General features: G+C 42.8%; 4 long non-coding RNA genes across 4 annotated transcripts; 3 read left to right on the top strand and 1 right to left on the bottom strand.

Moving 5' to 3' along the window:
• Nucleotides 1-76,780: 76,780 nt before the first annotated feature.
• LOC107520854 lies at nt 76,781-106,313 on the top strand. Its single transcript, XR_004955425.1, has 11 exons — nt 76,781-77,328; nt 81,959-82,106; nt 84,468-84,737; nt 84,964-85,058; nt 86,024-86,200; nt 86,688-86,769; nt 87,001-89,329; nt 101,170-101,315; nt 102,121-102,343; nt 103,923-104,132; nt 106,210-106,313. It is a non-coding gene; the product is annotated as an uncharacterized LOC107520854 (long non-coding RNA).
• Nucleotides 106,314-107,050: 737 nt separating this feature from the next.
• Nucleotides 107,051-138,372, bottom strand: LOC118613361. Its single transcript, XR_004955420.1, has 10 exons — nt 137,672-138,372; nt 136,543-136,671; nt 127,543-131,650; nt 121,772-127,417; nt 120,386-120,609; nt 115,983-117,425; nt 115,646-115,775; nt 114,770-115,143; nt 113,908-113,989; nt 107,051-107,675 (listed from the first exon to the last, which is right to left on the bottom strand). It is a non-coding gene; the product is annotated as an uncharacterized LOC118613361 (long non-coding RNA).
• LOC118613364 lies at nt 110,568-117,420 on the top strand. The gene is made up of 3 exons (XR_004955428.1): nt 110,568-110,751; nt 112,860-112,973; nt 117,323-117,420. It is a non-coding gene; the product is annotated as an uncharacterized LOC118613364 (long non-coding RNA).
• Nucleotides 138,373-140,436: 2,064 nt separating the features above from the next.
• On the top strand, nt 140,437-142,830 carry LOC118613363. Its single transcript, XR_004955427.1, has 4 exons — nt 140,437-140,609; nt 141,194-141,295; nt 141,692-141,929; nt 142,342-142,830. It is a non-coding gene; the product is annotated as an uncharacterized LOC118613363 (long non-coding RNA).
• Nucleotides 142,831-144,179: the final 1,349 nt, after the last annotated feature.

The raw sequence follows: 144,179 nt of genomic DNA, 5'->3' as shown, positions 1-144,179 counted from the left end.
TGGTTGACGTTTTCCAACAGTATAAGTAGGTTCTTGTATTTATAGAAAGACTATTCTTTGCTCATTGCCATGGGGATTTTTTTCTGAGGTCAATTATATGCTATTCTTGACTTTGGGGATGCTTGAAGATCTTGGGTATTTGTGTAGATTCTCAAGCTCTTAACTGCATTTTTTTGGTCATTACCAGTCCAGGCTACTGTTTGTCATATGTTACAAAGGAGATATCTCCTCTGCCTATCTTGACCAGACTTATTTGTCTCTGCAGCCTCTCCCTGAGTCTGTAATTAGCTTCTTCTGGAGAACAGGGAAAACAGAACCTGAGGAGAGGAAACCAGCTGTCTTTGGAGTCTTGGCTCCCAAACTTCCCTGTTCTGTGAGGTTGTGAAGGGCACTTTTCTTCTCAGAATCTAAATTTCCCTGAACAGTACAATAAGGATAATAATACTTTCTTCCTAGAGTTGCTCAAAAGCCTAAATGAGATAAGATATAAGAAAGTGCTTTCTGAACTATGAAATTACAAATACAATGTGACATTATTATCTAGTAATCAATTTATAAGACTGAGCATATAGGATTTGCCTATCTATATCCTCTTTGAAGCAAGGTAGAGTAGATAGAAATTGGTTAGTTTAGCCCAAAGCTTTCTTGTAACTTTCCTATCATCCTAAATGGTAATTCAACTCTCTTTATATTGGGGACTTTTGTCAGTCTTTCAAAATATCATCTCGACTATTAGAAGCTATTAATCTTCATTATAATAACCAAAACACAAATTATATCTTAGGACATTACTACGACATTACGTTCATTTATTTATTTATTCACACAACGTGCTACTGGAATCACAGCAGGTGTTGTAGAGGATACAAGAAGAAATGAGGTCGTTTTATTCAGACCTTACTCTTTCTGTGTGAGGCCAGGACACATGAATTAGTTAGGAGCAAGAGATGGTGACCAAGTATTCAAAGATCGACATAGCCGATAAAGAGAACTTGAGAGAACTTCTCGACTCAGAAGTCTAAGCAACCATTAGGGAGCATTCACAATTTATTCCACGTCCGCTGGAGTTTCTAATTCTGCTTCCCCACAGAGCATGGCAGTGTGAATAAACAGCGAATGTTTATGTCCATTACTTAAATTCAGTTTTTAAATCTCTCCTCTCTATTTCTTAATTTTCAGATTGAAGCTCAAAGCCTAAATTTTGTGTGCAAAAGTCACACTGTAGTCAAAGAGGAAAGAGCAGAGCTCTAAATTTCAAGTCTTCTTGGGCTGAAAATTCTCTCTTATTCACAGCCACTCTGAGTGGGAAGGGTTAACAAATTACTCAGTTCCTTGTTCTTTGCTCAGTGTCCAGTGGTAACCTAAACCCAGCAAAACCACACAGATGTGTTCTCAGCTTTTCCATCGGTTATATTTCTGGTGCCTGAAACAATGACCTAAAAATGAAAAGAACTTTCTTGGCAAAAACAGGTACCTGCTGTTTGGGTGGACTTGAGAACCCTTTGGTTTGCTTTCACAAAATACATATTTTAAAGAAGAGCAAATTCCAGATTTGAAGATGGTCGGGTCGAGGCAGGGCTGGCTCCATGGAGTATTAGTCAAAGCATTTGGGCTAATGGAAATAGATGGCTCTGTAGGAGGGAAGAAGTAGGACAGAAGAGAGAGGGAAGTTCTGAGTGAGATCATTCCTTAAAGAAAGCATGGTTTGGCCCGAGGAACAAGAGCTCTGCTCCCCAGTTAGATGTAAGAATTGAATACGTGGGTAGCTGTGGTTCAGTTCTCAGATGGTTATCCTGACTTAGTCACTGTTTAAGTTTTACTTTCAGCAAATACCAATTACACATGTTTAGAAAGTTAAGATTCTTTCTTTCTTTCTATCTATCTATCTATTATCTATCTATCTATCTATCTATCTATCTATCATCTATCTATCTATTATCTATCTATCTATCATCTATCTATCTGTCATCTATCATCTATCTATTATCTATCTATCTATCTATCTATCTATCTATCTATCATCTATCTATCATCTATTATCTATCTATCTATCTATCTATCTATCATCTATCATCTATCTATCTATCTATTATCTATCTATCTATCTATCAATCTATCTATCAATCATCTATCTATCTATCTATCTATCTATCTATCTATCATCTATCTATCAATCAATCTATATCATCCATCCATCTGGAAAAAAGGCAAAAAGTATTATAATAAATATCATTGCCAAAAATGAGAAGAAGGGAGAACTAAAATTTACATTCCTGCAGTATGCCATGTAGAGAGAGGCTGTGAACATGAGCAGCCATCTGGCCATTCCTTGTCCAGCTGATGGCCCAGATGATGAAGCCACATGAGTGACCTCAGATATACCGGGCAGGGAAGAACTGCCCAGTTCAGCCCCTGAGTTTCAGGGTGGTTTACGTGCAGGAATAGATAAGTGATACAGAGTCCCTTCAGAAATAAGATGTGTCTTATGAAGCCAGTCTTTGGAGAATAGGTCAAGAGATTGTCCTGTCTCAACCAGTAAATAAATGACTCCTTTGGATTCTCTTTTCTCTGAAGAAAAGAGTCCTAAAATTTTCTCAGGATGGTGTCCATATTTCTGTCCATACTTCTATTGTAACCAGTTCTAATTAATCTGTATATGCAAGCTTCTCGTTCATGTATCTGGATCTTGTTATTTCCATGCTTGTGTCACGGGGTGGTTCTTGGTCAACTGACTCCTGTTCAGAAGTGCCAGAATGATGTTTCTAGTATTACCCTGGGGACTCCATCAGTTCTCATTTAAAGGAAATACAAAAAAATAACCAAATGCCAATCCAATACTACATGACCCACCTACTACGACCTACCCTTCTGCCTACCTTTAACTCCCTTTGCTTTTTCAAGAAGGACGAGAACAAGCAGGTCAGCCAATGTGTGGACTTTATAACCTTTGTTGTTTTAACTTTTTAAAGCCTCCTTGTCACATTGGCAAGCAAGTTAGTGCTAGAAACTATCCCTTTGATTGCAAAACACACAGGAACTTGCTCCTGACTAGGTTGTTGTTTTTCCATACACAAATGGCTTTTCTTTGCAAAATGTGTTTAGGGCAAATGTCCAACACCAACCAAATCCCCATGTGTTTGTACCCACTGTTCTTCACTCTGAAGGAGAACCATTTAATGTACAAAGTCAGGCAACATTAGATTTCTCATGCTGTCATTGACAACCTGGTTGCAACGTGTTTATTAGCAAAGTGATATTTAAGGATAAGCTGAGACTGTCATACCATGTCACAGAAACACTACATTTCCTATGTTACAAATGCATTTATCTTTTCTTGTCCCTCAGGCTCAAACTTTTCACCCCTGTAGATCTAAACTACAATCTTAAATACAAGCCAATAATTGCTGAGTTCACCAATATTGGAAAGTTAAGAGGCTATCTATCATCTATCTGTCTGTCTGTCTGTCTGTCTATCTATCTATCTATCTATCATCATCATCATCATCTATCTATCATCTATCTATTATCTATCTGTCATCCATCCACCTAGAATATAGATAGAGCAGCGACGCTTCCATCCTTGCAATCTTTGATGAATAAGCTTGGCCCAAGTTAGCAAAGACTAAAATTTAGACTGAAAATATTCTAAGTGGAGAATTGTTATGATTGTCCACTTATCTATGATGGAAAGTCCTTTCCAATTAGTTGATGGGTCCAGGAAGATAGTTACAAAGGAATAATGAACTGTAGAAGATGTTTAGTTCAAATTCACTGACTCGGAGTTTATACTGGGCTTCGGTGGGTATTACAAGTCTGCCCTGACTTTAGAATAGACCAGCTTTTCCTGGTTGGCATCTCTATTCATACAGAGGTGCCCAGAACTTGATGGTTCCTCAAAATGTCCTCAGTTCCTGCTTCCCTCACCCATAACACAGTGCAACAAAGATGGTTATGAATGTTTTGAGAATGTCTACGCAGTACCCAGCGAAAAAGTAATGACAAGTGATCGATTATGAGATGGCGTATATTTTCATAGCTTCCCACAGACAAGTAGGCTATCAGTGTGTGGTTGCGATGGGACTTAAAAGTCGTGTCTGGGTTCGTGTGGGATGGATCCTCTGTGTCGCTTGATGGCCGCTGAAGAAATGATTTCACTCCCTGTTAAACTCTACTACAGATTAGAACTTCATAATAAGGCCTTCTAATAGTGTTATAATGAATGGCATGACATTTTTAAGAGTGTAGTTAGATTGTTAAGATGAACTTACATGCTCTGTTAATAATTTAAGAGATAAATTAATATCGCTCTAGCCCAGTGATTCTCAACTGGGCAATTCTGTCCCCCGGGGATATTTGGTGATATCTGGAGGCAGTTTTTGGTTGTCACGACTGGGAAGGGTGTGCTACTGGCATCTAGTGAGTAAAGGCCGGGGTGCTGCCACACACCCCACAGTGCACAGGATGACGCCCCTTCCTCAACAAAGAATTATCTTGTCCAAAATGTCAATAATGTCGCAAGTGAGAAACGCCGCTCTGGGCGTCTTTGGTGGCACAGCCACAGGAAACTCCAGAGTCTAACGGGATGAGCACTGGACGGGAATGTGGGGTTCTGAGTTCGGGTGCTCATTAATAGTTCAGGAAATGCGCGGAAGGGCAGCTCACCTTACTCGGTGCACTTATATATGAAAAACGGTCATTTGCTGTCTTCGCCTTATGAAGTTGAGAAACGAAGAGGGAATGACGTTACAGCTCTCTAGGACCCTGTCGTTGGTTCTGATTCTCCGTGGGCAGTAGGGGGTTGGAGGGACCGCATCGTTCGTCCCCAGCGTGCTCATAGGCATAGTCACCTGCATCCTCTTTCGGTGATGTCCGATTTGGGTAATCGGTCGCTGTCCCAGCGTTCTCTTCCCTGACAGCTCACTTGATTTCAAGCTTGTAATCATGCAGGGATTAGATCCTACTTTTTCTATCCCTCTTTGGGGACCGTAAAGAGAAAACAGTTCCCTGTGTGCTCATGTGTTGGCCTGTCCTACTGTCGTTTTTTGATATTTACAAAAGAGTGTCCGTGTCTTGAGGTGACTCTGATGGGAGCTGCCAGACAGTGTGGGGCTGGTCATCGGTGCTTAGCGTATGGAATACAATGAAGAAACTCTTCCAATGATGTATATTCAAAATTGATTTTCCTTTATAGCCAAATGTTAACATTTAAGAACAGAATATCTCAGTTTTTCCATAAATGCGAATGCTGAATTACGATTCATTTCCAAATATATTTCTTTCTCACATATAAATTCTCTTTTCCCATGAATTTCCCCTTTTCTGGGTTTAGACCAAAAACAGGCTTTTAGCGCGTGGCCTGGCATTGGGAAGGCTGTATGTGACATTCTCAGTCACACCCAGTTTTCTATCCCCTGTACAATGGATTAGCTCGAATATTTGTTCAGAGACAAGTGCATTACTTGTTTTTAGGATGAAAATAACAAAACGGCTCAAACTCGAATCCTTCTGTCTAAACAATATTTATTGAAATTTGAGATACGAGGACATCATTTTGTAAAGAAAAGCCCCTTTCTTGCTCTATACCTTCAAATGCCCCGGCCACATACCTTCTCAGACCCCCAAACATTCCACCAGGCTGAGCACTTGTTTGCTTGAAATATTTGCCTTCCGATAATAAAAGGTATGAATACATTTGGATTCCTTGTCAATCTCCGTTACATTTTTGTCAATGAAAGCAGTGTTTTCCTCTCAGATCTCTGGTCTGAGATACCCTATTCCGGTCTGCTAAATGGTTTGGTTTAACTTCCACTGTTGGCTTGATTCATTTATGGGAAATATTTTAAGCAGCAAAAGAACACAGATCCCCACTTTGCTGTGTTCCGAGCAGACGATGACTGTATCCAGCATCTCTTCTTTCCGTGGCTGCAGGGGTTCCGGGTCTGGGCTTCCGGAGTCTGCATTTTTTCCTTGGAGTTTCTTTTTTCATTCATCTTCTCTAAGACCTTTCTTATTAAATACTATTAACCGAGCACACATCGGAAGGGAAAACCCAGTGTCTGGAAAAATTCTTATTTTATATCCTATGCATTTGGACATGAAAAAAATGACGATTTCTCCACCCCCTTTCTTTTCTTTCCTCTTTGGTAAGAATTCCACACAGAACTTTCCGGAAATGGATCTCTATTCTAGGGAAGCTTCCTCATTATACAGGTAACCTTTATATAACTTAGAAGGCTTGTGTCCCATTTCAGCATGGCGTTTTAATCGAATCATGCCTGTCCTACATTTTAAAAAAGTGAAAAAGAATTTAAATCTTAATGCATTTTTATGATTACATTGTTTAGAACACAGGAGCACGCGTTAAAATGTTTTCCTCTACCTCATCCTTAAAATCTCCTGCCCGTCACTGCACCCAGATCTCTCTCTCCAACCACATCAGACTTCCCCAAACTTTTACAAATGTATTTATGTTTCTTGCCTCTTCTCTTTCTGGTACTTACAAGGTAAATCAACTTGGTCTCTCAGTTTTTCTGCTGGAGCTTTTTTCCTGCGTTCTTTGGAGCAAAGGAGGTTATGAAACCTGAAGACAAAAGAAAGGCAGGTGAAGGTGACAAAGATAGAAAAGATGGCAAACGTGTAAGTTCATATACATACACATGCACACACTCAAAACATATTGATAAAATCATATGTGTATTTATCCCTGCAACATGCAGTAGTTTTAAATTGGAACAATATGGTTCTTGACCACTGAACACAACTGAAGCTCAGAGATCAGAACAAGAAATCTGTGACTTATTTCTCAATCCCTCCCATTCCCCGTTTCCCCAGAGATCCCAAACCTATCTGCCGAGGCCCCTTAGTGGCTAAGTGTTAAGCTTTAAAAATAGAAGTCACCATCATCTCTTGGCTAGGTGACTTCATTCTCTCCACATAACAAGAGTGACTTCATTTGCTTCAAATTTTTATTTTTTCAAATGCAAAATGATTATTTCACACTTCCTTGCTTGAAACCCTTTAATTGTTTTCTTTTGTCTTCGGATGATTTTCCAACGCATCAGCGTACATTTGGCGTCTCGCGCTGTGAGGTCCCTTCTTTTCTCCACGTTTCCCCGTCATATTTTGGCCTTCGGCCATATCAGTTTTCTTTCAACCTGTGGGTGGCTTGGCCCCTCTTACCTTTGAGACTTCCCACTTCTTGTTTCCTTTATAGAAACACTCTTCCTGCCCACTGCTGCTTTGCAGAACTGATTTCTTTTTCTGCTTGAGTCTCCGCTTAGATATCACTTCCTCCGGGAAGTCCTCTTTAATCCTCCCAGACTAGATTAGGGGGCTCCTGCAATCTGTTCCTTTGGGGCGCCTTCCACTTAACCATACTCTCTGTTGTTTGTCTTGTAAAATCCAAATTCTAGATGGTCTCATATCACGTGGCATGAATTAAATCTTCAACACATTTGTTGCGTGCTTATTGAATGAAGGAACTGATACTTGTTGAACAGCTACTCATCGAGCTAGGAAAGGCATCTATCTGCTGGTAAAATTCCTCTGTTGGGATGACTCTGCACACCTTCCCCAGTGATGTGGGGTAAAGTGTTGCTGTGTTCTTCACGCCCATCCAAAATCCCCATTGTAAGCTATTAATGAAGATGGTGATAAAGCTAATTCTTATCTCTTACTATGTGTCAAACCTTGTTCCTAGTGCTTTTCACGAATTACCTAATTCAATTTCCACCCTAAATATTTATTGTTTAGTAGGTCGTAAAGTAGATGCTATTTTATCTCTATTTTTTGGAAGAGGAAATTAAAGCTTAGGTAAGTCACTAAGTAATAGAGCTAGGATTCAAATCCAGGCATTCTGAATCTATTCCACTACACTAGTTTCAATGGACTGAATTTGGTAGGATAACTTGGGCCGTTATGATGAATACAATGATAATTGTACAACTTTATCATTATGCACATTTCACAAACATATTTCATCTCTTCTGAACCATATCGTGAGTCATATGAATTTAAGTTTCACCTCCTTCCTTCAGCTGCTGGTAAGACTTACACACAAAGGGGTCAAATGACCAAAATCAACCAGCTAATGATAAATGAATGGGGCTCCAGAGCCCAGGTGCCCTGCCTAATTAAATATTTTCACTGGCTCTTGGTGGCTGTGAGAATAAGCACCAAGTGCCTTGACAAAGTGATCAAGGCTCAGCCTACCTTTTCCAGCTCCAGCCTCCACCGACTTTCTCCCGTGATCCTAACATTCAAGCAGACTAGCCAGCCTGTTGTTTTTCATACAGCCGATACACATTCAGAGCTTTGCTCTTGATTTACACTGTGTTTTGACACCCACATGGCAAAATTTCAGATGGATGGCAGATGGATGCAGGCTTCTAAAACCAAGGAGCTTAGCTTGGCTCTGTTTAGACAGGTGAGAGTTTATAAGTTGTGATGAGTAAAATGGGACAACGGTGGCATTTCTGCTTCCTAGTCCCCAGCAGGTAGGTGAATCTTTGTAGCCTGGTCGCTCCATATATTTAACGAAATTTCCATTTGAGATTTATTTTTCCTGATGGTCACACTCTCGCAAGTGACAAATAGACAGTAACTATGTGGAGTTACACAGAGTGAAAATAGCTCATTTCCTTGGTCAATAATTGAAACATCCTAAGCTGTCAAACACATTAATAGACAACATCTGCTAAAATCAAGAGAAAGAGTGAAAAACAGGATATGAGGCTTTGGGAATTAGAGTGAAGAGTATCCAGCACGGATGAAGCTCCCATGACTGGGTTAACCGAGGCCACGTGGCTCGGTTAGGCAAAATGACAACAACTGAAAAGCAACTGTGAAAAAGAATTAATTTTATCCATTTTTTCATCAGTCTCTTTTAGATGGATGCAGAAAGAGATATATAAAATGTTTTTGGGTCAAAAGAGTGTCAACGAGATCACTTAGTCTTCAGGGAGTTACATTGAGAGGGTAAGAGTATAAACCTTTTTCACTTTCCCATTTGAAAGTAAAAAAGGAACTAAAAAGAGACTGTTTGAAATTAAAAACAAAACAAAACACATCGAAAACCATGATGGCCTTTCCACAATCTTCAGATGACTTCTAAATAAACAAAAATCACTAAATGAGATTTTTACTTAGTTCTGAAGAACACATACCCATGACAGCAAACCATAGTATTTTAAATAGTCTTCAAATAAAAGTCATTGTAGAGCCAAATTTTATTTACAATCTGCACTCGGCGATTACTGAGTGTCTTCATAACTTTGATTTGGTTCCACTATGGCAAAATGGCAAGCTTCAGCCAGAGAGGAAGTACAAACTGAGAACTGATTCTGTTATGCAGAATATTACACATACTTCTGGAAATACATTTCACTCATGATCATACAGAGATTGTTTTGGTAAGTGGTATCTTTCTCAGTTCCAGAATCAAGGTAATCTTGTTTAGAAGAACAAGTTATGGGTTACCCAAGGGCTAGCAGTTTGTCTTCTGTAAAGGACCAGATGGTAAATACTTTTGGCTTTATGGACTGTATGGTTTCTGTGGTAACTACTCAGTTTTGCCATTGAATTGTGAACATAGCCAATGAATGAATGGGCATGCTCTTTTTTCAATAAAACTTTATTTATAAAAATAGGCCATGGGCCAGACCCTGGGTCACAGATTGCTGATCCCTGAAATATGCTAACCATTCCCTAATATTTGAAATGAGAAGCAAGTTTTATCTCTGGATTCTGAGCTAGGTTCAGTTACTACTTCAGCTTTCCTAGTTGAATACATTGGTTTAGGTGGCCACATACGTTGTTTTCTGATTATAAATGATGGAAGTTATAAAATGCTTCTAGAGGTGGATGGCTGCTTTCCCTTTGACTTTTAAACAAATGCGAAAACCTTACTCTCGTTTCTCAATCTCGAAGAGAACCCAGTCTGAGGCAGGCTGATTTAGACATGCGAGTTAAGAACCAAAGAGTCAACAATGTGTCATTATAAAGTGGCATTACTTATCAGGCGTGGACCTCAAGGGCGTTTTTTGCTTGTTTTTTTTTTTTTTTGTTTGTTTGTTTTTTACAATAATGTTCCTAATGTAGAAGGCTATTTTCTCAGAGGGCTAAAATTTGAGGAGCACATGATTTCTTTTTTTTTTCTTTTTCCAATTTCTTTGAGTAGAAAAAGAAACGGACTCTACCGTGTGTCTGGATCTGGATCCCACCTGTACTGTTCGGGTTCCGGCCACACAGGCAATAGAGTACTTTACTCTCTGGAGCTGAGCGATCACCTCTTATTTTTATTTCGCCCTCTGGGATGGGATTAACCTGCCCATTGCCCTCCTCAATTTCCGCAAAGCGGCAGGGCCTGCAGGTGGTTTTAGGTCAGTAACGCATCCAGCATCCCCACTGAGGCCTCCGAAGCAGGTGCGCTTACCTCTGCCGCCGCTGAAGCCTCATTTACAGTTAGAGGCAACTTTCCCGAGGTAGGAGCCCAGTTCTGTTGAAAGCCATGGAAAGAGGGAGGTTTCTTCTTTCATCCCCTTTTTCCTCTGCTGACTCTCTGGGGCCCGATAACATAGGATCTCTCCATGCCGTGAATCCCTTTTTCATTCCAACGAAGAAACCGTTGTGCGGCTCACGCGGCATCCTAAGAACTGTAAAAGTCTTTATTAGTATTTCGGTTTGGAATTTGAACCACAGAGGCTTTCTCAGTTCCTTGGAAGGGAAGGTCGTGAGATGTTCAATCAATATTTTGAATGCAAAACAATATCACTGGCTGTGGCTCACTCAAGGGTTTGCAAGTGTTGTGTTGTACCTTTGCTTCCCACGGCTGCCTGACTCCAGGTAAGCACTGCCACGTCTGCTTGGTATCTGTCGCCATATAGCAGCCTGTCCAGGCTGCTGCTCACTTCAGGCTCTGTAGCCGACGGTCAAGATACATTTGTAGATAATAATGGCCGTGAGAGGAGTGGTTCCCCCCTGCTAACCGCCCCGACTGGTACACACTCATCCTTCTCATTTTATTTCAATGGCTAAATGCTGAAATAATGAAAAAATTGGATGAGACGATAAACTCTAGCACTAAAATTCTATTTTTATCTGATTCCATTTGGTTCAATTAAACCAATATTGCAGAATGTGCGATGTGAAAATCTGTTAGATCTTGAGGCATAAAGAAGAGCAGTAATTCCTACAGTCGCCGTATTTCCTCTGGAAACCCTTAAGATTGTATTTTCTTAGACAACCTTTTCCTCTCTTTCTGCTCCCACTACTTTGGCTCCATCGGTCCTTGATGGAAGGAGAGACTCACAGATAAGAGGAAAAGGTGACCGAAGGGACCACAGACATTTATTGCCCCATCTGCAAAACATCCGTAGAAACTTCATCTCTGACTATCTCTTTGCTCCTCAGTGGCAAATACATATCCTATAATTTGCCCACGTGTGTGTTACTTGGTCACTGTCCTCCTGGGCTGATGGCAAGTATTTCCTGCCCCAACTTGGCTCCGATGACTTACAGAAATGTCCTTTGGGCCTGAGAGTGATCCCAAACTCCATTAAAACCATGGCAAAAAGTTCCAGTTCCAGGGCTCTGGTCCTCGTCAGTACGAGAATGGGCTGAATGTCTCCCCATCCCACCCCGGGGCTTCAGGGTAGTGATTTCAAAACACAAGGATAATAGACACGTGGCTACAAAAGGTGCTTTTCAGAGAAATTCAATATCAGAGCAAATGCGTGGGGGTGACCCAGTGAGATCTCCATGGTTTGCTGGAAAAATGGTTTCCCTCGTTGTGAGTTTGGATAAGAGTGACGCCATGGGTTACCCTTAATTCCTAAATCTTTTTTTATGCAAGTAAAGTATAAATCGCAGGATTTTTCTCTATACTGGCACTGTCTGATGTCGCAGTAAGCGAATGGGGGAGGAGCTGCCTTCATTACAACGCAGAAAAAAAAGGGCGGAGACTAACGAGCCCACAACAGAAATAGGTCCAAACTAAGACTGAGCTGTGGGTCTTCCTTATGTATTTATTCATCACTCCCGTCCAATTTCTCCACTTCACATCTCCTTCTTGTATCTTTACCTCTTTGTCTCTCTCTTTTGCTATAAAACCCTCTCTTTCTCTGTATATCTCTATTATCTTTTGTGCTTCTTTCTTCTTTTTTTTGTATATACTTTTTATTTTGGAATAATTATAGATTTACAGAAAAATTGCAAAGATAATGTAAATAATTCTCGTACGCTGTATACTCCCCCTAACTTTTACATCTCACATAACCAGGGTATATTTGTCAAAACTAAGAAATTAACCTTGGAACATTATTATTAATTAGATTACAGCATTTATTCAGAGTTTGCCAGTTTTTCCACTAATGTCCTATTTATTTCCAGAATAAATCCAGAATTCCATATCGCATTTAGTATCCTCCTCATTTTATTTGCATTTATGGGCCCTTTTTCTTTTTTCTCCAGATGAGGATATAAAAGTGCTTCTTTGTCAGGATGATGCATCCTGTCTGTACATAAAGAGAATTTACTGTATTTCTCATATCTCATATCATCCAGAATTTGTTTTTGCCCAACACAGTGCCCCGTAATAATTCTCATATTTTCCCAATTGTAAGAAGTGTATTTTTTCTCACATACCTTGCTCTCCCTCTGTTTCAAACCCAGTGAAGATAGAAGTTCAGATACCACGTTTCCTACTGAGAAAATGTAGTCACGTGGAGAAATAAGATCAGCTCTAGGGGTGCCGAAGCCCCAAAACATTTAAAGATGCGCGAGGTCGGGACTGTAGAACATGCAAATGTTGGCTAATTAACAGGTATCTGTTATGGGCTTGCAATGCACAGAGAGCTCATGGGAGCTGCTATCACCGAGTTATAGGATGCCAAGAGGCCACCGAGAGACCTGCTTTGCTTCAGTTCTTTTATGGAATTGAAAACTGGGGCTGGAGAGGGAATGGTCTTGACCAAGTTCCAGTGGAGAGTGAAAGCTAGAATCCATTCTTTCTCCTCAGATCCAGTGTTTCTTATGTCACTTTTGGCAGGAAAAGCACTATGATCCAATGCTGTGGGGTAAGCAGTTGACAGATTAATTAAGCCATTTAAAGCCGAAATATTAAAAATGATAGTATATAGACTTAAACATTTACATTTTATTTTACCTCAAAAGCGTATAAATGAACGCATAATGAATGACTGAAAAAACAATTTATGGCCAAGGCTAATTAATTTTTTCTGAATATGAGTCCAGGGATTAGAGCTCATGCTGTCTTTTATACAAACCATGCTTTCCAGTGGATTTCTAGTAAAGACACTAAAAATAAAACACTGAAAACGCCATGTAAAAACAGATTCGGCTGCTATAAAATGCTCCCATTTAGAAACAAGACAAGCCACCTACAGACTAAAAGTGATCAGCTTCTCGCGGGCATTGGTCAGGGAACTTTGTAGAGAGAGAAGAGGGCGCGAGTCAATCTGGGAAGTCACTTAGATGGAAACTGAGCTCAGAGATGCTTTCATTATTCCAAACGTTGCCCCATCGCCCGCCTGAAGCCTGTCCCAGTTCACAGGGGTCCTTGTCACCTCTGATTTCTTCGACACTTATTTACTCCGTCACATTGACGTTTAACAAAAACTGCCTCATTCTACTTCTTTGACATGCAGATGCCCCATTTTTACCTAAACTATTTTAACGACTTGAGGTAGACAACGTGATGTGCTTATTGCGCACGTAGCTTAGAGTCGGGCAAAGAGGGGTCCCCCAAAGATACCTACTGTGTTCCGTTGAATCTGTTGCATGTACCTTTGAGACTCCCAGGTGCACCCGAGCCTTTTTCATTCATGGTCAGAAGAATCCTTCCTTTGAAGAGCTCTGTAGTCATGGTGCAGGATGGGCACACGAGAGAAAGCTCCGATAGAGCGCCACCACACCAGGGAAAGAGGACCGCTCACGGGTGGCATGTGTCCTCACCGCCATGGAGAAAGAGCTGACCTTGAGTCATGGACTCGGAGCCCACAAAGAGGGGGCTCCATGACAGGGCGGGGCGCTGAGTACTAGAACCGGTTACCCAGGCAAGTTCTGGGCATATTTTCCCAGAAATCTGGCTGGCGTTACTAGGCCACCAGACCCCCGTTCTGCATTTTAGCCACAGGTGTCCTTTGTTTGGTTCATCCAAGGCAAAGGCAGCTTCTCTCTTACAGAAGCTCTGCAGGGGGTCGCGCTCTGTAACCTACCAGAGGAGACCCGTCCCACGCCTTATCTCTCAGACCTCCAGACGACCTTCATTTGTCCAAGGACAAACACCCTGGATGTCACCGAAGCTTATTTCCTTCCGTAGGCTCCCCGCGGACATGGGGGGCAATTATTTATTTACTTGTGCGTTGCCTTCACACAAGCAATCTCAGCGCACTAAGGGACTATGTTCCACTCACTCTCTTCTGTAGGCAAAATCCCCCCAGTCCCTTGAGCCTTTCCTTCAGGGAACTCTTTTTCATCCCTTCGGTCACATGGGCTGCTCTTCTCTTGCCCAAAGAAGACGTGGGAGGCAATGGATTAATTCCTGCTGGGGCCCGAGGCGTTTTTGTCGACATGTGGTTTGTGCGTGTGACACCCGGCAGCCTGATTTCGGGGACAGCACGCACTCTTGGAACCCGCAGGGTATGGTGGGAGGTAAGACAAAGGAGAGATACCGCAGAATACAACCCTCAGAACATATCTCACAAAAGACTTTAAAAAAACACGAATAGACGCTGTTCTGTAGGCTTCGATATGGTGTTTTTAAAAACGCATCAGATGGTTGAACTATGATACTCTTCCTCCACTTCGCAAAAGCCCAGGCTTTCCTCTCGAGTATAAATGTTTCCAGCACCGACCACGGTATCGTAAAAGTGCAGTTTGTAAAAAAGCGTGCTGACACTGTAAAAATTAATAGTTTTCTTGGAAGTGGACTCTTTTCAATTCTCACAGTGGTAAACTGAAGAGAAAATTGAATTCTTTTTTCCTTTCTCTTGTAAAGTTAATTGACTTGCTTGTCTTAGTTTTCCCAAGTGAAATATTTTGGATGGAGCACACAGTGAATGCTCTCCACAAGGTACTCTCTTAGCTTGTCATTCAAATGTCCAGTCTTGCGTTCTGGAACTCTTCAAGTCACAACTGTTAATGGTTATGTGGAAAAAAAAAGTGGCCAAGTACTCAACCTTTAGAATAGTTACATAGAAAGAGTTTAACCCATTTTTGTAAATGTCATAAGAATTAATCACTGTTATTTTCTTCCATCGTCAAATACATTTGCCTCTTAATTCAATAACTAAAAATTCCGAAAGGAAAGGAGGGCTTGGTTCATGGAGACTTTTAAAAAAAGACTTGGGGGATGTGCTTATGTAAAAGGGAGACGATTACAAATTGATGAGATAACTCGAGTACGGGCATGGATTTCATTATGTCTTTCGATCTTAGAGAAGGTCACTTCTCAATGGCCAGGCGTCTCTTTTTAGAAGAGCCTGAGAGAACAGAAAACAAGTCAAAAAGCTGACGCGACAGCCAGTAGTTGGACATTTTACACTGGAGCTTTCCAAAGTAGTTGTTAGTGTTTATCCGTTTCTGCACTAGCTGGGGTCCACTGACGGAGAAGCGGGGGGAGGCCTTGATGGGGAAAAACGCGGAATTTCAGATCTAGAAAGGTTTGGAGGATTACGATGAGATCCGTTGGTTTCTGTACAAATCTGACTACAAAACGTATTGGTGGTTGTTCATCTGTCTTCTACTTTATTCGGAGAGTGGTCTTCCTCTCCCCAAATTTTCTCATCTTTAGGCTAAACGGTCCCAATTTCTATGCCATCAAGTGATTGGATTCTTTCCCATCTAGATTTCTCTCCCCTGGAAACCAATTTAGTTTGCTGAGCTTTATTTTACACTGTGACTGTGACTTCTTTACAAATTGCACCCTTGCCGTACATTCATATATCTCTGCATAAATATTTTATACCTAAGGACAGTACTTGCATTTCTTCTTATAACTCATTATATTACTAGAGCCAAAGTCACTATCATCTAGTCAGCTCGCCTGTTCTCTGATTTTGATGTTATCACATACCTTATAGCAGCTGAGCTGTCCTCATCCAAGTCATCGATAACGATGTTAAGTAAGCTAGGTGTCCATTGATAGATGAATGGAAAAAAAAAAAAAACCTGCGGTGTAAACACACACACACACACACACACACACACACACACAGCGGAATATTACTCAGCTGTAAAAAAGAATGAAATCTTGCCATTCGCAGGAACACAGATGAACCTAGAGGGTATTATGCTAAGTGAAATAATTCAGACACTGAAAGACACATACGTATGATATCACTTATATGTGGAATCTAAAAAACAAAACAAATGAACAGATAAAACAGAAACAGACTCATAGATACAGAGAACAAACCGATGGTCGCTGGGCGAGGGGGTGGTGAAGAGGCGAAGGGGAGTAAGGGGTACAAACCTTCGGTTGTAGAAATAGATGTCACGAGATGTAATGTAGAGTATCAGGAAAATGGTCAATAGCATAATAACTTCGATGGGGACGGATGGTCGCTAGACATTCTGGTAACCACACTGTAAGGAATGTAATTGTCGAACCACTATACCTGAAACTAATATAATATATGTGAACTGTGCTTTAATATTAAAAAACATTGCTTAGAATAGAGCCTGCCATAAAGCAAGCATTATACTTCGTCGTGGAAAGGAATTAAGGCAGGGGAGGTAGAGGGAGCGAGATTATCGTGGGGGAAGTAAAGCACACCGGGACAGGAACTGGGTGAGGCCAGCTGCTGGTGACACCTGGGGGAGATCGACCCACCCACTGGGCAAGCACTGTCCTTTTTTTGGGACGTTAGGAAATCTAGCATCACTACTAAAATTCATGGCCTTGACAATTTGAAGGGATTCTGACCTTTTTCTTCATGATTGAGTCAGTCGACAGTTGGCAATTACAGCTTCCTGTTTTTATGGGGAAAATGGATTTCGAATCTTTCTGGAAAGCTGCAAAAAAAAAAAAAAAAATCTTCGTGGACACTAAATTGCTCCTGGAAAACAGTATTTTGATGAGCAAAGTGTAAATGAATCAGGATCGTATGGGTTACGTTTCTGCTCCAGGACACACGGTTTAAACATGAATGGAAAAGTGGTTACATCCTGTAAGTTTCAGAGTTTTCTCGCTCTCGGATTCTTGGAGGCTCTCCCTTTACATCTGGGAAGGACGAAGGCGAGCTTGAGAGCTTCACGAAACCTCAAATACACCTGGTTCGCTTCTCGCCACCCCTGAAGGCTTTATGGCTGGATTTTTTTATTATATAAATAAATGCCACTGTGGAAAACTAATGAACATTTCTAGCTTCACCAGGCGGGCCCAACATCAAAGGGGCATGTTCTGAGCTTTCCTCGATTTCTTCCTTGTTTCTGCAGGTTTATAACTTTTCAGTTATTTTTAAATAATCAGAAGTCTATTTAACCCCGAGATACACAGTTAGGATTTGCTGTCCAGTTTAACAGTTAGCGTGGCAATACCAAAACCTAGTATGGCTTCAGTTTGTAAACCCGCAGGAGAGGAGGCTCATGGGAGCTTTCTCCTTCCTTAAGATTAAGTTGTCTTCTTTAAGGGGACAAATAGCAGGCTCTCTGTGTGGTCGTCTTAGGGCCCCGTTTTGTAAGATTGAGATGCGGGAGAAATAACCTTACTTCATCCCATTCCCCGTAAAAATGCTTTCTAGAGAAAAATCCATTTTTCCTCCCTTTCCTACTTTCCAGACCCTTGTTGTGGGTGGCGGGCCAAGGCCGACCTGTCCAGTTTCGAGACCACGTAAGCCGTCTGACCTCTCGCTCTGTGATGTGGTGTTACTTGGCAGCGAATCATTATTTCATTCCTGGTTTTTCTGCCTTGGCAAAAACGGAATGAGAAAGAGTCACATCGAAGATTCCATGAGCAGGTTAATTTCGGCCGGTGCTATACCCTTTGCAAAGCGTTTTCACATATGTTAATTTCATTTGTTTTGTAGTAATTCCATGGAATAAGAGTGACAAAAAATGTGAGTCCCAAAGAGGTGAACGGGTACATATAAAGCCAGGAAGATCTCGATGGTGGAATCAGGATCGAAACCCAACTCTGTGGCACCGGGCTGGTTTAGGACTTAGCCTAGTAGAGGGGAAATAGTATACATTTCCAAGCAGGCCCTTATCCAGCTTTATTCACTACTGTATTGTGATTTTTTTGCAAACATCTTCACCTTCCCGGTCTTTAATCCCCTAATAGAAAATGGATATAATATCACATGTCTATGATTTTGGTGGAAATGGAATGATATTAAAGCAGCGTTGAGGATCTTGTTAAAATGCAAGTCCGGATGGTGCCTGAAATTCTGAATTGCTAACAGGTTTCTAGGTGATGCCACAGCTGCTGGTTTGAGGGCCAGTCGTGAAGGGTGACAACATGATGAATGTCAGGGGCTTGGTACATAGACCCTTGATAAATGTCAGTGCCTTCTTCCTGAGTGGTGTGAGTCTGCTCTCCATTTGATTTTAGGATCCATTATAAATTTACTCAATTGTTATTTGGTGCAGAGATTACGTAGTGCATTAAAAGAACACACACTCACGAACCCCTCCTATGGTCTTTGAATGCATTTGAGGACAGAATGTTCTAGAGTCTATATTCTGGCTCTCAGTAATATGGCACCAGTAACATTAACGTGGGAAGAATTCCCCAGATGCAAGGGCGTACCTGGTTCCAGGTTCCCAAATGACTACTTAATCATCACTGAGCTTAGACGTAAGTGTAAGGCTTGCCAAAAAAGTGTAAAAGATGTCTTTTGAGACTTATTTTAAGGAAATGAGATTATTAACAGATATGGAGATGGCTCGCAACCACTCCTAAAGCTTTCTGAACTTAATAACCAGCTATACTTTTGACGTTAGTCTTTCCATTAAGCCCTGTTGAGGAGGGAAGGACAAAAATATTTTCAAACCCAAAACGTCATTTCTACTCCTGAGTACATCTGTTTGACTTCTGGAGGTGCAGTGTATTGGCATTTGCTTATGCTCATTCATCTTTAAGTATGTGTAGAGATTGTGAAAAACCTTTCTCAGCAGCAAAGGGCTGCCAATTACGCCTTAGGTGTTCAGTGCCTTTGCATGATCATTAAGTACCCTCTTAAATTGTCACCAATTTCAAAGGTAATCCTAATCTGGGAAGAGGAGACATTGCGTTCACTGCAAATAATCTTTAAATCGTATTTTCTAAGCTTGTTTGGGAGGCTTGATATTTATTTCCTTCTGCGTAAAAACAGCTCACCCCCTAACATCCTGAGTATATTAGCTACTGAACTTGGGGTGAAGTAGAATGTGTTTCTTCCCTACGTGGACAAAATCACGGGACACTCCTACGGCCTCGCCTGCCCCAGGTGGCCGTGCGTGGTCTGTGGCTTGCGGTGTGTGGGAGAGAACGTTGACGTATTGGACACATGCAATGGAAAAAGGAACCAACAGGGATAAAATTGTGGTATAGGAAGGCACATTGTGTTTATTAATAGAAAAGACTAGAATATGCAGCAATTTTCTTGCGAAAGTAACAGAAATTTATAGAAGCTAGAAGAGTACAACAGGACAATTTGTTGTCCCTGAATTTTATTTTTTCATTACCAATAGATGCAGCAGACCATAATGATATGTTTACTCTTTTTTTTCCATTGCAAAAGTAATACTTAAAAAACAATATTTGGAAATATAGAAAGTAAGTGAAAATATATCCATATTTTTGGCATTTAAAGCCAACTGGGTTTAACATTTTGTAATGTTTCTTTCCCGCTTTTTCTCTGCAAAAAAATTTTTTTTTTGTTTCCGAACATGTTTTTGACCAGAATGTGTGGGTTGATGGCTTCAGACCCACCAAAAACTGAGGTCATTGGTCCTTCCATAATGAGATAGTGCTTCACGCCTGGAGTTACCAAGAAAGATAAAATATCAACAAAGAAAGAGATTCTCAGTGTCTTCCACCCTGTGCCAAATAGTTTTGCCTCTTTTATAGATTCTTTGTGGTTTATGGACAAATTCTCCGAGCTCTTCCTAACATGTATTATTGGCCCTACTTTTTCAATAGCCTTTCTGAAGTTTCTCTTTTGGGATTACCAAGTCTATTCCCACCCTGAGTATCAAGAGATCTCCCCTCTATACCTGACTCGGGGAAGAACCTCCGCCCCTCCTGACCACACACGCGAGAATTCTTGGAAGGGTCTTAATTTGAACTCTTGAATGAGAGCAGACCTATAATTTTCATGAATTAAAGAACTGGTGATCCCCAGCCTTTTCCTTCCCACAGTGTGAACTTTATAAACAACAAGGTCACATTTTAAAAATCCTGAGTTTATGGTTTTATTTTTGACAGAAAAAGTAAGATGACATCCTGAAGAGTCAGCTACATCTTACTCTTAAAATCTTTAGTTGCTCTGATATATAAATATTACAACATTGCATTGGCCTTGTGACAAAAACATGTTAGTAAGTATATACACATATATATATTTGTCAAATGCTTTGGGTTTTAGCTTTCATCAACTTTATTGAGTTAAAATTTACACACAGAACGTGTTTCGGTTGGCTAACGTTTTGACGATCATCTGCTCCTGTGTAACCGACATCACCACAATCCAGTAACTGAACGTTTTCATCACCCCAAATTTCCCTCGGATCTCTTTGCAATCGGTCCCCACCGACAACCCACCTTAACTCTCGGCGGTCCTTCTTTCTGTCACTACTGATTAGTTTCGCCTAATATAGAATTTTATATCAATAGGATATCCATTAGGGGGTCTCTTTTACGTATGACTTTTTTAACCTCGAATAATATTCTTGAGATTTCTCCATGTCATGTGTCTTCTAACGTGTTGTTACTTTTTATTGCTGAGTAATGTTCCAAGGTAAGGCCATACTGCAATTTATTCATTCATCCTTCTGCTTATAGACACTTGGATTGCTTCCGGTTTGGCTATTCTGATTAGAGCTGCTGCGGATATTTGCGTATGAGTCTTTGTATGATTTGATATCATGATAACGTTAACTTAATAAAATGATATAGAAAGCTTTTCCTTTTCTATTTTCTGAAAGAGATTATGGAAAATTGGTGCTAATTCTTCTTTAGGCATTTGGTAGAATTGCCCAGAGAAACCCCTTGGGTGATTTTTTGGGGGGAGTTTGTAAATGACAAATTTAATTTTCTTATGAATTATATGACTATTCAAATTATCTGTTTCATATTAAGTGAGTCGTAGTAGCTTTTGTTTTCTGAGGAACTGGTCCATTTCTTCTAAGTTGTCAAGTTTATGGATGTAGAGTTTTTCCAGAGTATTCCCTTACTACCTTTTTGATATCTTCAGTGTCCGTGCTGATATCTTTTTTTTCCCTTTCTGTCATTGGTAATTTATATTTTGTCTCTTTATTTTTTCAGTTTTGCTAGAGATTTGTTAAATTTATTGATTTTTTCAACGAGCCAGGTTCTTCTCCTCTTCTTCCCCTTCCTCCTCCTCCTCTTCTTTTCTCTCTCTCTCTCTCTCTCTCTCTCTCTCTCTCTCTCTCTCTTCCTCTCTCTCTCTCTCTCTCTCTCTCTCTCTCTCTCTCTCTCTCTCTCTCTCTCTCTCTCTCTCTCTCTGTTTATTGGAGATGGCAGTAATTGAATCAAGAGGCTTTTAGATCATGTCTTGCCTGACAAGTTAAAAATGACTTTCTCACCAGATGCGCCATAATAAAAATCTCCCAAAAGTTTCATTTAGGATATATGAAGATTCACTTAGGACATCTCAGTGGACATTTTCTATACAGTATCAATAAACTTTTTAATCACATAGTAAGATCTTGGTGTTTATCAGAAAGGGACTTGAGCCAAGTTATTTCAAGTTAATCAGTATCTGGAGTGATAAAGATCTTTGTTTTCAAGAGCCCTTTCGGAAAAATTTCTCCCTGTTATCAAGAATGCTGAATTCCAGGTTGAAGTGGACATTCCAAGTACAGTTCACGTTGCAGGGGTGACTGCAAAGGGGGGTGTGCTTCCTGCTCTATCTCCCCAACTCTACACTTTAGAGTTTTCTCTGAAGGGTACTTAGAAAAACTGAGTACGGTAGAGCGATACAGTTTGAATTATGTTTTGCCTTTGAAAGAGGAAAACTGATAACTGATTTTTTTTTTTGATAAGTTAGTTCAAGATAACCTTCAGGAAGGCCTAAGTTTAATATTTCAGAGTCGGAGGATCACATGAAATGTGAAGAAAAATTCCTTTTGCTTTCCTAAGGAAGATGTTGAAGACTAGAGACTCAAACACTAGTCGAATAATGTAAAATGAATGGTGGGGTTAATCAGAGCTGATGTATCAGGTCTAAATATTCCCTAGAAGGATGACGGGAAAGTACATGGAATCATGTGACTCCTAACTTACCAGGAGAACAAATGCTGAGATTGAGAATTGCATTGATACTGGACATCGCAGGGTTAGTTTTTTTTTTTTTTTCTAATTTACAAAAAACTGATACTGAGTTAAAAGTATGCTAGCCAGTAATCAAATACAGAATTTTCTAAGATAGCTCATGAGATATTCTTCTGTTTGATTTTCTCAAATAAATAAAGGCTGTTGTTGATTCCATCAAGACGAGTTTGCGTGTAGGACAATAACTAGCATGTGGCTCTGTCCTCGCGAACATGTGTTTGTGATTGCACCCATACACTTTCTCAGGAAGAGAAAGTTCCCAAGCTTGTAAAATGAGGTTAGTACTTCCACAGCAGAACCCAGAGCCAACAAGCTTGGAAGCACAAAGCCCGTCGAAAGAACCAGATTGGCGGATCAGGATGGTGGGCAACGTGGGAGCCAACGGGCTTCTCATTACTTTATCCAGACGTCCTCACCATCAGAAAAGCACTAATGTGCCTTTGACTGTGGTGGTCAGAGATCAGAGTTGACCAGATCGCCGTCACCGAGCAGTTTATAGTTTAAAAGGCAAACTTTAAAGCAAGTAAACGAATTTTTAGAATGGATCAATTTACCAGTCCAAAAGTACCAGAGCACTAGAAAGATCTGAATTTGAATCTTGGCTCTGTTATTTAAAATATGATTATAGGAATGTATTTGAATTTTTAAAAAAATCCTTATTGCCTATTTCTTATTGCATATTTTGAATAATGACAAGTTAACATGATGACAATTTATAAACAGCAATAGTACATCCTAGGTTTTCTAATGGCTTAATATCTAATCTCAGAAAAATGCCAAGAATATTTTCTGTCGCTTTTCTCGGCGGTGGCACAGTAGTGGAAAGCTTGGTCTCTGGGGTTGAATCTCTGTATTTCCATTTTACTGGGCCTCCGTTTCCATCTCAGTTAATAGCACCCAACCTTTCAGGCAAAAATCCCAGGGCTTCTCTTTCAGGCCTTGTTTCGCCTCACCCCTCACCTCCACTCTCAGAGAGATGCGAACACTTCTCCTTTTCGGTTGCCGCTCGGATCCAGAGCACCAACATCTCTTGTCTAGAAAGTTAATGAGCCTCTAAGCTACCATTTTTGTCTTCCCCTCAACTCTTGCCCAGTCTCTTCTTGGCCGAATAGCCGCATCGATTCTCTGCGTGTGCACTGAATCACGCCATTTCTCTGCTCTGACTCCGCCAGTTAGAATCGATAACGTAGGAATTCCTCTCTCTAGGATGCGAGGCTCTGTGTGACCTTGCCCCACCTGCCTCCTCTCCAATCGCATCTGACCCCCCATCCCTTCCACACCCGACTCCCCCCACTGTCGTCATTTAGCACTGAAAACGTGTCAGACTCATTCCTGCCTCAGAGGATGCTCTCACTCCACCCCATGTGCCTGGCGCTTTCTTATTACACGAGCTCTGTGTCCAGCTCAAATGCCGCCGTCTCAAAAAGACTTTCACCGCCTCATCTAAAATAGCAGCTTTCATCTCTCTGAATTTTCTTGCCACCTGTTTTATTTTCTTCATGGAAATACTGCCATCTGAACTTTTATTTTTTAAATATTACTTCTTTCTTAGTAGAAGGCATGTTCCATAAGGACAAGCGTCGTCTGTCTTGCTCGCCATTCTCTGTTCGTAATGCATACCCAGTCAATCAATATCTGTCAAATGAACAAATGCTTTTAAGCGGGAGTGATGATAAGATGTTATCTTTTAGATTTTGTGAGGAAGGGGGTATCTATGGGTATCTATGAATGCTTCAAAAGTATAAAGAACTAAAACATTAGAAACATTATAAAACTAAAATGGTTACAAGGAACACAAAGTATTTGGACACGGTCTCGCTAAGTATCTCCATGAGCTGACTGAGGTCTTATATTGAATTCTATTTTCTATCTTCAGAGAAAATGACTAAGTTTTACTTGGTCGAAGCAATGCTCACGACTTACTTTCACAATTAGACTGCCGTACGCTTTTTCGCCTGGTTGTCACTCTTCCAGCAATTACAGTATGCTTTATCCCTGCGAGACTGGGGACACAGTGGGACGTGTTTGCAATTATGGTGCCTTTTCCATAGCGTAGCAATGCCTCTATCCTTTCCATCAGTTAAATGGGAATAGCTTTCCCTAGTCACCGATTTTGTGCTAATTAAATATGCACAAATTCTGCATAGCCCTCAGTTCCGTTTCTGCGGACCCTGATACCACGACTGAGCATGACGGAAGTGATGACACCTTTCGGGACCTCTGTGGGAGCACCAGTGTGACCCGCCAATGCAACGTTTATTGCCCGTTCCTTTGCTTAGCTGTGTAGTAGGGCTCCCCAAATTCATGTCTAGCGATATACCCCAAAGCAGAGATCGGTGTGGGCAGCATTGCCAGATTCAGCAAATAAAAATACAGAATGCCCAGAGAAATCGAATTTCAGGTGAACAGGTGTTTTCCTGTTATAAGTATGTTGGGACATATTTAGGGTAGAAAATTATTTCTCGTTTATTTGAAATTCGAATTTCAGTGCGTTTTATCCGGCAACTCTGCGCGTCAGATAAAAGCCAGTGGCATTATTTTTGATGCCATCGCTGGTCCTCCGGCTCGGACTACAGTGTTCCTGGCGTCAGTGAAATGCAGCCAGATAACGCCTGGGGAATTCATCCATGTGGTCGGCCACAGCCGTAGTTCTTCCGCTGTTACTGTTTCAGGGTATTCTGCCGCATGAACTTGCCACTATATGAATCCCACTGTGTGAATTTAGCACGATTTATTGTTCTAGTGTCTCTATAAACCACAATGCTCTGGACATCCTCATTCATTGACTCTGAGAGGCTTTAGCTTTCTGCAGGCGAACCAGAAACATTTACGTTTATTGTCCTGATGCTTGGCTTTATGTATCTTGTTTCCAAAACATCATTGCACTGTATTTCTCTGTGAAAGTGAAGTCCCTAACAGCAGTTTAAACTCCTATATAATCACGGAACTTTCTCTGAATGACTGATACAGATGACCGGCCGGATGGTGAAGAATGGTGCCACTCTGCTGAGGGAGGTGACTCCTAGGACACCCAAAGCGGTCTCGTCCCTAGGGAAGAGGCCGCTTGCTTTTCTGGTTGAGCATTCACTGCCTGTTTTGAGCTCCATGTGGTCATTCACTGAGAGAGACTTCCTGCTAGGCAGTTTTCCTCCTCTTCTCCTCCCAAACATCGACTTTTTCAAAGAAAATTCTTTACTTGCCAGCTTATTTTCCCCATCTTCCTCTCTCTTTCTCCTCCTCTACCCTCTGAGGGGAGTCTGTGTCGCACAAGTGATTTTCAACAGGTCTGTGATGCTTAATAAGAACCTAGAAAAAGAGACGGGAAGAAGTGACGGAAAGATTAGGGTTTATTTCTGGGCTCTCTAATCTGTTCCATTGAGCTGCGTGTCTCTCTTTATGCCAGACCCATACCATTTTGATTACGATAGCTTTTTAGCATAGTTTGAAATCAGGAAGTGTGATACCTCTACTTTTGTTCCTTCTCAATCTTGCTTTGGCCCAGGGTCATTTGTGGTTCTATACAAATTTTAGAATTATTTGTTGTAGTTCTGTGAAAAATGCCATGAACATTTTGATAAGGATTGCATTGAATCTGTATATTGCTTTGGGTAGTATGGACATTTTAACAATATTAGTTCTTCCAATTTAGGAGCATGCTTTGTGGATCTTTTAAAGGGCATTTTTTGAAGACAACTGTCTCTACTAGCTCGATACTATTTTAACCAGTCCTCGTCTGAAAGGGAGATAAGTACATGGATTGGAGGATGTAGGAGGGTAGGCAATAATGAGAAGCATCAGGTAGAAGCATCCCAAGGTGGATAGATCCTGAACAGAAGGCAAAACACCTGCATTTTACTTGCAATGGAGAGCAAGCAACGGCGAGTCGGCCTGCAAAAGCGAGCATTTCGGCAGAGAAGAAAAATCCCACCAAGCTATGCTTTCCATACTCACATTTCTGGCTTCTGAAGGGTTGCGAGTCCTTTGCCCCCATGGAGAGCACCTCTGCCAGCCACGGCACGAGTCTCATTTCACTGTGTGCTGTAGCTCCTGTCTGGACGCGTTGGGTTCCTTGTGTTCAGGGACCAATAGGCAAGAAGTGGCGTCTCCGGCTGTTGTCGTCGTCAGCAGATAGCCGCTTGCTCTCAGGTCCTTCCTTCAGGGATTTACTCAACTGCAGAGAGCCGCCTAACCTACAGTCGCCCGCACCCCTGGGTGGCCCACAGCCATGGTTGATGGAGGTGGGAATGTAGAGGCTCAGCCCTTTTAGCTGTGAGTGGGATAACTCTGACAGACCCTGGAGCTAGCTGTGGGATTGGCTAAGGCTGTCACGCCCTGCGTCTCGTTCTGCCCAATCCTGCATTTCCCCCTCCCTTCCACAGGTGTCGATCCCAAGGGACCCCCTGTGTAGTGAACACTACGCCTTGTCTCAGGTCTGCTGCGGGACAGCCGAGCCTACAATGGCATTCTGCGCCTGGGGGTCAAGAGTGTGAAAGCCTGGGAACTTTTCATTTTCTTTTTAGCAGATGCAGGATTCTGAGAAAGGGATTAACGTGATTAAAGATGGTGGCCAAGAAATCTGATTCTTGTTGGGTTGGAAGACTTAGAAGTGTAAGAGGCTAAATATAAAACAGGCTGCGAATCTGTTTCAGGAATCTAGGAATAAAATCCACAGGCTAACAGAGAGTTGTCATCGGAGGGAAAAAATACATGGATATCACCCCTGGACAGCTGTCCTAGGCGTCCTAGGACACCAAGGGAAGTCACACAGCTTCAGAGCCAGTGAACGTAGCGCCGCCATCATAAACATTTCTACCTTCGATTCCATTTCCCCCTCCTCGTACCCCCGCCTCCCCTTCCCTCCCTGTCTCTCCCCTTCTTTCTTCATGAGATTCGTCATCCAGGACTTAGGTTGTATTTGGTGGGGAGAGAAACATAAAAAAACAAGTATTTAAAATAAACCACTGAGCACATATATGTCAAACACTACATTTGATCTTTGTTGTTTCTACCTGAACTATTACTTAATGTCCCTTCGGGCAATTATGTTATCTCCATATTGAATTGAGGGACATGAGGCTGAAGATAGAAAATAACTTGCTCAAAGCCTCCCAACTCGTGAGTGGTGGTGTTCAGATTTGAACCCAGGCCTGTGTGGCTCCAAGGCGCTTGTTTAAGGTCACGCAGATTTGATGGTGAGGAGGGGGCTGATATTCCTTAGGGGTTGACTGGGTGTGGTGGGCAGCCAGGGGCTGTGGAGAGGAGCAGTAATCTAGAACAATCTCCGGGTTTCTGATTTGGGTGGTCTTTGGGATGGCTAGTGGTGCCTTACCCAGGGCAGGGACACCCTGACTCTTAGAAATAGTTGCCGCCTCTAATTAGTGTCAAGATTATTTTTTAGGTTAAATGAAAGTTTGGCCAGAGTTACAGGAATTCTTGTTTTAATCCTCCACTTGATTTTGCCTACAATAGACTAAATCGTGCAGAAGAGACCTCCTATTCATTCGAAACTGTCTTGAACTCAAAATAGTCAAACTATTCAGCTAATAAACGAGCAGTTTTCCTGTCACCTTATATTCATTCCCTCCGAGTCTTTTCCCTGATGGTCACCAGGTATCAGGTTATGGCAGTGCAAAGCTATTAGGCAGTGAGTACAGAAAGCCTGAAAAGCAGGCAATCAAGCGCGCTGGAGGAGCCCGGCCTATTAACGAGAGAGGAGTCTGGTTCTGATTACTGATAATTATAGATAAGCTGGAGCCGACAGTCATTTTCTGACCGCAAACTCAAATCCATCAATTAAAAACTGCATGTAGCTGTTCCACGGCTAATCACTTCCAGGCACTTCAGGATGACCCACGACGTCCTACCTTTCCCGTGACACGGTTGCTGTGTTCCGTCTGCTACTCCGACAGTAGATCAGATCCACACCTCATTTCATACCCTCCGCTAATCACGAGTGCTGCTCCATCTGCTTACTGAAATCCCCCTCCTTGGGCAAGAAGCTGGGTGATCGAGTCATCATTTGCTTTTCTGAAGCTAGTCATGTACCCCCCTACACTCCCCCCCAAAAAAACCCACCAAAGAACAACCCTCCCCACCCCCAACTAACGAAACAGTTGCTAGCATGAAGAAGCGATCGTCCCTGAAGGGTTTTGCTCCTTGTCCACTCGTGAAGACAGATGGGGGAGGAGCTTCTGGAGGTGGGTGGCCAGTACAGTGTGGGATACAGACGCTGTGTTGTAGAAGTAGCACCTGGAGGTGTTTGGGTAGGTGACTCAGAAAGAGGGGACATTTGGGCAAATGAGGTCTAAATTCAAAATAAGGCATTTGGAAGACAGGGAGTAATTCTTGGTCATTCCAGATGCCTGGGTTCCCGAGGAAGTAGATTTCTATACAACCTGGTGAAGAAGGCCTTTATTCCAAGGTGGCAAACTGTTCGCCCGTTAGTTAAAAACCACCAGCAGACCTGGCCTGTTGGCCCCACAGAGTGTTTAAAACAAAATTCAAATTAGTTGCCCACATTTAAGGATCAAGGAATCAAAGAAGAGTTTAGACGGGTGGCTTTTTTTTGTGTTGTTGTTTGAAAATTCGAGAGATTCAGCGACACCAAGCCCAACTGCCATCAGCCCCCTGTCCTCACCCCCCAGGGGCTGTGTCCTTCGGAAAATGCTGTGCTTTCCAGCTCACCACGGTCCACCAAAGGCCAAGTCTGGACCGCTTCCAGCGGCCTCCTTTCCTTTATGTACCTTCCCGGCTCTTGCCGCTTCCCTGGGTTCGTGACCCTCACTAAATACTGAAGCGGCTTATGAAGTGATGATCGCTCCGCCCTGGGAGGTGCTCGGGCAGGTGGAAGAACACTTGCGGGCCACAGTAGACACGGTACCCTCGGACTAATGCAGCGGGCCCGGCTTTGGGCTCCAGTTTTCAGAAAACCCCGCGTTGGCCTCCTCCCGCTGTGCTCCGCCCATGGGAAGGGAGGGGCACGGTGTCGAAGGGACGAATCCTCCTAGACGTCCAGATTTTCACGGCTCACTCCGGGCCCCCAAGGCCACCAGACGCTTCCCCACGCTTGTCCTGCAGACGGGCTGTGCTGCTGGCGCACACTTACCCAGGTGGGAGAGGTGAGCACGGGGCGGGAGGCCGGTAGGTAGGGAAGGTGTATCTGGTTCTCGGATAGGTGGCTTGTGTCCACAGACACGCATGTGGGACCCCTTTGCAATGCAGGACAAGATTCGGGGCTGGAAAAGAAGGTGAGCAGGGAGCCACTGTACCGCTTGCCAGGACCTACCCTGAGCTTATATTTTAAAATGCTATGTCCCTAAAGGTCCCTTATGTTTCAGTGGTGGCATGGCACTTTGGAAAACATTGGATGGAGGGCCGTGTCAAGAAGGTGGAGTATATACTGCTTTAAAATACGGCAGGCAAGGAGAACTGAAAGAAGAAACACTACGTCCTCGCGCATCTCCAGACGACTTATATTTCTTTTCGAGTTTATGAAGTATTCAGTCGTCGGGTACGATGCTGCCCTGTTCTGGAGCAGACAGCCTTTAAACCTGGCAAGAACGATGTAGCGTCTTTTGGGCATTATTGCTCAGTTCTTGGGGTGTTTCTCTACTTTATGCGAACCCAGGCACCCAGGCTGAGCCTGTTTTCACGGCTGGTCTCACTCCCTTTGCTGGGACCCACATCATCATGATCAAGAGCTTTTTTGTTCCAGTAGAGCCATTGTCTCAAGCAGCCTGGGGTCACACGGTTCTCCTGGCTTCTAGTCTTTACGGAAATAACCAGTCAGATGACTTTCGGTTGTCTGCCAGACATATGTGAATCTGTCACCTAGAGGCCATCACGATGCTGTAGTGTCACCACAGTGCATGCCTTCTTCGTGAGAGAACTTAATTTTGGTGACTTTCGCATCATCCCTCAGGTTACGATAAGAAACGCGTTATCCTTCAAGTGAAAAAACCAACCAAACAAACAAAAGAACTGGTCAGTTGGGTGAACAGATTTGATTTATTTTCATCAAATTTAACTTCAAGGAAATTGGTGGGATGAATGAATTGGCCAGTTACTAATTCAGTCGAATCTTGTCAAACTGGTTGGGCTTATACATAGCCTTGGGCGGTCAAGGTTACAGCATCTCTCACTACTGCCAAGGTTGAGAGCTGTTCTCCCAGTGCTTCGAAATGCCCGTTTCAACACTTTTCCTTTATCTCTGATCATTTTGGCTGTGCTTAAAATCACCACGCCATCAGGCAAACTTCAATATTTGGCTACAAATCACAGAGTCGTAGAAACATTAATAGCAAACGGACTATCATCGCTTTCCGTAATTAGAGTAATAGGAAACAGATATCTCAAAGTCATTTCTCCGATTGCCAACTTATCCTCGCCATCTGATTTGACCTTGGGAAGAAAATACAATCCTGCCTATGGCAGTATTGGCTTATTCATTTGTTGAACGGACTGAAACTTGTTATGAACACACAATTTGTTTTTGGGCGTTTACCACAAGCCACTCCTGAAAGAGATTTTTTTTTTCACTCAAAATTAAAATTAAAAAAAAAAAAAAAGAGATATTTTGCTCTTATTTTCCTTGTTCATTAAAGTTCCAAAAGATGATGTATTTAGAAAATACATCAGACATCACTCCAAGGACCTTTGCATTATTTTGCAGAGGCAGGAAATTGCCCTAAAAACTGCAGAATGTCACGCTTCCTTCCATCTCCCTCGGTTTATTGGTTCTCAAGCTGGCCTGCACGTTGGGATCATCTGGGAAGTTTTTTTTAAAAAATGCCTATCTCTGGGTTTCCAACCCAAAAAGTCTGACTTTATGGGTCTGGGTGGGGCGTGGGTGTAAACAGTTTTAAGAGCTCCCCAGGTGATTCTGGAACATTCTACAACATTCGCGAACCACTCATCGAGCACAGCCTGGTGATTCTCAAACTTTAATGTGCATACGCACTTCCTGGAGATCCTGTTAAAACGCAGAATGCTGGGCTTCGCTCCTAGATTCTGATTCTCCAAGTCCCTTGAGGGGTGGGGAGCGGAGTCGGGAATTCGCTTTTCACACCAGTCTTTATTAGTTGTTACTAACTGTGGTCACTTTTGAGTAGCACTGCTGTGGCCCCTCATTTATCTCTTTCTCCTGCATACAGTGCAGGCAGAGACCATTGAGGACAAGTGAATTGTCAAATGTGGTCACCAGAGGCTTTTAAAGGACAATCCAAATCCTAGTAGGGAATCCATCAGAAATGTTAGATTGTATTAGAGGAGGTGCCAAGCCAGTAAACAAACTTTTGAAGCCCTGTGGGATTGTTTTAATAACTGGAATGTCAACACAAAGCTTAATTTATGTAGGAAGAAAATTGGGAATGAACAAAAAGAGAAAATCTGATCATATAGACTGTAAATTTTCAAAACGCTTTCTAATCCAATGACAACCAGAAGCAGAGAAGGAAATAGAACAAGATTATGGCAGACACGAGAGGGGAGTTTTTATTATTCAACCACATGTGATTTTTTTCATGGCGTGTATCACACCCTTGGATTTGGGATCTAGAAAGGCTTCGGCTTGATTTTTATTCTGAGAAGACATTTCGTGAGCTGATAGGGCGACCAACCATCTCGGTTTGTCCAGAACTTCCCAGTTTCAACACTGAAAATCCCTCTGCCCTTTGCATACTGAGATGGTTTATCCGCTCTAAAATGAGCAAGTCATTTAATCCCTCTGGAGGTCATTCTCTTCACTGTAATATGTAGATGGACAATACAGCGGGTCCTCGGATATTGTCATTTTGTTCAGGTTGTTTTATGATAATATTGATGAGATGTCCTAGGAACTTAACTCTTGTTTACACCAATTAGCCTGTGGTAAAATTGGTTTCATTATACGTTCTTTGATTTAAAGCTGAAGACCCTATGGATGACGTTAAGAGAGGACTTTCTGTACTTATGTCGATGAGTTGTTGAGAGGATTAAAAGCAATGAAAGCCTAAAGCTCCCAGCACATACCAGACTCACGGGAAACTGAAAAATGTTGACTTTAAATCATAACTTTTTCCTGGCTGTGAAATTTTGGGACAGGAATCTCCTAAAACCAAAAACTGCGCCAGTCACTTTAGGAAGGACCTATTTTGGTCTGATGGACTATTTGATGGTGGCAAGGAAAAACGGTTTTTCTAGCCTAAAGGAGAGTTCTGAGTATTTGCTGGTTAATTCTCAAAGTCTTTTAGTGACACAGTTTGAGTCTTTATTGAATAAAATATGCTGTGAACCTGAAATTTCGGTTTACAGGAGTTCTCTGATAAACCTATGTATGCAATTGCCTGCTCTAAGTAAACTCAGTAGGAGAATTTTGGCTTTAAAGGATGGAATGTGGGCAAGGTGGGGGGTGACATCTGGCCATTTAGGCCTGAAAGATGAGTCTGGTGCCTTCAACAGAGTAAGGAATGAGAGACTCGACGCAACCATTTGGTTTAAGGGCCCAGAGCAGTTTTTACTTTTTATCTTGCTGAAACAATTCAAGTCTTATCATTCTAGACAACAAATAGCACCATAACCTCTCTTCTTTTTACACAGCTCATTTCTTTTACTCTTGACAGTTCTAGCATGTTTTCGGGGATTAAAACTTACCTGCCACTCCCTTCCCAAATGCTTCTCTTTGGAAGGGCATCCTAGGTGAGGGGAGATCGTAAGAAAAAACAGGGAGATGTGAGTGACGGTTTCTAACGTGAACTCGTGATGCAATTTCACTCAACACAGCAATTTGAGGACCTGTGGTGTTGGCTATAATGGGATTCTACCTTTATCTGATCTTGCAACCCTAAGTCAGTGCTAATTAGATGGTATGTTTACCTCTTTCTTCTTCTAAGTGCCTATTAACACTCAGATGCCCACACACACGAAACCTATACAAACAACTTCTACCGAGGCTCCCGAGGCTCCCGTACCTTCTGGTGACTTTCCAGACCTCCCTCAATTTTCTTAATTATATCTTCCACCTCCCCAGCTGTGCCACTGAAGCAGCTGCCACTAATCCTAAATAAATATTTCCTGTTCTCCTTAGAAACAATTAAAGCCGGCCTTGACCGAGCCTTTGGGGTCTGAGGCTCACCCTGGCGCTGGTGCCAGCTGCTTTTTGTCCTTGTAAATTGAGCAGAGACTAAATCTAGTCATTCTTACTAAACTCCTTCGTCTTGAAACAGAACAGCCTCAGCCGATGCACCTACAACCTGTGGTCACGCGTGGTGAAATTGGTACTCTTAGGAAGTCTCTCCCGAGAGCATTTTCCCCTCCGGGCAATGTAGAAACAGGTGGGATGGGTGCCAGAAGATGTACGTCAGCTTTGGGGTGAGGGGTGCCATAGACTCGGCCGGCTTCTGGGGCCTGGAGCTGACGAGACCCACGCTTCCTGCAACCCTGCTTCTTGGCGGGTTCTGATGGCCTGGGGTGTTCGTTTGCAAACTCGGCTTCTCTCAGGAATCACCTGGAGAGTTTTAAGAGATGCCGATGCTTGAACCCAGCCCAAGAGACCACGCATTGCTGATCTATGAAAAGTTCCAGCGTAAGTCAGTCGCACGCATTAAGGTGCAGCACGATTCAGCGTGAGTGGGTGTGTGGGTACATGTCCCCCCTTAAACACACATGAGGTGATGCTACAGGCTTCACACATCCGTTAACGCAGCCAACAGCTTGTGAATCTCTACCAGCACGAGCTGCAGCTAGAGTTTGAAAGAGATGCAGAAACGAACAAGAAAGTCTTTATACTCACAGACCTGGCTCTACAGCAAAATGGCGGAGGCCAGTCAAACTTAGCGAGGGCCTAGTATTGACCCTGCAATGTTCTGGGCACTTCGCATTCTTTAGTTTATTTAAATCTCATAGTAACCCTTTGAAGTAGGTGTTGTCCACGTACCCCCTTCTTCTAGTGGAGTGATTGAGAGGTTTGAAGCTGAGAGATTGAGTGACTTAACCCAGGTCACACAGCTCAAAAGTGGCGGAAGGGTCTGACCTCCTCTCTTCTGTTAGTCCTTCTCTCTGAGCATCTAAGAGAGGCGGAGAAAGGGGGAGCACTTTACTCTATTTGCAGGAATTCTAGAAGGCTTTGTTGTCAATCAAGGACCCCACACTCTTTTAAACTCTCACTCATTGTCGATTAGGTGGCCCTAGAAACATGCCCGATGCAAGCAAGAGGGGTTTTAAAAGGGAAGAGGAAAAGTATAAAGGTGAGAGGGAGGGACAATAAGGAACCCGAGAAAGAAAGAACATGTTGAAAGCCCGCTGGCGGTAACGGCCACCTGGGTGCTTAGCTGCCTCCTGTCTGCAGAGTAACTTAGCACTCCTGAGTGGGTTTCTCCCCTTGCCCACTAAAACTGCTCTTAACCTTCAGATCAGTTTACCAAACACTCTAATGATAAGGCTGATAATGGAACCTCCTTCCCGAGTACACGGGAGGGGCTGGGGGATGTTTTGGATGCCTGCTCCTTCTCAGATCTCTGCAGACAGCACCTAGGAATTCCTCGCCGCAGGCTCCCCTCCCTGCCTCCGGGAGCTCACAGAAATGTTTCAGGACGGAGAAGGCCCTGCGGTTTCTCAAGATGGAGTCACTACTTTCCATACTGCCGTGTTGGAAAATGTAGCGCCCCTTCTGGCCTGTTGTTCTTCGGTTTGCTTTGGGGTCAAAATGCATTTTCCTGACCCTTGGTACAAATTAAAAATGCAAATATATTTTTTCATTCATTTCGAATGGCAGTTTCCATTTATAATTAGCCAAGATCTAAACTCTCCAGGGCCCTTCCCCTCCCATTCCCTAGAGCAAAGTCCACACCTTCACAATGGCCTGCCTGTTCGCATGACCTGCACACCCTCCCCACCCGCTTGCGACACCACGAGTCCCCTTCCTGACCTCATGCATCTTTCACTGCTTTTCTCTTTGCTCTCTGCAGTCCAGACACCCCGACCTCATCTCTGTTCCATGCTCCTGCCTCAGGGCCTTTGCACCAGCTGCGCCCTCTCCTGGAATATTCCCACTTCAAATGTCCAGGTGGCTTTTGGCCCCCTTACCTTCCTCAGGGAGGGCCTTCTCTGATCACTCTGTTTAAATCTGCAACTTCCCTTACTCCAGTTCCCCTTCCAGGCTTTAAGTTTCAGGAGTACTTAATCACTTTTTAATTAAAAAAAAATTTTCTTTTCTTTTCTGTCTTTTTAACTTTAATAAAATGTAAGCTCCGTTAAAACCATAGTCGTCTTGATGATGGCCAGGTGTCCAATATAATTCTAGACACATACCGAATATTCAATAAATATTTTTAAAAATTCTTTAACCGATATTGAAAATAGAGCCAAATCACCCCCGTAGCAACGAGCACACCAGCCTTCAGAGCTTGGTGTCTAACATCCTCCTCCAATAGTAAGAACAGGGCTCTCGGGAGAAATGGCCGATTCTAGGGCTGGGTAGGCAATATATAGGATGAGCCTGGAGTATCCGGTAGTGCCAGGAAGTAAGGAAGCACTAAAAAAATAAATAAATAAACAGCCTCCAAACCAATCAACTAACCAGAAAACCAAAAACCCCTACAGGGATGGAGGGGGGATGTCAAAGGGGCACAGACGCCGAATGACAGAGCACCCGATGGCCAGTGCTGGAACAGTTCGAGCAACAAAACTAATAAAGTAGCGCACAATTCGAACACAGAGTATGAAATAAATATCCCTGAGACTATACAGATATCAGGAAATGACTGAGTAAATAAACAAATCTTCATTGCAGAAGAATCTCAAATAATTTATGTAGATGTTTTGTCTTAAGGGCAATATAGAAAGACAGAAAAAAAAAAGAGTAACTTTACAGTGGGAAAACCTGACAACACCTCAGCTTGCGTTCAAGGTCAACATCAATGCTGTTAAATGCGATCGTATGTGTCCTTGACATGATGTGGTAAGGATGGCATTTTGCCTCTCTAGTCTTCCTCCCCCAAACCCGTCAGCATGAGAAAAAAAATAAAACACTCAAATTCCAACTAAGGGACATTCTATGAAACACTCGGCCAATCTTCAAAAATATCAAGGTCATCAAAAATAAGGAAAGGTAGAGAAACTGTCACAGCCAGGAGGAGCCTAAGGAGACATGACAAGTAAATGTCATGTGGTATCCTGGAACAGAAAAAGGTATTAGGGAAAAACTAAGGAAATCTGAATAAACTGTGGACTTTAGTTCATAATACTGTATCAATATTGGTTCACTAATTACAACAAATGTTCCATACTAATGTAAGGTATTACTAATAAAGGATACTGGGTGTGGGATGGATGGAAACCATCCTATCTTGGCAATTTTTCTGAAAAATCTAAAGCTGTTCTAAAAATATAATTACTATTAAAAAAAAAACAGAGCCAGAAAACTATTATTATATCTCAAATATGTCAGTTCCAGTTGGCAATGGGCCAGCTTTGTGAGGATGATAACAATTCTGTTAATCTCCTGATACCAGCAATAACCAAACTCCTTTTAAACTTTGAAATGAAGTAAATGGTCATTTTTCCGACCGCCACCTTCTCTCTCTCTCTCTCTCTCTCTCTCTCTCTCTTACAGCCTTTAATAGCACACTTCTTTCCCAAAGAATGCAATGATGAACGGTTCTGCATCTTACTTTTGAAACTTGCTATTAATTAACTTCTTCTGATAACCTATTTTATCAATCATTTATTGTAAACTTTTTTTCTTTTTTCCCTACTGAGCATACAATTAGAGATTGGTTTTAGTCTTTTTGGAAGGGTGCACTGTCTCTAATGTGGCCCAAATCTATATGTACATATAATTTTAATCCAATATGTTTGAAGTAAATTGTCTATAATTTCTCCCTAGTTGAAATTTGTTCTTTTAGAGAATAATAACACAATGACATGGTGTTTCAAATTTCTGCTAGAGTGCACTTTTTATTTTCTGGAACAAAATGCAATTGATCAAATAGAATTAAATACAAATTAGTAATTAGTTTGTTATGTTTTAGATGCCGAACAAAGTCCCATCCAAAAAAAAATGTCTTTGGCTTTGGTTCCTTGGCATGTGGCTGTGACTCAGTTGCTCTCCTTTGATCTTTTACCCTCGGTGCTTTGTTTTTGTGGAAAAACAGACAAACAAACATATTGGCTTCAGTTCAGTTGAGTCTCTTTTTTAACCATGTATTTTAACTACCCCCGAGAAAGGCAAACTTGAGCTTATTTGGCTTTTCTAGGGTGTGTAAATGTTGTAAGTTTAAAAGTCTGGAGTTAAGAGCAGAACCCGTGCCCGGTACTCTTGAACTGTGCCATCCTGCTCAGATATTTACTCCAAACCTTCGTTCTTAACTTGCAACATGGCGGCTGTATTGTCTTCCTTGCCCTCTTCCATGTTTGGTTGGGAGGACCCAATAAGGTGAAAGATGTAAAAATTCCGTGGAAACCAGCTTGCACAAAATAAAGGTGGATGATTGTAATTAGCGATATTTTCCATTATCCACAGGTTATCTTTTCTTATGCTTTTTCAAATAACCTTTGAAGAATTTTTGGAATTATTTTAAGAGGTTCAGAATACTTGTATCTGCTGTGTCCGTGGTTTTATTTCTGCTCTTGCCTTGATTGCTGGTCCTACTCGGTACTCTATTTTGCTGAAGTTTTACTTGCCCGTCAATTTCTTTCATTCTGCAGACACACTAAACAAAATTTCTTTTTGGGTTTAGATATTGATTTTATTTTTCTGCGCTATAACCTCCTCTTCTGTCAAATGAGGATAATAATAATATCCATCATATTGGGTTGTTTGAGGGATTAATTGAGATGGCGCATTTGAGGTGATAGTCTCATAGGAACGTTAAAAGGGAGTCTACAAATTATTTACGAATGAATGCCTGGAAAACCTTCAGTGGCTTTCCAGGTACATTGTACCATCTGGGCTGCTCCTAGGCCTGGTTCTGACTGTGAACCCAGTCCTTCTCCTCCTCAAAGGGGCCGTGACCTGGGCCTGCACCTGTGTGAACCAAGGAGGCCATTTTGATGACAGTGAGAAAACGAAATTTATCATCTAGATCAATTCTTGGTCACTCTTTTTCTTTTTTGTCAGGCTTGGATTCGGATTGGCTCAGTTAGCAAGAGCACATTGTAAAAATACAATGGAATTGAAAGAGAAGGACCTGTCCATTTGGCCACCTTCCCCAGTGATGTAACTGGGTAGTGCCTGTGACATCGAGCAGGCGGGGGTGACTCAGGCTGCTGGGCTCTGCCTGCCCCTGGGGATACAGTGCGGCTTATCAGTGCCTCTCGGCATCGTTAAGAGGGGGGCTGACCTCTGGGCAACTTTGTCGTTAATCTCCATCAGTGAGAATAATGCTCGGAGGAAGACCTCTCAATAAATGTCTGTCAGAGTGAGACCTGTGGCACCAAACCTCCATGTCATTTGTGTTCTGTGGGTGTTCAATGTATTTCTCTGGAAAACTCCATGCTGATGCAACCGGGTACCATAAATCTCTTCCAAAATGGCATAGTTTGGCTTAAGTTCAGGACTGTTAGATTCTGAGAACTGTATTAGATAATCAGACTCTGCATTCATTCTTCTATGCCATCCAAGCCAGGAATGCACTGTGATTTTAAAATGAATCCTGCCTTTCAATATTCTCCTGTTTTCCTGCACATGGCCGTGGTACCCTGGGAAGCGACAAGGAGCAGCGCTAGTCAACCTTCGGGGCGGTGACTCAGTGGGAGGAACATGAGGAAGCCTGAGAAGGCCCATTCCAAGCAGAATGAGACCCCGAGACACCGGGAAGTGAATCTTTAGAACAACTTCTGAGTCGAATTGCAAAGTTCGGTCTTCACTAAGCCAAAAGTCCTTTCTGCCTAGAGAACGTCAGAGCATCCGACGGCCAAAAGGTGGCACTCCTCATCCACCAGTCGTTCCCCTCCAGACAGGGCCATCTCCACGTTCTGTTCCTTCTATTAGTTGTTTCATAATAAAATATTATACCCTCATCCTCTCCTGGTAAAACACAGCAATAAAACAGACCTGATTCTTTGGGCCGATCTGTGTTTTGATATATGCCAGTCCTTACTCTGGGTAGACAGTGCATAAACTGTTTGTATGTTCAGTAGAGCTTGGCTCATATAGTTCTTTGTGTATCTCTAGACTATGTCATATAACGGCACCTTTTCTATAAAATCATCTCTGACCAGATCCAAGGTTTTTAATTTGTCTCTGGAGTTTGCCTCTCTCAATTTCATAAAGCATGAAAACCCAGCTGGAGCAATTTACGGACTGTGGAAAAACTCTTGAGTATTTTTGCCGAAGTACTAATTCTAGGATCGTGCTTTGTTATTTCCTGTCTCGTTGTTGTTTGTAAAACTAGTTAACGGGCAATGGGCTGTTTCGAATTTGCCTGGCCCCTCTGTGCTGTTGCGTGCGCCTCCCGTCCGAGCACGGCATGAACTGGCTGTAAGCGTGACAGCAGAACGACATTCATTCGAGCAGACGCACATCACCGGGAAGGAAATCGGAACAACGATTTGGAAAGAGCGAGGCTTGTGTTCTTTGAGTTAGATGACCGTAAGGCCTGAGGCTTTTAAAAACTCACATCCCACTCTGTTATAACTTTCCACCAACCCAAGACGCTTTTGTGATATAAGCACTGTGCTCGTTGCTACAGCATTAAGGGAGACTTTTCGCAGCCTCCTAACTGGTGGCTCATTAGAAGCAAGACGCAAAACGTGATGGAGAGCGACATGCCTGCCCTGAGCGACGGCATTAAGCAGATGAACTCCTCCAGTCATGCCCCGCTATCCTAGAGTCTGGACATCTAGAAACCTCATTTAGAACACAGACCCCAAACCATGCATAGTGAAAGAGACTTTCTGAGCAGCATGGGAAATCATCACAAAGTAAAGCACCTTTCTCTATGGGATAAAAACCGATAGGAGTTTTAGGACTCTTATGCCTGGTATAATATAAGGTGGGTGCTCAGTGAACGTTTATGGGATGCGTGGAGCATGCGCGGAAGAGGCGGAACTCCAGGAGAAGCAGGCTCACCGAGCTGGACGTTGGGAAAGGCTGTTTGCTCCAAAGGCACCACCACTACTGCACGATGCATAGCCAAGACTTCGTGGGTAAACACGACCTGTTGACGACACATAGAATTGCACCGAGAGTGCCCTAGGGGCTCAGTAAGATGGGAGCACACGTGAGAAAAACAGTTAGGATTAAAAACAACGCATGCCAGAAGGACAAGCTCGAAGTATTTGTTTTGAACATCTGCTCCTGGCCAAGAATGGACTCGATTCTAGAATATAGTAGCAAACGTGTTATCCGAAGTGTTCACTTAAGTTGCGTATTTCACACCTTTGTGGTGCAAAAAATGATACATTAATACATTTATTATATGGATATGAAGAAAGTATACATTTGAGCAGAACCAATCTAGAATACTCACGGTTCTATCTCAAGTCCTCTGTAAAGCAGTGAGCAGAGGCAGATATTTAATGCTACATCAAGCTTGATCTATTATATGGATTTGTTTACACGGACAAACTTTGGTAGAACATTCTTAGTGGATATATGACCTGCCGAGAGAAGACCATGAAATTAGCAGTGCCGAGGGGCCATCCCCCTCATTTTTCTTGCTAGAAGAACTACGTGATGAAAATCATCTTGTTTTCTAGTTAGCTCATTGGCCCACCAACTGTTGTGACTTGTATTTCTGTCTAGGTTGAGGTGGAAAGTCTCACAGAACTTGGTGAGGAGAGGATGAAGTGTCATCGTTTGGAGTAAGGAAGCGAGATGACTTTAGCTTCCCTCACCCCAGATGTTTTCTCAACAAGCTCTAAGAAGTGTCTCTGGAAAGGTTGATCTGGTGTAGATTTGAAATGAAGTTTAGTAGTTTATTCTACCTCTTTAAATATGTAGGAACAAGAGTTCAAATAGTGTCCCTGTTTTCTTCTTCAACATGCTGAACTACTGATTTCCCCAGTTCTCTCAGCAAGACTGTCACCACATTTGTAGCGTTTGTTACTATTTCCATCAACTTTCAGAGGTAAAGTTAGCCTAAAGGGTTTGCACGTTTAGCTTCAGGCCACAGAGAGTCACCGAGCAGGCCTGGGACAATGTTTATCTTTAGATCTTCTACTGCTGGTGCCCCCCATTTACTCACAGAAGATGCTCTTTAGTGCACTGGGCTGATTTTTTTTAATGTAGATTTCCTTTATTCTTTATAGGCAAATGTTGAGTTTTCAGAACATTCTTTAAGTGAAAAAGTCTGGATTTCTCCAACATCAACTCAGTCTAGAGTTACAGAAACCATAGAACCAGTTACTTATCTAAATTTTTAATTTTCCAGTCAGTTTTCATAGTGGTTTTAAGATCTAGCCTAACCTCACAACGACTTCACAGATAAGGAATCAGTGTCATTCCTGCATGGTGCCTCTCTGGGTCATGCTTCGTTTCTAGTCGTTCCAACTCAGTGAGAATCAAAGGGGAAAAAAAGCCGCCATGCGTGCCACCAAGCTAAACTCGTGAGTACGACTCATTTTCTTCCTACAAAGTCTTTTTTTTTTCCCCCATTGACACTAGGTTCAACAAACACAAAGGTCACTCTGACTTCTATTTTGAGTTTACATACTGCCCCAAATAGTAATGACGGGCCAAAACCAAGAGGATCCCAAGCCAAATACAGTTAAACAAAATAAGTCTACTTCCAGAAAATTTACATATCAATTTGAAAACCCAAGCAGAACATTATTTCTGGATTACTTATTCTATTCCTTGGATTTTATTGGCTGGCATGATTAACAGTCAACTGTATGTATTTTTCTCAACCACGGGTCTGCCACACTATCCAGATTGTTTTTAAAACGATGGAAATTTCCACCCAGGTTGCATTTTCCTTGTTTGCTTCCATCAACATTTCTCTGCCCAAATAGTTTCTTTTGTGGTTCAATTTTTCCGTCTTTTTAATATGAAGGGTTGATCCCAGCTGTAATTGTGCATGGTTATATACTGACAACCCACAGGAACAAACATCAACAAACACAGTCCTTTGATAGGGTGATATCATCACAAATGGAGTTTCAAAAGCAAATACAAGTGGGCAACTCGGACACCTGCGTCGGCTCTTGCTAGGCTCCCCTCCCCCCACCTTAGATGATGAAAGAATTATCTTTGCTGAAGGTGGGACTCTCTGTTGACACCAGCTCCCCTGGTCCCAAGCCTGGAAGATCAATTTCACGTCAACTTGTTTAGATTGATGCCGAGGCCACCTGGGCCTCAGCTGTCAAGAAACTGAGTGCTTTGCTTAAACAGCAGGCAGCTATCAAAATAGCAGGGAGAGAAAGCGTCGGGGAGAGAGGGAGAGACGCTATCAGACCTAACGCTGGCACACATCAGAGAGCTGGAGAACTCTCTCAGGTCTGCTAGTGTTGCCATTACTGATGCCAGGTGTGCCATCGGCCTGGAGAAGAGGGACAATGGGGCCTTTGTAGGCTCCTGAATCAACATTTCGAACAATTCAACCCCTGTTTGCAGCTTAGAGCTGTACCCCCTCTGACCGTCTCCTCTCTCTTCTCGAAGGGCCCACGGCCCCTCCCGCCTCCCAGGAGCATTACGGCGATCGATCGAGTCATTCACTTTCCCTCGAAGTGACAGCTGGTTGGTTAAATGACACCGTGAGGTTTCCTCCTTAGTGGCTGCGGCACAGAAACAGCTGTTGGAATGATTTCGCACATTGTCCGACCCTGTTTCCAGCAGCAGAAGATTTCGGGTTTGGATTTTGGGCGTACTTTAGAGAGAGACTTTTCTCTTTGTTTTCAATTTATTTAATAGAAATCGTAAATGCTATTTCTGATAAAAGAAAAAAGGGGGGTGAGGAGGAGGATGTTAATTAGCTCTGGGGTTTATTAAACAACCTTTCGAAGAATCATTTTCATTTTGGTGTTAAACATGGCTCCCTCTGCGCGGGCCTCCGTGATTGAATGCACAGAAGACGACTGAGCTCAGCTGTGACGCGTCCCCTGGGCTGGGCGACACTGTGGGCTTCGCCTGGCGCACCGGCTGCAGCTCTTCGTTGCATTCCGTCTTCTGCCCCGGCTCCGTCGTCCCTTCTCCTTTGCTTCTCGCAAGTCCCTTCCATCCTTTTTAAACCATCCAGCCAGATCTAGAACTCTTCCCAAAAGGATTTATTGTCCTCACCGTTAGCGCTGGGGGAAAAAAAAACAAAAAACAAAACAACAACAACAACAACAACAAAACGGAAGAACTAAAACAGCAGCGTCAGACAAAGAAGTAAAAATCTACCTCCTCCTTCACTCTGGTCCAGAGACTCTCGCGCTGGGACGTCCCTTGATGCGATTGTAGCTTTCCAAAGATGAAACGATCAGAACTACCATCGGTCTGACAAGTGGACTAGACATCGAAGTTGTGTCTTTCTGTTTCTGTACGTACCCCAAGAAGGATTTTCCAGAGCCCTCAAAGCTTGATTGGAAAATACATATGATGCAGTTGAAGTTTTTCTGATACCAGGAAGAACAGATGACTTGGCATCGCCTCATTTCCAGAACACGCTCACCTCTGCCTCGTTTTGGGCTGACAATTCCGTCTCGTTCAAGAGAGGAAAACACACTGGAGATTTTTAACAATGCTCCCTTAGTGCTCGGAACATTTATAATGAGGAGGAGCGAGTAGAGCTCTTCCTTGCTCATTTAGACATCACTTGTCAACATGTAATATCTTGAAAAGGAACCTCATTTACTTAAAATCACGTCGTGGCACGAATTACACATATCGAGAACAAGAAACCGCTGAATTGCGGGATCCCATAGAGTGTGATGTGAATAGATGAGGTTTTTGCCTGAACCCAGCACTGGGTTAGTTTGGAGGACAAAGAGTAAACTACTGTTTTGGGGGGTTTTGATTATCGCATCGTGAAAGGGTATTTGGGCTCAGTGCTGGGAGGCTAAAAGCAATCTACCTCCATGGGAGAACACCCCAGCACACCCATTTCTATGGTCATGCCAGCAGCAAATTTACCTTTATTCCCATAGAATTCGGTCTGCATGGCCAGCTAAGTCCCTCTAGTGCAGCCACATTGTTTAACCCGATGCTGAACCCCAGAATGGAATACAGAAGGAGACCCAACGGGCAGGATACCCACACGCTCGCACCACAGACACGATCGTTGAATGCCAACCATTTAACAGTGGGATAAAGGGCTTGTAAACTAGAGATCCGATTTCCAATAGCAAGCTCCTAGTTCTTTGGTATGGGATGTATGAAATTCTTTTTTGTTTTGTTAGGCATTAGTTGCCTCATGAGAATTCTAGCAACTTCTTGGGTGCTTGCTCACTACTCTCCAATGCACATGGGAGAAGAGGGGACAGAGGGGGAGGGGGATAGAGGAGGGGGCGGGGGACAGGGCGCGGGAAACGTCTCCATGATTCATATCCTAGGGGTCCCGCGGTGGCGTATTTGTTGTGAGGAGCCAGAAAACAAATCCATGCTGAACTTTCTCCTTCCTGGCAGATTTTTCAAAGCTGAGGTTTCTCTGCTGTCCGTGCACGTCCTTCGATCAAGTGTTTGGTTTTTCAGGATCAAGCCATTTCACAAAGAAAAGCGCGTTTACTTTCAATTAACACACTGCCCCACGGTCACCCTGTGTCGTAACCACGTGTGTGCTTCTGCGTGTCACATAACAGCTGACGCATCAGCTTCCACCCCCGTCTCTCCACCTCACTGTTTCCGTTGCCTTGTCCCCAACGCCAAGGTTGGCATCGCTGACTGGCAGGTCCGCAGAGAGTCGCCCCACAGCCACGAGCACCTGAATTTCACTTTCGTTTACAAACTTGAGAATAAAGATCTTTTTTTTTTTTTTCCCAGTTACTTGTGAGGCTTTTTCAAATTTGACATCCGTAAGTTAGGTGACTTATTTTCACTAGTCCTCATGGCTGTCTCCTTGTATAAAGTATAATTGTGCTTAGAAAGGGAGCATCCATTGACAAGTGAAATGAGCAGTTATTTTGAAAACAGTTGGTTCGCTGGCTAATTGTCTTGGTTGTATCACTCTGTGTTTGGAGCTTCAGGACTGTGTAGACACAATGAATTGTAAACTCCTCTAGGGAAGCATGTTGGGTCCTTCTCATCTTTGTTTTCTTGTAATTGGAAACAGAGTTGAGAACATCGGAGGCCATAACGTCTGTATACACAACACAGGTGTAAATAGAGATGCTAGAGAGGGCCACATTGAAGCTGGGCCTTTAGAGAGAACGTCTTCCTTACTTTTCCTTTGTCTATTCCCTTCCATGCATTCTAAACCAACACACAACTTTCTTTCCTTTCTATTGGGGAGAACATCGAAGAACTAAACCTAGAGAAAACATGTATAAAAATCAACCTCGATGTTTACCACGAGCGAGACTGAAACTCTGAACAGCTCTGTCGATGCTACTTGTTTGTTAAGTGTCGAATACTCCTCCAGGTAGCTCTAAGTTCTTTTCTCTAAAATGCTTGTTTGTGGGAGACGGAAATTGTCCCAGCACAGCCTTTCCGACAAAATTCTCGCAAACGTGATTCGTGATTATAAAAAGTTCCGTAAATACAGAAATGTATAAGTACAAAGATGAAAATCACCCATGTTCCAAATGTCCATGAATCACCGCTGAAATATTGTGCGTTGTGTCATTCCTATATATTACTATCTACCTGTCCATCCTTTTTCAGAATAATCTCTACCTAGCATACTACGCACATGGTTTTCTAACTTTACTTTTTCTTCTGTACCTCATGGGCATTTGCCTCATCATTTTAATGGCTTTCTAGTATTCTAACATATGAATATATTATAAATAACTTAACCAACCCCCTATTAGTGGATATCCGGGTGGCTTCTGATACTAAAACATTTGTAATACTTGTTTATAACATCGAAGATGACATGAAACAACACAAGCAGGAATATAGAAAATTATTTTGGCTGAATCAGAGCCTCAAAGTCTATTTATAATTTGACATAACATTTAAACATTAAAATTAAAATACTATAATAACTGAAAACCTTTGAAACTCTTCTATAAAAGTTGGTAGATTTATGGTATATAGATTGAAGATGCTAGCCATTTTATCTATCATTGGGTTTTAAGTACTTTTGTAAAAAATGTAATTGAAATTTATAAATAATGTAAAGAGGGAGCAAAGGTATTAAGGGAAAGGGCTCAGCCACAGAGTGAAAATTTGGAAAAACAAGATAGAAATTGCAGCCTCTGAGTCTATGTCTCTATTTCAGACATTCAGAAATCTGTCCTGAGGGGTTTAGGTTTATCATTGCTATTAAAATTCATCTTAGGACCTACCGATATATTTTTATTTTTTATGTTCCCTGTTTGATGTTTTCAAATTGCAAGTGGTAGGTCATAAATTTTGCAATAAATGTAATAATACAAAAACGAGTTGTAAAGGGTAAAAACAAACATCCTAGGGCCGTCGTCCTTGGCTGGGAAAGGTGTGTGTGCTGCCCAGGGCCCCAGAGCTAGTGACGTTCCAGTCACATTGCAGACAGTGAAGACTTTTATATTTATTACAATTATTTTCTGGCAGATGGCAGTGTATTATGAGAACATTCCAGCAGATAGAAATCAAGGGTCTTGAGTAAGGGCATCTTTGTGCAAATCGACAGACTCTCTAGTTATTTCTCAAGCTCATACCTCTTTGTCCCCTTCTCATATTACTTTATCAATAATATCTGATGGAAAGCCTTTAGGTCAACCCATGCAGTTCTAAATCATTCTTTTGAATGGATACTTCATATCACATACAATTCATAGCGAAGGAAGGTTGACAGGCATAACGGGATAGGATAGCAACTGATAATCGATATTTCAAAAGACCACATCGATGAAATCAGAATTTTAATTTTTGCCCTGTAATTCCATTGACTGTTTCTGTGAATAATACTTGGATGCATGACTGGAGGAGTCACCACCACTTCCTAAAGCACTTTCTAGACCCTAAGGGAAAGATTACATTGTATTCAGGAGTGTCATATTGTTGAATATTTCCCTCCACTCTTTGAAACAGATTCATCTACTCCTTATATATGTGATGATTCTTTATTATAATAAGTTAAATTACTTCTTCAAATAGGCTTTTACCGCTTTTAAACCATTTCTCCATCATCTGGGTATTTGATTGGAAGTTACAACACTATGAGGTAGGAGGTATCGATGCCCTAATTTTCCTGTATAGACAGTAGTGACTGCAAGGGGGCAAGTGTCTTACCCAAGGTCACAAAAATATAAAGCAGGGTGGGCACTCCCACAGTGACCTTGACATGACCCCATGCTGCTTCAGTGGGCGGGAATCATCATAGTTCAGTGGGGATTTGCTCTGCTTTGGGGTCTGCGAATGACATCAGCACAGCTAACGGGACCCGTGTTCTTTTCTTTGCTAGAAGGGTCCCTCGCTGTCCATTCCCCAGGATGCATTTTTGGCTTTCTCCCCCACATTTCTCAGATAGGAGATCCATTTGTTCTCATGCTCCGCACCAGTCCACCCATCTCCTTCCTCATCCCGCCCCCCGCCCCCACACACCCTGGAAAGGCTGAAAGAGTAAACGAATCTACCTTTGCTTTCAGCTATTGAAATGCAATCCAGTAGAAGAACCCATCCACCAGCATTTAATGAATAACACATCTTTGTCCTTCCGATCTTCCTGTCGGTGAATCTCTTGTTCTCATCTAGACCAAGTTGATAGTTTAATCACTTCAGAGCTATGAGCCTTTTGCCATTTTCCAAAACATCTTCCTTCGTTAACATTTAAACATAATTTCTCAGTGTTACATTTGGTGGACACAACTTTAGTTTCAGAAGCCACAGCTTCCTGGGATGAGGAGAGGGGAATGTAATAAAGGATCAAACCATTTTTTTAAGGTTTGATGAAATGGAACTCTCAGATGACAGCAGCTCACAAACACTCACCACCACCACCGCCAAAAAGCAAAGAATTTCTTCTTTTGAGTTAAATAGCAAGTACTTGGAGCCCTTTGTCAGGAGCTAGTGGGTTAGGTCACTGTACTTATTTGCATGTTAGGCTAAAATAGGCTGAAGACTAGTTAACCGGTTAGCATATACGCAGTGCACCTCAGCAGTGTGCAAAGATGAACAAATGAATTAGTTCTTTCCAGCCATTCCAGCGTTCGTCTTTTCCTTGGAAATGTGTGGACTGTTTCAGCCTCCGGGAGTCCCACAGCAGGGCTGTTCATTCAGCTTTCTGAATGGCCGAATAGAACAATAAGGTTGTGTAACAACTGGGACAGCCAGCGCCTTCGTCAGGGGATAATGGAGCTACAGAAGGCCCTTTTCATCTTTGAGCGAGAGCCATTATCCCTATGCATCTCTCTTCCATGCTTTATGAAAAGGTTTGTACAGTAAATAATGACCGGCTATGTAGTAGTTCTTTCTTCTCCTGCCAAGCTCTTTTTAGCTTTGGCAGCAATTTTGTTTTCCCTGTCATCATCTAATGTCTATTTATTTTACATTGCTACAAAGCCAGTGAAATTCCCTTATAAATCTCAGGTCATGAAGATGAAGCAGCAACCCGATGCCTTTTATTAAATGTCTCCAGTGTCCTCTGCTTTTTCTAATTAGGTTCAAAGTGGTCAGTGGCTCGAAAAGGCTCTGGGCAAGAATCAGATCTGTTTGAACAATGCATTCCTCAAGGCCCGGCACGTGAGATGTTTGGATCGAATTAGAAGACAGGTATCAAGACTCAGATATTCTCGGGATGCAGTCGGCACCACCCGGTCCTGCTCCCCCTGGGGGGACCGGACCGGCTTCCTTTCCTCCCTCCCGCCTCCCCTCCCTCCCACGGCTCATACAATAGGCATTAGGTATCCGGAGCCTGGGGCCATTACTCAGCTCTGGTTTTCGGGGGCTGCAGTTTCCTGTGTCAGCACCGCCACAGCATGAAGGTGAGAACAAGCAGCCCCTAAACCAAAGGGGAAAAGATGAAAGGAAAAGCGAGCAGCCGAAGAGAGAGGTTCTTTAACTGCTTTGTCAGCCCGGTTCGCCCCGCTCCTCTGCGGTGGGCGTGTTCCGAAGATGGCTGGGCGCAGGTGCAGCCTGCACCAGGGAGCAGCCGAGATTTCGATCTGGGTACCATTTAGTAGAGAGAGATGTTTCAGGCCCAGGTTTCCTCTGATCGTCGTGGTGGGAGAGGGCAAGGGAAAGGTCGTTTGTTTGTGTTTTCTTCCACGTCAATGGTGCTGTTCCCCACTGCTGCCTGTCGGCTCGTCGTCAGAGACGGGGGGCTTATTTGATGGTGGGGTGAGTGGGCGGGGGAGAGAGCTAATGAGAGCCGATGGGGCTCAGATCATAGCGTCTCACGGAACACGTCAAACATTAGATCCGTCCAACACATACCACTCGTGTTGTCTGTCATTACCTTCCTTGTAAACCGTGGGAGCCTCAGGAAAAACGCTGTTCTCGGGAGGGACATTGATGCGTTTATGTCCACGCAGAGCTACAGCGCTCGGTGGACATGTGCAGGATTCAGCGCGCTGAGTACAGCTCTCTTTGGATCGTGCTGAGGAACGGGTTGAACACATTTCTCTTTACCTCTGTGACAGAGTTGACGTGTTGTGATGCCGGGACAGCCAGCTCAATCAGCTGGGTTCCTCCAGACAAAAGCTCAAAACATTGCCTGGCCGAAAAGGTTTTAAGTAGATGATTTGATTAAAACGTTTTGAAAATCCAACTTGCTAATATTTTAAAAATGGAACGTTTGTGTTTTTCAACTAGCCGCATCAGTGTGGCATGGGCATTGATCGAATTCGGTTTTTGATCTGGAGTCAATTTGCTCTATACTTCCGCGTCCTGACATCTACCTGAGTCGGTCTGAATAAAAGCTCTTTTAATTCTCTTAGACGGCATCTGGGGGGGGGGCGGCTAAAAGTTGGTGATTTGGCATGAAGCAGAATGCTTCTTTTCCTAGAGGCCGCGCCTATGGCGTGCTCATGGGCCCTAGTTCTTTCTGTCCCTCAGATGTGACACCCAAAGTCTTTTGTAAGCATTCGCGAGAATTCGCAAATCTGATCCAGGAAGCGCTTGCGATAGCTTTTCTGGCTAACTAAGCTTCGTTTTTCTGCCAACGCGGACATTTTCCAATGCTGGCCCAGTCTCTGCACCTTTCCCAATGTACACAAGGTCAGCGCGCTGTCCCTCAGGGCAGTCCACCGCTGAGAAGCATGAGAAAAGTCCGTTTTATTTTGCCCCTTCGTTTATTGCACTTTTATATTAAAAAACCCAGAATCAATTTAAGAACATGTTGGTACCTATGATGAAAACATACACGATTCTCTCCTTGAGCTTTGGAACGAAGAGCTGGAGGGGTTGGGTGGGGATCTGTGTGATCAGGTGGCGCGTACATAAATGAGCCACCTGGAGCAGCGCCGCCCAGTAGAAATACAGTGTAAGCCACGTATGGAACTTTTTTTTAGTAGCTACACTAAAACTAAAAAGAAATTGGTATAGTTAATTTTAATAATTTGTTTAACCAAATTTGTCTAAAATAAGATCATTGGACAGATAGTTAATATAAAACTTTCTCATGACATATTTTACCTCTTTTTTTTATTTTTTGGACTACATCTTCACAATCTGGTGTATTTTACATTTACAGTACATCTTGACTTGAACTAGCCACATTTCAAGTACTTGATAGCAATGGTTCTGTATTGGAGAATGTATTGGATGTGAAGGAAATAGCTAAAGAGAGAACTCGTTTTTACTGAACACTTTATACATGCAAGTTAGGATTAATTGTGATAGCAATGAATATACATTATGGCTAGCCTTCACAACCACCCCATGAGGAGACTTATTTCAATTTTACTGAAGAATGAGGTAGCCATATAATTTATTGTCCAAACTATAGCTCTTTTAGAGTGATAAGGTAGCTTTTATTAATTATCCAAGGAAAACTGGTATACCCCAGGACTGTCCTAGATTGAATAGTCAGCCTAGCTAGAGAAAGGGAGTAGAATAAACTAACTAATTTGCCCTGAATCACAAAACTAATGAGTGGCAGCATGGTCTAAGATCTAAGGCCAGATCTGTTGGCCTCAAAAGCCCATGCTTAAAATGTGCCTCTGGTATCCTTCTAGAATCCTCCCTTCGTAGTTTGGTTAACATTCTAAGTTGGAAGCATTGGTCTCCAAATTGGCTGGCACTACAATTCTTTATCAAGGATAGGAGACTCGGCCTGTCTCTGTTTCTAGAAAGGCCCTTCCAGGGAAGCAGAACACACCCCAAGGCTGACAACATACCTGCCATTTTTAGCAGAGGTGAGAAGCCAGCTGCATTTAATTGGTGGCAGGTGAGAGGCGGAAGGATGGGGTGGGGGGTGATCGCACATCTCCAGCCATTTTCTCTTCAATGCTCTGGTTTAAGAAGCTGCTTGCCCTGTTGGGAAATAGATCATTGGAATCTGTTCACACACACGGAAGTGAAAAGATTGAGCTCTACCTTCCCCGGCTCCCTACAATCCACAGAAAAATGGGACTCTGTCTCCAATGTAAATGAGCGCTTTCCCCGAACCTGGATCAGAGTTTGTCTCTTTGTTCCTGAGCTGACCTTTTTTTTCTCAGAAATGCACATAAGCGATATCACTCCTTAAAGTGACAGCCAGAGCTAATAATGATGGCTGCAGAAAATCAGAACACAGGAGGAAGGTCTAGGAATATGGCTATTAATGATGGTTGGCATTTATTGCGTGATTGCTGTGTGCCAGATACTGCTTTAATTGCTTTTTATCTATTAACTCTTTTAATCCTAACAATAAGGTTATAGCATAGAAACTATGATTATCTTCATTTTACAGATAAGGAAAGTGGCTCAAAGAGGGTAGGAAACTTCCCCAAAGTTTCACAGCTAGTTAACGCCAGAGCTTGGTCTCGAACTTAGGTCTGGCTGATTTTGAGGTACTCATCTTACATTAAATAACAATCGAACCCACCTTCATTACCTAGGGTATCGCTAGGAAATAATCACTATTGTACATTTAGCTTGTTTTTCAATTAAGTCTCTGTTGTTTTGGGATTCCCTGGAAAATGTTTTATTAGCAGATTAAATGAGAAAGGTGACTTTTTGGTTTGTGCTTATGTCTCCTGTAATGGCACAAGTTCCCTAGTGGATATTCGTGGACATATTTTGGGTATTATAAGCACCTTTCTGTCCTTCTCAGTATAGCTGGTAGTCTGATTTAGGTTAAAGATTAGCTCTTCGTCTCTCTGTGTCTGCTTCTCAATTATGCTCATCCTTGAAAGTTTTAGAGGTTGGTAAGCAGTGCCATTTTTTCTCATTTACCTTCTGGTCTATAAGATAGATCATCTGAGTTGTAACGATTATAGATATTTACCATGAAACTCAATAAGCTGTTAGCAAGAGGAATAAAAAAAAATGTGGCCCAACCTTGGTTATTTTAAAGAAAAACGTCTCCCAGGTCGGTTCTCACAGTGCAGGGGGCATGCACAGGTGAGGGGGGAACTTCCGGGTGCAGCTCTCTCTTTCTGGTCCTGAGCCTCTGATGCGCAAAGGAGAGATCTGAGCAGAATGGTACCAACCAGGGTTATTGTTGACATTGGATATATTTCAGAACTTCCTGTGACTTTAATATGAGTGGTTTGGTATCAAGTTTTATATTCTAATTGGCATTTTAAAACAAAATCAGTCTTTCCCTAGGGCTTAAACAGCCGCAAGATCTTATCTGTTCTTTGTGTTAATTGTCAATAACGAGCATAAGACACACAACGGACAGACACCGACCAAACTCAGAGATTGTCCCCAGATAGAAAGTGTTCATTAGACTGTAAAAGTAGAAGATTGGGTCTATTCACAAGCTGCAGCTTTTCCAAGTTATACCTCTAAGCAGCCCAAGCTGGGTCTGTGAAATGTTATTGCTAAGCGGCCCCCTGGAAAAGAAATGAAACAGTCTTCCCCGTGTTCGATCTGTGTAGCAACTCAAGGGCTGGGGTGAAAATAAAGTAAAAAATTGCATTTATAGGCCTGGAGAAAAAAAATAGGGGTGGATTATCTCTACCATAAAACCAACTTCTAAATCTGAAATTGTATTTCTTCCAGACTAATATTTTATTTTATCTTTGATCGTTATAAATTATTCTTTTTTCTTTCTTTCTTTTTCAAGCCCTAGTTGAGAAAGCAGTTGGCAGTCTGTTCCATTGGAGCTTAAGTAGACTTATTTATTGAAAAAATACTCAAAAGTAAAGAATTTGAAAGTGCTTCTCGTTACACTCATCCGAGTCCCAGGTTCAGTGCCCGTAACTGTGTAGGATTATGGGCAGAGTCGAGTAACCACCTCTGGCTTCAGACTCAGCTTTCCATGTCTTAGTGCCAAAGACTTTTGCTTACTCAGATTTTCGCTTGAATCATATCTTTTTTTCCCCCCGCTCCTTTTTTGGGGTGATTCCTATTTGTGAGATGATGGGGAAGGGTCTGAGAAAAGGCCTCAAGTGGTGGGGGGGAAGGTGGCCAGGCTTTAAGTAGGAGAGACGATCCCTTCACAGTGCAATTACTGGACATCTCAGCAAGAAACGTTTCTTTCTTTTCTTTCTTTTTTTTTCTTTAACAATGGGAATTCATGGGTGTGGTATCGGTAAAGCAGAACCGTTTCAGTAATGGAAAGTTACTTTTAAAGTCAGTTGGGGTCCTGATGGGCTCTAGTAAACATGGAAACTGTTCCCGCAGCCGAGAGCAGTCCCTGTTTTTCTTGAAGCTGCTCACGCCGGACCGGACCGTTTGGAGGCATCATGCCTAAATTGGAACTCTGAAACCAGAAGCTTGGTGATTAGTATCCTAGGAACAATGCTAGTAGATAAATGACTACTGATAATGAAACCATCACTAACATCATTATAGCTTAGAAAACATTCTCTCCTTCATTATCTCATCTGAGATAATGATCGCACTGCTGCCCCAGAGGGAACTTTCTATGCATTCCTCCTCAGATCGAAGGAGGGGTTCCCCCAGTCCCTGGGAGTGAACCTCCAAGGACACCGGCCTGGCCACCTGGGAACACAGGAGAGAACAAGAAGGTGTCAGAGAGCAGCGGACTCGACGCCATTGTGTGAAGGAGCTTTGTTTCTCCCTCGTGTGTTTTTAACTAAACCCTTGGGACTCAGAGAGGTGGTCAGATGATCAGATGCTCTCTGAATGCTGTATCGTGTTTAAAACATAAAGCTGCTCCATCAAAAATTTCTATTGCAAAAGGTCAAGTTTTGGGGCATGTATCATATTTGTCAGATGAGGTTATGTAGGCCGGGCTATCCAGCGTGGCCTCCGCTTGTCTTTATTGGAGAGGAAGTTCAGAGAAGAAAGCCCAAGTCCTCTGAGGCCAGGCTGCCTTCGTTTCCCAAAGTTGTGGAAAGCCACCTAAGAAAGAAACATTTACAAAGAAAATTTACTGAATCCAAGAAAACATACCAGGACCCGTGGCAAGTTCTTATGTTTTCGGATCCTCGGGAAGAGAGAAGGCGAATGATCCTGCATCGCATTAGGTCCAGGTGGGGAACAGCTAAACCATTGATGTGTCTTTTCGATGGAGCATCAGCTGATTGATCACATTCTCCTTTCTAACCTCCCCACCCCACTTCGGTGCCATTCAACCGTTGGTTGAATAAATAAATCTTCTAGGCAAAGCTTTGGTTATGAGCTAAGGAATGGAATAACTGATGTAGACTCCCAACCTGAAAATAAAATCGGTTCATAGTGTGGGGAGCAAGCATCTTCCGGCTGGCTTGTGTTGAGTTTAATGAAAATAGGATTACGGTAAAGTGAGAAATGTCACAGACAGGCTTCTGTAAGAGACTACAGCCTGTATTTCCTCATTTGATGTGCAAAAATAAAATCCTCGTTACTCTTGGCTGCATAGTTCCCCACCTCCACCGACCAAAATGACCTGGGAACCACGTAAAAAAGTGACTTGCAATAGATACTGCTCTTTAACGTCAGTAACTCTTACTTCGATTAATTATTTCCTTGAATCTGATTCTGTCTTGCATCTGACCCTGCCCGCCAGGTACCAACCCAGCTCTCATTCTCCCGTGTTCATCCTCGCTTTTTGGGCTGACCCACTGAGGGGAAGGTGCCCGAGGCCACCCCTCCCGTTCCCCTCTGCCCACACTCCAGAGCTGCCTTGCCTTGTCCCTGGTGCCGACCCAGCTTGCTGTCTTGTCACCAAGCTGTGCTCATTCTCTCTAATGGGGACTTGAACTCCACGAGTCCAGATCCAAGAAGATTTATGTCACATTATCATGGAGAAGAAAGAAAAAATAATCACGGCAACCATCGAATCCTAGGCGACAGGTAAAGAAGAAAGTTATGAGTTAGAAAACGCTCCTTTTTGTTGAAGTTGTTCGGTCTGTTTATTGCTTGCATAATAATAAACAAGGGCTAGTTGATATGACTAGATCATGATTTGGCAACATTTAGTAAGAAATAAAGTTGGGCCAAATCTAATAGAAGAGAGATGACACGTTCAGTCAAAAAATAGGCACGGGGACAGATAAATACACAAACCCCAGCGCGGATATACCGAGAAAGGTGGATTTGGGTTCGTGCTGGTGGGTTGGAGCAAGATCAATAACGGAACGAAGCAATGCTCCCCGGCGACTGACTCGGAGTCCGTGTTAAAAGGAGTGGTGTGATTTGGCAAACGCGAGGTCTTGCGCACAATCTAAAAATCGATTCCACATTCTCAGTGCCTTTTACAGGGAGCTCGCGCTGAAAGCGCCTTGTGTATTTATTTTCAGGCGAAATTCAATTTTAAAGCAGGAGTAATTGAAAACATCGTCTTGAATGACCTGATTCTGCAAACTAAATTTTAAAAATGTGTCGACATGTGCTTGCCCCTCACCCCCCGCCCCTTGCCTCTGTTACTGCAAAGGTAATTTCTGAAGACTGAGATTTCTTTTGTTATTTGAGACACTTATTAATTCCTTTAAAAAGCATGCATACGTGCTGGCCTATGGTTATCTTAAACTCCTGAGCCAAGGAGCCAGCCAGTCACTAAGTACCTGATTCCGCCTTCTCAATGCTCACGTGTGGCAAGATGAGGACATGCCCATCAAGAAATGGGCCTATGATGTGCTCATTGGCTATGTCTCTACGCCCAGCTGTCCGGGGCGTAAGGGGACACACACAAACTATTGCTGTGCTCTAGTCCCAGAGAGGCCTTTTGTTGCACAAACCATTTTTTCATTAGTGAGGAAAAACGTTTTACCTCAGTGGATCTGGGACATAAACGCAGTGGCCAGCTATATTAACAATTTCTTCCTCCTACTTCCTGACGAGCTTTGGGAAAATCTTGAAGTCCTTCCCGAAACTGGCTCCCTTCTAGAAGGGCAGGAGCTGGGGCATTCATGCATCTCACAGTGGTCCACTCGCTCATGCTGGAAAGTTCCCATTCAGCCATGACATCCTTCTGTCCCGGATTCGCCCTGGCCAGTGGACTCCTGCCATTACTGCTTCGTCTGCTGGCTCATGAATTCATTCTTCTTTTCATCTGTGCTGAGAGTGTCTTTATCTTCTCTTCCCATTTTGCCCAAATACCTTCAAGATGGATTCTTCCCTTTTTCCAATCCATTATCCATGCTGCTGCCCAAGTTTAAAATGCCCATCTGTTTCAAAGCCATTAAGAACCCCTTATCACCTTCAGAATAAATATCAAACTCTTTAGCAAGGCACAAAAAACCTTTTGGGGTCTGGTCTTTCCCTGACTCTCAGTTCTGTGGTTTTCTCATGTACCTTCATGTTTTCTTTTACAAAGCCAGATGGCACTAATGTGATTGTCCCTGGAAGGGTCGTGTTCATAATCCAACTGTTTCCCAGAAAATTCATCTTCCTCAGTCCCCTGCCCATCTGTTTAATTACCTCTAATTGTTCTTTACTAATCAACTCAAGCCTGCCTTCCTCTGGGCCACCTCGCCACGCCTCCCCCACGACAAGCGGCTGCTCCTCTGTGTCCGGGCATTGGTCTGCCACCCGCCTCGTCTAACGCTTTCACGCTGTTTGTAATTGTTCATCTCTTATCTCTGTCTTCCTGTGCACTTGAACTGGGAACTTGGTCTCGCTTGCTTCCCCATCCACGGAGGCTTCCTAGCACTTGGCACAGTCAATGTATACAACGCGGATAAGCAGGTTACTTGCAGGGTGAGGCTCTGATGGTTTCCCGAAGAGAAAGTTCCCGTGTTTACACCTTCCATGAAATGAAGCTTCCGCTGCTTTTGCTCTGAGAGAGGACACGGGGACAGAGACTCTTGCAATCCCGCCCTGATTTGAAAAGCAGAAGCCGGAGTTTCTGGTCCTCGCCTTTATCCCATAATGACCTTTGAATTTCCATAGACGTCAAAGATTTTCAGTAAACATTACCAATTATTTAATGCTTTACGATTTTCAAAAATAACATCTTTCATAAATAATACCTCTTTTCGTTCTCGCTTCGAACGTACGAGGACAATTGAGCAGATATGTTTATAATTCACATTTTGTAGGTGACAGAGTGGAGGCTCAGAAGTTGTTTAACCTGCCTGCGGTCACACAGTTGGTAAATTGGACGTATGGACGCTCACCTGGGGCTGTGTGTGGATTTTTCTGACGTGTACTGCCATCTAATAAATTATCACAAACTTAACAGCTCAAAATGATGTATGTTTATTATCTCACAGTTTCTGTGGGCCCGGAGTCCAGCGCGGCTCAGGGTCTCACAGGGCTGGAACCAAAGCGTCAGCTGGACCTTAGAGTTCTTTTCCAAGCTCCTTCGTGTTCTCGGCAGAATTCATTTCCCTGTGGCTATCGAAAATGATGTCCCATGGTCTTGCTCGCGTTCGGCTGGCGTTTGTTGTCAGTGACCAGATGTAGGCCCTTCCTAGCTGAATGGCCTTCCCACCACATGGCAATGGACTTCTTCAAAGCCAGCGAGAGAATCTCTCCCTAGTCTTACACTGGAACCTCATGGAGTATAATCTAGGGAGCATCTGTCCCATCAGAGTCACAGGTCCTGCCCACGCTCAGTGAAGGGAAATCATACAGCACATACACAGTGGGGGGTGGGGCAGGAACCCTGGGGGGCCATCCGTGCACTCCGCCTGCCATACACCCCATTTCATCATTCCATGAAAATACCGAGACTCCACGCAACTGCCAGCATCCTGGTCATAGGATATGCCCCTAAAAGGTTGCCATCTGCTCTGTGGTTTTAGTTTGGATCATTTCTGCTGAAAGAAGACTCATTATTGCGTGTGCTGTGGGCAGGTTTTTTTTTTTGGTTCTGGGTGAAACGGAATTCATGACCTGTGATGTGGAGGTGGCCGGAGACCGTTTTAACTCTTCTGTGTCTAAAGAACACCTCAACTGGATGTCCCAGATGTTTCATAAAAATTAACGTCCAGGAACATCTGGGCTTTGGAACCTCACCTTTTCGGTTTTCTTTGTGCAGATGTTAGCTGAGGAAGCACAGGCAGTTGCTGTCAGGCCGGTCCCTGGAACGGAGACCTCAGTCGAATGGCCGGTTAAGCGTGTTGACCCCAAAATGAATTGTGTCATCCAATCTGAGCTGAGTTGAGAACGTTAAACATCTGGTTTTCCAGTTCTTTGGGGGGGTGGGGAGCTGGGGACATTTACCCATTCGCTTCTGGCGACGTGTGCTTTTGTGTTGTTGGTAGAGGGCAGCTATTGCTTGTTTTCCAAAGTCACTTTTTAAGAGTCTCTCTCACTGACCGTTGCTGTTTTCTGTTCCGGGCTGGTGATGGGAAGGAGTCGTGACGTGAGGACTCTGGGGGTGCCCACCTTGGTCTGAGCTCCTAGGTCTGTGGCTATGGCGTAGAATGAGAGCCGCTTCTCTTTTTGGAGTTTGGCTACCACATCTTTGCTTACAAAAAGCAAGGCAGCTATTGTTTAATTTCCCTCATTAGGAAACCCACCAAATGTTTGGCCCTAATTTCCCTGCTCCTTCGAGCCAGCTGGCAAACACCACAAGATGCAAGGCAACGCTAAGCCACTAACTTAGTCACAGAAAAATCTGTGTACCAAGTCTCTCTTGACCCAGTTCTTTCTGTCTGCCCCTTTTCTTCTACCTTAATTGGATTTTATTTACTTTCTTAGAAAAATGGAGCCTTGTGAGTGCTTGCTTTGAGATTTCCTTCTAAGTTTATACCCACTAAGTCACGCCAAGGGACGCTGATGCCAGCGTGCATGACTATCGAATGCCCATGTGACTCTGTGCTCAGCGTGGCAGGCCCTGCATGTGACACAGATCGCACGGTGTGTCTCTGGAAGTCTGGGGTTGAGGACTTCTGCCCTAGCTTGGGTCACACACCTGCAAGATTGACGAAGCAGTGGCTTTGGAGAAACTCAATAGTGATTGTAAATAAGATGATTAGCTATCGTTTGTTGATTACTAATTATGCTAGGCAATCTGCTCACCAATTTTGACCCATTGCTCTACTTAACTTCTGTGCCCTCTATGAAGTGAGGACTGTTGTTTCCCCAATTTTATGTTAAAAGTTGCTATTTCTGTTACCTAAGGGAATAAATGTTTCAAGGATGCTCATGGACCATGGACTGAAATTCATTTTTGGTGTGAAATCTGAATAACGTTCTTGTCGCAGAAGGTCTCTGAAGGTTGTAGTAGCCACGGCACACTCTGCGAGCTACAAAATCGCTCTGTAGCTGGAATATCTTGCTGAAGAATCCGTTTTTAACCCCGATGTCACTTGGCCGGTTTGATTCTTTCCAAACCCATGTAACGTCCTTCCATTCTCAGCTAAGCATCAGCGGAGTTTCCATAACCACAGACATGGAGAGCTGGGAGGGACTCAGAGTCTCTGGTCCAGCCTCCCAGGGGTATCCGCGTAGATGGTCATCTGACCGCCATTGAAATAACGGAGGGTAGTAGTTAGTCTGTTTCACTAGAAGGCCTTTCTTTGTCTCCAGCTGAAGTTTCCTCTTCTCTAGAGCAGTTATAAATGTCTCTATAATTCCTGCTCTTCTATTATTAAATATCTTAAGGATAGACCCCATTTTCTTCAACTCCCACTGTGCCCCCCATCCAATCTCAATTGCTTGAATCCATCCTGAGCACTAAGAAATCATCTCGCAGCTCCAGTCTTTACAGTAAGTTCATGGGGTTCGTCTCTAAGCTAAGGGTGGAAAGCAAGGATGGGGTGTGCAGAGGGTGGTGTGGGTAGGGAGCTACCAGTGCTCAGGAGGTGAAGTGTTCGAACTGAAAGGCTTGCGTGTCTGCAATGTGGCATGTAAGACGCTCACTGAATCAAAATTCTAACAAAGCAAATGGCTATGTCCCAGCCAGGGGTGACAAGAGCAGGACTCCCTTGACAAATGAATCCACTGGGAAGTACCATGAGCCCCATCAGGGAGATTCTCGAAGGCCACATTCAGGCATATGTAATAGCTGGGAATGTCATATAGTCATTTTGTACAATACTTAAATTCGGTTTGCAAGCATTTGGTTGTCAATATATAGTCCTTGGCAACTCATCCTAGCTGATGGAGAATTCATATTTTATAAGCACACAAGGTGCGTGTGTGTGTGTGTGTGTGTGTGTGTGTGTGTGTGTGTGTGTTGGGGGTGGTGGCAGTGGTGGAGTGGAGGATGACGGGAAGGAGGGCATACAAAGTAGAGTTATAGGATTCTAGCAAAACTCAAGAAAGAAGTTTTATGGAAATCAGAATAGGTTAGGACAGAGATTCTGAAAATTTAGGTCCAGATCTACTGATCGGCTGAGAGATCTTTGAAAAACTACTTGACTTCTCTAAGCCACAATCTCTTCATCTGTAAAATGTGGGGGTTGAACCAGACAGTCTCTGTGTTTTCGGTGCCAATGACTTTGAGATGACAAGTGTCATTCTGAATGGGCCGTGAGGTCTAGTAAGGTCACTTCCTTCAGATGACTCCTCTGTCCTCCAGATCCAAGGCATGGGTAATGGAGCCCAAATTAAAGAAACTCTTAACTCCTGAGCATCGGCAGAACTTTTTATTTCTTGCTTCCCTCCCTTTTTCTGGGATTTGTTCTTCTTTCTCATTCCTTCTCGTCACTTTTCCCTGTCTTACCTTTCATGTCATGACTGTGTTGAGATCAGGGTGTCAAGAGATATGCTTGGCATTCTTTGCGTGATAACATTATTGGGCTAACATTCTTTAGAAAATTCGTCAATCTCCCAACTTTGCTTTGACTGGGGTTTTTATGTTTTATTTCAAACTTATGCTGTTTCTCTTTTGGTAGGTATTTATAGAGGCATAAGTCAATGAGAAGCCATTCTGCTTCACCTTTTTGAATATGAAATTATTATATTAGAAGAAAAAAAAATAAAGCATATCCAAGCGTAACAAGGCTTCCAAGAGTGAGATCATCATTCCACCGAACAAAGCCAGTTGGGTGTGTTTGTATTTATAGTTCTTGTGCCTGTGAGTTTCTTCAGTTCATGTGTGGGTGAAAGCTACGCAGGCTTTTTACTACACTTATTTATATATATATTTTAAAATCCATCAAAATTTCACTGAACTAATAAACCCGAGGCAGACATGCTGTAGAACTGGTGAGGTAATGAACAGCGCTCTTTGAAAACTCCATCACTTTGCGGGCAGTCCATGGTGGTCGAGCCGTCCAGCTCTCGTGCGTGAGAATGGTGCTTTCGATGGACCAAACCTCACTTTGAGGAAGAACAGACCAGCTCATTGGATGATTAATGCTCAGTCCCAAGAAAGAGAGAATTCCAGCCCAAATGCATCATTTCATTACTTTGATGGATTGAAATGAAAAAAAAAAAAAAAAGGAAAAGATCTTTTTGTCTGATAATACCAGGATATGGAGTCCCCAAGGAATCCTAAGAGGTAAATAAAGAAAATTATGGACCCAAAATGTTGGTCATTCTATTCACCAAAGAATGTGTGCCTCTTACCCACCTTATAAGGACAAACGAATTACTCTGGAAACCTGGAGCGTAGCTAAGAGGACAGCCTACAACAGCTAGTCCTTGTCACTAGCTGTAGAACCTGAGAGCCTGGCCTTAGATGTACCAGGCACCAAGGCCTCGTGTAGGGACTTCAGAACTGCTTCACATACTCTCAACATATTGTCACATGTTTTGAATTCATTGTTTGATGTGCATGGATACGGCCCTCAAGGCAAGGCTGCAGGTTACCTGAGGGGGGAGAACAAGTTTTATTCTTTCAATTTCCTCAGTCGTAGCAGCTGCTTGCTTGGCTAGCCCTGGGCGCTGAGGAATTTGCTATCAAGGATTGAGGTGCTGGTGGTGGTTAGTGCCCCGGACCCCCACGGGAATCTTCTAGCTAGGGCCAGGACAGTGGAAGTTTCCTCAGAACAAGAAAAACCAGGGCATGTAAAGACTTCCTAGATAAGGTACCTTTATTCTTGCGGGCTCTGGATGTTAACAAACAATCAGCAAGAGAAAGGGAGGAAAAAAGGAAGGAAGGAGAGGGAAAAGGAGAGAGTGTGGTTGAGGGAGAGGAGAAGAAAGGAAAAAGAGGGAGGAGGGAAGAAGGGAGAGATGGAGAGAGAGAAGGAGAGAGAGGGGGGGGGAAGAAAAGGGAAAGGAAAGGAAAGAAAAAGGAAGGAGGGAGGAGGGGGGAGAGAGAGCACAGTGTAGAGGAAGGAAGGAAGGAAGAAATAAAGGAAGGAAAGAGCAAAAGAAAGACGGAAACAGTTTTAATGCCTGGACCGTTTTCTACCCTTTTATTTTCCTGAGAAGCAGGAAGCATGTTTTCTTTTCAAAAAATATCTGTCCCCCTTGACCGCCCCCACTCCCCACCACGGTCCAGCAGTGCACCCCCCACGGAGAACGATGAACCGCCCCGGGTTAAAAGCAGCTCGTGCCCTCTCTGAGAGGGAAGGGCCCCCCTGAGAGCAGCGTGAGCACCTGGGGAGACCCCCTCACGCTCAGGGCCTTGTCTGCCGGCGAGTGGAACAGGATTCGAAACTCGGCTATCAGAATACAGAACAGATACGAGGAACTCTTTTTGTTTTTTTCCTAAGAATAACGGATATTTAAATAGAATCCCAGGCACAGAAGCAGTCGTGCGGTCCCAGGGGGACACAACGGCACCCTGGAAAGGAAGGGCCTCTATGGACCCGACTGACCGCCTCTGCTCCCTGCGTTCCATACATTCATGTGTGTGGATAACGGGTGCATTCGGGACCACTGCCCACCGGGGCACAGATCTTCCTGCTTTTTATGGTCTTCATTTGCTACATCCGTATGGTAGAGTAATTCTCCAAACATTTAGTCCTGGTGTGTTAACTGGCCGTTCTGGGTGGGAAGGGAATGTCGGGCTTATAAAACAGCCAATAAGAGAGTCTCGCGCTTCGCTCAAACACGACACACTCTTCCTAGACCGATACAAGCAAATGGGATGAGCTCGGCGCTGTCCGCTTTAAAAGCGAAGCCAGCCTAACGCCCGAGGCCGGTGCGGGGTTCGCAGGTGCGTGCAGCGTGGCTCAGGGACCTCGCTCATCACCACGGCGGGGTGTCCGATGCCCTCTGCAGTTTCTCACCCACTAAAGAGTAGAACTGCCTAGATGGTCCCGAGTGAGCTGGGCGGGATCCGTGGGCTTCTGTGGTTGAACGGGCCGAGGATCAGACAAGAGACAGACGATCAGCTCGTGTACCCGCAGCAGAACTGCTTAACGGCGCGGCGGGAAGGACCTCTCCTCTCCCCCAAAGCCTCGTCCGGTAGGTTAGATTTATGGAGATTTTCGGTCCCGTTAATGTCTCACAGTGGCAGGACGCTGATCTTTTCTCTTACTCCCCAGAAAACAGAAAATAGCGGGGAAGATATATTGGCGTACAGCTCAGTTACCCCACAGAGCGGTTCTGCCTTACTAGTTTTCATGCCATCGTGCAGAGTCAGACCACTGTGTGCGGGGGAGGGGACAGATATAATTTCCATTGTTTAGGAAGTTGGTTTTGCTACCGTGTTCTCCAAACGCATTTAATTTTTAACGTTTTTTTGGCTCGTGACATTGGCCGAGGTTTAGGGCAGAACGATCTATCTAGCGTCGGATTCCATCCTCTTGAAACTTAGTGTCTTTGTATTTTTATGCTATTTTATGAAGGGATTAACCTCTCCAAGGTTGGAATTTGCTTGCTTTGTATAAACTAAGCCTTCCAGAGGGTTTTCATAATTTACCAAAGGCCGTCCCTGGAAACGTGGACAGCTATGTGCTGGAAATTCATGCTGCCTACTGATGCTTTAAAAGAATAGAGATCAGAATGGTTGACTGACTTGTCCGAAGTCATAGATCAGATCTACCTTTGAGATGATGGGAGAAACCAGGTTTTCCAAGCTCTCGCTTTTGTCACATGCTGAACCGCTTGAACTTCCAGGAAGGAAGGACTGGATTAGGGACAGAGGCCAGCGGGCAGCGGACTGCTTCGGGACTGGAAAGCAGTAATGCAGGGAGAGGCTGCGGGTGCCTGACGTCCGCGGGCAAGGCTGTGCGGGGAACTTGACCTCGTCGGGGCGGGGGATGGGCGGCAGTCACAGGTTGGTTCAGGGCTCACCCACTGCTGTTCTTGCTGACTCAGTTCGTTTGTGTTGACTTGGTCAGCCCCGTGGTGACCTTCTGGAATCCAGGGCACCGTGAGGGCACCACGAAAGTCTCTGACCAAACCCTGCTGTGAGTGACTGCCTTCCTGTGCGCTTCTGGACGAAGGCGGAGGACCGTCCCGACGCACGGAGGCTGTCACGCGGCGGCCATGCAGCAATGGTCGGCTGCCAAATTCCGCAGGTTTTGATTGTAATTGGGTTGAGCAGACTTTTTTTTTTTTGCTCCCAACATCTTGGCAGAACGAAGCGCGGGAGGCAAGAGGCATCGTTCTCACGCTCTTTCCAACTGGTGAAGGATGCCCAGCTGGCCCGAGAGATCGCTCTGCTTTCTTTACTTAGTCCAAACAGTTAGGCACCATGTTGTGACGTCATATTTAATAATAGCTGTTGAATTTGGTGGGTCTCTCTCACGCTTTGATTTCTTACTAGAGTTCCTCCATCCTTCCTAAATGAAGTTTAGGGTTTGCTTTAAGGTCTTGAATCTGGTTCTCTAAACAGACAGATTTCTCTTTTCCATTTAATTCCACTTGACCTGGGTGGAGACTGATAATGAGCTGAAGTTTCCTGCACAGTTGTTTGAGGTGACTTTGTAGATGATGATGACCCAGCTCGACCAAGCAGGAAGGAGGGCCGAATGGTATTACCATCTTCTATGACTAAGAAATCAAGCTGAGGAGATGGTATTTTATATTTGTACTTATCTATTTGATTCTTATGGTAAACACAACAAAGTTTTTGAGTCAGAGGCAGCCTGATTTATTTACTTACAGAATGTTCTGGCACCAGTTCTCCATGCCCCATCTCCCACTCAAGGCGACATGATAAAGGAGCCATCACCTGCACATATGGTGGGAGGGGGTGTCCCTAGTACAGAGGAACCCCAGAAGCATGACCCTTGGAGGTCGCATGGGAGAAGCCGCACAGCAGTCTTTGCCTTCGTCCCGAGAGAAGGACGGATTCTTCTGCGCTCTAATGTAATCACGCCTTCTCCACGAGAGGAGGAGAAGGTCCCTACCGTGTTACAGCCCTTTGGACTGTGAACAAATGGCTCCAGGGAAGATATATCTGTAATTCTTTCCTGCAAAACTTATTATCTTTAATATCCATGTTTTGTTTACCATTCATTCGCCTTTTAACGCAGATGACTCAGAAAGCCCTGAACGGGCAGAAACATGTAAATATTCACGTTGTTTTTTGACCCAAGGGAGCTCAGCTAAGGAGTCAGCAAGTGGCAGAGATTTAGAGGGATAAGTAGAAATTCTGAAGTTAGTGTCAAAAGAATAAGACTCGTAGACTCTGATGCCGAGGGAAAGGCTATTTTCCCTGTCGGCTGGTTATGGGGGACCCCAGGCCAGGAGACATTAACAAAGTTGGTGGCCCGTTGGGAAACACTGCCCCAGACCCGACAGATAACGGGAAAGTAGAATTACTTGGGAATACTTCCAGGGATGGCAGAGGTGGCCCAGTGTGGGTAGTTGAACAGCCATGGGATTAACAATTTTAAGAGAGAATGGGAAGGGGAATAGAATTTATTATAATAGCTACGTGTAGGCGCTACGTCCTTCACGCGCTTGGTCACACATTCACCGTCCTGTTCTGCAGTGGAGAAAACTGAGACTCTCGCCGATGAATGACCTTGAAAACAACATTCAACACCAGGCTGCCCGAATGCAAACTCCATGAGTATTAAGGTTCTTCCAGGCTGGGTCCGAGAGTAAACAAGTGTGACGTCACGTCCCCCCTGTGCAAGCTGGCACACGTCACTTCGCCTACCTGAGCCTTAGCTTCCTATCCGTAAAATCGACATAACTAAAAGTCAGAGTTTGGTCTGTTTTTCGTTAGGCTGCTTACAAATTAGGCAGTGTGCTCGCATGTTTTATAAAGCCATATGCTGTACAAATTCTAGTTTTCATTATTAATGAAATCCAGTAAAATATTGTTATGATTTTAGCATCTTGGAAGTTAAATCGTTTCTAATTTCTCACTATTGTATTTAATGCTCAATAAGCATCTTAGTCCATAGTGCTTTTTCCTTCCTCCTATTTAATTATTTTCTTATTCGTGGATAAACCGAGATCCAATGAGAGTAAGCGAGGGGATAAGATCCCACAGTACCTCCGTGTGCCCACTTTATGTGAAACTATCTGCTAACGGCCATAAGATTAGAATAAGATTAGACAGAGCCTGGGGAAAGTTTCTTGAAAAATTTCATCTGTGAGCTGGTGGCTTCGCTTTAGCTGTTGTTCTGTAACTCTCATGTCTAGATAAGTGGATAAGATTGATTATATTTCAAAATCAGGGTGGAACGGTCTTTGTTAAAGTCACCCTGGAGTACACAGGGAGGCGAAGCCCCGAGGCAGCTTCCTCAGAGCCAGCAGGATGGAGATGCTGCCCTCTGCCTGGCTGCCTTAGTAGCGTGGGCTGTGGGGAGAAATGAATTCTTAAGCAGCTGAATGGGCCCTGAAGTCCCGAAGGAGATGGGTGGGACCTGCAAGGAAGTGCTTTTCATAAAGGAAAGAGAGAATATTTCATCCCGCGGTGAGTTTTCTGTGAAGACTACTACATAATTTGTTTCAGCTCACTTTTCTGGCTCGCAGTTCGTTCTGCCGCCCATCTCTGGGGGCCGAAAAGAATTACAGTTTCCAAGACTTGTATGTACTCTCTTCAGCATCATCCCATGAACACAGCAAAAAAGCACAATCTGGAGTGGTTCTCATACTGCCTTTAAAAGACGGTGAAACCCAAAGTTTTCTAAGTGGAAGCCTCAACCCCCAGTGTGACTGTGTTTGGAGAGAGAAACTTTGCGGAGGCAGCTGAGTGACATGAGGCCAGAAGGACGAGACCGTCATCTGAGAGCCCTGGTGTCCTTATCAGAAGAAGACGAGCCGCCAGGGCACTTTTCCTCCGCAGGCGCAAAAGGTCACGTGAGGACACGGCGAGGAGGCAGCTCCCTATCTACAAGACAGGAAGCAAGCCCCGAGGTAAAGTGGCCAGCACCTCGACCTTGGCCTTCCGGCCTCAAGAACTGTGAGCAAATAAATGCACGTCCGTTGCTTAAGCCACCCGGTCGGTGGAGCTTTGTTACGGCGGCCTGAACCGACTGGTACAGACCTTTGCTCGGAGAGTCCTCTGTTCGGTCATTCTACCCCAGCGGAGGCAACGTTTCCAGGTCCTCATTTCCCGCTGGCCTCTCCCATCGGGTGGGTCTCCTGATTTCAGCGCTGCCATCCAGATTTTGCCTGCTCGACATTTGTCCGTGGAGGTAGAAAGTGAACTTGGACATGAAACCGTTGTTAGAGGCACTTCTCGCCTGGCTCAGGGAATGATGAGCGAAGCCGGCTTCGTGGCGGTCCTGCCACATCGTGTGACCAAGACAAAAGAACCCACGGAGGGGAGGGCGCTGTTACTGTCCCATTTCCTATCAAGTCACCTTAGCGGATGATTTTTTTCTTTCCCTAAAGGGGTAAGATGCTCCCTGATAGGTGAGCAGAAAATTTAGGTCTTTTGGAAAGATGCGGCACCCTCATTTCGACAGCAGAAGAGCAGAAAACATACTTGTGATGTGATCATTCATATTAGCTGTATTAAAAGCTTCTAAAATCCACGTTTTCCCTTTGGGGTGACTTTAGAAATATAACACGCTGGTGGAGACCTTTCGCTGAAGGTGGGTTTCCTTCTTGAGTCAAGAAATATGCCGTTACGATGTGGGCATGTGGGATTCGTTACAGTGCATAATTGCTCTGTCCTCTTTGTTAAAAATAATTATATATGTACACACACACACACACACGCACACACACACAGACACACGCACAAATGCTGATTCTGCAGTTGAGTGTGGCCTGGAAGAGCCATCCATGTGGAAGACACAAGGCTCATTCTTAACCATATTTCCCTTTGTACAGCCTTATCCTCCAGGAGGCCACAAGTACAGCATGTTAATTCAGACTTTTCAAAACCATGAAACCACTGCAAATCTCAATATCCGTGTGCGGACTCTCATTTGCCTACTCTGTGTTAACAGAGAAATGCTTGGTTTTAAACAAGACTTTATTTAAGGGGAAAAAGTGTATAGGATTACATTTGAAAATGTAATTACTGAAAAGATAAACCATATGTTGTAGGCTTTGTTTTACGTCCTTTTCACTGAGGGCTGCTTTGAAGAGTTCATTTGGAGGTGGATGGACATTCGAACGCTTCTCCAAGCTGAATGAGCTGAACTCAGTTTACCCACCAGTCATAGGTGTTTACATTTTGATGCAGTTACTGCCAAGGTATCTTACCGTCCAGTGATCCAGTCAAACTAAAAAAAAAAATAAAATAAAAAATACAAATGTACAAATGTTGACTAAGAGATTCTGAGCCTGATGGTCTACAGCTGTCTCCCGGCTCTTACCAACGTCAGCTCACCAGAGACTGGATGAAAACAGAGACCGGGGGCTTGGGCTGGGGGTCATGGTGGGAATGGGCAAAGAATACAAATTGTGTTTTCTGATTCCTTTGACTTTAAGTAGGTCATGTCCAAACCACGGCTCAACTAGGAACAAAGTCTAAATGGCCATACTGGGCTCTCACAGATGCTAAGAGCCATTATATATAGGTTGGTCAAAATCTTTTATGAAGGCCAATTCTGAATTTGGTAAGCAGAAATGATTCTCCTCCTCCAAGGGGATCCCAATTTCTGCCTGTTGAGAAGATATCTAAATTAGTTTGGATACGCACAACTCTTGGGTTGTTTTGGGTAGATAAAGATAACAACCCTAAGTTGAAATGTTGCAATGTTGTAATGAAAGCGAACTTCTGATAAACCGAATCTTTTAAAATGTAGACATTTTAAAACAAACTTTTATGAGCAAGCAAGCACAATACGATCTATTCCGTGAGCTCAGTGTGGTCCAGTTCGCCCTCTTTCAGTCACTCTGACCCACATCTTGCCAGAAAGTTTTCAGTAACAGCCAGAAATCGGAAACCAATGGCTGCAGAGTTGGCTATTGTAAGAAAATTTTGAAAGACTTAAAGAGAACAGAAGACTACTCGATGTGTTTAGTAGAAGACTATTGTGGTGTTTAGAGCATACTCTTTGGGTATTTGATTCTATGGGTTTTCTGCCTTTCATTGTCCTTGAACTATTTTACAATTCTGTAGAAAACTCATGGTAATGCACGGAATTCTGGTCTACATACATGCAAATAAGTTCTGTCTACACTGGACGAAGCCACTTGTGCATCAATTAAGAAAATTCCTTTCAGCATCACCGATGAGATGTACACAGTAGCCTCACCCCTCATGCGCAGTCTTGCTTTCCATGGTTTCAGTTACTTGTGGTCGACCACGGTCCAAAATATTAAATGAAAAATTCCAGAAGTACACAATTCATAAGTTTCAAAGTGAATTAGTGACCCAGCAACAGTGGACCCCAAAACAGCTAAACAGAATTTCAGCCTAGGTCTGCTGTATGGATAGGCAATTCCTTCTTCGCTGGAGCATCTATAGTGGGAAGGGAGCTGGGGAGCATACATTTAAAGGAAAGGACATTGGAGGAGAGGGGAGAGCACTCGGTTTAGAAAACATTTTCTTCTCACCAAAAGCCACAGAGAAACCCAAGTGAATGCCAGCATTGTTCCCTACTGACAGGGCAGAGTCCCTGTGAATTTGGACTTCAAGGTTCACTGTTGTATGGAATTGTGCAATAAAAAAATTAGGAACAGGAGTTAACAGTTGCAAAAGCAGTAGATATTCTGTTGCAAATCTTAAGAGCAATCGAAGCCAAAATCCTGTGCTTTTAGATGGAAACCTGGAATGGTTGCAGAGAGCTGAGGACCGAGCTCTCCGTGAGGGGAGCCATCAGCTTGCTTCGGGGACAGCTGCAGCCACATACGATCTGGACTGGAGACTCGGTGGAGACAATAGAAGGAAATGTGGTAAAAATATGCCCCTTGACAGCTTGGCTCGGAGGCTCCGGGATGCTCTAGAGAAGGGATTTGATTCATCTCCACCAGAACTGCATTGTTCTTATATCTGCAAGGAATATTCAATTTGCCGAACACTTTTATGCTCGTGCTGTCACAAGCTCATGTTATTCAGGGTATAGTTTTAGTTTGTATACATTTCAAAGAAGTAATAAAGTGGAAGAAATAAAATCTCACGTTAAAATACATCTCCTTAGGTTATGTTAAGGAGAAGTATTTGGATCGGGAGAATCTAATGGCGCGTTACAGTCTCTGTCTTCAGAGATCTCAGTGTCCTTTCTCAAAGACGACGTGAAGAAGGCAGTTTCTTCGGGGCAGGCGGCTCTTATTTCTGCCCTGTTGTTTTTTTATCTCTGTCCTTCTGCTGTGCCCTCCACTTTGGAACCACGCTCTCCACTCCAGCAGCAACGAATCCCTCCCCACGTCCCGTCCCCAACCACCAAATTAACTTCTGCTCATCCATCCGCATTTAGCTTAGCACTATATTCTTTCTGGAAGCCTCCATGGACCCACACCTGTACGCTGCTACCTCGTACAAAGCTCCACGCATTGCACTGATGTTGCATTTTACTTGAATTATGTTTCTGACTCTGTATTTGCAGCCTGACTATGAACTGCTTGGGGCCGGACCCACGTCTCCCCACGTCTGTACCCTTGGCCTTTTGCACCATGCGTCCAGCACACAGTGGAGGTTCATGAACATTGAGTGGAAGACTGAGGAGTCATCTGTAACTTAGGTTTCTTCTAATTTAACACCTTCATTTTGCATAATAGAAAATGGAGGCCCAACGTCCTTTTCCGGCCTTGCGTCAGGTAGGATAATCTTCTACGAAACACTTTTAAAAAGCATATAAAATAGCACCGACATATGTCCGATGCACAGAGTAGCTGTGATTATATCAGGGACCAAATTTAAGTGGAAAGTTGAAACCATCAGGTGGCGGGACACTGGATGCTTCTGCCCCCTGGGTTTGCTGCACACTTCTGAGCCTAAATGCCGATTTTAAACACTTGGTTGAGGTGGGGTGACAACCCAGGACAAGGTCTTGGGCCTGGGTGAGGGGGGAGTTGGGGTGTCTGAAGGGCTATATCTTGTGAGTGTGGCCTAGAAAAGAAATCACCATAAAAAGGGAGTGATAAGAAATGTCTTCTTACGTGTGGGCTCCGGGCAGAAAAATAAATATCCCGAGAATGTATAACATAGATCTCTCATATGGATTTAGGGCCAACTCTACGTCACCTCCCCGATTTGCAAAACCCCAAGCTCAGGTATTAATGTAATGGCCCATCAGCATCTTGATATGTCTGATAGAAGTGACATAAATTCCCACTATCAGGACAGATTTCAACCCTGACACGTAGCTTTGTCAGAGAGATGTACAGGCTGAATACCAACACGCTGATCAAAGTTTATATGACACACACGAAAAACAAATATCCGTGAGGCTGACTTGTCGGATAAATAACATAAAATGAGTTTGCTTAAAATGTTTAAAGGAAAACGAGCCCCACTTTGGTTAAGCAGTACTCAGCAAATTTATGGCAAAAAATCTAAACCGTATTATATCCAAGGCTGGCTACACAATTTGCATGGTCCAGTGCAAAAAAAAAAAAAAAAAAAAAAATGTAGAGCTCCTTGTTCAAGACGCAGAAAAAAAGTATCATTAACAGTAATAAAAATCTTTTTCTTTAAAAACATTTTGTTACTTGTAAAACAATAGAGATGATAGTGATACACGAGCAAGAACATAAACTTATAAATTGCAATAATTTTGGGTGTCATAAATTTAAGTAAATAATAATACTTTATTAACGTAATATCTTGATTAACTATAAAATTTTTCTGACTCAATTTTCTGCAAGTTCATTAGGTCATCAACATTTATACTTTTAGAAATTTTATTTTCAATTGATGTCATTGAAAAGCAGTGTCAGGCCTCCTGGCAAGTTCGCAGATAATTCTGGAGAATATTCACTTTTAAGAAGGATTTTTTGTGTTGTCGCAACTATTACTGAAGTTGTTAATCTTATTTTATGACCGTTACAATATTGGGTTGAATTTCTGGTACACCGTTTCAAAATATAACTTTTAGTACATCTAGAGATGATGATTCTTGCAGGAAAATGTTCCTGAAAAGATTTAACTCTTTATACAAATCAGTTTCATGTGAGTCTGAATTTCATTTTAGAGGTAAATTTATACAACGGTATTTTATCGTTTTCTCTAACATTTCTTGTAATCCGTAGAGGTCATATAAGAAACCAAAAGTGGCTTCACGATTTATACACAATTCAGAACATTCGTTTATACATTATATCCTAATATGTCCAATCAGAAGGAAAAATTAATTTAAAAATTGCCTTCCTTGTTAATAATTGGTTTATTGGAAGCTTCACATGAGAATAACGTTCTTTTCTGTTGAATATGACCATCTTCACATTTTAATTTCCACTTCTAAGTTTGTGGAGATTTGCTCTGCAACATGATAGAAATGTTCAAAACGAGGTACTCTAAACTCGCTAGAGAATTTTAATAATTCCCCGATGTTTTAGTACACTGTCCATGCGTACAGTTTTATCTTGTAGTAATTTGCTGACAGAGTGCACTGCTTGAGCGTAGACAGTTTCTGGTCCGGCATTCAGACTGGAGAGTTAATTTCGATACGCATGCCCCAGGGATGGGCTTCAGGGATGGATAGGCCACTGTCATCTTGCCACTTGGTCCTAGTGCTGCCTGGGCACATAGCTCTTCCTCTTTTTTCGAGCTGTGGCTGCTGCTGCCATTGTTGATGCTTCTGCCCATCGCTCACTTCACCAGAGTGCCCGAGCCTGCGTCTATCTGTGCGGGGGGGTGGGGAGGGGTCGTGCAGATGCCCCCCCGTGAACATGCCATCTCTCCCTCAGATAGATAACACTGATATTTCAGTGGTCTTTGGGTGCATGTGGAATCACCCAGACATGGGCTGGTAAATAGTTACAGCATATTTACAAGATCGGTCCTGGACCAGTTTCTAAGGAGATTAATTCTTCGGTCCTGATACTGGATCGCTCCCCGGTCTTAGCTTTTTTTCCATCACCGCCTGAAACTAACTGAATGTGGAGTTGAGACCAAGAGCAAGTTTACGGGAGAAATTTTGGATGTTATTCTTCATGATGATTTGAAAGAAAGGTACATTAGGAATGGCCTTTGAGAAGCTGGATGATTGAAATGATATCCTAACAGCGCCTTTAGAGGCTTCGGTGTAGCTAAGCAAAGCCAGTTGGATGAGAGGTAAACTAACCTCATTCTTTCCGACGTCCCGTCTCTCAGGAAAGAAAACATAAGGCCATGTCTTCACTTTTAATATGATATGATAAACACAGGAAGGGGGACAGCATTCATTTTGTTTAATATCCCATGAAGGTATTTGAGCAAAGCAATATTTTATTGTCCGAGAGTATAACAGATGTCTACGTCATTTCCCAGTAATGAAACATGTCAAAGAACGATCATTGCTCAGGAAAGTGGAGTTTAAAGAGCACGCTCTTACTAATAAATCATAGAATGTAGCATAATATGGTGTGGCTATGTTAAACAAACAATTATATCGACAAACGGAATCTGAGCTAGAAGAGAAGCGTGCATTCTGTTGCTTGGCTTTGTTCTCTGCCCCACACTCACACACGCGCACACGCATCCCACGCACACACACCATGCTTAAAGGGCGGGGATGTACAGCTTGACGAGTGTGACTACGGCTGCTTTTCCTCACCTCTGCCCCGGTGATCTCCTCGGAGTGTCGTGCACGTGCCACACTGAGTGATGGAGCTTAGGAGACATTCGTGTCCTGCTTACTCATCCCTGGAACAGAGCAGGATTTGATCAAATCAACCATGTAATTAAATGAATATCAAAAGCCACACCTGCCATCTACCCCCGCCCCAAACACCACGACACCGATTGTCACAGTTGGAACCTCAGGCTTGGTAGTTCCGTGCTCATTTTTCCACTTCTCTGCCTTTTCCCCTCCATCTCATATTCGAGGGAAGGTAAGCAATATAATTATTTAACACAGTAAACATACAATAGATGTGTATTAGGGGGAGGTACTGAAATCTTTTTTTCTTTTCTGAAAAGCAGATGAATTATTTCTTTTTACTCTATTTACTCTTTGGACAGATACTGGAGCAGATATGTGAAGAGGTCTCTGAAGATGTTCAGTTTTTCTAGATTTTGTCCTGACGACAAACTTCTGAGGTACCAGATCATTCATTCTGATGTGTTTGTATCCTCAGCGCTGGGTCTAACCAGCTTTAAGGTCTGAGTGAACGGTAAAGTGTGTGTGTGTGTGTGTGTGTGTGTGTGTGTGTGTGTAGGTCGGGGGAAGCAGAAACCATTCTCAGCAGGTCTGACAGCATTTTCTAAATGTTATTACTGTTGGCAAAGTCTTATCTTAGATGAGGTGGTGAATTAGTAAACTGCCATGGAGAAGTATGATTTTGTAAAATTAGATGGGGTATAAAGAACCACAATTAACTCCAGGCCCTAGGGCAAGAGCGATGAAGTAACTGGAGTCTTTGTTCCCTGAGACTATCAGATACGCCATCTCTCCTCCCGAGTAATAGCGGGCTCCCCGGCTGTCAGCCGAGATGCCAGGTACGCACTTGCGACGCGGAGAAGGCCACCCCAGGATTGCATTTTGTTGTCTTTAGGAAAAAAAATGAGCGTATCACCCTCCAGGGGTCTGTTTTCTCCCATCAAGCCTAAATCTCAATGCCACAATTGATCACAGTTTAAAAATGACCACGGATTGGATACCAGCTCCAAATGAGTCGATGAGATCCGCGTCGAGAGACCCAGAAAACCCTCAAGTGTATGAAATACACATTAGGCCTATGAAACGTCTTGTATTTTAAGGGCAGTTGCTGGAAAGACTTTAGAGAGACGGAGGCTGAGCAAAGCTTTCTTTCTATTTACACAAAGGCTCGTGTCGAGAAGGGAAGAGGGGAAAAGGAACGTGGGAAAGTTCAGGTGCGGATTGTGCAAACTGACGCCCACATCCCATGGGGCAGCGCTGTATTGGGACATCGTGGCAGCTCGTCCGTGGGCCGTGTGAGACCCACTGTCCTCCTGCTGTTGGATGTCAGCTACCTCTGTGTTTTCGGAGAGGATAAGCTCCCGGGACTTCCAGCGATCGGCCTCCGAGGTGCTGGGCTCTCAGGCACTGCTCGTGGCGTGTAGCTGTCACAGACCTCATGGCTTTTCACTCTTCACCAAAACAACCACAATAGCAGACCAATCGAATGAGGAGTTAGAAGGGCCGGGTCTTAGAGGCTATGCATAGTTCGACCTCTCACACAGTGCTAAAGGCCCTTTCGCAATAATTTGGTAAAATACATCCTCAGTGACACTTGTTAAGAAAAAAATAGAAAAATATGAGGAAATAGACTTGGATAACCATCAGCGGACATGGTAGTCACCAATATAACACTTCGACAGATGGCTCCAACACTTGACTCATTTTACAAATATTTCTTGATTGCTTACAGTATGTCAGACATAGTTGTAAGCCCTGGGAAGGTGGCTCTTTTCATGGACAAGACATGAAATAAATTAGTAGACCGAGGTTAGAGATAGCCATCTCAGTTTACGTGATGAGGGGAGGTCTTTCCGAGGAGATGACCTTTACTGAACTTTGAGAATGAGTCAGTCATGTGAAAACCTGGGAAAATGGCATTCTGGGCCTCATCCCACTTGAAGGCGCTGAGGCAGAGACGGGTTTGCTGTGTTTGAGGCACAGGGAGTGAGCGACAGGGAGAGGACTGCAATGAGGACCAGGTCATACTGGGGTGCTGGCGTTCCTTAGAACTTTGGATTTAATTTTAATCGCAATGGGAAGGCCTCGGAGGATAATCATCGGTGGGCTTGCAGGACTTTGTGTTCTAAATACATCAATCTTACTGCTGTGTGAAGAAGAGACGATGCTGAGGGCGAGCGAAGCAGTAAAATGGTTCAGGCTATAAATACTGGAATCTTGAATTACAGAAGTAACAATAAGAAACACTTATAAAATATTTATAATATTCCGAGCACTGTTCCAGGCATTTCAAGTGCAGCAACGTACTGAACGAGATGGCTGAGGCACAGGATGCTGGGATGGCACAGTTGGGGTTCAAGTACAGACAGTCTGTGCTCTTGACTGCCCCCCAGGTAAGGTAGAAGCCGTGGAGACGGAGAACGTGGACGGTGTATTAGTTTCCTATTGCTGCTGTAACAAATCACCTCAAACGTCGTGGTGTTTACATTACATTTTGTTGAGGATTTTGTGTCTATGTTCATGAAGGATACTGCCCTGTAGTTTTTTTTTGTAATGTCTTTGTTTGGTTTCAATATTAAGGTAGTGATGGCCTCATTAAATGAGTTGGAGAGTTTTTCTTTGCCTTCGTTTTTTCAGTAGAGACTATTTAGAATTTGAATATTTCTTTTTTAGATGTTTGCTAGAAATTCCCAGTGAAGTCATCCAAGCTTGGAGTTTTCTTTATGTAAAGGTTTTTAATTGCAAATTCAATTTCTCTAATACATGTCTAATAAAGGACTGTTCTGGTTATTGATTTCATCTTGAAAGAATTTTGGTAGTTTGCGTCTTTCAAAGACTAAGTCCCCTTTATCTAAATTGCTGAATTTGGGGGCATAGACTTGTTTGTAGAATCCCATATTATTCTTTTGCCTGTGGGGTGAGCAGTGATATCTCTCCTTTCATTCCTGTTGTGGGAAAATTATAATTTCTGCTTTCTACATATACAACAAATGTCACTATATTGTAGTTTAATTTTCTTCAGCTTAAAGTATTTAAAAACTTCCTCCAGACCTTCTATTTGAATCATGGATTATTTGGCAGTGTGTTCTTTAATTTCTAAATATTTAGGGAATTTTTCAAATGTCTTTTTGTTATCGATGTCTAGTTTAATTCCTTTACGATCCGAGAACATACGTGATGTGATTTCTGTTCTTTTGAATTTGTAAAATGTTTGTTTTATGGCCCAGAATATAGTCGATCTTGCTGAATGTTCTGTGTGATGTTGAAAAGCAGGTACCATTGTTGTTAAGTGCTGAGCCCTACACAGCTTCAAGGTTGAAGTCTTCGTACAGTTTATGTTGCTCAGCACATTGGTACAAAGAGTTAAAAAGACAGAAATGTATGCCTTCTTGGTTAAGGCTTTAGTTTGTGGAAGAAATAAGCACAGTTAGTAAAAGAATGCTATAAATTAAGGAAAAGGAAAGATACTTCTTTCAAAATAGATTTTCTAGTAGAGTGTGACTGTCAGGTTTTGCCTACTTTCTACCCAGTTTCTAGCTTTGTTCTTTTCCCATCATCAGTGACACTTGACCTCAACCTGAGATGGCATCTGTTGCAGGGGGCGTTGGGATCAGTTCTGACGCAGGGCGATGGCAAGGTTTAAGCAGTTTTATTCCTCACCGATTCTGAGCACTGGGTCTTCGCTGTCGCTACCCACTGCTTCCAGGATCTCTTGAGTCCTGGGTAGAGGTCCACTTTGCTGAGAGTCTGTGATCAGAGTACACTACAACAACACCCCAAGTGCATCCTCGATCACGAAACAACTACTGCAGAGGGTGGACTCTGCACCCAGAGGTTGCATTGTCTTGAGGTGAGTAATGAACTTGGCAAAGCCCTCACTGCTCTAAAAACCAGCAACATCTTCGAACAGCATTATAGAGCGACGCGTCTGGGAAATTGCAAGCACGAGAAACACATCTGTTTCTATCACTGGGGAAAGATAAACAGGACCAGACTCAGGACGCTGTGGGAAAAATGCTCTTGCTCGTCTGCTTACTGTTTACTGCCTTTCTGGAGGAAGAAACACCTCGGATGTGTTGGATGCTGAGGATGAGCTGGTGTAGACCACAGTAGTCTCAGCTGGTCCCGGGAAGGATAAAAATGGCATGACATCAGCATGACTGGCAGATGCTCAGCCGATCATTCGTTCATTCATATTTGCCCACATTATATCAAACTCAAGAACATCGAGAGCTCACATTTATCTCTGCCTTCTGGATTTGGAGCCATTATGTCTAAAAATGTAGTAGTTGCCTCGTTTGTTGTTAGTCTAGTTATGGGTGTCTTTAGGATATTCTGGCTTTTCCATGGGAAACTATGTTAGGTTGCTTAACAACAGATTTATCTAATGCTTTCTTGGAACAGTTAATATTTTCAACCCACACGATAAATTGGAGATAAGTTGCTACTTGCTATTTAAAAAAGGACATGCTTTTATTTGCCTGAATGACTGGTCTGACCGAATTAACGGGAAGTTTTGGCCTGTCGATGAAGTCAGAAGTTTGCCAAACAATCAAGAAGAGCAATATTACTTTTTCCATTCTGGAGTAAAATTATGAGGTTCCATCTCCAAGTGATCTTTCAGAGCCATCAGATAAAAGGAGTTACTGGTTCACAGTGGCCCTTTTTGGAAGAGAGACTGCGTCTTCCTCTCTGTTAGCTCTGTTGGCTGCACGTTGGCCAAGTCCAGATTGAAGACCAATTAGCCACGTCTGGCTGGAAGACACACACTGTATCCACGGCCTTCAAGATGATATATGGGCATCTGATATGCTATCCTTTGCCCCCCAGTTTCCAGCACCTACGTTCTACCCAGCATCCCATAATCAAGGATCCACGGATTGGGGGAGGCCAGTTATTGAAGTGACAGATTTGTGCTAAACCCTAGGATCAGCAGGTCCTCATGAGTCAGCCGGTGGAAGCCGGCTCCACTTAGAGACAGAGCTCCCGGCCGGCCGCCAACCGAACCACGTGCTGTTCCCCTCACCTGAATAGCAGGGCTTTGGGCAAACGCCTCGTAAAACTCAGGGGCAGCTGGGACCGAGGAGTTGTGTGCATTTGAAGACTCTCATGATAAGGTTCCTCCCTTTTCAACTCTGCTTACCCGTTATGACCCCCTGCTTCTGGCCACGGACTCTGAAGAGATGAAAACCAGTGTTTTTGTTTTGTTTTGTTTTGTTTTGTTTTTGTTTTTCCCCAGCAGGGTAAATAAATGAAGAGTCAACTTAGAAACGGGACAACCTCTCTTATGCTTTCCGGCGCGGCAGCTGGGCGTTGAGTATTAAACTAGAAGAAGGTACAAACGATGCAGAAAATCTGATCGCCATCGCCCTGGACGAGCAGGGCTTGCTTCTAATGCGGGGAAAGTTTCCTGCAAAGGATTCCATTGGGGGGGAAACACTTCTCAAAGAGGCCCGAATGATCTGTCCTGTGGCGCTGAACCTTTTTAATATACATCCTCATATTTGCTCATTGGTGGAGCACACTCAGACCGCAGAGTTCCTGTTTGCTCTGTTTCTTAGGGATGAAGTTATTCTGTGGTCAGAGACACCTAAGGCCAGGAAGCACGCATGCGAAAGATCTGAGGAAGGTCTATGAATCTGGGCTTCCAGGAAAAATATTGACAAGGCAGTAAAAATACTTTCCTTGATTACTCAACCTCATATTTTAAACCTAAAATTACAGGAACTTTTCTCTTTTAGTCATTTATTTTTAGCTTCTCTATTTTTCCACCTTTTTGGGTTTTCTTGGCTTACCGTTTAAAACACGGTCTATTTATACTGACCCTGCAGATCGAAGGATTAGCAGAGCCTTTAAACCACTGTCACGGTTACCCACCGGCCAGTTCTCCAGCTGCCTGGGTGCCTCTCAGCTTCTGGAGATAAACGGATAAAGGGGAGTTTGTCGCTGGGCTAAAGGAAACTTGGACAAGTCCTTTAGTGCTGGCTTTCGCGGAAGCCACTGTGTTACCCATTTCCTATTTCCCTGCCTTGGTCAAATCGTTACGCATCTGAGTCGAGTCTGACTTTATCAGTGTACGGAGGGATGTCACTTGACTCATCCATCCTGCCCTCCCTGGCCACTTGCTATGATACGCCCCAACCCGTCATCCTGCCCACTCTTCTGTTTCATTTTGACCCGTTGCACTATCTGAAATGGGACGATACATTTATTTGAGTACGGCAGTCCTGCTTATCCTTAGGGACATGTTCTAAGACCCCCAGAGGATGCCCGAAACCATGGATGGTACCGAATGCTATATATACTGATTTTTCTTACTCATAGATGCCCATGACACAATTTAATCTACAAATTAGGCTCAGTAAGAGACTAACAATACTACTGCTAATACTGAAATAGAACAATTAGAACAATACACTGTAATAAAAGTTATGTGAGTAAAATGAGGGTCCCTTGAAACGCCAGCACGTCTGTATTGTGGCAGTAGATCTGATAAGCAGAATGGCTACTAAGTGACTAATGGGCAGGTATTATGTACAGTGCGGTGACGCTGGACAAAGGGGTGATTCACGTCGTGGGCAGGACAGAGCAGGATGGTGCGACATTGCGTCATGCTGCTCGGAACTGCATGCATTTTAAAACGTATGAATTGTTTATTTCTGGAATTATGCATTGAATATGTTCAGACCGCAGTTGACCACGGGTAACAGAAACCACAGAAGATAAAACCGTGGATAAGGGGGTGGGATACTACTGTGCTTGTTCGTTAGTTGTGATTTTTTACCAGATTATAGCTGTGGGAAGGTAGGGGGCTTTTAGCTGCATTCCTGACATGTAGGTGAGCGCTGGGTATGGCCTCTTCTCAGTGAAAATGTGCTTTTATTATTGAATGAAGAAGTCAAAGTTTTGTCAATGGACAACATTTTTTAACCGATCTATTTATCGATTGGCAACTGTCTTATACATAGATGCCCATGACACAATTTAATTTACAATTATTTCTCTCCAACTTCAAATTGACAGAGACTTCTCTTCTCTCTCTGAATCCAGAAAGTAAGGAGACTGGCCACAGCTGGAGAACATTGCCCCCCAACACTATATTGATGATGCTACATCTTGCATTTGAGATCCTGCTGAAGACACCCAGATCACTTTAAGAATGCATAAACACGTGAGTCTGTGTTGGAAGCTTTTGCTGAGTCCTCTTGAGTCAAGCTCTGGGTTTTCAACAGTGTTTCTTGGGGCCACCTGGGGTATTCCTGGCACTGCAACTTGCCAGTTTATGTTTTACATATCATTGCATTTGCCCGCTTTATAAAAATACATCCACTCCAGCTAAGCAGCCATCGGGAACACACAAGGGACTTTGACCTAGATAGAAGAACACCTGGGTCACCCGGTGATGAAACGCAGCTGCTCACTCCTGGAATGAATTTGTGCTGCAGGGTTGGGTTAGGAAAAAAAAAAAGTGTTGCAGGGAAACCCCAAGGAAAGGCCTTTGTGAAATGCATCGAGGCCTCGTTCGCCATGGGAGGCGTTGGCACGCGGAAGGATGGTGCCCGCATCTGAAACGTGACTTGCCCAAACCACGTGGTATTGATCGGAAGGGGCCCAAGAGTTGGCCCATCTCTTTCCATCACGCGGCACAGTGCTGAGCCTCCTTCCCTCACTGCTGGCTGCGCCGGGAGGATGCAGGGCCTGGACCACACGGCCAGGAAAGTAAGTCTCCTGCTGCATGAGTTAAGTGCAAGCGATCACAGAGCCCACCGCCATGATGGGTAGGTGTCTGTGTAGTCATCATCACTGGAGACGTCGGTTCAGCTCTCTTACGCATGGCAAGCATGACAAAGAGTTACAATACTTAAATAACGATGAGGAACTCTGACCGAGAGCATTTACCAGGTGACATACACTGTTCAAAGTACTCCGAAGCCCCCTTCTACTTCTCACGACGTTTGAGGCGGGTACTCCTATTATCATCCCCACTTAAAACAGAAGGAACAAAGGTTCAGAGAATATAATTTCCCCATGATCCCCGGAATCTGAAACCTAAGAGCCGTCCTCAGAGCCCGCTTAAGGGCATCCCAGTCCTGACAATGACCGAGCACTTTGTTTGCACAGCCTGAGAAGTACCTATGAAAGTGAGTCATTCTCATTTAGCTTCTAAGATTTGGCCACTTTTCTATTTTTGAATCCACAAATATTATAATTTCCACGAGAAACCTCAGAGGTCCCATTTATGGCTCAGGTGAGGGCTAACACATTCCATCCAAGAGTCACCCAGCACTGGGCGTCATTCATTTTCCAAAATACAGCATGTTCTGTTTATTAGTCTGCTCCACATCATTAAAGGAAACCCACATCCTAGCAGTTAGCTGAACCCCAGCCATCTGGTGTCACAGTGACCTTGACCTCTTTGCCCCCTGAGACTCTTGCTCTTGATCAGTTCCCAGAACCTAGATTTCCACAGTAAATGACTCCGACTAAGACAGATGAGGATGTTTCCATGGTTTGTTTCCATAAGGAATCAGATCCTCTTTTCTGATATGTCTCTTGACACCCATTCGGCAAGATTAAAAAAAAAAAAAGGCTAGGAGAAAATGAGTAGAGTTTCCTGAATAGCCAGATTTGTTTAATATGCAGATAAAAGCTGCATGTGCCCTGTGACTGCGGATAAGACTTCAGCCCACTACGTCCACATCTGTGCCTCTTCCCGACACCTTCAGAGCTTCATGCCTTTGCAGTCATTTGCTTCAGTTCCGAAAAACCGAATGCGAATATCTCTTGAAGAGGTAGCACAAGACGTGCTGTCAATCTTTAACATCCTTTTGTGATTCAGTTAATCCTAGAGAGATCGGGCCATAGGATCAGTAAAGTTTCATCTCCCTCTGGAGAAAGAAGGGGAGAAAGAACAGGTTCGTCTGGCTCAGAGGCACCGAGCTGATGGAGCGGGCCTGGCAGAGCTGGCCACTGGGGACTCTGGACGGTCAGTGGCTCCAGAGGAGGGCACCGTACTCTTGAAGGAAAGGGGTCTTGTGCTGGCTTTGGATCCTTCCCGCTGTGCTTCCTCCCCACTCCCTGTTCCAACCTTTATCAGGGCTGAGCCTAATTGAGTCATGACTTTCAACGTGTCTTAGGGGATTTGGGTTTGGTGTGCCTGGAATACAGATTCTTCATACTCGTTATTGGAATGCATAATGAATGCATAAACAAATAAGCCCCACGTTTTGTGGCTTGCATCTTTGGGTCTGATGGACCTTGAACTTAATTATTTATAACATGTGGAAGAAAGGAATGGCAAAGCACGGTGTGTGTTGGTTAAGATGCCCACCAAGAGCTCTCTCCATCTTTCCTCATGTGGTCCACCCTTCCCACCAAGCGGTAGAGTCTGATTCCTTACCTCCGGAATGACGGATGGCCTTATGACTTGCTTTGACCAAGAAAATGGGTGGAAGTGATTTTTCTGGGACTAATAATGAGTCCAGACCTTGGAAAGACTGACAACTTCTGTTTTCATCCTTTTGGTACCTAGACGTCACCAAAAGGAGCTTGGGTAAGACTACTGAATCATGGCGACCTTTGGCATGGACCAGATGTCTCCGTGGATGTTCTGCAGAGGACCAAATGTCTGGCGAGGCTATAAGACAGCTTCTCCTTTTCTGGAGTTTTATACAATAGAATGATAGACTCTGGCCTCTTGCTCAAAGTTTCTTTCATTCGGCGTAATGAATGTAAGATTCATCCCTATTGTTGCATTGGTCAGCATTTCTTTCCCAGAGAAGGAAAATGGAAACTCAAAGAGGTGAGTGAACCGACAGGAGGGGAAGAGCGCTCACTGCCACCTTCCTGGATCTTAACCATTTGGTGACGGCATGGGGGCACAGGGGAAGAGCGTGTTCCAATAGTCTGACGTGAGGGTGACTTTGCTACAGGATGAGCACCTGACTTAGCGGTGTCAGTCAGAACCCTTCACCTAGGTATCTCAGCTGGGAATAAGGAAGAGGGTTAAACCTTTTCTGTCCTTACAGCTATAGAGTGTGAAGCCTAGGACCATGTTTCCTGTACTGTGGAAGGAATTTGAAGCAAAAGAGGAAAAAAAGCCAACATACGCGTTAAAGCAAAGGTAAGGGATGCAGAAGGGGAGTCTTCACCATTTAAAGCTCTGCTTCCATTTGTCTTCGAGGGCTAGCAGCATCCTTTGCCCTTCCAATAAACTGGTTATTGAAACCTTGATATGATACCTTGAGATGTTTCATCATCAAGCAATAGATTTCCTCTAAATTAATCTGACTTAAGTTTTCGTCGCTTGCAATCAAAAGAACACTGAATAACACACAGGACTTAAAGGAATTTAATTAGAATTGTCATTTGCATAATATTGCCACATCTTATATATATATATAAAAAAACATAGTCTTTTCTAATAACTCTAGTTAAATACACTGCATCTGAATCGTGCCAGGAAAGATGACAGGACTGTATTTACTTCTTCGAGCAACCTTTGTTTTCATTTGGCACATACAGAGGTTGAAATATTAACGGTGAATCCCAGGAGACAATCCTAGCTCTGTAAGTTCTATGGGTGATAAAATATATTATATAAATACTCTGTGTTCAAGATCAGCACATTCTATACATTTTTTTTCCTGCTGGGAGTTACTCATTTTTATGGAAAATGATCTGCCCCACCGTAATAAATGTGAGGAAAGCTGCTGGGATTTACCTTCTGTAATTCTTCTCATATTATGAGCAGGTTGTGAATAAAGTCTTCTATATTTTAGAATCCCGTTTTCAGAAGTAGAATACTTGCAGGGGGCAGTACTGGAGGAAGTTAATCTGCCTCTAAGTAGAACAGATGCCAACAGCAAAAATAAGTCCTTATCTCATGCAGATAAGTGCCCTCTTTTTTTGAGGATCAGTCCCCAGTGCCCCTACGAGAACTCCGTGAGCAATAGAACTTAGCCCACAGTTGAGTTTCTCTCGTTTGTTTTCATGATTCTTTCTCATCTCCCTGATTTTACTCCATCCTTTGTTTAGTGACTTTGCTCCTTCTGTTGTTTCCCTTTCTCTTCCTTCTCGTTTCCCCAGGGCTTGTTGAGTACAGAGCCAAGTCCTCCATCCTTCCCCATCATGCCCATTTGTGAAGCGGAGGGAGCGACCTCGCTGCCCATCCACGCAAAGGGAGCACTGGGCGGTTTCCAGTGTGGACGTCCATGCTCCAGCATGTCGAGATGCTCCGTGGGCAAATGAAGTTGGAAACAGAGGGTAATTGAATTACAGATTTCTATTGTGCTCAAGATGTTAGCTCTTGCACACATGTAGCAATTCTTGATTGCTTAAGAGGTCTCTAGTGTGTTTTTGGCAAGTAAAGACCTTAACATGTGCCTGGCTCTGGTCCAAGTGACACACACAGCTCTGGGATTACTTAGCTACTCATCTGCCTGCATTTTCTTCCAATTCCTTAGAAAGGAACTTGAAAACAAGGAAAAGAGAAAGAAAAGAGGTGTTGACCTTGATGACCGAAATAATTCCTTTTAGATGAATTCCAAGATAAACTTCGAGATGAAAAAGATAAGACATCCCTCAATGGAATACGTGCAGAAAATAAGATCCAACACAGACTTTCTTTAAAGATTAGGGGGAAAAAAGGGGGCTCTAACCTTTGGAAATGTGTGTTTGTGTGTGTATATGTTTGATTTCATTGTGTGAGCTCACATCACAGTGATCTTTCATGACTTTCAAATCTTCCTAGGATGAAGGACAAACGAAAAATAATCCAGAATAGAGGCTGCTCTGTGTGATTTACTGATTCGATTTATGAAGCCCCCCGTGAGGTAAAAAGAATGAGAAAATAGACCGAAAAAACTTAAAAGTTACCTTTTTAAAACAATAATATTTAAGATGTAGATATAAATCACCATACTTAGTGTTGATTACAATGGCCAAGGTGAGAATTTGTAGTTCCAGACAGAGAGGAAAGATGGGAGAACAGAAAGGACCTTGAAGATACTAGGGAGTCATGTGGATCCGCATGCTGGGGATTCAAGTGTCCTTCTCTCCAACAGGAACCATTCCTGCCTTGTCTTCTGGTGGCCTCTCATGCATACAAGACTCCCCACCTTGGGCACTGGAAAGCAGAATGAACATTAAGGTCGCAATGTGCCCTTTGCTCTATAGAAAAAGTGGTCCCCTCTCTCCCTTTCCATCAAGTGCAGCTGGCTGCGCATCGAACTCTAAATAGAAGAGGATCAAGGACAGGAATGGAACCTGGTGGCAGATGAAACAGGATGATGGGATGGAGAGTCCTCTGGAACTAAGAACAAAACCTCCCTTGCTCTGTCCCCTGGGGTAGACTTAGCGGCCCGATCACCTGATGCGTGCCCAGGGTGTAATCACAGGCCAGTATAAAAATCTCAAACCTGGACCATCCATGGAAAATTGGAAGAGGAGAAGAATGAAAGTGGGGGATGCTTAAGTCACCTACAACTTTGCGGAAGCCAGTTTAATGGGTATTTTCCCCCAGACACCTAGCTGACTGCCACTGAAGAAATGGGAGCGTTTTAGGGGGAATTACTCCAAGTGTTAAGACCTATTTTTAATCCAGTTTGGATGGTGTGAAGCGGGAGGCGAAAGATGCAGGTAATGGCTCTGGGCATCTGCAGATCAGGGAAAAGAAGACGCCATTGGGCTATAGAAAAATAACTGCAAGAGGAGAACGTAAAAAGTGGAGCCAGAGAGGCACTCGCCAGGGAGACGAAGGAGGACGCTTCCGAATCTGCTCGTGCTGCTCGCTCTCTGCTGTCATCCCTGGTGCAGTTCCTATTAAATCGTTGCTCATAAATTCTTTTTTAAAAATCTTTCCTATGATACCGGACACTCTGTAAAGGCTGGACTGAGCCATGTGCCATGTGCCTTTTGTACTCCGCAATCATCTCCGTACGCCCAGTGCCAGGAGCTAAATGAGCACTCCATAAACACCCCTTTATGGAGGGTTTGACCAGAGATGGCTGAAGGACCAAGCTCCAAAGCGGGAAAAGCTGGAGCGCATCAATGGTGCATTTTCGAGAAACCACTGTTGCTGCTTTGCCCTGTTTTTCAAGGGAATTTTCCTTCCACGTCAATTTGCTATTCGAGGTGTTAACAAGAGAGACAAAGGAGTAAAATGAATTCTCCTTTTCTAATCCTCTGAGAGCCCCAAATCTGTTGCCAAGACAGCCAAGAAAACCTTCGATGTCAGCTCTTTGGCGACATGGCCCCGCAGAGCCACCTTGCCCTCCCACTTGTTCTTGGATCCTGTTTGCTTTTTTTTTTTTCTGTCACCGACAGAAATCAGAAACACAACAAGGCACCTGAAAGGTCGACAGCAAAACTGAAATCCGGCAAGGGATCTGCGGGGCCATTATTTTCTCCGCATGTGATGTTTAACAAGCCGCATAACAATGGCCTGAACCGTGGTGGAAATGAAGGCCAAGTTCAATGTGATAAGCTTCTGCAAACATCACTTCGGACGCACGGTGAAAATGAAGTCTGGCACTCGGAATGATGCCGAAGCGCCAGATCTGGGCAAATCAAGAAGAGTTGAAGCCGCCCTTCGACCTGATCTAGTTCCATGAGCCTTTCTCAATCAGCCACCGAGAATTTTATGGAGCAGCCGACTTTTCCCGGTGATGGGGGCGACAGACTGGAGGGCACCAAGTGAAAGTTTATGGGAGCCAGGGAGAAAAACGGTGTCGGGGCTTTTCCTTCTCCCCTCTGCCTCCCTTTTCTGTTGAGCTTAGCTGGTTCTGAAGTGCGCCATAGAGAAGGCCTTGATGATCGCATGTAACGTGCGCGGCAGATCGCGCCGGCCAGCCTCGCGTTGGGGACTACACAGGGCTTCAGTGTTCCTTAATAAATTACCTCTGCGTGTAGCAATTAACCCCCCTCTGCTGAGGTCCAGGGCTTCCTTGGGCCTGCGCCAGTGCTAACAGCCATGGCTTAGCATTCTTTTTAATGGGCTGCAATTACTGCTGAGAGCAGGGAAACATAAAATATTAACACTTAAGCATCTTTTACACTTCTTTGAACGTTAGATTACGTCGAAAATATAACTGACTTTTCATTCTTAAACCCGATATTTGCTTAGAATTCCACAGGACCCATGAAAACGTTTCGGTAAGTGGTTTCTGTTGATTTATTAACTCCCATGAAAGCTTAATGGAAATCCTTTGCCATCGAATATTGAATATGTTACGCATGCTTACAAAAGTCTTGTTTACCAATTCGCCGACTTTTCCCGTGTTTTACAGAAGATAAATGAGTTGGACCTTGATGTGAGTCCTGGTTTCCTCGCTCTCTGCCGTCTGCTGGGGAAGGTGAGGACCCAAGCATCAGCCCCTCAACTGTTACATACAGGTACATAATGGTAGAATTGGCCCATCCGTTAAAAATCTATTCGCTGTTATATTTGCTTGAGGTACTTTGCCTTATTGGCGTTACCTGTTGAAGTGATGCTCTAATGATAAGTGATATGGAAATAGTGGTATCTGTACGTTACTTATTATCTCCATGTTCTATATACTATAAATATGCAATACAGATGTGTATATGCTATAGAATGCAATATGTATGGAAGGCAATACATATGTATATATCCATTGCATATACTATATATATACTGTAAATGTGTAGATATACATTACATATACTATATATTGTACATGTTAAATATACAATATATACTATATGTGCATATATAATACATGCGCTACATATATAATATAGAGAAAGAGAATAAGAAGTAACATATATATGTGTAAATATGTCTGTGTATGCATGCGCTGTGTATGTGTATATATATATGTGTGTATATATATACACACACATATATACAGTGCGTATATGTGTATGTGTGGTGCCTACTTCAGAAAATTATGAAGTGAGAGCTAACAGAGCTATAACTAATTTCAAGAGTTTATATGAATCCATTCCATAATTTCAGATTAAAAGTCTAAAACCATCACGCCTGATCTTTTTTCTTCTTTGCTATCTCTAGAGATGGCTACCACATAGACTTTTAATTGTAGAAGTCACTTAAGCATTTCTAATTATGGAATATTTTCCGTACTAACAAAGGAATAATTTTAACAAATAATAATTACGTAATAATTTATCACAAACTAAATACATTTAATTTTCTAATGTTAGTTTCTTTTATTTTTTTTCTTATTTTTGTATTTCTCCAACAAGACTTGCAGATTCGTTGATACTGAGCTTTCTTCTGGTTCTGCTAAACGTTGCTTGTGTACTAACAGTCCCTCTGAAGTACCTTTCCATGTTTAGTTAATCCGACAGCTAAGACATTCTTTTTTATTAATCACTGAGTGCTTTTGTCATTTAACGTTAGTCCATTCCCTCGACTAATCGTCATTTACCAATACTGAAAGTAAAAACTGAAAACCATGTTGACCGCCTCCCTTTATAAACATGAAATTCGGGTTGCTTAAAACTCAAATTCATCTATTTTTTTTTTCTTGCTTGAAATGTAACACTCTTTTAGAGTCTCCTCAATGAAATGGAATTATTTTAGCCTCTCACACAGAGGTTGGCAAACTATAGACCCTGGGCCAAGTTCACAGCTGCCTGTTTTTGTAAATAAAATTTGATTGGAATGTGGCCACGCTCACTCACTCATTTATTGTCTATGGCTGCATTCACACCATGGTGGCTGAGGTGAATAATTGTGACAGAGACTCCATGATCTGCACAGTTGGAAGAATTACTATATGGACCTTACATAAAAAGTTTGCCAAACCCTGCATATAGATGGATACTTACTACTGTTAATTATGCCGTTATGAAAACAGGCATCACATATAGTATTGGTTACCTGTATTGACAAATTCATCCAATCATGGGACAGGCTCAATGTGCATTTGAATATTCCATATCAAACATGTTTACATATAATTGTTTGTTTCCAACATACTCCTCTCTAGACCTGAAATCTGCCAAAACTTTCTTGAATTCAGAGTTATTTTTTCTTTTCTTTGGGTTACAGAAAATCAAAGTTCATTCAGTGCTTAAAAACATGGCTTTAGGGGGCTGATAAGTCATGATTCAAAGCAACCTCTACCACTTAATGGTTGTTAGTATCTGCTAAGTATCCAGAGATGAATACATAAGATTGGGTATGTCACTTGACCTCTCTGAGCCTTATTTTCTTTATTTATAAAATGGAAGTAATGAGAGTATCTATCCATATGTTTAATATAGGATTAAATAAGAAAAAAATGTTATAACTTTTTTTTATGGATTATGGCCAGAGCACATGATATATGCCCCATAAATAATCAGTGTGTGTGTTTTTTTTATGATAACCAAAGTAAATGTACAATAAAATGATGATTATAATAATATTATAGTTGCCTCAATTCCTCACTCTATATGTTACATATAGCCTTTAGTCTTGTTCCTAAATCAGTGATTCTGGCTGCTTTTTTGACTTACAGTAAAGATCAACAGTTTATTCTGAACCATGATGATATGATGTGAGGCGAAACAGAACTCCTGGTTTATTTATGTTTCTTAATTAGCCTCCCTCCTTGAGTCTCTCTGTCTCCAGCACAATTAAAATGTTATGTGATTCTCTAACACACCAAATAATTCTCAGTCCCCAAGCACCCTAGAATCTCAAACCTATGGGATGATTAAGGGAGAGGAACATCCCAGAGGGGTGTCCAATGTGATATCTAAACATCAAGAGATAACAAGAATGCTCTCATCTGTGTTGACACTTGGAAATTCCAATACGCCAGTCTGCACTGTTGACAGTGCCACGTGGCTTAAACAATGTCCAGCATATTCTCATCCATTTAGCCATTTTGGGTGTATTTTAACATCCTGGCATTTTTATCTCTTACACATCTTTGTCATAGTTGTCATAGTATTTGAACTTTTACCATTAGAAAACCATGATTATCTTGCGGTCCGTCCATGTTGTCGCAAATGGCAGTATTTCATCTCTTCTTATAGCTGAGTAATATTCCATTGTATATATGTACCAAGCTTCTTTAAAAGATTGTCTTTCTATTTTCTGCAAAATAGGCGAATAGCTCTTTTCTGTAGCAAAACTTTTTCTGCAGGGAAAAGTAACTTCCTCTCCCTCTGAAGTCTGCATTTTGCTAGCCACTCTTTCCTAGCATGCATCGTACATGACCTTATGGTTACTTGCATATTAACCTGAAATATGACTCCATCCCTTCTCAGTACTTGTCGAGAGACCTGGGTACAGATGACATGTACTCAACACATCTGCACAGAGGTATTGCTCAGGTCTGCTACCAAAATGAAAACTATTTCTTGGCTTTCCATAAGACTCTGTCTGTAAAAAAAAAAATGTTTTAAAATAAGTCTATTATCAATTAATTAAAGTTATAATATACTGATCAGATAATCCCCTCTGTTTGGACTGAGTTTGTGTCTCCCTCCAAAAATGTTGGAATCTTAATCCCCAGTGTGATGGCATTTGGAGGTGGAACTTCCGGGAGGTAATTAGGGTTTGATAGGTCTGGAGGGTGGGAACCTCATGATGGGATTAACACCCTTATGAAAGAAGCATGGACAAGGTTCTTCTCTCCCTGCTGTATGAAGACACAGCAAGAAGGCATCCACCTGCAAACCAGGAAGAAAACTCATCAGGAGCTGAACGTGCTGGCACCTCGATCTTGGACTTCTCAGTGTACAAAACTACGAGAAATAAGTGTCTGTCGTTTAAGCCATTTAGTCTACGTAGTTTTGTTAGGGCAGCCCAAGCTGACAAAGATACTTCCTTTCTGAATATCTCCTTTTGGCAGATGCTGTTGGTTGGCCAACTCCATGCCCATCCCTGCCTACTTCTACTTACAAAAATCCTGGCCGCCTTTGAAGCATCCTTTGCAGTTAGGTGTAGTCATGTGACACAGATCTGAGCAGTGGATTATAAAGAGGAGTCTGTTGGGAAATCTAGGAAGCTGTCCATTCTTTAACAGAAAAAATAGATGTCACTGGCTCTGGCCTTTCCATGCCTTCCTAACTCGAACGTGGACCTGATGCACACTCCTGAGATGACGCTCTTGTCAAGGATGCAGACTTAAGGACGCTGAATGGACAAAGAGAGCCTGCATCCTTGATGACATTGTCAAGCTATTGAACCTACTTCAGCAGTCAGTTACCCCACACTTCATGTTATATCAGACAGCGAACCTCCCTCCGTTTGTTTAAGTCATTTAAGTTTTATTTAATGCTGCTTGCAACCAAATGGAGTCCTGTTAAACAGATGATTAACAATTCAGCAGGGTCCTTTTAAAACACTTATTTAGGGATATGATTAAAATCATATTGTAATCTAGCCATTATGTAGAAAAAGTAAGCAAAACAGCACAGCACTTAAGAATAAGGATTTAGTTTTGAGCCCCAGCCGCACCACCCACTGGTTCACTTAGGCAAGTTATTTACTGTTCTTGGGTTCAGTTTCAGTATCTGTAAATTGTGCAGGATTATGTAATGAAATGGTGAAAGAATTAAGTGATAAAAGTTCATGAAAAGCACTTACTTGGCACACAGTAAATGCTCAGGAAAGATGAAATATTTTTGTTGTTTATAATATTGTAGATGAAGCCAGGCTAAAGAACTTAATTCATGGAATCCATCATGCTTTCTTGAGGTTCTACTTTATAGATTCACAATTTTTCGAACTTTTGGATTCTGTTCTGTTTTCTTCCATTTGACATCAAGAAATAATTCACTTTAGTATTTCTTTCAAAAGAGATGAGAGAAGATATCACGCAAATGCTGTAAGATATTATTTCCATATTGTTTGATCATGCCATTACTGTACTTCTAACATAACAATAATAATCGATTACAGTTCAATTAGTTCAAAACCAAAGATTCGTTAGGGTTGGTTTATCAGAACTAATATCTCAATTGCCAAAGTTAATTTGAACCACCCCATCCATTCACAGGACGCTGGTTATTCCTCTTGCCCACTCAATATTCAAAGATTTTATTTGTTCAGTTTCTGATTGAAAAAAAAAACAAGCAACCCTTAATAGCATTTGCGTCTCCCATCTCTCCCTGCTCCCCCTGCCCCTCTGTCCTGGGTTTGGAAGAAATCTTGTCTGGTTACCATAGCTAAAACAGGAGACACCAAATGGAAGAAAGGTATGACTTATATGACAAAGAATGAAAATAAAAATCACACCCCACTTAGAGGAAGAGTCTAGGACCAAGTCAAAATAGTCAGAGATGAAAGCGTAGCGACTTTATACATTTTAAGCATTGCCTGGAACTCTGACGGATAGGGTATTCTGGAAGGCGGCTTAAGCAAATAAGTACGCCACGAGGAACACTGAAGTTGTTTCATGCTGTGGCTGTTTTAATCTTTGGGCATGAACTAGTCATTATTTTCATAGTGTGTGGGAGTAGAAGGAACCAGGGGATTTCTGAGGCCCATGATGGACTTCTGTGGTGTGCACCAAGGACCAAATGCGGTGCCACAAGATTCCTGGACTCTTGGTCACCTCTGACCAGTGCACATTCTAATCCATGCTCCAGCCTCGGTGTGTCATCTCAGCTTCAGCCTGTGGAGGGGGACGCCACCTTGCTCCTTGGGCTTTCAGATGAGTAAAATGCTGTTGACAGTTGTCTTAGTGGCAACCTTCAAGAGGCTGAGAGACTCCATGGCTCTCAAGAAGGTAGGCCTAGGACATCTTCGTAGTCTGAAGTCTGTCTCTCTCCACAGGTAACTGCAAACTGTATGGGGTTAATCAGCCAAAGCAGATGAAAAAGATCCAAGTCTTAGCTACTGAGGAGAAATTATAAAGCATCCAGGAAAGATAAAAAAAAAAAAATAGCAAACTTCATTTAGTTACATTCTTCTTGTGCCAGTCGTGTGTTTTCAGATGTTTTTTATTAATAGCAAAGTCAAACTATCTGAGGAAAATGTTCGAGGACAGACTTCTTGAAGCTTAAACTCACTGTGACTTTGCACAGCTCCCAGTGCCTTGTGCCTGGACGATATTAAAATTGTCTATAAGGAAGAACGAAGAGAAAGAAAAGCTCAAGTTACCGAGAAGATTCCTTAATATCCCATTACATTATTCTTTTATTTCAAACACTGAGTCTATCTTTTTTCTTAAACTCATGTATAACATAAATACCATCTAATTTATCTTTCTTTCCTCATTGCAGGTACAGGATATTAAAAATAATAATGTCATCTTGAGGTTTACTGGTTTCAAAGGGAAATTTTTCTGTGGTTTACATATTTGGTGGGCTTTTGAGGAGAAGAAGTTTCTGGGGGTCATGTCTTGTCCCTTGACATCATATTTTCTCAACTCACTGAAGCAAGATTAATCTTCTAAAGCATTATTTTTGTTGTGTCATTAAGTGAGGCCCGGGTTTTCCTGTCTGCGATGTATGTCGTTCCTTCTACCTTCTATCTGGCCAGCGCTAACTCTCGAGTCTCATCTTTTGTTACTCTTCCATTTGAACTTGATTACTAAGACCCTGACAAACTTGGTTGCTAATCATTCTTTCAACATACCAGGTCATTCTGCATTTGCTTGTCCCCTCACTTTGGAATGCCCTTGACATCTGCCTATATGCCAATCTGGTTTAGGCATCGCGGACCAAGTTGAGAGCCCCTGCTTGCAAGGGGCCTGTTGTGGTCACTTCCGGTCTGACAGTTTCCTCTTCTAAATTCTTACAGTACTTTGTTTGTACTACAATTAGGTCATTCTTTACTTATTGTCCTTTATGAAGCTATTCGAGCTAAGCTCTATTGTCCTTTATTAAGCTATTGTCCTTTATTAAGCTTCGTTAATTCGAGGTGCATTTACTGACCACCCTCTCTGTGTTAGTAACTGTTCCAAAACAAGGAGTATTCTAGTGAACAAAAAGATGACACTCCGGCGAATCTCTTCTATTAAATTGTGAATTCCTGTAGGATACCTACTTCACCTTTATATTTCACTCTGGGCAATGTTTTGGTCATGGAAAGCAATGACTAATTTGTATTAAATCAATCAATAGTTTCCAACCCTATAAGACTCAATGGCTTCTTTTAGCTAATATTTTTTTTTACGCTTAAAGAAAAATAACAAACAGTATCATCTATCTACGCACATTTCAAAAATATTAAAATACTTCCACATAAAAATAACAAGATTCAAAAGAGGACAAATGCAAGGAAAATAATATGCATTTCATCATATACACACTTGGACATGACCGCTTAGAAGATACAGAGAAGTAGTCAGATGAGTAAGTGTGGATTCTCGCCGGGTAAAGAAATATGTGAAAATGCAATTGCAGAGGTATGAGGAACACTTAAATAAAAACTGTTGTTTCGATGGGCTATAACAATCTTGTCTCATCCATGTATAATAAGGGACACAGAGAAATAACCTTACTTGAAGTTGGGGTGACATGCCAAGGACAACTGCAGATGACTGCGACAGAGTGAGGAAATGAGGACTGTGACAGAGCGACGAATGAGCTGACTCTTACTCACATGGAAGGATCTGGAGGAGAGTAGCGACAGAGTAGCACAAAAAACATCTCTTCTACTTTAAAATCCTGCCATATGTTGGGGGAATACTTTCAGTTTCTGGTATTTATTAAGACTTTGAAGACCAAATATTTTGGCAGGTGGTAGGGAACAGAGGGTGGATTAAGGGAAAAAAAAAGAGTCATACATACAGGAGGCCGTAGAAAACTGTTTTACGATATGTTTCTGGGGGAAGTATAAGAGGAAAATTAAAATTAATAGGCAACTCACTTCTGCTTCCGGTCATGACTGACGGACTGGTATTGGAACAGCCTTCCTGCCATAAACAACACGTATCTATACAAAATGTAGGAAACAAATGCGTTTCAATGTTGGACATGAGCCAGCGCAAGATGGTGATTCCTGAGATGTGGAAAATGAGGAAGGAGCATCACGCGAGCCTTCTGGTTTTCAGTCAGAAGCCATGTTCCCAACTGCAGCACAGGAAGCAGGAGCCTACACCGAGCACAGCCACCCTGCTGAGCTGAGAGAGGCCGAGGGAGCTGGAATTCGCAGGGCAGAGAACCAGAGAGAAAGGACAACGAGAAAGAAAGTTCTAGAAATCTCCATAGAAGTCCCCTCGAAGCTAGGATGGAACTCTATGAGACCAGAGCAAAACGATCGCCGTGAAAAGAATGAGCAGGGGCTGGAGCCTGCACAGGCTGAGGAGGGTTTGATTTGGTCTCGTCATAGTGGGAAGGCCCATTAAACATCCAGAATGTTCCGCAGAGATCCCAGAAAAGCCACACCTTAGAAGTAGGGCCGAACCAGTCACTTGAGGCCTGACCTAATAAAGCTTACTGACGAGACTCAAAAGAATCAAGAGAATCCATAAGTAGTTTAACTGCTGCTGGAACGAAAATTCAATGCTCTTTAAAGGAAGACAACAAAATTGAGGAAGTCGACATTATACCATTGGCACTGTTTAGAATCTAATCAAAGTGCATTCAGTGTGAAAAAGCATATTTCTGGTTACCCTCGTGATGGATAAGCTCTAACAAATGCAGGAATTTCAGTCCCAGGAAAAGAGAAAGGGGGAATAGAAAAATATTTAAAGAAATAATGCTTGAAAAATTTTCCAACCTGTTGAAAATTATGCACACACAGGTCCAGGCAGCCAAATGAACTCCAAATAAAGACAAACATCAAAGAAAACTACGAAGAGACGTGTTATAATAAAATTCTTGAAAACTATGAGAAAGATAAAAATTCCAAAAACAATATCCCACAAAAGTTGGGGGAAAAAAAGACACATTATAGACCAGGAAACAGAGATAACAATTGACTCCATCAGAAACGATGCAAGCCAGATGACAAAGAATGATATTTTAATAATACTGAAAAAAAAAAATCCACCATTAATCAAGAATCCTAAAGCAGGAATAACGTTCTTCAGAAATTAAAATACTTTCACCCGAACAAAAATCTGAGAGATTTATTCATCAGGTGCTATGAGAAATGGTAAAAAGTGTCCAGAAGCCCATGAGAGAAAAGTGTCACTTAAAAACGCAGATCTGCGTGGTGGACTTAAGGGCACTGAAAATAGCAAACAGGAAGCAGATATTAAAGACTTCTTTCTCATTTTCTAATTACTCCAAATACTAGTGATTGTACAAAGCAAAGTAAATGATGTAGTGTGGCATGTATGATATATCTAAAAACTGGAAAATAAGCGACAATGATATTACAAAGGACTGGAGGAGAAATTGTGAAAACGCTACCGTGAGCTTCTTAGGTTACTTGTAAAGTGGGTATGATTTTATTCAAAGGGGAACCGTGATAAGTTAAAGATGCGCATTTCATATGAAATGAAACTATCTATGATCTTGATTTTCCAAGAAAACAATAAATATTGCATTTGTCAGAAAAAAATAGGCAACCCAAACAAAATAAACACCCATTTTTTTTGCAGCACGGATACAAGATTTATTTATATATATATATATATATATATATATATATATATATACATATATATATATATGCTGAATGACAAAATATATATACACAATATATATACACACATATATATAATATATATACACATAGTATATATATGAAATATATATGCTAAATATAATATGTAGTACATGTATGTATGTACAGGAGAATAATAATATAAAATATTTTTAAAATCCTTAAAATGTAATCCTTAAAATGTTTTTTTATATGACTTTGCTAATTATATAATATTTGGTTTTAAATTTGTTAAAACAGTTCATATCATCTTTGCTATGTCTTTAAACTTATTTACAGTGACCACTGCAATATATATATAGTAACTGTCCTTCGTAGAGTTTCAGTGATATACCACTGAAACTCTTTCCAGCTAAATATGAATTTGAAAATGCTCAGAAAAGTCATTTAGCTCATTTCCAAAAAGGAGGTTCAGGATTTGAACTTTGTGATTAGAATGATTAAATTCTTTGGCCCCGGCCTCTCTTCCTCACTCAGGAAGCTCTCTGCAAATGATGGTTCACGTACCCTTTCCCACTTCAGAGAGGTGAGTCCTGCCCAATCACTAATGAAAATTCACTCAGACCTTCACATTTCATCTTTTGGTAGCAGCCACATAGGACTAATGATGCTCTATTTAAGCAAAGTTTTGTAAAATAATGAAGGATAGTCTTCTCTTGATTTAGTGGTGCATTTTTGGAAAATTTAATGTGCATAAAAATGTTTGTTAAATAAATCTCTTATTCTCTAATAGGGATGTGTTTTGCTTTTCTCCGATCATATTCTTGCTCATTGCGCTCCCCTTGGAATCGTAATTTGCAGCAGGGTTGAGAACCTCTGAGCCGATAGGGTGGTGGAACAGATGGTGGAACATGCTTGGCGTCTCCTCCAAATGACAAGCATGGTGGCTGCAGAAAATTAGAAATGGCAAGAGTCCACCTCAGGACAGAAGAAGCATCACAAGTCAAAGACACTTGACTGGAAAGATCTAGGTGATAAAATATATTTTTAAAGATTGTTTTCTGAGTCATGATTGCCACTGAAAATAATAGTAGCAAGCCACAAGAAAAGTTTTATTTGGCTGAAGTCTCCACCCCAGCCAGTCCTGACACTACCAGACATTCTCGGTAACTTGGCAACAAAACATCTTCTATTCTGGAAAAGCCATGTTTCGTGGTGTCAACAGCACACAGAGCTGTTGGAGGCTGCCTGGCTGGGCTCCTTGGTCCCAGGCCCTCCCTGGACCCATTAGCACCTGTGGGCCCCGCCCCCTCTCTCTCTGAGGGACTTTCTTGCTGCCCCCGCTCCAGACTCTGTGGTCACCACGTCTCTTAGCCAGAAAATGCACTAGTTGGGGGAGGTGGACTGTTGTCGCCAGTTGCAGTTAGAGGGGTACTCTTTCTTAAAGGGGTCCTTGGCCTTCTGAGGTGCTGAGTCAGACCTCCCGGGACTGTGACGTGTTGCTCATCAGGGAGACGCGTCATGAAAGACTTACAAGTGTGTACAGGTTCTAGACTCCGATAAATGTTGAGTTTGGATTTCCACTCTTCTACCATCTGTGTGAATGAACCTCCTAAAGTTCTGCTTTCCCCGGTACCTGAAGCCCACACCTCAGACAAGATGAAACCGAACGGGACTTGGGCTATCTACCGTGCGAAGAGACCAAATCAAAGTATTCCAGAAGAAAGGATGTTGTCACTTCTTGGAATTGTCAGCAACTAATTTAATGGCTCAAATTTAGGCCACTCTAGTTTTTGTAGAGGAAAGAAAGGAAAAAAAAGGCAACAACTATAAGTTTAATAATTTTGTTTGTTTGTTTTGTTTGTTTGGGGCTGGGCATGCCGTGGGGCTGACATCCTCCATCAAAGTGGAAGCCTGCCTTCGCATCTCTGGCTGAGAGCTCGTGCACAAATATATAGGTCTGGCCGACATTCGTTTCTTGGGAAATAAATGCATCACAACGCATCTCCGTATTAGAAATAAGGCGGATGATTTGGCTCGTTGTCTGTCACTGAGACTCACCTGAGGCTCACCCTCTGACGGGGCCACCTGGCGCTTCTCATCCGAGCAGCAGAGTAACTGAACCAAGTCAGACCCGGCTCCTGCCCGCCCACCTCCCCCACACTTCTGTGAGGTTCGGGCTGCTTTTATGAGACAGAGAGATTTTCTTTCAGGAAAATACGGTGAACTGAAAAGTCCTTTGTATCTTCCATGACATGGGGAGCGAGGTTTCAAGTCTCCTCTGTCTGGAAGGCTGAGAACTAACAAAGGAAGCCATTTTCAGTTTGATGAACTGAGAGAAGGGAGAATATTTGAAGCTCTGGAAAAATCCCAGAAGGCGGCTTTTCTCCCTTTTCATATAAATGTGTGACTCGCCTCTCAGAGCCGATTTGATCTATGTGCTCCTGGTGGGTTCAGGCTGCTACTGTAAGCAGCCGAGTGCCAGGTTTAACTCTCTTGAGACGCGGCCAGCGACGTGGCCTTATGTGGGACAGGTCTGTGCACGGTGCTAGAAAAACCTTGGGCAGCACCTAATTAAATATATCACAGTGTCAGCTCACGGTGCAAACACTTTCTCTTAGCAAAAATGTAATGCTCATTCTGAAACGGGAAAAGATATTATTATTTTATTTTTTTGCATCTACTATCAATATGTCTCAAAGTTTTAACATTTTAATGAAACATTCTACCTTTTGTATTTTGCCAGGTTTCGAGATGAATTTCTAAAGTGTGCCAAGACATCTCGGGCTTCCCACCTCCCGCCGATGGCTCCCTGCTTCTTTCCCAGTGCTGGAGTGGGGAGCGCTTTGAACCTCAGCTGCAGCCCCGGGCGTTGCTGGTTATTTTTTGCATGTGTGTGTGTGCATGTGTGTACATGTGTGTGTGTGGGGAGAGGTGTTAAAATGCTAGACATCAATTTTTGTCTCTTGGTGAAGATAACTGTACATCGAAGAGGCAGGCTTCAGAGGATTTTTGCAAGTGCAAATGATGGGAGCCCAAGAGATTTAGCTTAGCTATATTTCTTTAAATAAACCCCCCTCAAGGTTCTTCTGAAGATGGCCGTGGTTCTCCCAGCGGCAGTAAATGCTGCCTGGGGGAGGCCGCGGCAGGGTACCCTCCCACCAGCATCCTCCAGCCGCGTCCAGCGGGTGGGCGAGGCCGCTGTGGTGATGGCACCGATTAGGTAATATTCCCTGCCCCCTCAGACTGCAGAGGTGTGAACTAGTTTAAAACTTTTACGAGGGTTTTTATTAGACTCCAATGCAGGCGCAGCCTCTCTGCAGCTGCCAACTTAGCCAGTCGCTCACAAGTTATGACAAATTAGAAATACCTAGTGCCTAAGCTATTCTTACACTTTGGGGGCAAAATCCCAAGCAAATCACAGTCTTCCCTGGGGATCCGGCCTCCCTCTCAGAAGCTGCACTTACAGGCAGAATGAAGGCAGAGCCGGGAGCTCATTATGGCTTCGTGGTGATGATGTGGTCCAGCTCTCAAACACACCAAACCCAGGACCCTTGAGCATTTGCTGCCTGGCCACGGAATGGCCTCTCTCGCCTCTCTGATGCCTTTCCAAAGTCATTCATTCTCTTCTTTTCATTGTATGTATTCCTTAAATGACCTTATGACTTCTCCGAATGCCGAATTCACATCTCCGAAGGCGGTGTTGGCTTTGGATCCTCGAAATAGGTATCGTGGCATGGCAGATCCCCACGCCCCTCTGCTTGGGAGAAATGCTGAGGAAGAATGGGACACCTCGAAAGACAGCAGCCTGGATCTGGCTTCAAGTCTAATTATCTGAGAAAGACATGCATCTCCTCGTGTCAGGCTGACTGACCCCGAACTGAATAAGCACAGGCAGCGGGCTCCGTTGTTCTGTCATGGTGTGTATTGAAATGCGTCCATTTAACAGTCCTCAAACGCTTCCCCTTGAACTTTCAATCCAGGCACCGGAACGCCATTGTAGTGCAATAACTGCACTCAAGCATGTCCGTTGAACACATGAGGTTTTAGAAAGTGAAAAAGGTCATCAGAGCACTATAATGTCATATTTAAGCTTATTAAAAATTCCTTAATGCGGCACATGAGGCATTTGTGCGAAGATGACCTGCCTTATCCATAATCAATATTCGAAAATACTAACTCCGTACAGTGCGTCTCATCGTTTTGTCTGTTTGTGTCAGTTTCTGTTTGATTTCCTGCCACGATGTCACTTCCTGTGCAACAGTTGAAGTGTTCTCTGAAAAATTATGCAGATGTAACTCATTTAAATCTTTATCCCTTTATTTTATAGACAAAATTGAGGTCCAAAAAAAAAAAAATGAAATAGTTTACGAGAAAAACCTGGTACAAATTCTGACTCTCCCACATCCAAGAGGTTTGGCTTTGGGCAAATTGTTTGGCCTCCCGGGACTCTGTGGCCTCAGCTGTGAACAGGAGTCCACGTTAACGAAAGGCGGAGATGTTTACTAGTTGAATAAATGGAATAAAAGTGTCCGACATGGAAAAGATACTCAGCAAACTGTAGCTACCTTCTCCTCTCCTTATAGACATATCTGGGACTGGAAACCAGAAGTCCTGACTCTCAATCCAGCATTCTTTCAACTCACAATATAGTTGAGACATAACGTGTATTAATTTCAGATGTACAACGTAATGATTCAATATATGTACATATCACAAAATGAGCACCACGGTACGTTTAGTTAACATCCATCACCAGGTATAGTCATAAAATGTTTTTTTTGTGTGTGATGGGAATTTTTAATACTCTCTTAGCGACTTTCAAATATGTGATACGGTATTATTATTTATGGCTACTGTGATGTACATTACATCCCGGGATTTATTCATATAATAACCGGAAGTTTGTACCTTTCTGCCACCTTCATCCATTTCACCCATCCCTCATGGCCCCTGGAAACCATCTGTCTATCCTCTGTATCCATGCCTTGGCTATGATAAATAATGCTGCAATGAACAGGGGGTTCCCTTTTCTCCACATTTTTGCCAACATTAGCTATTTCTTTTCTCGGTTAGGTTCTTATACTCAGCTCCATTAACCGTTCCTAGAGCATAGGTATTTGCTGAAGTATTTAAATAATACGGATAAGTAAACAGTTGTGGAAAGCAAATGTCTTATGCTTGCTACTTTGGCAAGGCAGTGCCCAGAGCTTTTCTGCCTCTAGCAAATCTCCCTTTCAAGTCGGCAGTTACCAAAGGCTACTTCACGGAGTGGTTCACAGAAGCAAATAACAACCTACTTACATTTTGGACAGAAAGAAGGACATCTTTACTTGTTTAGTTCTGGTTTTCATTTACTCAGATTGTTGACTCATAGAATTTCTTTTCTGACTGTGGACTTTTCAAATCCACTTATTTTATTTTCTACTCTTTGGATTATTTGGTTTTGTTGAACTTTAAGAAGTTGGTGCAAATCACCATTTATTTTGCTTCCTCCAGGAACATTGACATCGTCTAAGGTCGTACACCTGGGTGCAGACTGAACAAGGCGGCGTGACACTCTGACCGTGGCTCCATGGCGATCGATGGGAGAAGCTGAGAGGCGTGGTCACCAGGGCCGGGACATCCCTACTCACCCTCTACCACAGTGGGAGAAGCTGAGAGGCGTGGTCACCAGGGCCGGGACATCCCTACTCACCCTCTACCACAGTGTGTTTTTCTTACTCAATATAATGAATTGCTCACCTGGTATAACCACTGACTCTGTTTGCTTAAATTTTCCAGACAGTGGCTCCAACCTAGAGTGCCTATGTATATACATACGCACATATATCCGTAAATATGCAATATTTATGTGTATATAACTGTATATGTATATTATATATTATATATAATTCTGTATTTTCTGTGTAATGTATATAGTATCCTGCATATTGAGTACTACATACACTCTCAAACACACATGAATCTCATACACACATTCTTTCATATAGCATAGAATACCTACATATATTTATACCAAACAGTACTTATTTCTGGGGATAGGCCTGGGATCAAGGTGGAGGGAAATTTTTTTTTGGTCTAATATTTTTACACGTTTGTATTAACTACTTAACTAAAATAAGTGCCTGCCAGTCTTAGTCTCTCCAGCATTCTTTGGGACTAAAGTCAGAAGGTTCTTCAGCATCCAGTATATTTGGTCCAAGTCGATGAGAATGTTTGCTGTTGATGTCTCCTTGTCTTTTTGGTCCTGTTTCTCTAACACGATTTTACTGGCTCAGTCAACACACTCTCCATTCTGCTATCGGGATCTTCCTGTTTTACTTTATTCTCTTAGAACGATGGGAATTGCCCAGAGAAGCCATAGTGATGATTGTCATGTTAGAAAAAACATGCCAATTCATATCTGCATGGGCTACCTTGAGCAGAGGAGCCAGCTACCTAGCAGAGCTTAAAGAACATGGTACTCAGAGAGACAAGGTTGATGGAGGAGAGGATCCCACAGGTCATTGTGCAGGGCTCTCAGTCTTATTGTGACAAGGGGGTGCTATGAGTTGGCTCCAAGCTAAGGAGGTTACTAAAGTTCAACTTTATCTACTATTGGGTTAGGTGTGTACGGGCATGTGTATGTAAATTTTAGAAACGTAAAACTTAGAGTTTTGTTCAAACATAGAAAGAAAGGGTAAAGAATATTAGCTCATTTGCAGTGGAAAAAAACAAGTTTTCAGTGAGAGCTGGTTATTCCATCTAGATTTTCCTAGCTTCAAACATAATGAAAGAAAAACAGACCAACTAATGCTACATTTATTTGGATAGGTGAGCTCAGTGATCAGATGTCAGCTCTCAAAAGTTATCATTCAACCTAGAAACCCAATTTAATTATTTGCAATTAATTCTCCTACTTTGGAAAAAGATGACTGTATCAGTTTTACTTACAGTCTCCTTTAAAAATGTTAGTTTTCCTTCTGCTGGTGATTCAAGGATCAGTTTCTACTACTGTTTTTGTCTTTTCGATGTTTTTTTCATGGAGTTAAGCGAAGTGTCAAATGAAGACAGGATTAAAAATAATGAACAATTATAAGAGTTGAAAAATATACTTTTCAATCTTAATTTAAACTCTGCCTTGAAGACCAAATTGATATTTTGGAAAAATCTCAATCCTTTGAGAGAACTAAACTTATTAGTCTAATGTGCATGATATAAAGTGAAAAGAAAAAAATCATTGAATCTCTAAAATAATATTAGTTTTTTTATGTCAATTTTTCTTTAACATCGACTTCTTTTTTGACTGTTTTATTGAAAATTCTACAGACAGTAGCTTATTTTTCCACCAACCTAAGCACCTGAGACTTTTGGCTGATGGATATAAGACTAATAAAATTGCCCATAAAATGTAACTTTATATCATAACTTACACAATGTTTATATATTCCAACCTTTACTTTTTTTCCAAAAGCAAACATCTCAGTGTTTGTATGTGTAGATGTATTATATTACAATGGAAAATAAAAATCGATAACTTAATTTCAAATAATGATACTTGCTCTGTTGTTATACTGTTATGTTTCGTGCATCCCATAAATCTAAATAAAGGGAACACTGATCTCATTTAGCATAAAATTCTTCTGAGCCTAACGTGAAGGAAATAGAGTAATATTTTATTGGAACATATTTTATTAGCTTGATTTTCAAATGCTACGGTAAAATCATGTCTCTGATTCTCTAAACAGCCTGAAATAATATAGAATAATAATAATCTCTCTCTCTCTCTCTCGATTTATTATAGGAAATAGGAAATGGCTCACACCATTATGAAGGCTGAGAGGTCCCAAGATTTGCCATCTGCAAGCCGGAGACCCAGCACAGCTGGAACTGCCTGCCGGTCTCCTAGTCGGCCTGAGAACCAGGGCAGTTGATGGCATTAAGTCCTAATCTGACTCCCAGCACTTGAGAGCCAGGAATGTCAGTGCCGGAGCGTAGGAGAAGATGGCTGCCCAGCTCAAGCAGAGGGTGAATTCACCCTTCCTCCGCCTTTTGTGTTGGATGATGCCCACCTGCGCCAGTGAAGGTGATCCTTTCTCCATCTGCTGATGCAGATGCTAACCTCTTCCAGAAACGCTCTCACAGTCACACTGAGAAACAACATTTTATCAGCTATCTGCGCATCCCTTAGCCCAGTCCAGCTGGCACATAAAGTTCACCAGCGCATCTCGTAACTAGCACACTGCATGCGCCCACCTCTGGGGCTTTGCCTAGGGCGGTCATGTCTCAGCTCTGCATGTGGCTAGCTCCTGCGTCTCCTTTCATTCTGTGCTGGGTCTCATCTTCTCAGATACCCATGATCATCCTATTTAGAAATCACACTCCTGCCATCCAGCACCTTCCGTCTCTTTTATAGTGTCATTTTTCTCTAGAGCCCTTAGCACTCTTGAAATGCTATCAATCCACTTATTTACTGTGACCACTGTCTGCGTCCTCATGGCAGATTATAATATTCACGGTGCGAGGGATTGGCATTTTTCTTTTCTCTTTTCTCTGCTGTATTCCCAGTGCTTAGAACCGTGTATATAGTAACTCGATAAATAGTGTTGTATAAATGAGTAAATGAATGAATGAACAGACATAGGTGGCTTTCTCCAAACATTTGTTGTGTTCACTAGTTAATTCCCTGAATGTGTTTTTAAAAGGAATTTTAACATTTTACAAAAATAATAGGCTTACTATAACCACCGCTGAAACTGATGACAATGAACATCGTGATAATTTAGAGTAAAATCCCAGAGAGAGGGAGCCAGTAATGAGGCAAATTTGCTGAAGATCATAGAATCCTTCTTGACCATAAAAAAAAAAAAATCAATAAATGTAGCGTTCCTCTGCCAAGTATGACAGAACCAGAGTTGTACGCATTTGACTCATTCAGCACAAGGAAATTGATGGGGATGCTTAAACGAAGAGACTCGATAGAAACGTGATTTGTTACTTATCTACCACTGTTACCCAGTGGGGTGTTTCAGCCCCTGAAATTTCTAAGTCACGCACTGATATGTGTTCTGGGCGCGGATGTCCTTGAATGCAACGGAAACCAGGTAGAAAACATAGCAGTTCCCCACGGTGGATTTGTGATTGAGCAGAGACTTGACGGGCCGAAGAATGGCTGGCAGGGAGGTATCGCTCGCTCTTCTCTTTCCCTTTGTCGCTTCTGTACCTCTTTCTGCTTCTGTCCAGTTCAGCTTAGTCTATGACTCGCCTTCCCTGTGTGAGTCGGAAAGAGAACAGAATATTGTCTTTGCAGTTGTAGTAAGAGTGCAGTTTTTTTTTTTTGTCTTTGCTAAAGATGGATACTAATTAAGAAAGAAAAAGCTGAAAATAGGTATTTGAAAGACAAAAATGTTACTATTGGTAAGCGGAATCAGGCAGTGAAAACGATGGCGAGGCGGGGGAGAGCAGACGCCGAATTCCATCTGGTCACCCTGAATCATTGTTTAGTTCTCCCCATATTGGATTTCAAATAAGTGTCTGAAATATGTTGAGGGGGGAAAAATTATTGTAGTCACATCACTATCATGTGCCAAAATGCTGCACGTGTTGCAAAAGCCGTATTTCAATAACCTTAGACAATTTCTCCGCCGGAATAAAGTCCTACTAAGTGGTACTTGGTACATCCAGCAAACATTCTGTTTACATTAGAGCAAATATCAGTACCCGAAGACACGTAAAAGAGTAAGGAGTACTGGTTTTCCCTGGAATATTGGCCATTAAAAATGTAATTTGTTCTGTTTAATTATCAGAATTGGGTTTTCCGGAATAGGATTCCAGCTTGCAATTTTAGATTTCTGTGCTGTGTACTTAAATATCTTCTCCCTTCCTTTTTTTTCCCCAGAATCCCTTCTACCCATCTTTAGCTCTGTATCTCCCATATAAGAAGATATTTATACTAAAAGAAGGAATTGAATTTGACTAGCTCTAAGTTTTAAATGCATGAGTTGGTTTCTCTGATAATAAAAGAAATGGGAATTTTTACACACCGCCCTCGAGGTCAGTACGAGTCGTTCTGCTACAATTACTTTTAAGTTTATAGTAATCGTTGAGATTCATGGGAAATCAGAAAGAGATGAGAAAGAGACCCCGAGAATTCAATATCTATCTGTACATGGATCTGATCTCTCTAAGGCAACGTTACAGATACTATTTCATTTTGCCTTTTCTACATTAATAAAACTATTCTGTTATTTCTTTCCACAGTATAGAAATGGATTTAGAGAAGTTAAATAGTTAACTTAGCTAATAGTCACGTAGCTAATACGTAGCAGAGACGGAATTCAAACTCTGGCCTCAAGGTCAATGTCCACTCAGAAAAGGGAGCTCCTGTGTGACAGGTGAGCAAGGGCGTGCTTGTCTTTGTGGCTATCGCGAGAGAAGAGACATCCCCTGTAGTTCGTTTTTAGACCTCCAAATGTCACCCCTTTCCCTGGCTCGGTGAACCCCACCCCGCCAAAGTTACGGCTCGAATGCCACGTCTTCGTTTCCTGCTTTCATCTTTCTGTTGCGTTGATTTGATTCTGCTTCGTGTCAAAGTCACTTGCCTAGGTGGCTTTTCCCTCAGGACATGGTGTGTGCATCAAGGGCACGATTTCCTCTTACTCGTTTCTCTTTCCTTTTAGGGCAAAGTTGGATTCTGTCTACATAACAGGTGTGCAGTAAATGTTCCAAATGACACGGTGGCTGTGTGTGAGCGTGGGCAGCCGGGACCGTGGAGGCTCCTAAGCCCTGTGGGTTCAGTATTAGCAGAAAAAGATAGAAGAAACCATTTTCTTGGCATTGCGGTTTACTCTGCTTTAGCCAAACATAGAAAGCTGTCATGTGAATATTTCTGAACCTCAAAAACAATTTTGGTTTAAGTCCGGGTGGGGGAGGAGGGGGCATGGTGGCTCTTGTTTCTCCCACACCAATCCGCCCATCTTGTATTAGAACATGTAATTCCAACTGTGCTGACTGTCTTAAATTTTGCGAACAGAGTGTCCCCTGGACACTGTTTGGTACACACATTGCCTCTTTAAAAAGCTTACTTGTAGCTTAGAATTAAATTAAAGGATCAGCAGCTGCCGGAAAAAAAAAAGCGTAGCCTCGAGGCCTTGTTGATGAGTTTCTCAGGCAAGAGAGAATCATGTCAGAACCACGGTCGTTCCGCTGCGTCTGGCGAGTGCGGCACGCGTGATTCGCTGCGCACTAGTCATTCGGTCATGCCACTTGATTTCAGCCCACTATTTCCTCTTTGAACTGGCAAAAACAACTCCACGGGCAAAAAAAAAAAAAAACCCAAACATTTCGTTAGAAAAATCATAGGTTTCTGCTTAACAAACCGTATACCGGACTCAGTGACTGACTCATGGGACGGCTACCTCTGGTTCCGACAGCCTGGGAAGACCACGCTCGGGCCCGCGAGAGCAGAACCATCTCCTCTTCTCTCTGCTTCCTTAAGAGAGTACTTTAACACACGGCAGGGAGGGGACCCAGTGTCCCGGTTCGCCTGGGACTGCCCTGCTTTTAGCACTGAATGTCACCCATGAGGGACACCCCTCAGTCCTGGGCGAGCTGAGGCAGTTGGGGACCCCAGCATCTGGTGGCTTATCGACGCTGTCAACTGAGACACTCGCATTCTGGGACCAGCCGATGAGCTGGAGGCTTTGGGCCATGGTGCCCAAATCACAAATCAGTGGCAGGTCCCAGCATGTTTGTGCTATGAAGTAGCCACGGAATCCCCAGGAATCCCCAGAGGACCCATAGTGTCCTTTACCCCGGAGCTGCCACCTACGTGTGCCCAGCGGTCAGTGTTGACATACTGGGAGTCTATCGATGGGTTCCAAGTGTTGACAGAGGGATTCCCTCTGCTCTTGGGTTGGCTAGGAAGGGTGTACCGGGCCCCTGGCCCTCAGTTCTTTTCCTCTGGCCATGAGCTATATTATTATTATTATTATTATTATTATTATTATTATTATTATCATCATTATTAGCCCAGTGAGCTCTGCAAAATAATACTTTCTATATGTGCCAGAATGAGAAAAAAAGTCAGGAAGAAGTATGCAAATCCAACTTGCTCATTTTATGCACGAAGCCTAACTGAGATCGTTTCTGTTCAACACAGGTGTGTACCAAGCGGAGGCGAAACTCTGTCCAATTTGTCTGTGTGCAGCTGTCTTCCAGGTGACTTAGGGCACTGCTTGGGAAAGCTGATGGATTATGTAGCGAGTGGTAAGTAACAGAACTCAGAAAGCCAAATACGCTGCGCTGAACGTCTATTCATTTGTATCCGAGGCACACACCTAGCCAGGTGAGAACGAGGACAGGCGTAATCTCACCAGACATTCCCGTCGCTTCGCTCACGTGTCTTCAGCAAACATACGCCATTTAAGTCTGAATTACCTTTAAGCTCGAGGTACCTGTCTGACACTTCCATCCCACACTTTGGATTTGTAGACAAAGTTAGAATTTCGAAAATCAAGATGTCAGAAATGTAAAGACAGCTAAGTAAGAATGATATACTTAAAAAAAATCTAAGTTTCCATGACAACAGGCATTTGCACCTTTACTTAATTATCCCGTAAAGATTAGTTCAAGTTCAACCTGGAGAAAGGATTCAGAGAGAAATAGGCAGGTGAAAGGCTCTGCCCCAAGGGCGCGAGGGTTTCGGCCTCTGGGCTTCTTTGCTGTTTCTCGCAGGCAGTGAGTGGAGAAGGGGCATCTGGGCCTTCGCAGAGCGGGACTCGACGTCGTGCCAAACTCGAGTCCTGCCCGACTTCTGGCTCCTTGGTTGCTTAATACGTTAGTGGCCTCATTCCAGTTCCCAGTGGCCGGAGTTCCACATCACACGGTCCCTGTCCCATCTGGTGCTAATTGGCACCCTTGTGGGTAGTTTCCAAAAGCAGAACAGGAAAAATAAAAAGGACTATCTTTCTATCCTTGGAAGCTAGAAGCTCAGCACAGGCAGTCCTCAGTTTAAAACGAGCTGCGTACTAAGATACTGTATGTAAATCAGTTGTTTAGAACCCAGAACAAATTTTTCTAATAAAGTCAGGCCTGATGGTTAGTTCCCAGGTCAGCCCAGTTCTCAAAAGACCATCTGACTCATGATGTGCCCAAGAAAGAGTTCTCATTTTAATAGTGTAGAACCATCGTGGGCGAACCAAGAAGTAGGAAAGGATGGTGAATCCAATACTACCTTCGGTGACTCTCACCGATTGTGTGGCCTTGGACAATTCCCAGGCATCTTTTTAGCCCCGAGTTTCTTTAAATGAAAGATAATAAAAATTGCTTTTCATCTATCACCGGGTTGTTATTGCCAGAATCAGATAAGATGGAGTGTGTGAGGCAGTTTGAAAACTATTTCCCCGCCCCCTGAAATAATGGAAGCCCAAGTTTCCCCTCTGTTTCTTCTTAGATGTCATCAGTGGGGGGCGGGGTGTGAGGGGCTGTCACCCCTTTGTGGTTCCCGCAGAGGAAACGGGGGGCGGGCACTGAAGTGGTAGCAACAGAAGCCCCTGAGCCACGAGACAAAGGGCCTGGCTCCTTGGAACCCTCTGTCCCATCCAAATCCTCGAAGATGGTCTCTTGGTCCCGCCTGCTCTCTGTCACCCTTGCATTTTCTTCCTAGGACTCCAGGGACTGGCCCGTTGGTTTCATTGTGAACATCTGTTGCTTTTAAACAGTACAGCTTTCTCCTTGATTTTACCAAAGATTTAACAGCCTTCTTAACGTTTCATAATGAATTTGATTATTTGATCATAAGAAAAGGGAAATAGAGAGTCAAAGGCTCACCCTCTGTTCTTTCTATTTATATTTTCAGAAAGACGCAGGTGAAAAACTAGGCCTTGATAACTGTATATCTTTGTAATCAAAGAGCATTTATGTTTTACCTATATTTTTAAAAAGAAGTAGACTCAAGGAATTCCATCTCAGTACCTAGTACTGGAGCTGTGGGTAGGGGGAAGAACAGGCTTGAACCTCTGCCTAGGGACTGGGTATAAAGCCAGCAAGGTGTCACTGAGGCTGGAGAACGAGGTAGACTGCCTGGAAACGGGGCGAGAAGAGTTATTCTGGGTGGGGTGATTACCCTTCCCTGCTCTCCCGACCTTCCTCCCCCTTCCTGCAAGGAAAAAGGTACCATCATGGGTACCAGCTACAGCGTTTACTACAACTGCAGCTTGTTACTCACTTCCGGCCACTACCTGTCCTGTCTTCTTTCAAGGGATCCACCTCCCCTCGCCCTGCACCCTCTGCCATGATAATGCCAGATGATCTTGTCCCATCCTCCATCTCTCTCTGTCCTTCCTTCAGCTACCAATAACCTCACCCCACTCTTCTCCCTGCCTCTTCCTTATGCCTCCCCATCAGCTTTCTGCAGTTCAACTTAATTTAATGAATTATCCATTATTCTATTAGAAATGCGACGATGTTAAAACACAGTTGCTCTCATCAAGGACCCGTCGCATTCGTAGATGCGGCATGGCACACGACAGAGGATGCAGAAGTCAAGTGCTAAGGACACAGAGGAAGGTAAGGTTAATCCGGAATATATGGGTTTTCAGGTGGGGTGGAGGGGAATCAGGAGGTCGTCATGGAAACTGCATCTCCAAGGGTACAGGAGAATTAAAGGGGAGAAGGCCTTTTATAGAAATAAAAGGAAGACACCTTTAAAAAATTCTAGTTCGATTATCCCACGGTGGAAAAGATCACACATTAATAAGCTACTACTGCTGTCCGGAACTCTGTCCGTGATATCTTTCCCAGGACAAGTGAAAGGGAACCTTCAGGCTTCAAAAGAAAATTGCTGACAACATAGGAGTGACAGGACGGCTGGGTCAAGTCAAAGAAATACTCATATCTTTCTTTCTGCCTTCGCTCTAGACACAAGTCACTAGGAGCCCCGAGAGGCAGCCCCCTAAACTGGAGCTGATGAGGAGTGTGTATCAGCCACGCGGCTCACTCCCAAGGCAGCCGTGCAGCCAAGGACACTGGCTCACGCTAATAAATTCTCTGCTGAAACCCCCAGTGGAAAGGTTGTAATCATGTGGTTCTAGTTAATGGAAGTATAAACAGAGGCCATCCCATTCTAATTTAGACGAAGAGAAAAGTTAGAATCTGGGCTTCTCAGGGCAGTGACTCAGATACTGAGCCATTAACTCAAGAGAGAGCCTGTGTTGACATGTACAAATTGGGTGTCTGTTTTGACTTGACTGGTCAAGGAAACAGGCAGGTTAGGTTTAAAAAAAGGAAAACAATAGCCAAGATAGTCAAGAAATAGTCAAAGTGATTGTTTGACAGATGATTATTATTTCCGTTTCGGTCTGTGACTTGTGTCAAGTAAATCACACCAGTCAAAGCACATGAGCTTCAGGTTCGATGTGCTCTGAGTGGAGCTCTACTACCCTCCTCATTCACGTGGAGGCTCCAAACTTCTCACCTGGCTCTTTCTCCTCTATTTACTTACTCGTTTATTTTCAGTCCTCCTCCTCCTCGTTTTTGTTTGCATTCCGTCTCTTCGTTTCCCACCACGTTCTCTTCATCCATTCCTAAGAGAAAACAAAAAACTGTGTAAACCTTTCCTCTTCTGAAGCTAATTCTAATGCTGCTTCAAGTTTTTAGGGTGTCATGTCAGAAATCAGTTCAGAATTGACATTTCCCAACTGACAGAATTATATATATATATAAAAAAACATTCGCATTGAAGGAGAGAGCATTTTGACAGTTATTAAATTCTCAGCTTGATTTTTGGTTATACAGAATGGCTACAGGTAATTTGCTGGCACTTTCTAGGAACCAAAAAACTCAATTTTCTTATTTCTTATTTGGTTTCCCGTGTCCTCATGGTGTCCTTATAACCACCCTGGACTGGAGGTCAGACAGTTTCTGCTCTACCGCTGGTTCCACCACCAGCCGGGGCTGGCTTTCTTTCCCCTGGGACTTCCTCCCGCATTTGAACATCGGAGGGCTGGTCTACTTGATTTCTACCAGTGTAACATCCTAAGATTGTGATTCTCCAAGGCTTCGATAGAATAGGTAATCAGCGTGGGGCATTTAGACGCTACTTTTTTTGTACACACTTAATGTCTACTTTGGCTTTACCATCAACCTAACCTTGAACATCACAGCGAAAGGCAGCCTTTCCTAGACCTCGAGAAATAACTAATAGTACAGACTAGATCTCTGAAGACCTCTCCTTCCTGTAGATAGCCATGATGTCTACTAGTATTAAAGACTAAAGTGCCACGATCTCACGTCTTCTTATGCTGATGTAGTCCCGGGTCCCTGGAGGTTCTGCCTCTACTGGAGGCCCCGGCCTGTGGCCTTACCTGGCCGCACGTGAGCCGGGTCTCGCGGTAGCGGGCACCGCAGCTCTTAAATTGAGCTTGTCGCTGCTCTGCTGCTCGGCATGACAGGCACTTTCCTGCTCTGCCGGGCTTGGCAGTTTCCCTCATGGTCCTGCTGGTTCACCAGTCTCCTGCTGGTGGCTGCCAGTGCTGAGCTGGGCACAAAAGCCCGTGTCAGACGCCGCCTTGATTCCACTGCTGGGTGCCTCGTCTCTGCCCCTGATCCGAACACCTGGCATCTCCTCCTGACTGAGCGCCCGCAGGCTCTTGGCAAGGCATGGCGGTCGTGGATACAGCGCTGGCTCTGCCGGGCACCAGTCGGTGTCCACATGGGCGCCGACCCTGTGTGCTGACTTCTGGAAAGGGAGTGGGGAGAGATTTTCCCTGTTTGTTCACTCTTGGTGGACGGGATACCGAAGCAGAGTTGTTTATGTCACAGAGCAAAAACAACGATTTCAGCACTTGCTTTGAGCTGCCTGGCTTCCCACGATCCTCAGACTAAGCCCAGCTGGGGACTAATCTCAGACTTGCTGTGCACAGAGCCGTCTTCCTCATCCAGTGACTAAGGCTTTTTACTGAGTCACTGTGTCGCGCTTGTACCCTTCCTCCCTCCGGTTCTCTACCAGAAGACAGCTCGGTCTCTATGTAAATAGATTTACAGGGGCTGACACGGCCCTTTTACCAGATGTCCCTAGACGCATCTGAATCTCTTTTAGTCTCAAGCTGAGGCCTTTATTATAGTTGCATAAAGAGCTGGATATAGTTCAAATTCCCGACTGTATTTTCTGATTCCCTCAAACATTCAAACTCTACCTTCCCCCACGGTTCATCCCATGTGACGGTCCTAATGCCACTTACTGATACTTTTTTTTTTATGGTTGGCTGTGTTTCTACCTAGTCTCTCCTTCTGAGCTGTGACCTTTCCCAGAGAGATCTTGTTTTCTTCTCTCATGTCCTCTGTCATGTCGTGGAAAGGGCTGCTCTCACACTAGAATTTTGATGGGGACAGAGATATTTGAGAACATCGCTGTAAGGGAACATCACTGTAAGGGAAAAAGGGTCGGATTGATATCAGACTTCTCAGAAGCAACTGAATATTACAAGAAAATAAAAGAAATGTTCTGAGCCAACATATTGATCAGGTGTGAGAACAGAGTAAAGATATTTTCTGACAGCAAGAAAGGGTAATGTTTACCTTTTAATGATGCTTTTTTAAGAGGTTAGTTGAAATTGCGACTTTAGCCAGGAAACAGAAGGAAAGATACGAGAAACAGAAGATGTGGAATTCAGAGAAAGGGGACCCAACACAGGAGAGAAGAGGAATCCCCAAGTGATCATAACGAAGTGGGCCCAAGAAACACTGTGGTTTTGTGTCGGAGGACAAATAAACCCATGAAAGAGGTTTCTCGTGGCGGAGAAAAAGAAATTCCATACAGTAGAACCTATGAATTAAGGGATAAAAACAGAAATAGAGACTCATTATAAGCTCTGAGAAAAATGAAATCTGTAGTAGAAAGTTATGATCCCACTAATGCACAAATTAAAAGCACAATTGAAAAAATTCAACTAACAGATGCCACTTAACCTTGCTGTCAGTGAATGCTTTAATCGGTGTAGGGGGTCCATGTTCACTAATGTTGAGTGCACAGGGGAAGAAACATTATTCTAGCACCAAACTTGGATCGATGATGAACAATTTTTGCAAATTCAACTTGGAATAGGTACAGAGCAGAACAGTTCTATGTATTGTTGAAGAGCGGAACATGGACGTTCACAGTCTTGATGATGCAAGTGTCAAACTGTATGTGACAGAAAGAGGAAGCGAAAGGGAGAATGTGCTGGAGGAGAAAAAAGGGTGGCCTAAGTTCTTTAGGAAGGAGGTTGAGATCCTCATTAAAACTGATGGAAAAAGAAATACAGATCCATTGTTTAAAATCGCAAAGGTAAACAGTAAAATATTTGAAAATCATAACATTACCATCAGACTTTGCAATTTGTGAGTAATAAGGATAGGAAAGTATAAACGTGTGGTCAAATATAAAAGCTGGTTGCATAAAAAAATGAACGTCTAAGCATTGTTTAGAGTTGGGACAACAATCAACATGAGGATCCAACACAGACAGAACTCAAAGAATGCCTTTCTAGAAGTGGGACGGGGCTGCGTGGGACGGGCAGCTGCTCCTTTCACTCTGAGCTCTTCCTCATCACTTGATCTGTGACCATAGACATGTGGTATTTTGTTTCGAACATTTACAAGTGTAATGACCACTGGCTATGACTCTCCCACACCCCCGCCCAAGTATTCATTCTCTATTCGTTCTCTGCTTATTTTCAGTAACAGTCACCAGATTGCCAACCCTCTGCGCACGGTTTCCGTGCGTCGAGTAAGGGAGCCCACCCTCACATCCCATCCTGTCGCCCCATGCGTGGACGAGACTTGCCTCAGATGAGGCCCAAGAGACGCGACACGGAGAACGTCACCTGGGGTGTCTAAGGAAGAAGTTTTCTCTCTCTCTCTCTCTTTTTTTTCCCTAGAAGCCACCTGGAGGAAAACTGTCTTCAGGCTGGATGTGAACAAGCATGCAGAAGCCACTGACAGCCACACCATGACCACGAAGCCCCAGAGATGCAGGCGACACTGCAGAAATCGGGGATAGATGGAAAAATATTTCTTTGGAGTCTAAAAAAATCACTGTTCCGAGTGTCACCTAAGGCTACCCCTACCACCGGAGTATTTAAGTTACACGGGCCATTACATTTTATATTTACAGCCAGTGTAAGACGGGTTTTTTTTTGTAACTGACCACCAAAAGATTTCTTAAAAACAAATAAAGGAAAAAGAGACACATTTTGAATGTTTTTAAACAAATACCAAGATAGAGCATTTTATAGAATTGTATGGCTTACGAAACACTTCCACGGAGATTTCTTTAACATTCACATCATCCTTAGGAGGTAGGAATTGTTATCTGTGTTTCCCAAATGAGAAAACTGAACAGGATAGTCAGGAGACCTGTGTGGGCTCCCTCGGTTACAAGCGACCAGATCTTTCGACTCTATACGTCTAGTGCTCTTACCCCGCCGCAGGTGTAAACACGATGGGAGAGAAGAGAGGATCCAAAAATAGACCCGTGTCTATGTGGAGCTTTAACGAGGGCAGAGGTGGCCTGGCATTTCAGCAGAGAAAAGAGGGATTATTCAATAAAAGGAGCTGGAAAAACTGGTTGTCCATTTGGAAACAAAATGAATTTGGATCCCACCCTTACACCATACTCAAAAATCAACTCCAGATGGATTAGAGATTTAAATGTCAAAAGCAAATTTTAAAACACTCAAGTAGAAAAATATAGGTGGATATCTTTCCGACTTTGGGGTAGGGCAGGATTTCTTAGACAGGCACCAAAAGTGAAAACCATAATGGGAAAGATTTATAATTTCGATTTTATGAAAATTAAGACATCGTGTTCATCAGAAAAATTATTAAAGAGGGTGAGAAAGCAAGCTGCTAGCTAAGAGAATATCATTTGCAACACATACAACCGGTAAAGGTTTAGTATGAAGACTATGTAAAGACTCCTATAAAATACTCAGGAAATGTCAGACAGCTCAATAGAAAAAAAGATTTAAGTAAAAAGGCCAAAATACAGGAACAGACATTTCACAGGAGAAAAATACACAGCTAAAAACATAGGTACCTAGGCCCAGTCTCTCTACAGCAATAGACTAGCAAAGGAAGATATGAAATAGTGAATCAAGATTATATAACAGAAACCATATTATGCTCAACTTATTGCAGGAATTAAGAATTCAAATTATACCAAAAGTTGGAGAGTATATAAACCAACCAAATGTTTCATATACACTGGTGTAAATTGGTTAACCACTTTGGAAAGCTACTTTTAAACTGAACAGTCACATACTGTATGACGTAATGATTTTCTAGGTATATGCCAAAGAAAATTTTTCATTTGTGCACCATGAGCAACATACAAAATTATTCATAATAGCACCATTTCTAATAGCAAGAGTAAATAGCAAGTGCCCATCAAAAGGGAAACGGATAAATTGTGCTACATGGTAGAAGATATTATGCCGGTGAAAATGAATGAACCAAAAGCTACGCGTGATAACATCATGCTGAGTAAAAGCAAAATCCCAGATAACCAAGCCATGATCATCTTAAAACATTCAAGGATTACTAAAACTAAGCAATAAGACTTTTGATCAAATGCACACATGCCCTAAAATTATTGTGACAGTCAAGCAAAAAAAGAATAAAAACACCAAATTCAGGATGTCAGAGGACCACAGCAGGGTTAACGGGATGGGAGAGGACCATGGATGTAGATGTAGTATTTATGTTCCGATTCCTGGTGTGTGTGTGTGTGTGCGTGTGTGCGTGTGTGTGTGTGTGCGTGTGTGTGTGTTATTACTAACAAAGTAATGAGAACATGAGTAAGACGGAGTCAAGAAATAAAGCAGAGCCATGCATAGACCAGTAATGGGAGTACATCATGTATCCGTCTTCTCGTCTGTGAAATGGCGTTGATAATTGTTCCTACCCCCTAGAGTTGTGATAAGGATTAAAACTCTTAGAACAGTGCCTGGCATGTAAGCTTTATATTAATGTTTGTGAAAGAGAGAAAGGAAGGGAGGGAGGAAGGGAGAGAAAGTGAGACAAAGGGAGAGAGGGAGGGAAGGAAGGAAGGAAGGAAGGAAGGACGGAAGGAAGAGTTATAAATAAAAATAAATAAAAACTATTCACTTGAAGTCCATTATTGAAGCACTAATGCCATGACAAGAGGTGTTAAAAGATGCGAATGCAGGTGAGCTTAATCAGGGAAAATTCTCTAGAGGGAGTACAATTTGAAAGAATTTTTTTTAAATGTAAAATTGTAGCTAAATCATAAATACGCCAGTGGATTGGTTTCCTAGTTAATAGGTTAAGGTTCCAGCTTCTATTTTCAGAGTGGAACTTACTTGCCACGATAATAAGAGGTGACATTTGTTTGATTTTCCTTCTTTGAGTTGTGGAAGAATCCTATAAACTGCTCTATAAATAACCAAGTAGAGGCTGAAAGGTTTCCTGTAACTTACAGCCGAAAGCCAGTAACCTCTGATGGCAGGCGGTCTCAGGGCTGAATCAGCAGGGCGGCAGCATTCGCCAGGGAATTCCGCCTTCTCTGAGGAGGCCGCACTGAGCAGGCGCGTCTCACATATTATTACGCTCCGCCTTCAGCAGTGGTCTTGCCTTATGAGCCAATACTACACACGGAACAGTCCACACGGGGCCTTAGGGCACTTGAATCAAAGAATAAAGCTCCGCCGCTTTGGCCAAGGGCCAGTGTCCAGCTATTAGTGGACAATCTACAATGATGACAGCAATGCAACCAAACTCTTAGCGATGAGCGGTGGACAAGGCCCCCAAACTTCATCTGAGCGAGGTGAGGGCTTGAAGCAATTCAGACGTCTTAGTGAAATGCAAAGCTCCCTGTGTCGTGTTCTGTCTAAGCTGGGATGGGAAGGGAGGAAGGGTGTGCTGGGGACGGGAGGTGGGTGGGGGATGGGTTTGGCTACGTGCGGGAATGACTCACTTACCACGAGACACAATGCTTCTTCGGCTCCAAAGCTTCTCGTCACTATCTTGAGCTTGTCATCCAGCCTCGGTTGCTTCGCCTCCATTGTCTGAGCGCTCTTCGGCTGTCTGTGTGGCGGGCTCCAGAAGGAACGAGAGTCTGGGTGGGTGTCTCTTCATTCATTACCTTTGGATTATTTTAGTATTTACACGACACCCCTCTTTAGCAGATCAGGAAAGTTTGTCGCTTAAAAACGAAACAAAACAGAAAGCTATTTTAAACCTGTATCCTATGACAAATGGAGGTTCAAGTAGTAAAAAACAAACAAACAAACAAACAAAAACACACCAAAATACTCTTTATTTCCACTCTTTGTTCCCTGACAATAGGTTGGTTTTAGAAATTTTCATTTGAATACACACAGATTAGTTAGACTGAGTGAAACATTACGATCTAGTTCCTTTGGTCAGACCATAGAATTGACAAGTCCATGGATGTCCACACTCTCCAGTTCTATCTGATCCAGGAATATTCTTTCCCTTCTCAGTCCTTCCAGCGACCTCATTTTGTGGAAAGACCAATTAATAGTTACAAATAGAAACTTATTATTTCAAGAAAAATCGCAATATAGGGACAGGTCTTCCCAAGAATCAAAAATAAGTAGAACGCGAGTCAAAAATAAAACCATTTCAGATTCATGTGCTTTTCATTCACAGGGTTTTTTCTTTTTCCCCCTTTTCCTTTCAGGCTGTGGTCTAAAAAGCATATCATGATTTGTATAAGAGGCATGTTCCCGTTTGGCCCGTTAGCAAATTCGCCTTGCTTTGGATTCTGCATAAGTAAGTTTTAGGTTGCCCATAACTGGAAACCAGTTAAATCAAAACAAAACAGAGCAATGAGAGTGAATAATCCAGACTGCATTGTCTACCGTTCGCATGACTCCAGTTGTTGGACAGTGAAATTCAGGAGGGATGGACGGACTATCTCCAGAGGCTCAGTTTAGCATCATCAAAGCCTCCCTCCATCCCCCCACCACCTCCTTTACAGTATCTGCTTTACTAATCAGAGGGAAATTTATCATGCAGGATTTAGGGAAGATATTTATGGCCTCCGTAAGCTCGATGGCTTTGCCTTGTGTGATGTCAGCCATTCTCTTTAGGAAATAAAAGGCCACAGCAGTGAGATAACAGACCAGGGACCATTTTGGAATTTCAAAACAAAAGACCTTGTTGAAGAAGAGGGATTTTAAAGCAGCATTTGCATTTTTTTGTTCCTTCTTTGATGAACAGGTGTGGAAGGCAGCTCAAGAGGGCTGCTTAGATGGCCGTGACACAAGGGAGTGGGGTGAATGGCTTTGATGGTTGGGGCTTTCAAACTTTATCAGGCCTGTAGTCCAAGCCCTTTTTACCTGTAAATATCAAAGAACCAGGAACCCAGGCCAAGGCAAAACAGGAGGGCACCGTGTGAATTTTTCAGTACGTTATGGCATCTTCCTAGCTAAACAAAATGACACGTGTTGTGAGCGCACAGATACTGTTCGGCGTACTCTGTACTGATGGTCTGAAGTGCGTGGGGGAGGGACCGTTTTACTGTTTCTTGAGCTTATGGGCTAAGCGTCTTACATATATGATGTCCTGAAAGACAGAACGGAATCAAGTAGGGCGGTAAACTGATTTCGAAAAAATTAAGAGTCATCGCATTGAATTATAGGAATTATTAAAATGACTGAGAGCATGTTAAAACGCTGTGAAAGGTAACGATTAATAGACATAGTAGAGGTTATTAATAAGAGTAGCATTATTATTATTATTATTATTATTAAAATCCGTGAGTACTGGCACCATGTTTTTGTCCTGTAATTTTGTGCCTCTGTACAGTTTCTTACACATAGAAAACCCTCAATAATATTTGTCCAATTACTAAATAAAAGGTAGTTACAGTTTTTAAAGTGGCTGCGAAATGCCTGAACCACAGGAGGAAAAAAATAAGAGAATAACCTTGCTTTATGAATAAAGTAACACCTGAGGTGTTAAATTTTCCATTTGTTCATTTTCAACACCAACTCTTGGGAAAATTGCATAGCATTATTTTAAACAATTCCTTCTAGGAGCCCATTAAGTAGGCATTTCTGCTGACAGGACAGATGTCTTTTACAGCTGGTCAGTGTTTACTTCTCCAAATTCCTGACTGCAGGAGGAAAACGACTGAGATGCAGGATATCTGAACTAGAGACGGCTCACTTTCGGCACGAGGCAATCATGGATGTCCAAATAAAAATCATCTTTACTTATGAAACTTTCCTTTCATCGTGAGGTCAGATGTCCCGGCCCTTTGTCAAAATGATGATGCCGACTAGCCATGGGAGAGACCGACCCCGCTGTGGACGCTTCGTGACATGGAGCTCACTTCCTCTGGTTGGCGGTGTGAGTGTGCCGAGCCGGAAGGAAGAAAAGGTGTGAAAGTCAGCTCACCATTGTTGGGTCAGCCCAAGACCAAAGAGCCAAAGACGGAGGAAATTCGTGGAAACGCGGGGCTGTTTTCATCCTGGGGATCAACGAGTATGTCCATCATTTTACTGAACAGTGAATGTCCCCAGTCGGGGATTTGGGACACATGAAAGCGCTTTTATATCTCACCTGTGGCCGAGGCAGGTGTGCACTTCCAAATGCTAATTTCCTTTCCCGTGAAGCCAGGTGTACAAGGAGAGAGCTGAGGAAAAGGGGAACTTTTTTTTTTTTCCTCCCAATGAAAACATGGATTCAGTTCAATCGAAATCAAATTCAAAAATACGGACTTAGTTTGTGTCCCTTAACGGAATATCATCCTGGGGAAATAGTGGAGGTAGCAACTGGAGTAAGAGAAGAAGGCAGGCAGGAAGGGAGGGAAGAAGGGAAGAGAGGTTGCTGAGGGATCTTGAGTGCTCACGCATTATCTCCTTTGTCCTCTCCGCAGTCTGGGGTCATCTTACAGAAGAGGAAAAGGACACTCGCGGATGTTGTCACCAGCCGAGTGAGGTGAATGTTGGTCGTTTCCTTTTCCTGTCCAGTGCCTGAATTCCTTCTTATATTTTGGGAATTTCTCACTTCTTGATGCTTCAGTATGAGGACGGGGCAAGAAACCCGCTTCTTGCTGTTGACATGGAAAGTACTAGATGCTCACCTGCCCCGCACTCCTGCGGTGATGTGCCCGAGGCCCTGATAAGCAGAGGCATCAGTCCCTGACTTTGCCTCAGGAGTTCCCGAGGCGGGAGGAGAGAAAGGAGAGCAGAAAATCCAACGCTGTGTGGTGGCCGCCGGATATGCCCCACCGCGGATTTCTGAGACTTAATTTTCTGTTTGTTGTTCTTAGAAGCTGGATCTTTGGCTTTCATTCTCTGCCTCTTATTATACATTTTTTAGCTATCCAATATCTTTCTCAAGAAAGCTTCATTATAGGCTGTTTATTATATGTCAAAGTATAGAGAGGAGTATAACAAGCCCTCGTGTGTCGATTACCTTCTTAAACAGTTATCGGCACGTGGATAGTCTCGCTTCGTCTCTCCCCTACCCACGTCTAATCTCACCTGAATTCCTGAATTATTTCAAACAAGTCTCATTTTATTTCATCCTCAGATTATTTTATCAAGACCTTGTATTATTTCACCCATAACATTTTCTTTATCTCTAAAATATCAATATTTTTAAAAAAATTTCCACCATATCATCTTACCTCATAATGATAGTTCCTTAATATCGTTAAATATCTGTATTAACTTTTTTCTATAATTTTTAAAAGTTTTAAAATTAGCTTCAAATCAGGATCAAAACAAATTTTTAAAAATCTCTTTTAGTTTATAGATTCAATTTCCTTCTTACTCTTTTTTTTTTCAGTTGCATAGTTTTGAATTTGTAGTTTCATCGATCATATTCTTCTGTCTCACGTATTTTCTGCAAATTATTAGTCGGACCCAGAGGCTTGGTCAGATTGTTTTGATTTATTTGGTGGCCAGCCTCAGTGAAGGCACAAAATGGCCGCTCGTCTCTCTTCTTGTGACGTCAGTGGCACTGGTATCATTACTTAGACACACTGCTTCTTTGGGAGTAGAAAAATGGTATTATTAGAATTCTCTCATCCATTTAAAATGTATTAGCTGGAATCCTTCTAAAAAGAGAAAATTCTTCTCGGCGATTATTTAGTTGCCTTGAGGTGTATGATATAGGTGAGTCAGGAGAAAGGCTCAATCCTTTTCTTTCATTCATCAATTTTCACAATAATTTGATGGTTCTCTAGTCAAAAGTGACCAATTGCTGTTTGAACCGTCTGCAGTTGTTACAAACTAAGGCGTTTTAATATATTTGCTATCTTTCAACCTATCACAGTTATTACTGATACTTATTTACCTCGGTCCATCTCTGACCCACGAGAGCCTCCTCTGTCCTTCTCACCTGTCCCTGTCGTCTCTGCGCTGCCAGGTGAGTCAGGCTCACTTTGCACATTCCCTTCCCAGACCTGGCGTCAGCCATTTCTTCGTGGCACTTCCAGGTGCTCAGTGATCCTGGGCCGACCTTCGTCTTCGGACTCTTTCAGGGCACACGGCCATCTATTGTGACTCTTGTTTATAAAAACAAAAGATTCAAATAAAGTCAATGCCCATCACTAGGGTCTGGTTGAACAAACTACAAAACGTGCTCAGGGCAGAGTATGTGAACTCTGAAAGGGGACCTGGTGGTGGGGGAGGTCTCCATGTCCTGCTGTGAAGTGATCTCCGGGAGAGTCCCGTCACGGGACCACCTGACAGAAGCAAGGCGGAGAAAGTGCGTATTGGGTGCTATCATTTATCTAAGAAAGGGAGTGAGGGTGTGAGTACCCACGCGCACACACATGCGTGCACACGTACGTATATGATTGCTTGATTTTTAAAAATTGAGGATAAACTAAAAACAAACAAACAAAATGGTTAATAGATAGGGGCAGGGTGAACCCAGGATAAAAGCAACAAGCGTATAAACTAGAGTTCTCTGACTGTCCTTGTTTTATACAGTTGAGTCTGGAATCATCAAATATTCGTCATGATTATACACCGTTAATTTTCTCTTAGAGAAGAAACTGTCCTTCGATAGATGATTGAATAAAGAAGATGTGGTACATATATACAATGGAATACTACTCAGCAATAAGATGAAATGCTTTTTCCATTTGTGACGACCTGGCTGGATCTTGAGATTAGGGTACACGAAATAAGTCGGAAAGAAGAAGTTGAGAACCATGTGATTTCACTCATAGGTGGGATGTAAAACTGAAAGCAACTAACAAACACGATCAACAGAGACTCACAGACACAGACAGCGGTTACCAGAGGGAGGGGCGACGGGGAGGTAGCTAGAAGAAAGTGGGGGTCAAATCTTTGGTGATGGAAGGAAATTTAACTTTGGGTGGGGAACACACAACGCAGTATACACATGACGTATTCTTGAATTGTACACCTGAAATCTATTTGATTGCATTAACTAATGTCAGACCAATGATTTTAATAAAAAAAGTTGAAAAATACCGTGTTGCTGGGGAAGGCATTTTTCTGGTAGTGGGAGAGGCATAAGCCTCAGAACAGAAGCTTCAATTATAAGGGGGCGGGAACTTCACAGAGAAGCACCAGAAAAAATGAGAGCAGAGTCCTTTGCCTTCTTCCTTACGTACGAAAGCAGAAGCCAAGAAGCCGCAGTGTGCTTAGGCTGATGCTTCCCGCTCCAGGTCTTAAGCCTACCCGAGGAAGTTCAAGGGTTCCGAAGGCCTTTTACAGGATTCACGAGAATCGAAAGCATCTTAAACATATGTTCTCAGAGGTCAAGCCTCTGACCCAAATCTGAGGACTGAAGGGATTGCCTAAGAAATCTGCTAGCTCCCCGACGTCACACAAATCGGTTATTTCAGAACGTGAAACTTGAATGAGTCATCTTTTATCACCTGTCACTTCGTGGTCATTTAGAAAATGCGGCAGCACTCCATTTTACTGAGATCTAAGTGACAAGAATAAGCCACTTGCTGGGTTTTCTAGATAGCGGGAAGATTTTTAAAAATCTGTCTGGTATTTTGCAGTGAAGTTTTCCTCCTTTCTTAATGCATTTTCTAATTCCAGTAGAGGCATTTCTGGGAAATTTTCCTTGCTTGTTAATGAATCGTGTTTCAGAATCGACAGGTGATTTCGGGAGCCCAGGTGTGAGGGCCTGGCTTGAAGAGGATCTAGAGACGGAACCGATAAACTGGGCACCGGATCAGAGTTCAGTCATGTATGACAGAAACCAGCTGAAGTGATTCCATCAGAGAGCTGTTTAATCGGACACGCAGGAGCTTGCGAAAGAGAAGGCTCTGGAAGCCCAGGACCTAGGCCAGCACTCACGTGGCTAAAACCTGGAAGCCGAGACGTTAACTGCCACAGAAGAGCCAGGCGGGCGCGTTTGAGGCTGTGCACGGCTCGCTTCATGATCCCGAGGTTTTCAGAGCTTACGTGGACCTCAAGTCTAAGGTCGTCGCCAAACAGCTTTAATGTTCTTGGCTCTCCTGCCTCCAGCAGGAAGACTCTCGCAGGAGAGTCCATCGTAATATCCGTGTTCGTTCCCGCCCTGCCGAGGGTACGAGATGAGTAAGAGCCAGGTACGGTTCTTAAGACGCTAACAGTCTGGTAAGAAGACGGACGCATGAAGGGAGAAGCCACCTCACTGATGCCAGCACGGTATCAGGGACTGGCATTCAACCGGGCCACTGACGAGCGGGCCTTTGCAGCTGGGTTTTCATTATACATTTGAAAATGCGTAAGTGAAAGTGCTTAACTTTAAAGAGAAAAATAGTCTATTATTAACACGGGCCCCTAGAACAGCAAAGAGTCAGGGAAGACGAAACGTGATGGCGCCTTTAACCCTCATTGTCCCGAGGAGACGGGCCTCGATTCCTTGAGTGGTCCCTCCCCTTCCGCTTTGGGACTCAGGCAGCGCCACGGTCTCCAGCAGCTTAGACGTAGGAACAGGGTGGGATGCTTGGCCGAAGTTAGTCATCAGGCCACTGGCGCGCGGAACGCCTGAGGCTGAGTTTACTGTTAGCTCCTTGAGTCACACAGCCTTCCCCTCCCCTCCCCCCCCACCCTCCTCCCGCCCCCCGGGCTGAACCCGGTGTCCTCTTCAAAGATATTTCCCCTTCTCTTTGACTTACCTCCTGAATTCATTTTGGAAGAATGTACCGAGATCCTTTGAATCCTACTGGAATGTTGAACTCAGTGAAAAGTGATGTGGTTAAGAAAGCAAATAATATGCTGAGAGATGTTCATTGGAAGTGGCTAGAAACATCAAAGAGAGGGACGAATTTGCATTTCAAAAAGCCGGCAGGGGGTAACATTTCAGCTCACCTCCTGCCCAGCCCTCACCAATGACGCGTCTTCCTACCCATCAGGGCAGAATAACAGTATAGCTAGCCCCAGGAAAGAGATGCCTGGAAATGGCATTGTCTTATTAAATCAAAGCACCTCAAAGAAACCTGTCACTTTTATTAACCGCAGGACACAGGTGCTCACACTGGCGTGGCATCTGCTAGAGCTCAGGCACTGAGCTCGAGCATGTAGCGCACTGTTTTGTTTAATCCTCGCTGCATCGCCGAGACAGTATTATCAGTCCTATTTTACAGTTCAGGGAAATGAGAGGTGGAGAGGTAAAGAAAACTGCCCCGATCATAAGTTCTGGAGCAAGGATTCGAACTCTGTTGATCCTATTGGACGCTATGTGACATTGTATTTTAATTAAAAATCAGACACAGTTGAGGCTCGGGGCGGGAGGCGGGGGATACGTAACACACATTGTTTAGTAAAGTTGATTTTCCAGGACCAGCAGGTGGGCAGGAAATGGTCTAATAATTTTCTAAAGCTGAGCTTCCATGGACAATTATGGATTGCTGGGGAACTGGCAGACAGACGCGCGTGCTGGAGAGGAAACAGGAACGCGCCACGCCGGCAAGGTGCTGAGTGAAAACACGGGCGGGGAAGAGGCGTGTCATCCTCGGGAACTCACAGTTTGAAGGAACCGGGCAGAAAGTCTGGTGGGACACGTCACCTCAGACCCTCCTCCCACATCCTCAGCAGCAGGACATGTTCCCCCCACAGCCTCCCCCAGAGGCAGCTCTGTTTCCACAGAAGTTTTTAACTGAAAAAAAAAAAAATGTACTTTACTTTGATCCAAAACCCCCATTCCTGTAGCATCTGCAGCCAGCATCCAGTCCTCGTTAGCTCTGTCCTCGCCAGCATGGAAACCCAAACCGCCTTCCACGTGACAGCCCTCCGGATATTTACAGCACCCCCTTTTCCCAGTGCCATTAACTGTCCTTCATGTGACACGGGTCGGAACCATTCACCATTCCAGTCTCTCTCCTTTAGGCACGTCTCAATCCCAATGTCACTTTGGGGAAGGAATTTTGTTGGTGAAGAAGATTAGATTGAATGAGACACGTTTAGCGTCTTTTAAGGCTCCTTTAAAGACAAGTGGATGAAATTAGCTATTGTCAAAACGCTACTTAAAAACTGATACCTAGACATGGACCATTAGAAGCGTTTAGCGTTTAAAGTTACTACCTCCCCTGCTTGGACACTACGTATCTTTGAATGAGACCTAAGTTTACATTATTGTTTGAGTCAACTGAGTCTCCAAACCTTTTTCACACAAATGATTGCTAGACCACAAACCAAAGGGCAATCACTATAGAGGCACCAAACAGGAAGGAATGTGGGTTTTCTAGGTTTTCTCACCCATTTAGCAGTTCATGTTACTATCACCTAGTCATTCATTAATTTACATACTTGTTCATCCCACAAGTATTTAGTGAATCCTTAATCTGTCTGGTTATTCATAACATACTTGGGTGAATGTGAAAGAGATAGGAGACATTACTCCCAGCCTTCAAGAACCCATAATCTAGCTAGGGAGGGGGAAAAAGTTAACAAAACAATGTAAGTTCTCAAAGCATCACACAATGGAAAAACACGAAATTGAGTCAGAAACCCTGAGTTCTGGACAGAACTTTGACTTAAGCTGGTCACATCACCTCTCTAATGTATTTTCTCATTTAAACAATGAGACTCTTGGATTTTTTAGGTGCCTTCTAGTTCTAAGGTTCTCTGCTCCAATGTACAAGACGGCCATGAGCTTCCCGCGGGCAGGGCTTACACTTCATGCATAAGTGAATTTCCCATTAAACCGTATGCAGTTAGTTGAATACCACTGAACGCATATTTATTGAGTGGGCTCATGAGTTCATATTAAGTGCATACGAGGGTCTCTACTACCCCTTGGTTTCAGCTTGGGTTACAAAGAGCACCCTAAGGCAATCCCAAAACAGGAATGGGGGCTCTTACTCAAGTGTCGCTGGATGCGATGTCCAAAGATTTGCATACACGGTCTGGATGCTCAGGTATAGAAATCACACATACTTTTTCACACATGCCATGATCATGAATGAGACACAGAGTTCGCGCTGGGCATACATACACTGCTACCTATTTCTACCCCTCCCTTTAGGTCTTTCCACTCCTAAAAAGCCCATTTTGTCTTTTTCTCTTACCAAATTATTTGGTGATCCATAATGAGGAGTTTGGATCTGCAGTATTCCACCCAAGAAATACTGACTTATTTTCCCTCAAAAATAAAATAGGCCTAATGCTGGCAACTGTATCTTTTCCCTGATAAAGCCAGATTTCTTGCTGAGTAAGCAAACACATAAACACACACACACACACACACACACACACACACACACACACACATAATTGCCAGTTGGTAACCCTGCTAGACTAGTCTTTACCTAGATATTGCTATATACACAAGGCTATACAGTAAAACTATTGGCAGGATAATATGCTGGGCGGGGTGAAATTGAAAAGACGCCTGCAGTTTGGAAGTTGAGTTTGAAAAACTCACTTGTGTGCAGAAGAGGAAGACGGTAAGTCGTTGGGAAGACTCTGAATGTTAAACTGATGGATTTAAATTTGATACACTGTAAGATTATGCCACGTATTGTAGTCACTTGGGGCTGTGTCCAATATCCTTATTAGATTTTAAATCCTGAAGGTGGGAGACTGGCAAAGAGCTGGTCCTCCGCTTTGCGGGGTGAGGAAAGGCTGTTTTTCTCCAACACTTTTACGGGGAGACACACTGTTGCCGAAAATAAAGACTATTGTCAGTGATAGTTAAAACAGCTACTTGAAATTTACAAAGTCTTGGTTTCAAAAATAACTTAGACCTTGGGAGTTGTATTTGCCTGGCAAAACTTGACTCCCACCAGCCTCCATTTGAAAGACCAAGAAATAAAAGCCCATGAAACTTTGGCAGCACTTACGCGAACGGCATTTTGATGAGTTAACTGTAAGCAGATCAGGGACAGATGGATTAAATCTCCCGCAGAATACCCACTGGCTTAGAGAGGAAAGGTTCAGCGTGTGTTGACATCATGGGGTATGGGTTTTGCTGAGCTCCCTATCTTTGGGAAGTCCGTTGAAGACTGTCATCAGATGTATGCAGCTGTGGGTTTTTCTCAGATCTGCTTTCTGGTTTTATGGCTTTCGAAGTGAAGCCAAAAATCTTCCAACAGTCATGGCAGGACGAAGATCTGGAAATTTTTGAAAGCGTGTTCCCAGGCAGACCCATCAAGGCCACAGCCTTTTATAGCTGGTACCTGCCTAAGGGCCAAAGTCACAAGAAAAGTAATTTGGGATTTTTGTGTTTAGAGACTGTTCTGGGTCACACACTCTGCTGTGCTATTTTAAATGGAAAATTTGGCCCTTTCTGGTTTTCCTATAAAGTTAAACTACAATTAAAATGGAAAATAAAACTCAAAAGTTTTGGAGCCCGTGAGTACCGGTAGCAGTTGTAATGCTGGTTGGCAGCTCGGAAGAGCCACGATCAATGGAAAAGAACGGAGCAGAGCTCGGTGGTTGGTTGGTGACCGTCTCCTTCAGTCACCCCTCTCTGACACCTGCAATGTTAACAGTGACATCTGGAGTCACCATCACCCTCTGCAGGGGGCTCCAGCTTTCACCTTCATAAACTGCAGCGCGACTGCGGTGGGAATACCGCCTGTCACGCTCCAGAAAGCCCCATTTGGCTCGCGTCGCAGGACGGCCACCTGTCCTTCCCTCTGTAAAGAGTCCGCAGATAAAATTCAGAAGCCCGCACGCAAAGCAAAGCCTGACGTTTTCAAAAGAGGTGGCCCCCGAATTCATAGTCGCTCTCTCTACGTCTGTTCCTTTTAGCCGTGTTTCTCGTCTGACTGCACTTAGCATCTAGAAAGGAGGAGAAACCTCATTTGGGTAAATTTTCACGCTGGAACCGATGGATGCAAAAGCTACGAAATCCCATCTAAGCAGCAGCTTCCGCAGCTTTTACTAACAGAACAGGGAATATCGAGAACATCTATAGGACCGAGTGGGAAGACATTTAACAACTTATTTGCATAAAGCTGATGATTATTTAAAATATGATGCGCTTGGGAGACAGTAGCCTGAAGCGATGTGACACCTCTTTCTGGCCACGTTACCTTGGGCTGGATACTCAGTACCCCTAAGACTTACACCTTCATTCATAAAATAAGGAGCTAAAGGAACCCACCTGACTGAGTTGCCGTGGTAACTGAGATAAAATACGAGGGGGCCTTCGCAGCATGCTAGTTAATAACCGTTGGCCCCGACTGCCGTTTCTACTGCAACGCCGTGACCACCTCCAGCGAAAGCAAAAAAACAACCGGACGGTTCTTCCCCTCTGCAGCGTCTCTAATGTGCGTAATAACTTATGAGAGGACGGAAAGCAGATAAGACCAGAAGGACAGAGTGAAAGGAACAGATTCTACTTATGTATACATAAAACCCCACTATTTATATATACATAAAACCCCACTAATGGTATACACTGCTAGATGCCAGAACCTTGTTCTCATTTCTCTCTTAGGACGAATCTACCAGGTGGCTTTGTGAAAAGCACAGAAGTACGTGTATGGCCATCGTTATGTTTCCCGTTTTGTCTCAGCTGCCCTACAAACAGGTCCAGGTTACCCACAGACGCCCCCCCCCCCCCAAAAAAAAAAAGAGTATAAACACTCACTTATGAGACTTGGTGATCAGCTGTGTTAAGCTCATTTGCCATAACCGAGCCCTGAAATCTTCTCATGAAGTTTCTACTGCGTGGATCTTACGACTATAGAACTAGAAAAGCAATTTTTAGTTGTTCTTTAGAGTGATTGTTCAGTGGGGAGAAAATTCTTCCATAATGGGAGTGGACCCCTGGAGCTATGGAATTGTCCCGAAATAGTAAGAATTTTCTTTTATTGTCTCAGAAATTTTCTTTTCTTCTGGGCTACCTGAATATAGGCAATAAATAAGGCGGTTGAGGTGTAATGATGTACTTAGACAGGAGATGGCATGTTTGTAAGCAAGATCAAAAACTAGTGACCACAGGATAAATGCATCTGATCACCGAGTACATATTCTATGAGCCACCTGGAAGCCAGCACTCCCCATGGCCAAGCCCTATTCTAAAGGCTTTATGTGTTCTGTATTTCCTCCCCAAATCCTACAGACAACTCAGCGAGGTAGGTGCCATTATAACAGTCTTGATTTAACAGGGTTAGGTGACTTTAGTCTAGCAAAGGAGACAGACTTTAGACAAATAATCATACAGACTAATATACAATTAAACCTTATTAACTTCACAACTACAGACAGTAAAACACAGAGGTAGAGTTAGGACTTCGGCATCTCACTGCTTATTTGAATCCTAGCTGCGACCTTAAGCAAATCACTTATTTAATCACTATTTAGTTTGTACCTCAGTTTTCTTATCTATAAAATGGGATAATGATGATAACATGTACTGTACAAATTAAATTACTTAATATATTTTAAGCACTTAGAAGAATAGCTGGTCTATAATAAGCCCTCAATATGTTAGCTATATCATTATTCCTCTCTTATATGTAAGAAACCAAACACAGTAAGGTCAAGTAAGTCATCCTGCCAAGGTCACACTACTCACTGGGGAAGGAAGACTTGAACCTGTCCACCTCAGCTCTCTTTCTAACGTGCTCCTCCCTAAATGTCAGCCCAACCCAAGGGGAGAGGCGGTCCTTCCTGGCGGAGCAGGAGGCAGGGCCATCATCAGATGGAGCAGCGTGTGGGCGCCACACCCTCTCGCTGTGGTCTCTGTTGCTAGAACGGAGGGAATGATGATGCCAGCACGTGGGTGTCACCTGGACATGTAAGGAAGCTGTCTTCCTCCAACTCTTTGCCATTCTCTGACAACCACTGCATTGTTCCATTCCTGGCCTGGTCCACATGAAACTGTCTGGGACACAAAATGCACCCAGTTCGCCGTGATTGTGAGAAATCAGTCCGACAGAACGATGTCTAAGGTCGCGTAGTCTTCGGTTCTCCAGACTGGGCTCACTAAAAGTGTCCAGTATTGGATGGCTGTACTTTCTTGACCAAATCTAAATCCCCTTAAACCATTTGAAATTTATCTCAGAAAGTTTCATATCAGAGCCTAGTATATTTGACTTTTCTTTGGGAATAATGTGGTGATCGATCTAAATTCTCAATGCTAAGTTTGTAGCTTTATTAAATGATACGAGTATTTAAGCAATAATGATCTGGAATGACACTCTTTTACATGAGTCTGTCTTCACTCCTAAATTTTCAGAAATAAAATTTTGCTTCATATAATTTCTTCCATTAAATCTAGTGCTTCATATAGTGATCCTAATTATTTTCAGTGAAAACATAACATATTTTTGAGTCTATTTTCTTAGGGTGAGATTCACTGAGATAGAATTTGTCTTCTACCTAAAAGTTTGTATATCTTTACGGAGAGGGGAGGAGGGGGGATGGGAGAGATGAGAAAGAGAGGGAGGGAAGGAGGGAGGGAAGAGGGGGGAGAGAGAGGGGGAAGAGAGAGAGAGAGAGAGAGAGAGAGAGAGAGAGAGAGAGAGAGAGAGAGAGAGAGATAGAGAGAGAGCGAGAGTATTTCTATTTTCCATAAGCTCCTAAAGTTTATTTTCCATCACTTACTAAGCATGGCGTCTTAGTAATGCCATTCATTTAAACTCTGAGTTTCAGATTTTCATCTTTAGTGTTTGTCAACACCCTTGCAAGATTGTAAAGCTCCTGTTAATACCTAGAACATTTCTCCATAAATTCTATAGTTGTATAGAGAATTACTATTATTAATATGTGCCTGGTAAATAAGTATACAAATTAGAATAAAATTATCTAGTTAAACGATTAGGGTTCAGTCTTCCTCTATGGAGAATGATACACTCTGATGCAATATGTTATAACGGTTTTATATATCCCACTAAGACAGTCATTGATGTGTTTGATATTTGCTTACGCTCAAACCACTGCTCAGAGACGTACCACAGCAAAAGGATGTTCAGCCACTCCCTTCTAGCACCTTACGAGATAAACATGGACACACGTAACCATGACCCAAAGTCGAACGTCAGCAATGCCATGAAACGAAGGGTCAGGCACAGGCCTGTGGGTATTTTGGGTGGGGACGGGGGCCTGCAAATTCCATCTGGTTGGTAAGAGCAGAAAATGAAACTGTCTAGCAATGCTTTGTGAGGACGCAGAGCTTGGCTTGGGCCCCCGCAGTGGTGCTGGGGGCGAAGAATGAAGAGAGCCAGGGGCGGGGGTGGGGGGTGGGGGCAGAGAGCAGTGTTTGAGCAGAACGAACTCTGAGCAAAGACATGGCCATGGGAAAATTTGAGACTGTTCTTTCTCAAGGCGCGATCTGGGGGTTCCCTGGTTTGTGAGCTGATGCATACATGTTCCTTCATGGGTTCTTGTGGGAGGGACGGCTGCCGTGCAAGCTCGTACATTTTCATTCTTATGACTAAGCAAATTGCTACTGACTGAATAAGTGAATGACTAAACATGACTAATGTGTGGTACATATGCTCTCTTTGTGGGTTCGCAGACAGTAGGGTGCCCTCCCATCTCCCCCACGCCTCAGCTTTCTCCATAAGCGGAATAGTTATCTGTACATCTTAGGTGGTGTCTCAAGTTGATCCTGGCTTTCAATTTTTGCTCCTTTATAATGTAAAAAAAAAATTATTCTTGTTTTATGTTTGGATTCTTATGTACTTGCTGGGTCTTTACCATTTTGATAACTAGTAGTAGTATTTTTTTCTACATGCCTTATCACCACTTCTTTTCTTCTGGACAAAAGGAACAGGTGATGTGGATGGGACTTCGTGTCCTTTGTTCTGCTGTGATGTGTGTCTCCTGCCCCGTGTCCTATTGCCTTTTGGCAAATCTTGCTGTCTTTCAGGAAGGAAGTTGATGTGAAGCTAAAATACAAAGCTTCCGTTCCTCTATATCAGGGGCTGGCTAATTAACCTGTAGGTCAAATCCACTCTGCTGTCTGTTTTTGTAAATAAAGTTTTATTGGAACACAGCCACGTACATATATATGATCTGTGGTTGCTTTTGCAAATGGCAGAGTTGAATAGTTGCCATGAAGTCCCAGAAATCTTAAAATTTCATTCTTTGTCACTTTCCAGAAAACACCTTCAAAATGGTAGGCCATTTTTGTGGAAAAAATAGCATATAGGTGATCCTAAAAGGTCAAGCAGAGCTGGCTGTGGTAACTCAGTGAGCGAGTCCTTCAAAGCTCAGAGTGGTCTGCCACTTTAGAAAAGACTTTGTCACGAACCCTTCTTTCATCCTGAAAGGCCATGATCAAATCTTTGCTGGTGACAGCAGTATTCTAAATAAAAAGTGACTGCTTGACGAATAATAATAAACTGTACCCACGTAACACTCTAAATTTCTCCTTTACATCATGTCGAGGCGTCCTCTAAATCTACCTTTTTGTCAAGAAATTAACTCATGCTGCCATTCTCCCCTGCGCTCCTTCTGCCATTGTCTTCCTCTAGTTTTTCCTCAGCTTCCATTTCGCCATGCATACATCCTGACAAACAGTACTCACCTGTCTTCCAGTACTTAGGATACCTAGATGCTTTCTGATGGCCTTGAGGATGAATACAAATCTTTGGGGTTAAGGCCCCAGCCCGGGTTTTATCCGCAGGACATTATGTAGTTACTATCAGCGTAGTATAAGCATTGTGAGCTTTCAATAGTGAAACTGCTTAAACGGCAAAGGCTCGTGAAGGACGTACCTGTTTCAGAGCATCGAGCGGCTGCCTGAAATGCTGGACACCATGTTTTTCCCCACTGTTCTCGGGTGGGGTCCTCATTTTGTTCGCATCTGTTCTGACTTTCTTACAGGGATGTCACCGACCTCCACTCTGAAACACATGATAGGCCAAGAGATTGAACAGCCGACAATCCATTTTTTACCCATTCCGCTGACCTCTGACAGTTCTGTAGCTCGATCGATTACCTGACCCATATAGTTCATAAATTGGGCTTAATCCTGTCTTTTAAAATGATCACCTTAGTCATTTTAGGTTACGCTCTGTCCACCAAAATTGTACTGGGAGGTATTTCTGGTTTATTGGCCATGTCAAATGTCCAAGCAAACTGTTTACTTCTCACTTGAACTTTTATTTTAAAAAATCCACATTTCACAACCAGTCCAGATTTCCCTGAGGGTGTATGCTCAAAGTGGATTCTATTTAGAAATACTTGATGTGTTTCTAAATTACAAGAACTAACCTACAAGAATAAAAATTTCAAAGTGGATTTAGATTATTCTGGCTGTTTTGAAAAAGCATGCTACATCTATGTCTATGAAATCCAACATTACAATTAATTCCCAAAGCTCGGAAACCCAGAATTTATCCTAATGGAGTTTTTTAGTTAAAAAAAAAAAAAGATGCCACAGTGAGGAAAAATACATGATTCTGATTATTGTGCTTTTTTTCCTTTTCTGAGATGTGTTTTTCCATGACACTTTAATATTTCTTTTGCAGGTGGTCAGCATTTTATTAACAATTGGCAAATCGACTCATTCAAAGGCAACATTACCAAATTATAAAGCAAGTCACTGGAGGAAAAAAAGTCGGCTATGGGTAGACTACTCTTGGGATTTGCAAAATCAATGTTTGAACTGCTCTGAACTAAACTGTACATTACAATTTTATGGGAAGTGGGTGGGTGATTTCTACTTTCTAAGAACAGTTTCCAACTCCAGTTTAGGGGCATATGGAAAGATGTGTTGAAAAGATCCTTGATTTTGTAATACAACGATTATCTTTGTTCAGAATTATGAAAAAGTAGAGGATGCAATCAAAATAGAGTACAGATTATTAGGGCAAACATTAAAATGATAACCTTTGCTCTTACTAGTTCTCAGATCTTTTTTTTGTGTGTGTGAAATTAAATCTTGAATGTCGTAATTCGGAATTTTCTGAATTTGAACGAGACTCTTCTGAAGCCTCTGGGGGGTAACAAATAAAATTTCAACACTGCGAGTGACTCTGATTTGTTACTTCATGTGGCTCTGCTTGGAGTTCTACAGGTTGGCTTCTTTCTTTACGGAGTCTTTGCTTCAAGTCTCCTGGTTCCGATCTCTGATCCTCTTGCTGCTGAAAATCATCCCACTGTGAACTTTGTCCGACTACTGTGGATGATAAAGGATGAGGAAAAAGTGGGAATGGTTGGTCCTTTTCCTGAGGGCAACGAGCCTCTATGGTCTGGCACAGCTTTGAGCTGGTCGGGTAGGGATTATGAGGACTTTGCAGAGCAGTTAAGAGCCCTGACTACCCCAGTCCCAACATGAGGAAAACATCAGACAGATCCCAACCGAGGGATATTGTGTAAAATACTTCACCAGTCCTCCTCAAAACTGTTAGACATCAAAAACAAGGACAGACAGAAACTGTCGCTGCCCAGAAGACTCTAAAGAAACATGATGGACTAATTTAATGGGATATCGTGGATGAATCTGGGAACAGAAAAAGGACATTAGGTGAAAATGAAAGAACTCTGAATAAAGTATAAATTTCAGTTCATAATAATTTATCAATATTGGTACATTAGTTGTGACAAATGTCCTGTACTGATAATGTAAGATGTTAATAATAGGGGAGCCAGGTTGGGGGGGGGGGGTATATGAGATCTCTCTCTCTATTACAGTCTTAACGTTTCTGTAAATATAAACTATTTTTTAAAAGTTTATTTAAAAAATAGTAGAGTGAATCAGAGCAAAATTCCCCAGTCCAAAATGATTCATCTAATATTGCAGAAAAGTCCTAAAGGTTTTGAGGATATTCAGATCATTTATTTCTATGGATAAATTGATACGGTTTCTTTTAAGTCAGAGAGATTCAGCCCTCCAGAATACGATTTTATGATAGGTAAGGATTTTATGCATTGCAAATTTTCTTTTTCATAATAAAATCAGATTTAGAATCCGCCTTCGAATTGGCGGTTTTGAGTCCCAAATTCACGCCTCTTCTTCCATGTGCATTGTCTCCAAGCAGTACAAGCAATGGGAGCTCGTATAGCCTCAAATAATACAGTGCATGAAGAGACAAAATAAAATTGAATATTGGCGTTTATTGTGACACCTAGAAGTAATGGTAGAACAGAAGACGTGCAGAGGCAGTGGGAGAAGTGGACCTTTCTCCGACGGAGCAGGCTGGTCATGCTGGGCGGTGGGCCTTGTCCCAACCCGCGGCATCTGCGCTCCTCTCTTTAGGTCACTCGGCAGCGTTCGGGGGCATCTTGAAGATGCTAGGAAGGACTTAACGAATTAAAACTGTATCAAAGGTATTTAACGTCATATTTCCCAAGTTTATTTGTTCCCAGTATCCCCTACCTTATAAACAGATTGCGGTTTAATATCACACAGTAAGCTTGTTTTACAGGCTACGCTCTGGAAAGAACCCTTTGACCAAGCAGTCGCCTACTGCGGCCAGAGCTTAAGCATGCGACAGCCCGAACTGTGTTGCTAGCACTTAGCACAGTCCCCTGTGCACTATCAGAGCTCAGTGACAGTGAATGAACAAACGAACGAACGAACGAATGTAAGAATTGTGAACACCTTCGCAGGGCTATTGCATATAAGAGGATTTTGTTTTGTTGCTTTTTTTTTTTTTTTTTTTTTTTGCTTATTTGAAAGGGCAGTGCGCTCCCAGAGTCCTTAAAATGGCATTTAGGTGGCTGCTGTCTTTTGTTAGTGCCAGTACTCCTCAGAGAGTGAGATTAAATACTCTTGTTTGGTAACTTTTCTCTCTCAGGCTTTGGAGGTGATTTCAGTTACCAAAATAAATAGGGACTTCTCTCTCCTTACCAAAGGATATTATGGGTTATCTGATTTTTAAAACACTGCTTTTGAAAGGAGCTATCCCAAATGGATCAAATTTGGAAGGTGTTTTGTTTATTTGGCCCATGAAACAGCAGCAGTCAGCAAGCCCATATAAAAGAAGATGAAGATCCTTTATCTGGATGGAATTTAATTAAAAATAAACAAGAAGATGGCTACTATTTTAGGAAAGCATAACCTCTTACTACAATTTAATTTCCTTTCAAGAAAGAAGACGATATGAAATCTTTACAGACTCCAAGGTATTAAGCATGCTCCACATCACATTACCATTCCCAAGGGTACTTACCCCCGCCCCCTGCCCAACTTTCAATTCTTTTTTGTCAAGTAATTTTTCTTCAACACATGAGTTCCATTAGCCGATTCAGTTACATCCTGCCCAGTATCTCTATCTACTTAATTTTGACAACACCAAGAGCTGGAAATCTAAACCAACAATTCCCAAAATAGTTTCTTTGAAAATGAAGATGCAATCACAAATAGACTGGATTGAAAAGTTCCCTGGATAATGTCTTCTGAAGCTCTTTAAAAAAAAACAAAAAAAAAATAAAACAAAAAAAAACAAATGTAATGGGCCAACTCATCATACCAGTGGTCTCAAGAAGTAAACCACAAAAATGCATTTATCTCTTTTGTTGAACTAAATGTAAATTCTTAGCTTGGAGACTTCGTTTGGGTCTGTCTTTCTTATGCATCTTGCCTGCCGTGGTGACCCTGGACTTAAAGGCAGGCTCCCACGGGACATTTTTCTCATCTCATATCACCATAGGAATGATAACTAACTGTTCTCTTTAAGCTCAGGCCTTTCAATTAGAGAAGGTTCTGTATAGATTTGGGAACGGATATGAATTCTTTGTGGTGATTTTAAAGGCATTTGGAGGCGCTCTCCTTTAGTTTCCTCTGTGTGCTAATAGAAGCCATTTATACACTGACGGAGTTTGTACTACGTGACAGGTACTGTGATATACATCTAATTTATACTATGGTATTTAGTCTCGATTATAGTCCTGTGAGTTATTTACTATTGTTTTCGCTATTTTACAAATACATAAGTTGTGGTATGGAGTAATTATTGCCAAAGTCAGGGAGTTGGGAGTTAGGTGGCAAGCTAAGATTTAAAAAAAAAAGTCATATAAAATAGAGTTCGGCTCCAGACACCCAAGACTGCTTTTCACTCTGTTTTTTTTTTTTTGGGGGGGGGAATCTCTTCTCTGATTTTCTCCAACTTTTCTCTTTGATCCACATCCTCCACCATCCACATTCGACCTCATCCCTGAACAAGCCCCAACTGTAGAAAGCGAGAAATTCTTTGATATCAAATGAAACAAAAGTCACAGCATAGACGCTATTTTTAACATAGACGCTATTTTTAAAACAGCGTTGGTCAACTTCCTAGATCAGAAAAGGTACATGCGTTGCATGAAGAATCACAATAAACAATCTCATTTACTTCCTAAAATTAACCTAGGTTTTCATTAATACCTAACATAAAAGAAAACAAAGTTAAAGCTACTTCTTCTTATTTCATTCCGTTCTAGGGTTCACTGATACCACAAGAGTCAACACTGCTGTATTTTCCAGTGAAGCCGTGTGTGACAGGGAGCGGAGGAGGGACAGGCCAGAAAAAGACTGACATCACGGTGTGTAAAACCTTGAAGGTCAAGTTATGCGGTTAGACTTAACATTTACAGCTGGAAAGGCAGTTAGCAGAAAATATGTATTACCGATCTAATCGAATTCATGGTTAAAAATAGAATATATCTATTTCCCTTTCCAACATGATCGTTTTCTGTATGTACTATTCTTAACCTTATGATGAGCTTCTGAGAAAACAAGTAGTCTCTTCTCATTTGGTGCATTAGCTCTACGTTTTTGAAAAAGAAGCAATTATGGTGACATAGGCCCAATTCAAATTTGGTGGGGTGGGGGGAGAAGATTTTCATATAAGAAAAATGTAAACAGGAAAAAATGGTACAAATATGGCATCGTTTTATGTAAAAACAAATTATTTTATTAAAAACATTCCTTTCATAAAGTGAATGTAGGAGAGACTGCTGGCTGTTCATGAAAACAAGAGTTGGGCCGTGGGTCCCAGAATCCCTTGCAGTTACGTCTGGATTGTGACCGAGCTCTGGCCTGAGGACTGAGGACAGGAGTGATGTGTGCTCAGGGACGCCTCCCACGCTCATTTCCCCATGAGCTTTACTCTTCTGCTGGCTGGAAGCAGATGACAGTGAAGCCTGATGTCATAGAGGAACCACACCACGGAGGCATGTAAGTCCTCAGAGAACCTTGTAGGACACAACTCGCTAAATAAAACCACCTGACCTGGGCAAGGAGTAAACTCTATTCTGAACACGGGCTCAAAGGGCAGAGAAGGTAGCCTGCTTTCACTAATAAAGTACAGATTCACCCCTTTTCCATTCACCCTGTTTCCAAACCTCGGTGTCATTGTTTACTTCTCTCCTTTTAAGTTCTCTTAGAGAAGATTTTTCTTTGTAATCTTGCCCACATTGATTCTTTCCTTGCCATCCCCACTGCCATCACCAAGTTCAGACCGTTACCTCTCCCTATCTTAAGCATTAAAGGGCATGCCAATTCATTTCTGTGCCATACATTTCTTTAATCCGCACCATCCATCATCCTACCAGCACATTAAACCTTGCTTTCATTATTTCACATCGAGGTTCAAACTCGTCGAGACTCCCTATTATCGAAAGGACAAAAATCCAGATTCTTCAGCGGAGAATTCACTTCCGAGAGCCAACCTGCATTTCCAAATATTTCTCATCGATCCCTAACAGAATCCTCCTGATTCGGCCACTGTTTCCACATCCAACATCCACTTGTCTGCTCACATTTTTCCTCTAGCTGGAATGTTATTTTTCCTTTCTCACTCCCGAAAGTCTTAATCATCATTTATGTCCCATCTCACGCTCAGTCTTCTCCACGAACGCTTTAAGCTCCTTCTTTAGGAAAGTTATTTTTTTCTCCCTTGAACTTTTATAGGACTGATTGTTTATACTGCTCGTTGTGTATTTATGAAACACCCTCTTGGCTTGTTAATTACCTTTCCCTTCATTGTGAAAACAAGATTCAGTCTTCAAGGTAGGAAGGACCTTTCTTCTTTGATGGCGTGCGTCATATACTTCAACATAAACTCTTAGTGGGCTTTCAATTTGTAAGCATAGTCATTTCCTCCAAGCCGCCACGGCCAGCTTCCAGGGGGCTGGTTGAAGAGGGATTCCAGCATCAGCTCACTTTATCACTACTTGGAAAACCTAGATCTTGGGGTCGAGTCTGGCTGCCTGTCCAAGATGCAATGGTCAATCTGACATACTTCATTAACTCTCAGCATCAAATAGAAAGCCTGAAGGTAGCTCTCTCAGTTTTTCAAAGCCAGTTTGCTCATCCCTCTTCAGCAAATTTCAAGGTAACACACCAGTGGCTATATGGGAGCGACAATAGGACTCCATCTGCCTAAGGAGTCTCCTGCCCCTGGAACGAATGGATATGAGCACTCGATATACGTATATTTATCCATTTAGCTGTTTTCCCAAAATCCATAAAGTCATCTTCAAAGGTGAATCTCTTTCTGTAGAGAGGGATGTTACCATGTTTTTTCATGAACATTTTCACAAATAAAAACAAAGCTCTCATACTCACACAGCACTAATTGCACTAATACATATATTCACAGAGTCATTTAGGTTTCATTTTACTACTTACTTATTACTTTAAATTTACCGTGATTGTTTAAATCATACCTCCTGTTTATTTCGCACTAACCGCACACCTGTTAATGTTATATTCTACATATACGATTCCTAATCGTTATTATATACCCCTGTAGCGCTTATTCTAACCACTTTTCTAACCACTTTTTTAGCCATTTTCTAACCACTTTTTTCCTGCTGTTGGGTTCCCTGATTTGTTTGGAGAGAAAACGTGGCCTGGTCCAGATAATAAATCACCATCTCCCATCATAAAGATCTACGCAATTTCTTGATTCCTAGCCTCCTTCCTAGCCACAGGTGGCCGTGTAACCCAGTTCTGGCCGAGAAGACAACAGCAGAAATCTACTTAGCGTTTCTGGAGAGCCTTTCAGTTTACTGATAAAAGGGAGCAGATGCTTGTTGCCTCCCTTTCTCCTTTTGCTTGCCCTTCAAGAGCTCCCTGGGACTTTAGGGGCTGTTCTCCAGCTGTGAAGCAACATCACGAAGGACAGATCAAAACAACTGCAAAATTGTCAGCTACTGTGTCCCTGAAGTCACGCCCACAGCCATCTTTAAGATAAGACACTTCTTTAAGATAAGATCATTCAGGTTTTCTGTCTCTTATAGTTAAAAACACTCCCCACTGATTCACTTCGTATAGTGAACGTCATTATCCCCTTTCGCTGATGAGAATCAGGAGCTCACAGCAAGTCGTATAATAGTAAATGCCGTTTTTTCTTTTCCCATTTAAGATACAGACTTATACAGACTTATACATTTACCAAGTTCTTGATATTGTTCTAATTGT

Source organism: Rousettus aegyptiacus, unplaced genomic scaffold (assembly GCF_014176215.1).
Source record: "Rousettus aegyptiacus isolate mRouAeg1 unplaced genomic scaffold, mRouAeg1.p scaffold_m13_p_18, whole genome shotgun sequence".
Lineage (NCBI taxonomy): Eukaryota > Metazoa > Chordata > Mammalia > Chiroptera > Pteropodidae > Rousettus > Rousettus aegyptiacus.
The sequence above is the reverse complement of the archived record's forward strand: the minus strand, read 5'-3'. Positions and strand labels throughout refer to the sequence as shown.